At 34.9% G+C, this 144179-nt stretch overlaps 1 protein-coding gene across 1 annotated transcript; it reads left to right on the top strand.

Annotated features, from left to right (window-relative positions):
* The first annotated feature begins 69157 nt into the window (after positions 1–69157).
* Positions 69158–143965, top strand: SEC63 (SEC63 homolog, protein translocation regulator). The gene is made up of 21 exons (XM_074187290.1): positions 69158–69316; positions 91032–91131; positions 94555–94669; positions 96282–96394; positions 106161–106222; positions 106776–106834; positions 108320–108370; positions 108876–108984; positions 110560–110654; positions 110796–110928; positions 112301–112393; positions 114990–115144; positions 115705–115852; positions 117553–117635; positions 123340–123399; positions 123690–123860; positions 127839–127997; positions 131325–131426; positions 133613–133711; positions 138073–138177; positions 139819–143965. Exons 1-21 carry the CDS (start codon positions 69193–69195, stop codon positions 139960–139962), a joined length of 2280 nt encoding a protein of 759 aa, XP_074043391.1. The 5' UTR covers positions 69158–69192; the 3' UTR covers positions 139963–143965.
* Positions 143966–144179: the final 214 nt, after the last annotated feature.

Here is a 144179-nt window from a genome sequence, read left to right as displayed (position 1 = left end):
CACAGCCTTACTAGTCCATTTACCAATTAATAACAAGCCAATTCTTTCCTTCCCAAATTTGAGTCTGCTACTCATTTCACAGTGAAGTTGGTCCCTTGTTGTCATTTGCATTTTAAAAATATTACAAATTTAAAAAATACATTCTAGTTTTGTTTCAATAAAGGAACTAATGACTTTGTTTCTCCCAGTTATCCTTCTCCCACAATCTTTGGTTAAATTATAGCAACCTGTATTTTTAGTAACCTTACTCCTTCCCACTCCCTTGCCCTACTCAGTATTGTCTTCAGTAAATTCAGACCTTATTTTTCATTGATGCTACCAGAAAGGGGTTGAACACTGATAATTAAATCTTGCCCTTTTGGGGGGGTGGTTCTAGCTTCAGGATTTTGCTATAAGTCTGATTACTATGCAGGCCCCCAGAGAAGGTGGGGCTCACTAACAAGTAGGATGCTCTTGGTGAGAGGCTAAGTCTTCAGTTAGGGAAATAGTTATATAAGCCTGAATATAACCTTAGAGGTCCCTGGAAAGTTGAGATTTACTAGAGCTATCTGCTCAAGCCTATGGCCCACACATAGTCTGGAGAACTTCTCTGGTACAGAAGAAAGCAGAGACCCCCAAGAAGGGGAAGGAAAGTTGTCTCAGCCATTTAAGAGCTTGAGTGTGTGTGTGTGTTCTTTGCATTTTCTGTCAGTCGAAATAAAACCTATCTCATATTGAAGGTCTTAGACTGCTTGCATAGAAACTGAGGGTTCACTTTCTTTTTTCTGCAGAAACCTAGATAAGAAGTTGATCCTTAAGTTCCCAGAGAGTGTCCTTAGTGGGGATATGAGTCAAAGAAAATTATTTATGCAAAGCTTCCAAACTTTAATTCAGTCTGTTTAGCCCTACAGTATTGGTCCTAGACAAGGGGCCACATATTTCTTTTGGAGAGCTAATGTTGAGTTTATTCATTGTTTTTTTTATATGAGACCTAAATAAGCATTAACAAATCAGGGCAGGGAAGTAACATTTAGGTGAGAAGTAACATTTTACATTTTTCTAGCAGCTCACCCTGCATAGTATATTAGGTTTAAGAAATAACTGCAAGGGGCAGCTAGGTGGTGCAGTGGATAAAGCACCAGCCTTGGAGTTAGGAGTACAGAGTACCTGGGTTCAAATCTGGTCTCAGACACTTACTAATTACCTAGTTGTGTGGCCTTGGGAAAGCCACTTAACCCCATTTACCTTGCAAAAACCTAAAAAAAATATCTGCAGATGTTTTCTGAGACAGGTTAATATTTGTTTTGATAAAGCACGGGGTTTTGGTAATAATGTGAAACAATTCTGAGATGCACTATGATTTTCCACAATAGGTTAAAAGGTTCTGTGTCTAGTTCAAAAAAACTCAAAGATCTTAGAATATCTGGTTATTTAGAAAAACTATAAATGGTGGAAAAATTAGTCAATTTCTGGATCTGAGTCAATCTCCAATTTAAGTGCTTAAAAGTCCTATTAAATATCATGGATTTGGGGAGATACTGAGCAGTACAAACCAGTGATTTCATCTGTGCAGAGAATTTTTGGTGTGGAAACTTCTTTTACTCCTGCAGACCCAGGAATAGTATATATAATTTATAGTCTTAAAAGAGTTGCCTGGGGAAAACTGAAATCATAAGGGACTTTTCCAAGGACATCTTGACTCCAAGGACAGTCCTCTGTTTCAACCCACCCTGTCAGGTTGCCTTTGACGGAGAATTGCTGTGATTAAAATGAATACACTTTTAAGTTATTCATAGTGAATGTTCTGGGCATCAGTTCTACCCACTTAATTTCTGTTGCAGTATATATTAAAAGAGACTTTCAAAAAAGTTTCAGTTTGGTCAGACATTAAAAAGCAAAAAGCAAAAACAAAACTTCCAAATCATGGTGGCCCGAACTAGTTATTTCACACATTACCAATTATTAGCCATTATAAACACGCTTTTCAAGGGAATAAGATTAGCTACTTAAACTGTGCCCTTAAAGTTGGATAACTTTAATGCCACTTTTTTTTTTGCTTCCTTTTGAAGAAGACTCAGCTGCTAAATTTTTATGGTAGTGTCTTTCCTCTTCTTCATAAGAAAGGAATGTTAGGTCTTCCTGGGTGGGTTTCCCCCATGGCTTGGTGGAAGCAGGCAGTGTTTGAATGAGTAATACCTTTCAGAGATGAACTATAAACTTTGCCAATATAGCACTTACTATGCCTTGGGAAAAAGATTTTTTCTGCTTAGTGGTGAAATAAATCTCCCCTGCTCTATAGAAAGCCACTAGGAGAGAGCTGACCAAGAGCAGGGGGCTGTGTTTGGGAAACAGCTGTTGTTTATATTTGGTGCTTGTTTAGGGTCAGGATGAACGCAGGACTCTGAAAGGCAAATGCGCACAGGGTCTCTCTCTTCTGTTCTACCCAGCTTTCTAGACCTGTCTCTTCCATGAAGTCTTTCCATTTGATTTCCTTCCATTCCATTCAGCAAGTATTTATTTAGCACCTATAAAATTATGGAGATACAAAGACTAAAATATAAAAATAGTCCCTTACCTCAAGGAATTTACATTTTTCTGATTATAGTGAGGATAGCATCTTGCACACAGATAAATTATATATATATATACATACATATATATATATACACACATATGTATATATACATATATAATATGTATATCTAAAGCAACTATAAAATGTGATTAAAGCAGCATCTTGTTATTCATAATATGGGGGGGGTAAAAAGCCCTCCCCTAAATCTGGGGATTTCAGGAAAAGTTTCTTGTAGAAGGTAGTAACAAAATTTACTTGGAAAGCAAAAGTTCTAGAATATCAAGGAAAATGATGAAAAGAAGTAGGGATGAAAAAGGAATACACTTTCAGACCTCAAACTATTTAATAAAGCAACCGTCATCACAACCATATGGAATTGGTTAAAGAATATATTAATTAGTGGAACAGAGTAGATAAGAGATTCAGAAACAATAGAACTCAATAATTCAGTGTTTTATAAAGTGGAAATATATTACATTGGGAAACTTTATTATTGATAAATACTACTGCAAAACCCGAAAAGCAGTATGGTACAAATTAAACTCATATTAACAGCTTATATATGCCAAAAGGATATGTGACCCTAATATTGAAGTGTATGCTACAAAAAACTTTAGAAGAGAAATAGATCATATACCTCTCATGGCTATGGGTAGGAGATGTATTCTTTTTTTTTTCTTTTTTTGAGGCTTGGAAATATATTTCTGTACTTTATTTCTTTTTCCAGAGCTACAATTTCTCTTTTCTACCCACCCTCCTTAAGAAACAATTTTTTTTTCTTTTAGGATTTAAGCTTAACTTTATTTTTTTGTAATTTAATATTTATTATCATTTTGTACAATGTTTTTTATACATTAATAAAATATTCTTGTTTAAGAGTGAACAAAATGCCCCCTCCCCCAAAAAATACTTACTTGAGTGATGAAGGGTAGAGAAAAAAATTAAAATTAAAATTAAAAAAATAATAGTAATAATTGTAGGTATGGCCAGGTGGCACAGTGGACCGAGCACCAGTCCTGGAGCCAGGAGCACCCAAGCCCATATCCGGCCCTGTACACCCAACAATCACCCAGCTGTGTGACATGCAAGCCACCCTAACCCCACTGCCCTGCAAAAACCAAAAAAATTTTTTAAAAAAGACAAAAAATAAAATAAAATAGTAATAATAGTAGGGACGGTTGGGTGGCAGACAGAGCACTGGCCCTTGAGCCAGGAGCACCCAGGTCTGAATCCGGCCTCAGACACCCAACGATCACCCTGCTATGTGGCCCCAGGCAGGCCACCCAGGCCCATTTGCCCTGAACCCCCCCCCCAAATAATAATAATAAAAAATTTGCTTCAGTCTATGTTCCAACACCACCAACTCTGTCGCAGGTGGATCACATTCTTTATGATAAGTCTATCACAAAAGTTACTTCCATATTTTTCCACCATTGCCATTGCTGTTCGCAACTCCCTCCTTTTGTATTTCTCCACTACCATGTACTATATTTTCTCTCTTCCTTTCACTCTGATTCTGCTGTAGGGTAGCTGAGTGGCACAGCAGACAGATCCCTGGCCTTGGGGCCAAGAGGCCCCAAGCCCCCATACCATCCCTTAGGCCCAGCATCCACTGGGCCTGATGGTCCTGGACAGGCCTTCCAATCCCAGCCCCTTGCAAGAAGTAAAAAAGAAAATGCGTTATATCTGACCACTCTCCCCCCATGGTCCATCCTTTCCTCCTTCATTCACATCCCCACCCCTTCCCCCTGTCCCCTCCCCTCCTTCTTCTTACTCCAGATGCCTATATCCCATTGAGTATATATGCTGTTTCTTCTCCTAGCCACCTCTGATGAGAGTGAAGATTCCCTCATTCCCCCCTTTCCTTCCCCCCCTTCCATATCATTGCAATAGCTCATTGTAATAAAGAAAAATCTTATTATATGAAATATCTTGGCTTATTCCCCCTCTCCTTTTTCTTTCTCCCATTACATTTCCCTTTTTTCTATTGACTCCATTTTTACACCATATTTTATCTTCAAATTCAACTTTCTCCTGTGCTTCAACTATAAAAGCTCCTTCTACCTTCCCTATTAACTGAGAAGGTTCATATAAGTATTAGCAGTGTCATTTTTTCTATACAGGAATACATGCAGTCCATCATCATCATTAAGTCCCTCATATTTTCCCCTTCTCCTCCAGTCTCTATGCTTCACCTGAGTCCTGTATGTGAAGATCAAACCTCTTCAGCTCTGGCCATTCCAACAGGAACATTTGAAATTCCCCTGGTTCATTGAAAGTCCATCTTTTTCCCTGGAAGAGGACATTCAGCCTTGCTGGGTAGTTGATTCTCAGTTGCATTCTAAGCTCTTTTGCCTTCTGGTATAATATATTCCAAGCCCTCCGAGCTTTTAATGTAGTTGCTGCTAAGTCCTGTGTGATCCTGACTGCAGCTCCACGATATTTGAATTGTGTCCTTCTGGCTGCTTATAATATTTTCTCTTTGACTTGGGAGTTCTGGTAAACTTGGCTATAATATTCCTGGGGGTTGGTTTTTGGGGATCTCTTTCTTGGGGGGAATCTGTAGATTCTCTCCATTTCTATTTTGCCCTCTGCTTCTAGGATATCAGTGCAATTTTCCTGTAGTAATTCTTTGAAAGTGATGTCAAGGCTCATTTCCTGATCATGACTTTCAGGTATTCCAATAATTTTTAAATTATCTTTCCTAAATCTGTTTTCCATATCAGTTATTTTTTCAATGAGATGTTTCACATTTTCTTCTAATTTTTCATTCTTTTGGTTTTGAAGTATTGAGTCCTGATTTTTAGTAAATTCATCAATCTCCCTGAATTCTATTCTTTGTCTGAAGGATTTGTTTTCCTCAGAAAGCTTTCTTATCTCTTTTTCCATCTGGCCCATTCTACTTTTTAAAGCATTCTTCTCCTCAATAACTTTTTGAACTGTTTTATCCATTTGACCTAAGCTGGTTTTTAACATGCTATTTTCTTCAGCATTTTTTTGGATTTCCTTGACTAAGCTGCTGACTTCATTTTCATGTTTTTCCTGCATCTCTCATCTCTTTTCCCAGTTTTTCTTCTAACTCCCTTATTTGATTTTCAAAGTCTTTTTTGAGCTCTGTCATAGCCTGAGCCCAATATCTGTTTTTCTTGGAGTCTTTGGATGCAGGAGCTTGTGTTTCCTCATCTTGAGACTGAGTGTTTTGATCCTTCTTGGAAGGCTTATAGATAATGTATTTCTCGATGCTGTTCCTCTTTTTTCTCTGCTTGCTCATTTTTCCAGCCTAATCCTGTTTTTGGGGTGCTTCCTGAGCTTTTGGGACATTCCCACAAGGATCTCAGTGTGTGAGGCTCTATCCTCCCTCCTGGTCTGTAAATGACCATATGCGCCCCCCTCTGCCACGGGGCTGAGGTGAGGGGGGTCCTGCTGTTCTATTGGGGGGGGGCCTAGGCTGCAATCAGGATCTGAATGTGGTCAGAACCCCAGCATCCTGTTCCAGGGGTAGAGCTTGGAGATGTATTCTTAACCAAAGAAGAGAAAGAGGCAATTACCAAAGAAAATTGATAAACTTGATTACTTGAAACTGAAAAGCTTTTTCACATACCAATTTAATGACCTAGAATAGATAAGAAAGGAAGTGGTTGAATGGGAAAACAAAATCTTGTATAAAACCTCTGATAAAGGATTGATATCCAAGATATATGAATTGCATATGTATGAGTAAGCCATTCCCCAATTGAATAGTGGTCAAAGGATATGAACAAATAGTTCTCAAAAGAATAACTGCAAAGTATTCACAACCAGGGAAATCTGGGACACTATTACACTGTTGGTGGAGCTGTGAACTCATCCAACCTTTCTGGAGAGAAAGTTGGAACTACTCCCAAAGGGCAACAAAAAAATGAGCATACCCTTTAATCTAGCAATACCACTACTGGGTCTGTACCCTGAAGAGATAATGAAAAAGAGTAAAAATCTCACTTGTACAAAAATATTCATAGCAGCTCTGTTTGTGGTGGCAAAGAATTGGAAATCAAGTAAATGTCCTTCAATTGGGGAATGCATTAGCAAACTGTGGTATATATGTATGTCATGGAAAATTATTGTTCTATTAGAAACCAGGAGGGATGGGAATTCAGGGAAGCCTGGAAGGATTTGCATGAACTGATGCTGAATGAGATGAGCAGAACCAGAAAAACACTATACACCCTATCAGCAACATGGGGGTGATGATCAACCTTGATGGATTTGCTCATTCCATCAGTGTAACAACCAGGAACAATTTTGGGCTGTCTGCAATGGAGAATGCCATCTGTATCCAGAGAAAGAGCCATGGAGTTTGAACAAATTTCAAGGACTATTCCTTTTAATTTAGGAAAAAAAAATCAGATATCTTATTATCTGATCTTGTTATCCCTTATACTTTTTGTTTCTTCCTTAAGGATGTGATTTCTCTCTCATCACACTCAATTTGTATCAATGTACAACATGGAAGCAAAATAAAGACTGATAGATTGCTTTCTGTGGGGGGAGGTAGAGGAGGGAAGTAAGACTGGGAGAAAAATTGTAAAACTCAAAACTCAAATGAAATCTTTAAAAAAAAAAAGTATTCACAACCACATAAAAATATACTCCAAACCACTAACAAAAGAAATGCAAATAAAAACATCCTTGAGACTTTACCTCACACCTTGAAAACTGGAAAAAATGACAACACTGAATGTTGAAAAAAATTGCAGGATAGGCACACCAATACATTGTTAGTGGAGCTGTGAAATGGTACAATCATTTTGGAAAGCAACTTACAATTTATGTAAATAAGGTGACTAAAATGTCCATACTCTTTGAACCAGAAAATTCATTACTGGACTTCTACCCTAAGGAAGCCATTGCTATGGAAAAAAGTCTCATATATTCCAAAATATTTGTAGCTGTACTTTTTGTGGTAGCTAAATGAAGTGGATGTCTATCAATTGGAAATGACTAAACATATCATGGTATGTGAATGTAATAGATTATTACTGTGCTGTAGAAAATTGAATATGTGTTGAATTTAGAAAAGCATGAAAAGATCTATATGAACTGATGCAGAATGAAGTAGAGCCAAGAAAACAAGATATACAGTAACCATGACAATGTAAATAGAAAAATTACACATCAAAAAATAAAAAATATAACAAAATTATAAAGAACAAGTGATACTCTAATAAAGAGATATGAGAAGACATCTCAAACTATCCCTTTGTGTAGGTAAGAGGTCCACAGTTGTTATGCATTCATGTGTTTTTGGACTTTTTCAATTTTTCAACTAATCTGGCTGATTTTCCCCCCTCTCTTAAAATTGCTATTTGTCATAGCCTCTCAAGGAAGGAGAGGGAGAAAGATACTTGGGCTAACTAAGGTAATAGAAGAAATAGAAAAGACTTGGATAAGACTTAGTTTTTTAAAAAAAGAAAGTTGTTGGAATTCCAAGAGTCTTGAGGATAAAATCCTTTCTGGATATGAGGAATAATTTGTGTTCAATTAATAAGTCAACAAGCATTTATTATACTATACGTTCAGCTCTGGAGATGCAAAGACAAAATTGAAATAGTCATTGCCCATTTGGAATCATGCTCTAACAGCTGCCAAAAATGTGCACGTCATGCGACTTAGAAATATTTCTATGAGGCTTATATTCCAAAGAGATCAAAGAAAGAAGAAAAAGGACCTATATGTAGAGAAATATTTATAGCAACTCTTTTGGTAGTAACAGAAGACATTCCTAAAGGGCTACCTATCAATTGGACAATAACTGAACAAATTATAATATATGCATGCGATGGAATATTACTGTACTAAAAAATTAGGAAATGGATCATTTAAGAGCAAACTAGGAAGGAAACAAGCCGAACTAAGAGAACAATTTATATAGGCAAAAATATATAGAAAAATAACCTTGAAAGATGTTAGAACTATGATGTAATGACCAATCAGGATTCTAGAGGATCTAAGATAAAGCAAGCTTCCCATCTACTTCCAGAGAAGAAATGGAATTGAAATGACAGATGAGACATACATTTTTGGACATGGTCAACGTGAGAATTAGTTTTAACTATGCATATTTGTTATGAGAATTTTACTTCCTCTTTTTAATGTTTAGTTAGGAAAAGCAAGTAGAAAGTAGAGAAAATAAATGTTTTGTTAATGGGGGGAATAGAAGTAGAGAAGAAAAAATTAAAAAAAAAGATATAGTCCTTGCCTTGAAAAGATTTGTTTTTAGATAAATCAAAGTAAACAGAGTGTATTAATTACATACTATATTCAAGACACGATGTGTGGGGGATGCAAAGGAAAAGCAAAACATACATAAATTTATCATATAAGCATTCCAGGGTAGAAGGACTGTAATTTCAAAGGAAAAGGCAAAAGCAGTTGAGGAGATCTATAAAAAAGCATTGTACTTTAAATAGCTAAAAGAACATGTATCCATAAACATATAGTTTAAGATTACATACATATTTTAAGATGACTCCAAAGAAAAAAATTCTCCCACAAACTCTCAAGTTATCAGTTAATAGTTTTATTTTCAAAAGACCAATGGCTAATTGGGCACTGTCCCTTTGATTAATCTTGAATTTTAGCTGTAGATTCTTTGCAATCAAGCCACCATTCAAACGTTAATAAACATTTGGCTCATTAGCAATTCCTGATGGAAAAAAATAGACTCAGCTTTGAGAGCTGCCAGTGTCAGCAGTTACCTGATACCATTTTACTCTGTGATAACTTCCCTCCCCACTCCTCAGAGCAGATTCTTTGACATAACAGAGGCGATAGTCTTGAGCAACTACCAGCACCTTCCTTTAATTTGTAACTTCTCTCTGATTTTCTCCCTTTCTTACTATCTCCTCCTTAATGATGGTGTCAAACATTTCTTCTTGCTCTCAACTGTATTCCACAATATTTGTGGCAGATGAGTTGACCTCCTATTTGCCTTAGAAGATATGCTTCCTTTCTTTCTCCAGCTCTCAAAACTTTTCAACATCAGTACATGTTCTCTCCTCTATTCTTTTGGTCCCAGAAAATCTTTTCCTTCTTGCTAAGGTCAATCCCTCTCTTAGTGCTGATGATTTCATGGAGAGAGTGAGGCTGATGATTCTCTGTACAATTCTGCCTCACTTAAATCCAATTCACTTGAAAGTCAAGATATCACCCTCCTAATGTCATTGATCATCTTCCAAAAATGAAGAATAAACAATATTCTCCAAAACCTTGTTTTAGCAGTAATTTCTCTCTTTCATTCACCCTTGTTCTTCCCTTCTCTACTCACTTCTTCCTAAGTGCTTGCAAAATATGCCCTTAAAAAAAAAAGCTTGTCCAAGACTCTTCTGTTTCATCCAATTATTGTTGCATCTCTTTTCTCCCCTTTAGTGCTACATTTTTGGAAAAAAGATGTCTACACCTGAGACTCATCTTCCTCACTATTCATCCTTTTCTACACCCTTTTCATTCCTCCTTCTTACAGCACTCTATCAAAACTACTCCCTGTTAAAGTCACTTTTGTTATTGTTGTTTCAGCTGTGTCCAACTTTTCATGACTCTATTTGGGGTTTTCTTGGTAAAATACTGGAGTGGCTTGCCATTTTGTTATCCAATTCATTTTACAGATGAGGTACTGAGGCAAACAAGGTTCAGTGACTTGCCCAGGATCACTGAAAAAGTAAGTGTCTAAGGCCAGCTTTGAACTCAGAAAGATAAGTCTTTCTGGCTCCAGACCCACTCAGTAGAGTGGCCTAGTGCCCTCCTAATCTTCAAATATAATATCTTTCTTCACTCTGGGTCTTCTGACATTATTAACTATCACCTCCTACAATATACTTTTTCTTCCTTTGACCTCAGAGACACCATACTCTTTCCAGGTTCTTATCCTATTTCTCCAATTACTCATTTCCTTTGCTGTTTTCTTATATCCTTTCTGACCTCTTAATGTGGGTACTCCTGAATATGTCTTCAACAATCTTATTTATCCTATGGCTTCAATTAACCATATCTAGAAAGATAAATCCCAAGTGTAGGTCTCTAGGTCTGGCTTCTTTTCTGAACTCCATAGGTTCTCCAGGTGAGCTCCATTTGGATCTCCCACTGGCATTTCAAACTCAGCCTATCCCTAGACCTTTTCTTCCTTCTGACTACACCATTTCTCTTGCTTGTCTTCTATCTTCCCTATCTTTTACCTTGCTATTATCTTACCTCTCAACTATAGCTAATTCAATTAATTTTAAAGTCCTACTGAGTCCCTTTCTACAGTATCTTTCACATCTATTCCCTGAATTTTATTCTTGGTGCTACCAAGTATAAGTCCCCCATTTCAAATTACTTGGACTTTTGCAAGATCTTTTCCTTCTTTCAACTACTACTTGCTTATTCTATTTCTCCAATTCATCCTTTATACTGGATAACAATTTCATAGGCAAATCTGTTCATGTTACTCCTTTACTTTAGAAGACTTCAGTGGCTCTATTTTATCTTCAAAGCAAAGTTTAAAAAAAAAACCAACTACTTCACCTGGCTATCAAGACCATCAACAATTTGGCAAAGCCTTATCTTTTCATCCCTGTCTCATATTACTCATCTCTATATACTCTCTATTCTGTACCTCCCAATATGACCTATGATCTTGGATCTCTACACTTACTATTGATTCCTCTATCTAGAATATTTTCTTTTCCTCTCTTCACCTCTTTGAATTCCTACTCATTACTCTAATGCACAGTTCTCATTCCCCACTCACTCCAAGAAAGCTAACTCTTTTAGCTGGTAACTCTTGATCCTTATATAATACCTGATTTAGCATCACAGTGAACTCCTCTAATCCCTCTAACTTGCATTCAGATTTGTACATTTGGTCCCCAGAGGGAGGCTGCTACCTTGGATTCTCAGGATCCTCTACTACTCTACTTTCTATTAACAAGCCAAGATGGCATCCTTAGAATTGTAGTTACAAAATATCCCCCCCATAGAACTTATCCTTTAGCCTTATCATTTATGCATCACAAAATATGGCATCCATCGAAGAATGAACACAAATTTAGAATACAAGATATATATATATATATATGTATATATATATATATATATATACATATATATATATATATATATATATGTATATATATATTCGACCTGGAAATTCTTCCTTTCTTTTTAGTCACCACATAGCTCTGATTGGATGCAAAATCTCCACTGTGCATCTTGTTTAGCTGGGGTAAGCTCTTTTCTCTCCATAGCTCAACTCTTCACTGCCACGAGCCACAAAAGTCCTTAGCCAATTCTCTTCTCTAGAGCTAGGGGGTCCTGTTCCTTGAAGCTACTTTTTTTTTCAAGACACATAAGTATCTGAAGTGTTTATCTCTTCTTCCTTAACTGTGCCTTGAACATGAGGGAATGTATCTCCCTTCAGGGAAAGTTGGTATTAGAAGCCATGGTCGATGTGAAAGTTGAGGTGGAAGGGTGAGAAATTTCCTCCATGAGGGAATCTCCTCCACAAAGCCCTCCTGAGTCTTCATTCCCTCAAACTAAGAAATATTGTCTTCTAAAGGTAACTTGTGACATGGGTCTTTCTATCTTCCAACAGTTAATGGGATTATCTTTTCAGATTCATTAAGATAAGGGTGTTCATATTTTGTAAAAGAATGGGGTTTGGATAAATTGTTAGTTGCTAAATGTCTTATTAGCATCTTGTAGCTACCCTAAAATAGGACTATAACTCTAGAGCTCCAAGACACTTTAGAGATCTAGTTCAATCTCTTTATTTTACAGATGAAGAAACTGAAACCCATTAAGGAAAAGTGAAAGACTCAAGGTTTCTAGTAAGTAGTTTCTAATGTATACAATATGTTTTTGCATCATAGTTATTTATGTATTTATCATACCTCATTAAATTGTAAGTTCCAATGGATCTAGAGGAATGGTATCTTAAATTTTATAACTACTTCAGTTCTTGTTTTGTTCAGTTGTGTTTGAGTCTACATGACTTTGTGAATTTTTGTCCGTGAGATTTTCTTGGCAAAGATACTGGTTTGTCATTTCCTTCCTTCAGTGTGTTCCCATTTCACAAATAAGGAACTAAGGCAAATAGGGTTAAGTAACTTGTCAGTTACACAACTAATAAATGTTAGATTGGAACTCAGATTTTCCTAATTCCATACTCTATCCACTGAGTCACCTAGCCAAACCTCTACCCCCCCACACCCCCATACCTCTGATGCTTTTCATACAGTGGGTGCTAAACTTGATATGTTAGAAGCAACATCTACTAGAAGCTTTGCCAGGTAGGCTGAGTTACTTTTTCTCAAAAAGACAAGGAAATTGTCCACAAAACTAAAATTCAAACCATTGATGAAACTTCCTAGTCTCCCAAAGTATAAAATGTCAGCCCACCAAGAGTTAAGAGTTCCTGAGACTTGTTCTAATTTATGTGCACAATCTCTATAAGGATTTCACTGCTGGGAAGGTCAATATACCTTCCTCATCAGATACTTTTTGAAAAAAGTTTATTTTATTTAGGGCAATAGGGTTAAGTGACTTGCCCAAGGTCACACAGCTAGGCCATTATTAAGTGTCTGAGGCTGGGTTTGAACTCAAGTCCTCCTGACCCCAGGACTGGTGCTCTATCCACTATTCCACCTAGCTGCCCTCCCAGATACTTTTCTTAACGTAAACTGGGGAGGAAGGGAGCTCTGTATCTACTTGCTACTTGTCTTTGCTGAACAATCCATGCTATTGTTAATTAAACTTTTTTGCTAAAAGCTAGATGGATTCTTTCATTTCAATCTCAAGCCTGAACTATTTAGACATACCTAAGTTAAGTCTGACTTGTTAAATAGCAAATCTCTTTATGACAGTTTGCTCACAGAAGGGGGAAACAAATATATTGAGATAATGGAAAACCTGTGTCCTGAAAGAATCACTATAGCAACTGACATTTTCTCACTTGCATTTGTGACTTTTTTTAAAGGGTCAATCTTAATCCTGAAATTTTTAAATAAAAAAAATCATCTGGAACATTTTACTAGTTCATAGGATCATTGATTTTGAACTGGAAAAGACCTTGGAATCTCAAGTGGCTGTGCCAAGGGTTATCTGCACTGTCCATGGGAGAAAAGAGGAGTAGTGGGAAGGAATGATAGGATAGAAAGGAATATTACAATAATGAAAAAAAAAGACTGGAGCACTATTGTTCTATTAGAAACCAGGAGGGATGTGAATTCAGGGAAGCCTGGCAGGATTTGCATTAACTGATGCTGAGTGAGATGAGCAGAACCAGAAAAACACTGTACACCCTAACAGCAACATGGGGATGATGATCAACCTTGATGGACTTGCTCATTCCATCAGTGCAACAACCAGGGACAATTTTGGACTATCTGCGATGGAGAATACCATCTGTATCCAGAGAAAGAATTGTGGAGTTTGAACAAAGACTAAAGACTATTAACTTCAATTTAGGGAAAAAAACTGTTATCTTATTATGTAATTTTGCTATCTCTTATACTTTATTTTTCTTCCTTAAGGATATGATTTCTCTCTCATCACATTCAACTGAGATCAATGTAAAGACTAACAGAATGCCTTCTGTGGGGGGTGGGAGAGGGAAGCAAGAATGGGGGGAATATTGTAAAACTCAAAATAAATAAAATATTTCTAAAAAAAGACAAAAAAGACTACTTATTTCATCTTAAAAAAAGGAAAAATTCCAAACTTAGGACATGTGATTGAGTGACATTCCTTGACTCATTAATTAGGAAAGGTAAAATGTGCTATTAGAAAGAAAAAGAAAAGGTAAATTCTAATCATAAGAACCTCCTGTGAAAACATGGCTGATTAAATCACATACTTAACTCAGAACTCAAATCTTGTTTTTAATGAGAAAGTGTCTGAGGAAACCTCAGTAGACTTTGCAGTTCATCTCCAGGTCTTTATAAATAGATAGGCCTTAAGACTTATAGAAAATGAAGCTCAATCCAAGGGCAAGTGATAAAATAGTTCCCCCTGGAAGTCATTGTCAGAAACAAACTAGTGTGTTCTTTTGATATACAATCTGGTAACAGTTTTGTCTCTATCTTTAAAATCCCTATTAAGTTCTGTTTATATGTATTTTTAAAATTACATTCTAATAAGCTTAATAATAATGGCAATAATGACGATGATGATGATGATGATGATAATAACACTGAATGCTCATGATCTTGTTTCACTCAGAAATTATGTGAGTCAGCCTAGTTAGTACTTGAATAGTAGACCACCTGAGAATGTCAGATGTTATAAATTCAAAGATCTCAAAGTACAACCCTGTCACTGGAAGTCAGAAAAGTAAGTGGCAGTGACAAATTACTGAGGCCAACCCTGAAAAAATTCTCTCTTCACCTTGAGTGGACACTATTTCAATAGTCTTCTGGTTGGTCTTCTTGTTTCAAGTCTCTTCAGACTCTTATTTGTCTTCCATTCAGCCTTCAAAATGATCTTCTTAAAGTCCAAGTCTGATTATTTCATGTGCTCATCTCAATAAACTGGAGGGGCTCCTTATTACCTCCAGGATCAAATATAAAACCCTCTGTTTGGCACTTAAATCCTTTAACCATCTGGCCCCTTCCTACCTTTCTAGTCTTCTTAGACTTTTTGTTATTCTTTAGGCACATTCGATTCTTCATGACCCTATTTAGGGTTTTTCTTGGCAGAGATACTGAAGTGGTTTGTCATTTTCTTCTCCAGCTCATTTTATAGATGAGAAAACTGAGGTAAACAGGATCACAGTACTAGGAAGTGTCTGAGGCCAGATTTGAACTCAGGAAAATAAGTCTTCCTGACTCCAAGGACAGCAATCCATATGCCATCTAGTTTCCCTAGATATTTTTATGTGAAGCAGTTTGTTGCTGCTGTAGATAGAGTACTGGGCCTGGAGCTAGGAAGATTCATCTTCCTGAGTTCAAATCTGGCCATAGACACTCCCTAGCACTGTGACCCTGGGCAAATCACCTAGTCCAGTTTGCCTCAGTTTCCTCATCTGTAAAATGATCTGGAGAAGGAAATGACAAACCAGTCTAGTAAATATGCCAAGAAAACCCCAAAAGGGGTTCACAAAGAATTGAACATGACTGAACAACAAAATTATTATTATTACTAGGTATTGAGAATACAAAGAGAAAATGGAAAACTGTCCCTGCTTATATGAAATTTACATCCTTTTGGGGGGAATAAAATACATTTACATGGATAATTTAAGAAAGAAGAAAGCCCTGAAAACTAAAGGAATCAGTAAAGCGTTACTGATCTGAGCTGAGATTTGAAAACTAGAGCTAACCAAAGTGAGGTTGTGAGGAGAAAATACATTCCAGGAACAAAGGACACCTTGTAAAAAGGCCTGAGGGAAGGCAACATAGATTATGTGAAAGAGTGATGAACACTAAACCTAGAAAGGCTGGGGGCAGATTGTTAAATGTAATTAAATGTTGAACAGGTTGCATTTTATCACTGGGGCAAGGTCACTGAAGGTTCTTGAGGAGGGCTATGTGCCTTAGGAAAATGATTTGGGGGTGTGTGTGTAGGATAGATTAGAGACCTGAGAGCCTGGAAGTTGTTGCAATAGTCCGAGCAAATAGCAATGAAAATAATGGTGGTATGAAGGTCATAAGGGATTAAGAAATGTAGTGAAGATAAAATTGTCATCTTATGAATATGGAGAATAGGGGAACACAGTAGAGTAGGGAGAGTTGAGGGTGTCTGGGTAATTGGAAGGATGGTGGTATACTCTACAGAAAGAGGGAAGTTTACAGAAGAGGAGGGAAGAGTATGATTTTTGTAGATTGTAAATTCCTTGAAGGCAGGCACAGTTTTTGTCTTTCTTTCAATCTCTAGTGCCTACTGCAGTACTGTCTCACAGTAGGCACTTACATACTTGTTGACTTGACATGACTTGACTTGCTTTGAACATATTGAGTCTAAAAAGCCTATGGAGCAGTGAGTTGGAAATGTATGATAGGTGAAGTCAGACTGGTCCTCAAATCCAGGCTGGAGATAAAAAACTGGGAGTCATCCACATAGAAAAGATAATTGAACCTAGAAAAACTGATAAAAATCACCAAGAGAAACAAAAAGAGGGTACAAGATAGGAACTTACAAAACACTTAAGTTTAAGGGAGAGGACATAGATAATTTCAATAAAGCAAGACAAATCTAGCAAGACAAATCACTTTTAATGGCAAAGGTGAGCATGAGACCTACCATCTTCTGTGTCTTCCTGTTGAGTAGGATTAAAAAAAGTGGCTAACAGTACCACTTGGTGGCTAAAGTACTAAGAAATGGAATCCTTAAGGAGAATTAACCTGTTGGGTAATTCAGAACCAAAACTCCATTTCTGCTTTAAAGGATGCTAAGCCAAGATATTTTTACTTCATGTTTTCAGTCTTAAATTAAAATTATTTTTATCTGATCTTGATACTTGGAAATTGGGGCTTTTTTAAAAACAAGTTTTATATAGAGTGATTGAAGTGCCAAATCACCAACCAAGAATAGAGTTGGGGGAAATTGAGATGAGAGAAATGTCCTTTTCTTTAAACATTCATTGATTTACAGAAAGTAAGCCTGGTCCACCATGTTTAAAAATGGAAAAAAGCTTCTATTCTAGGAACAGAAGGTCAGGGAGAGAGCTGAGGGAAATGGGAAAACTCTTTAATGGTAATTATTATTCTACTGCCTGAATACAATTGTGTTTCAATAGGATAACTCCTTCACAGCATTGAGCAAAGTCAAATATCTTTCAAGTTGTCCTGTTGGAAATCTTTGTATTTCTACCTGTGACAATTGCCTCTGAAACAGACTCTTAGTGGAGAGCGTTCTTTGTCAGCTGTGCTGTTTACCTGCTCTCCTCTCTTTAAAAAAAAACAAAACCCCTTTTTAAAAAAGGAGATGGGGGGCTAGAGAGGAGAGAGAGAGAGAAAGAGAACGCAAGAACCGGAGAGAGGTCAGATAGAATATAAGTGCTCCACTGCAGCTCTCTCTTTCATTAGCACAATCTTTCCCAGGAGTTCTTTGCAATCTGAAAGCAGAGGCTGACTCTCAGCAGAGAGGTTCCAAAGTGAACAAAGACAGAAGTCAGAAGAAGGGGTTTTCACATGTGATTCACTGGGAGTGATGTCATCGACAACTGACCTATCATGAGGCATGATTGAAGAGGCCAATGGGAACCCTATTTGTGAGTTTCTAGTGGCTTTCTCCTCTGCTCCGTCTAGGCTCGGAAACAGATTGACTAACATAATGGAGTGATTTTGTAATCTGTCATAATGCTATAAACTACAGCCCCACAGACCTTGACCCCTCACAGGTATAATAAGCTCTTTTATTCAGCTGCACATGCTTTCTCCATGGGGAGGGAGAGAGGGGGCCTTTCCTCTAATTATATATCCAAAGCATATGTTTTGCCCAGAAACAAAGCCTTATATTCATTAGTAGCAATCTTATAAGCTAGCAGGTTTTTTTTTTCCCTAGCCGGTTAACTAATTGACAGTTAAGAGCCTGCATTAGTAACACGCTGGGCCCGTGTAGTCACTTAATCCGACAGTTTTATTAAAATTGTAGTCAAGCCTTTTGTCGCTGGGGTCTGTCAGCATTTATTCGGAAACATACTTACCCAGAGGTCTTAGCTCAACTGTAGAAAACCACTTTAGCAGAAAATTGTTCTCCTAAGTCCCAGCTCAGGAGTCAGGTATATTATTCCTAGAACTACAAAAATACTAGAGCAGAGGCTGTTCAAAATCTACTTTCTTGCTGATAAGGCTAGAGAGACCCCCAGCAAGGCTAAATGACTTGTCCAATGTTATAAAGGCAGTAACAAAAATAGAGCCTCTAACTTTAAATCCAGTCATCCTTCCATAGGACAGAAGGCAAAATTCAGATGCATTTATTTAATAATTTTCAACAACACTAGTTTTTATCCCTGTCATGATTTCTGCTTCCTTTAAATATAGATAGTGAAGTTAGTTCTATTAAAACTCTTAAGACTTCCCCTTTTATATGCAGCCATAGCTGTAGTTGTCCCCTGGCAAGCAAGGATACAACATAACATCTCACAGCTTCTGATTTTTATGAATTGTTTCAATTAGGAGCGAAGATCAATTGTTTTTATCCTCCTGGAGGTCTGCAAGTGTTGCTAGTACCCTAAATTTCTGCATTTGGGGAATAACCTCCCACAGTTAATGCTCCTAATAAAGTTCTCTTTGGGAATCTGTGTTCCATGGGAATCTATGTTCAAGTAAAATGCTATATCTGGGGGCAGCTAGGTGGCGCAGTGGATAAAGCACCGGCCCCTGGAGTCAGGAGTGCCTGGGTTCAAATCTGGTCTCAGACACTTAATGATTACCTAGCTGTGTGGCCTTGGGCAAGCCACTTAACCCCATTTGCCTTGCAAAAAACCTAAAAAAAAATGCTATATCTGGAAATCAGGAATGAAATTCTAAAGGATATATTAAATAGCATTTAAAATGCCAATGAATTTGAACCTCTGTAATATAATGTAATCTCTTTGATGGTAGGGATGTTTGACTTTGTACAATGTTAGAATAGTACCTTAAATGTAGTAAATGATTAATAATTATTTGTTGGATTGTTGGAATATATCCTGTCTGTTTCTGACTGGCTCAGAATTATCAGAATTAATTATGTGCTCCAGGAATTAACTCTATGAGAAGCAGCCTGCTGTAGTGAATAGTCAGTCATAATTTTTAAAAGTTTTTATTAAATATTTTATTTATTTTTCCACCAGTATACAATGTTAGTTTTCAACAATCATATTTTCAAGGGTTTGAGTTTACATTTTTCTCCCTCTCTCCCCTCCCCTCTCCCCCTGACAAAAAGCAATCCAATATAAGCTATACTTGAGTCAGTCTTATAGTTAAGGAAGACCTATTAAATCCCACCGGATATCTCTTGGCTTTGTGATCCTTGGAGGTGATTTAACTTTTCAGTGTCCAAGTAATTCTCTAATAAAAGTCATAGAACAATTGTCAATCTGCCATGATGGAGGGAGTTGCCTCTGAGAGCACCCCTATATCTATAAAAGATACACACACACACATATACACACACACACACACACACACAGACACACGCAAAACACAAGAAACTAAGGTTCAGAAAGTTTACATGACTAAACTAAGGTTCACAAAGTTAGTAAATATTAGAACTCAGATTTGAGCCCTGGTCTTCCTTTTCAAAGTATGGTGTGCTATCCACTATACTTTAGCAGTTTTCCTTTTTGTCTTTTGTTCAAGAGTCCTACTCTGCTTTCCTAAGGTTTCTCAAGGATAAAAAAAGGAATCTATCAGATACAACATTTTCCTTAGGAAGAAAAATATTTTTCTTCTCAATATAGGAAGAATATTTTTTCCTATTTCCTTTTTTTTTTCCCAAGGCAGTGGGGTTAGGTGATTTGCCCAAGGCCACACAGCTAGGTAATCATTAAGTGGCTGATTCTAAATTTGAACTCAGGTCCTCCTGACTCCAGGGCTGGTGCTCTATCCACTGCAGCACCTAGCTGCCCCTCCTATTTCCTTTTTTTAAAAAAAAAGAATATTTAAAGGATTAGATAAAGGATTAAGTAAGCCTATTCATCAAATAAGTCTATTTATGATTCTATTGATTTTAATATTAATACACTTGTATTTATACCACTTTCAATTAAATATTTTTTATAAATTTTTTTATAAAATAATGGTTTTTATAAAATTATAAAATCAAATCAAATCATGAAGCTATATAACAAGGCACAGCTCAAAGGTTCCAATGGGAGCAACTAAGGAAATATTCACTAGCTAAGTGATTTGACTGGTAAAGATAGTCTTAGATCCCTGGACAGATGTGGAGTATTAGCACCACCTATTGGTGGGGGCGAGTGACTTTCAAATCAGTGAGGCAGCCAGCTGCCTTGAAATCCTGTCAGAGGTCCTGTCAGATCTTGGACTGATTAAATGAGATAACAGCTGTAAAGTACCTGGAATGAAGTAGGTGTTCAATAAATATTCATTCCTTCCTTTCTTCCTTGAGAAAGCACCTTCTGGTATCATAGATATTTTGTGTAGAACTCGTATTTTAAAATTTCTCTGGGTACACCGCCCCCCCAACTAGATTATAACCTCTCTGAGGGAAGGGACTGTAACTTATACTTCTTTTTGTGTTTCTTCCTCCAGTGCCTAACAAAGTACTAAACATACAGAAGAGTCTAATTTAATGATGATGTTTGTCCCTTGTTCTTTTTTTTTATTTTTTTGCAAGGCAAATGGGGTTAAGTGATTTGCCCAAGGCCACACAGCTAGGTAATTATTAAGTGTTTGAGGTCAGATTTGAACTCAGTTACTCCTGACTCCAGGGCTGGTACTCTATCCACTGCATCACCTAGCCACCCCTGTCTTTTGTTCTTGAAGAAGACCGTGACATCAGAGCAAAGATGCAATGACATGCATCTAAATAAATAAATACTGAGTGAGTGAATGAATGAATGAATGAATAGTTCAAACGTTCTTAGGTCATAAATCAGAATTGAAATACATATTCACTTGAGTACATACCATTCTGTGTCCAAAAAGTGACAACTCCCAAAATTAGATCTTTTCAAAAGAGACAAAGATATCTGATTGATTCATGTGACAAAAGGGGCAGGATCCATCATGCAGGCCAAGTCCTCTCTAATCTGGAAACAGAAAGAAGAGTCTCAAGTTGGTCTGATTGCCAGAGTTCAATAAGGCCATGGATTTGCTGGACCAGATGCTTCAGAAGGCAGTGTCAGAGCCAGAAGTAGAAGAGGCAATGTGACAATGGGAATAAGAAGGAAAGAAAGAAGCATTTTATTGAGGACCAGACACTAGGCCAAGCACTTTACAGATGTTTTCTCAATCCTGAGAGGTAGCTGTTATTAGTTTCTCCATTTTAGAGAACTGAGGGATTGTGGGAACTGAAGCAGATAAATTAAATAATTTACCTAGGGTTAAACAATCAGTTAAGTATCTGAGACTAGATTTGAACTCAGATCTTCATGACTCCAGGCCCAGCACTCTATCCACCAGTGACTTAGCTAACCTGGACTTTACATACATTATCTCTTTTGAGTCTCACAATATCCCTGGGAAGTAGGCATGATTATCTCTACTTCATAGATGAGGAAGCAGAGTGAGTCAATCAATCAATAATTATTTATTAAACTCCTATGACATGTCAGAAGGTGGCACAGTGGATAAAAAAATTGGGCTTGGAATTAGGAATGGAGTCATCAAAAATCATATAGGACTGAAAAATGATTGAACAACAACAAAATGTTGAAGCCCTTTGCAAATGTCAGAGAATAAATACCAGAGAAAGAAATAGTTTCAGAATGAGAGATTCAAGAACTAGATCCAAGATTTCAGGAAATATCCACATTTTTCAGATTGTAAAAGTCTGAATGCAAAAGAATGACAAACCAAAATGCAATTTGTCATAGTCGAGTTCATGTAGCCTCCATGAGTTAAACATAGGTGTGCGTCACCTAGATCACTTCAACTAGTGATTTTCTTTCAAAGAAACTAGGGAGATCAGGCCTGCTTGTTCCCTTTTCAGTAGAATGCTGTCTAAACTAACTTCCTCTTTATCCACTTAGGATTTCACCTGTTTAGGAGGATGCAGACATCTAATCCCTGAAAACTGAACACATTGATTGCAGTCCCACTGATTACAGGCCACATTGATTTCTACAAGTCAAATTTCAGGATAGGGGAAGGAAAAGAGAGAGAAGTATGGTGACCCATATTCTGGCCAATATATTTTTTTTCCTGACAATTGTTTCAAAGCAAAAAAATGTGACTCTAACTAGTTATATTTCTGAGGTTCAAAGAGTTTAGTCATGTTCAACTTTTCACGACCCCATCTGGATTTTGCTTTGTTTTTTAGATTTTTTTTTTTTCGGTTAAGTGGCTTGCCCAAGGCCACACGGCTAGGTAATTATTAAGTGTCTGAGGTCATATTTGAACTCAGATACTCCTGACTCCAAGGCTGTTGCTCTATCCATTGTGCCATCTGGGATTTTCTTGGCAGAGATTCTGGAGTGGTTTATCATTTCCTTCTCCAGCTCATTTTACAGATGAGGAAACTGAGGCCAATAAGGTGACATGACTTGTCTAGTCACAGCTAGAAATGTCTGAGAATGGATTTGAACTTATGAAGATAAGTACTTCCTCACTCCCAGGTTGTGCCCTATGCAGCATACTACTAACCAGCTATCAAAGTACATAAGTAAGGGAGGCAATTTAGTTCTCCTACTCAATTAATGTAGTCAAAGGAGATAATCATGAAATAATGAGGTGTTGCTTTGTTAACAAGGTGTTCACACTGTAAGCAGTGGGAAGCCCTAATTGAATTAGAAGGGCAGTTTGCCACTGGCAGACTCCTAGCAGGAGTGGAACTGTGCATAAAAGATACCCCCAGACTTGGACCAGGACTCTATCACCTTGAATTCAGTGGTATCATTGTTAGTCTTCTAATAAGAATATACAGTAATAACAAGCATTATTTAGAATTCAGATACAGCTTGGGCCATCCCTTGTGTGTATGAGTGTGATACTGAATTGCAAGCATCTCTGCCAGCATTATATTCTATGATGCTCAACAGGCAGGGTTAAAAACATTGCATTTTTGAATTGCTGGCAGGACATACTCTTACCCTGAATACTTAGGGTCAATAGATTTAATTTATTGATTTAGACTGTTCTAGTTTTTTGGTTTAAGTTGTACTGAAAGCTACCACTTACCAAGACTTGTGGGGGAATAAGAATAAATCTAGATGGCATGAAATCATTGCAATTTATCCTGCTAGAGCATAAACTAGTTTACACTGATGTTAGCTGAAATTACTGGTACAGATGAGACCTTTCACAAGCACTTTCCTACTTCATTCTTTACCTCTCCCCTCTCACCAGCACCCCCTACTGTCTTCATTTTCCAACTTTTATCTGACAGAGAACTAGCTGGACAAAGTTGAATAAAGAGCCATCAAGGGGCACTACCATCAAGGGAGCTTTCAGAAGTTATATTGGTCTAACTCTCTAGTGGGACTTTTAAAAGGGCAGAATTGGTGTTTTGTGGCAGACTCTCAGATTTCTAGTCTAGTCAATGGTGCATCTGAAGGAAATGTAGAGAAGAAAGTTGGCTGCAAGTTATAGTTCCCTGGGGTCAATCTGCCTAGATTTATTGCCTGTAGATTTTACTGGGGCATCAGCTAGGAATTCAGTATAGCCCTTTATGGGAGGATGATGTGAGATGAATGTGGTAGATAATCCAAGATCTCTACCCTCTTTAAGCTATAAGAATATGGATGTCTAGAAATTGGAACATTGAGTTATTGTTTAACAAAGAGTTATTTTAGGTAAGTTTCTAATAAAGTTGTATGATTCAAAGAGTAATGTTGCAACTCGTCAAAATCTAACATGTTACTTTCTGGGGCAGAGCCAAGATGGGCTAGAATGCTCCTAGAGCTTTTCCCTCCACGATGCTTTTTTTTGTATTTTGCAAGGCAAATAGGGTTAAGTGACTTGCCCAAGGTCACACAGCTAGGTAATTATTAAGTGTCTGATGCTGGATTTGAACTCAGGTCCTCCTGACTCCAGGGTCAGTGCTCTATCCACTGCGCCACCTTTCCACCTAGCCGCCCCCCTCCACAATTCTAAATGAAGCTTCTACACAGACATTAAAGCTACAGATACCACCAAAAATAGACAAGATGAAAACAAGTTTTCAACTGTAAACATCATGGAAGATCTTCAGTGAAGATCTGTCTTTGGGAGGTAAAGGGGAAGTAAAGTCTAGTCAAGCCAGAGATTGGGAAAGCCAGTGGGAGATTTTTAGCAACAATGCAGTCCAGATCCTGACAATTTGACAAATAGGCCCTGGCAGCTATATATAGCAAGGCAATAGGGAGGATCTAAATGTCAAACAAAGGTTGAACCCTGGGAACAATGGGGCAAAAGACAGGATTGGATTGGGAACAAACCACTGCATAGATAGAACCTGGACATAAAGAAAGAAACAAACCTCTGCAAAGGTAGCACCTGGACTATATAGGCAACATCTTGACTAATGTACAAGCTAAGGATCAGACCCCAGCCCCAGAATAAAAAAAGCTTGGATCCATACTCCCTACCCCAGGATCAGAGTTCAACAATCAAGATGAGCAAAAAAGCTAAAAGAGTCTCACTATAGAAAGCTACTATGTAGATAAAGATGATAACAATGGTCACCTCAGAAGAATAAAGCAGTGAAAAATTATCCACAGTGGAAGTCATAAAAAAATTTATGAATTGAACTCAAATCCCCAAACTCAAAGAACAGCATAAAAAAGAATTTAAAAACCAAAGAAGAAAGGAAGAAGAAAAATGGTAAAAAGAAATGATAGTCATGCAGGAGAATTATGAAAAATTAACCAAAGAAATCAACTTCTTTAAAAGTAAAAATAACCAACTAGGAAAAGAATGTAACTCTTCAAAAAATAAAACTGACCAACTGGAAAAGGAATTCAACTTGGCAAAGAGAAAAATTAATCAACTGGAAAAGGAAACACAAAAGCTAACTGAAGGAAATAAAACCCTAAAAATTAGAATTGGACAAAAAGAATGAATGAATGAATCTACAAGACGACCAGATTCCATCAGAATGAATCAATGAATCCACAAGACTACAAGATTCCATCAAATGAAGTAAAAAGACTGAAAAAAATTGAAGAAAATGTAAAGTACCTTTTAGGGAAAACAAATGACCTGGAAAATAGACCCAGAAGAAATAATTCATAAATTATTGGTCTAAGAGAAAGTCTGGATAAAAAAAAAAACCACCTGGAAAATATATTACAGGAAATTATCAGGGAAAACTGCCCAAATCTGCTAGAGTAAGAAGACAAAATATCTATTGAAAGAATACACAGAACTCCTTCAGAAAGAAACTCCAAGAAAAAAAAAATCTAAAGCCAAATTCCAGAATTCTCAAATAAAGGAGAAAATATTGCTATCGGAAAAAAAAGAAGCAATTTAAATACAAAGGAAACACAATCAGACTTACTCAGGGCTTATCTGCTTCAACTTTGAGGGAGCAGAGGATCAGGAAGGCCATATTTTGGAGGGCAAAGGACCTTGGATCACAACCAAGTATTTACTACCCTGCAAAATTCAGCATATTCTATCAGGGGAAAAGATAGATGTTCAATGACATAGAGGACTTCTACAATTTCTTTATAAAAAGACAAGAACTGAAAGAGACTTCAGATTCCAAATACAAGACTGAAGAGATACACAAAAAAAGGTAAATGAAAAGAGGAAAAACAAAACAAAAGAAATGTTAGTCAAGAACATTAAATTGTATACAACCCTAGAAGAGATGATACGACACTTGTTACTCTAGAGAATTGTTTTTCTCTTAGGATAGTTAAAGGGTTGAATATAGTTGAGGACATTGGATTTAGAGGATAAGGGTGTGGTTGGTTCTTGCTTTTCCATTGAAGAGGACTGAGATAACATCAATATGTTTCAGACAAATAGCCCTGAAGAAAAGCTGGGGTGTTTACTCTAAACATATGTGTCTCAGTTTCCTTTGACCTACTTTAATTCTGTCTTACTTATAGAGTTTAATACTTTCTCTGATGAGGACATTCTATGCTGGGTTGTTCTGAGCCAGTGTCTCCCAGACTTTCACAATCAATTGTAAAGTTCTTCAGAGTGTCCTGGTACTTAAAGTACTTAGAGACTCTATAGTTAATTAAACCAGAAGTGACTTTAGGGGCAGAGGGTGGGAACCTTATTTAGAAGGGTTGGACATAAGGAGATTAAGAAGTGATTTGATCTTAATCCATACTTTGGTTAACAAGGGTTTAAGTACTATGGGTACTTAAAGGGGGGGGGGGTTTGGGAGAGAGTATGCATGAGGAAGTAGAAATGGTTCATAAAATGATTTAGCTGTGCATGTTGCTTTGGTTCATGAGAATTATGTGTCCATGGAAATTACTTGAAAAGGGGGTAAGGTATACAGTGATTATTATTTTTGATTCATGACTCTTTAGAAGTATATTTCTAATGAAACTGAAGGGAAAGGGTACTTAGTGACCTTGAGGCAATGCTTTGATTGACAGTACAGTATAGCTTATCAAGCAATCAATTAATAAACCTTTGATTGATGGTACTTCTATGGATAAATAATACCAGGTGAAAAAAGCCCAAAGACCTGTTATGGTAGAGGGAAAGAAGGGAGAGTGCAAGCACTGAATAAATCCTATTCAATAGATTTGAGTGGGAATAAGATGCATTTCCATTTGGGTTTAAAAATCTATCCTACTTTACAGGGGAAGTGGCAGGGGAAAGGGAAAGAAAAGGGAAGGTGAAGTTATAAGTGAAAATAAACTGAAAGTTAATATTTAAAAGAAAGGTTAAAGGGAAATGGGAGTAAAATTTTGGTGAGGAGGAATAAGAGGAAAAGAAAAAGAAAAATATAAATGGGAAAAGATAGCATGGAAGGAAATATAATATGAATGAGATGAACTGTCCCATAAAATGGAAGTGGATAGCAGAATGGACTTAAAAACAGAATCTTACAATCTGTTGTTTACAAGAAACACATTTGAGGCAGAGAGATGCACATAGGCTAAAGATAAAAAGCTAGAGTAAAATATGCTTCAGCTAAAGTAAAAAAAATCAGGGGTAGCAATCCTGATCTCAAATAAAGCAAAAGCAAAAATCAATCTCATTAAAAGGGATAAGAAAGGAAACTACATCTTTTTTTAGAAAGATTTTATTTATTTTGAGTTTTACAATTTTCTTCCCATTTTTGCTTCCCTCCCCCCCCCCACAGAAAGCATTCTGTTGAAACTACATCTTCTTAAAAGGCAATGAAGCTATGTCATTATTAAACATGTATGCACCTAGGGGTATGGTGTTCAAATTCCTGGAGGAAAAGTTGAGTGAATTATAAGGGGGCATAAACTATAATAATGGGGGACCTCAATCTCCCTCTCTCAGAACTAGATAAATCTAACTACAAAATAAACAAGAATGAAGTTAAGAAAGTGAATAAAATTTTAGAAAAGTTAGATATGATAGCCCTCTGGAGAAACAATGGAATTAGAAAATAATATACCTTTTTTTCTGAAGTACATGACACCTATACCAAAATTGACCATGGACCAGGGCAAAACAATCTTAGAATCAGATGCAGAAAGGCAGAAATAATAAATGTGTTCTTTTCAGATCATGATGCAATAAAAATTATATGTAATAAAGGACCATGGAAAGATAATCAAAAGTTAATTGGAAATTAAATAATGATTTTAAAAAATGAGTGGATCAAACAACAAATCATTGAAATAATCAATAATTTCATCCAAGAAAATGATAACAATAAGATATAATTCCAAAATTTGTGGGATGCAGCCAAAGCACTTTTTAGGGGAAATTTTATATCTCCAAATGCTTATATGAATAAAATAAAGTGGAGATCAATGAATTGGTATGCAACTAAAAAAGCTTGAAAAAAGAAACAAATTAAAGATCCTCAATTAAATGTCAAATTAGAAATTCTGAAAACCTAGGGAGAGATTAATAAAATTGAAAACAAGAAAACCATTGACCTAATCAATAAAACTAAGAGTTGGTTTTATGGGGGGAAAAACCCCAATAAAACAGAAAACCTTTGGTTAATCTGATTTTTAAAAAAAGAAAGAAGATAACCAAATTACCAGTATCAAATATGAAAAGGGTGAATTAACCAACAATGAAGAGGAAATTAAAGAAATAATTTGGAGCTATTTTGGTGAACTGTATACCAGTAAATTTGATAACCTGAGTGAAATGGATAAATATTTATAAAAATGCAAACTACCAAGATTAACAGAAGAGGAAATAAAATACTTAAATAATCTCACTTCAAAAAAAGAAATTGAAGAAACCATCAATAAACTTCCTAAGAAAAAGTCTCCAGGTCCAGATGGTTTTACAAGTGAATTCTACCAAACATTTAAGAAACAATTAGTTCCCATTCTACATAAACTTTTTTTTTTTTTTTAATTTTTTAGTTTTTTTTTTTTTTTTTTTGCAAGGCAGTGGGGTTAAGTGGCTTGCCCAAGTCCACATGTCTAGGTAATTATTAAGTGTCTGAGGCTGGATTTGAACTCAGGTCCTCCTGACTCCAGGGCCAGTGCTCTATCCACTGTGCCACCTAGCTGCCCCTACATAAACTATTTTTTAAAAATAGGAGGAGTTCTTCCAAATTCTTTTGACACACTATGCTGCTGAAACCTAAACCAGGAAGAACCAAAACAAAAAAGTTATTACTAGGCTGAAACTCCATGGTCAAGTAGCACTTATACCAGGCAGGCAGGGATGATTCAATATTAGGAAAACACTCAACATAATTGAACATATCAATAACAAAACCAAGAGAAATCAAATGATTACCTTAATAGATGCTGAAAAAGTTTTGTGAAATACAGCATCCATGCCTATTAAAAACACTAGAAAGCATAGGAATAAGTGGAGTTTTCTTTAAAAAATAAGTAGTATCTAATCTAAAATTATCAACAAATATTATATGTAATGGGGATAAACTAGAAGCATTTCCAACAAGATCAGGGATGAAACACTGTCACCATTACTATTCAATATAGTATTAGAAATGTTAGCTTTAACAATAAGAGAAGAAAAAAATTGAAAGAGTCAGAATTGACAATGAGGAAGCAAAGCTTTCACTTTTTGATATGATGACATATCTAAAAATCATGGTGATATGATATGATGGTATATCATTTATGATGGTGATATGATGGTAAATCATCTAAAAAACTACTTAAACAATAAATTCATCAAAGTAGCAGAATATAAAATAAACTCACATAAATCATCAGCATTCCTATAAAAGAATAACAAAACCCAAGAGCAAGAAATAGAAAGAGAAATTCCATTTAAAGTAACTGCAGACAACTTTAAATATTTGGGAATCTACCTACCAAGACAAACCCAGAAACTGTATGAACTCTATTACAAAGCACTTCTCACCCAAATAGAGTCAGATCTAAACAATTGGAAAATTATCAGTTGCTCATGGTTAGGTCAGGCTAATATAATAAAAGTGACAAGTCTACCCAAATTAAATCACTTAGCATATCAATCAAATTACCAAATTACTATTTTACTGAGATAGGAAAAAATAGTAACAAAATTTATCTGGAGCAACAAAGGTCAAGAATATCAAGGGAATTGATGAAAAAAATGTAAAGGAAGGTGGTCTAGTTCTACCAGATCTAAAACAATACTATAAAGTGACAATCATCAAAACTGCCTAGTACTAGTTAAGAAAAAGAGTTATGGATCAGTGGATTAGGATAGGTTTAAAAAAACTAATAAATGACTACAGGAATCTACTGTTTGACAAACCCTAAGAACTCACTATCTGACAAAAATTTTTGAGAAAACTGGAAAAGAGTATGGCCAAAATTAGGCATAGTTATCTCACATCCTATATCAAATGAAGTCAAAATGGGTACAGGATTTATTCATTAAGTGCTACTCCATAAACTAATTAACAGATCAAGAAATACTTCATCTAAGGGGCGGCTGGGTGGCACAGTGGATAGAGCACTGGCCTTGGAGTCAGGAGTACCTGAGTTCAAATCCAGCCTCAGACACTTGATAATCACCTATCTGTGTGGCCTTGGGCAAGCCACTTAACCCCATTGCCTTGAAAAATCTAAAAAAAAAATACTCCATCTATCTGATCTATGGAAAGGGGAAAATTTTATGACCAAGCAATAAATACAGGACATTACAAATTGCAAAATGGATGATTTTAACTATATTAAATTAAAAAGTTTGCACTAATATAACCAATGCTGCCAAAATTAGAAGGAAAAAGCTGGGAACCAATTTTCACAGCTCGGGGTTCTGATGAAGTTTCATTTCTAAAATACATAGAGAATTGCTCCAAATTTATAAGGTTACAAATCATTCTCCAATTGTAAATAGTCAAAGGACATATGAATAGGCAGTTTTCAAATGAAGAAATTAAAGCTATTTATAATCCTATGAAAAAATGCTCCAAATCATTACTGATTAGAGAAATGCAAATCAAAACAATTATGAAGTTTCACCTCACACCTATCAGATTGGCTAAGATGACAAAAAGGGACAATTCATATAACTGGAGAGGTTGTGGGAGGACTGGAACATTAATGCATTGTTGGTGGAGATGTGACCTGATGCAACCATTCTGGCGACTGATATAGAACTATGCCCAAAGAACAATAAAACTGATAATATCCTTTGGCTCAGCAATATCAATACTAAGTCTAAATCCAGAAGAAATCATAAAAAAAAATGGGAAAAGTTCCACATGTTCCAAAATATTCATAGTAGCTCTTTTTGTAGTGGCAAAGAATTGGCAATTGAGGGGATGCTTATCAATTGAGGAATGACTGAACAAGTTATGGTATATGAAAGTTATGGAATACTATTTTTCTACAGGAAATCATGAATGGCTGGACACTAGAGAAGCATGGGATAGGAAATGATGCTGAGGGAAGGGAGCAGAACCAAGAGAATGTTGTACACATTAGCAATAACATTGTGAGATGATCAGCCTTGATGGATGAAGCTCCTCTCAGCAGTTCAGAGAGCTGCTAACCATATTAAGCCAGCTATGGCCAATGCTATCTCCATTCTGAGGATGAAAAACAAAATAACAACAAAAAAATTCTACAGAATCTGAATAAATACTACATTCACTTTTTAAAAATTTCTCTTATGTATTTCTTTCCTAATCATGGTTTTCTTTCTTTCCCCTTAATCCTAATTCCTATATTGAAAATGACTAATCTGTAAACATGTTAAACTCAAATATGCATGTACAATATTCACTTGACTGTTTGCCACTGAGAGGAAGGGGATGGGAAGGGAGGGTGGAAGGAAATTATGTAATTTAAAAATATGCTTATGCATGTGGATGAATGTTGAAAAAACTTTCATAACATGTAATTGGAAAAAATAAAATATCAATCAAAAATATATAACATGATATTACAGGTGAGGTTTAAGAGAAAGGTCACATTACTCATTCATAAGCAAATTACTGATTTTATTGGTACTGATTCCCAGTGAGGACCTGCTTTTCTTTTCTTTTCTTTTTTTTTTTAGATTTTTCAAGGCAATGGGGTTAAGTGGCTTGCCCAAGGCCACACAGCTTTGTAATTATCAAGCGTCTGAGGTCACATTTGAACCCAGGTACTCCTGACTCCAAGGCCGGTGCTCTATTCACTATGCCACCTAGCCGCCTCTAGGACCTGCTTTTCACTAAGGCAGATTGGCACCAGTTTACATTCTCAGAGTTGCCTTGAGTCACAGTAGCATGGCAGGGTGGATAAAGCACTAGGCTTGGATTCAGGAAGACCTGAGTACAAATCCTTACTAGCTTTGTAACTCTGGGCAAGTCACTTAACTTTTCTTTTTTCTTATCTGTAAGCTAAGATGGTTGGACTTTTTGTTTTTCGAAAGTTTCTTTTGGTTTTAAATCATTAATTCTAATATTCAGAGGGAGGACTTCCAATCTAGAGCTTCTTGACTCCAATGCTATCTATCCACTCTGCCACACCGCTATTCACATCAGGCACTCTTTTACATCAAATGGTAACAATAACGTTTTTCTTGGGTTCATAAATTCAATTTAATTAAAAAGAACTTTATTGAACACCTTCTCTGTGTTACCTGCTGTATAATGTGCTGAAGGGGATAATGGGTTTTTTTAGGTTTTTTGCAAGGCAATGGAGGTTAAATGGCTTGCCCAAGGCCACACAGCTAGGTAATTATTAAGTGTCTGAGGCTGGATTTGAACTCAGGTACTCCTGACTGCAGGGCTAGTGTTCTATCCACTTTGACACCTAGCCACCCCATAATGCTTTTGATTGAAAAAAAATGGATTAATTGCTTCCTGACATTTTGCCAATTAAGAAATTGTAAGGAGACATCAAGTGAAGAAATAAAGAAAGATCCTTGCAATCTGAAAAACTACCTTTTGAAGCAGTGTTTCTATTATCCCCATTTCACAGTTAAGGATATGGAGGCAAAGGTTAAGTGCCTTGCCCAGTGTCTGAAGCCATATTTGAACTCAGTTCTTTCTAACCCCAGAATTCTATTATTGCTTCACTTCATTACTAATAAGCTTTGAAAAAAAAAAGACATAATATACAGGAGATAATGTCTGAAGAAGAAAACAATGGAGAATCAAATAATGTGAAAATAGCAATTGCAGAGCTATACCCTTGATTGTTACTACAATGAATGCTGATGAGTCTGGGTTGAAGGTGTATTCTTAAGAATCATGTGCCTGTGATCTCATGGTCCCAATATTTTAAAAGAATGCATCATTCTTTTTCTATCATTTTGGTATCACTTACATAAGTTTGCCCATCATTTTCAAAGAGTATAGACATAAAAGATGAAGAATTAGATGTTGAATAATGTCAGACCATGAGAAAGCCAACAAGTATAAATTCTTCCTAGTTTTCAATAGATGTAAGTTCTTTGAGGACAGAGACCATCCATCCTCCACTTTGTCTTTCTTCAGTCCAGCCACTTCCTTAAATAAAAATTCAGTTATATAGGAATTTATGCATTATAGAAGTTTGAGAAATATTAATTATATTGAATTCAAAGAGCTGAAGATTAGGCATGAGAAATAATTTTTACTAAGCACTATAAGCAGTGTGTGATTATACAAATGCATTAATATCAATAATAAATTGTAATAATTTCCCCATAGGACTCTATGAATTAAAACTGTAGTTTTGGGTGCTTAAAAAGGCATACAATTTCAAGAACAATTCTTAGATTTATTTGCTTGATAACTGAATTTAAAGTCCATCTCTGTCACTTATTAGTTATATGACCTGGACAAGTCACTTTATTTCCCTTGGCAACAGCTTTTTCATCTGTCAGATGACCCTGTGATCTATGACCTTCAGTAGTTCAATTCCATCAAAAGATGGTAGTAGCTTCAAAGCAGAAGATTCTGCCCTTCTAGCTACTAGGAGAGCCATCTCAAGGGGGATACATTCTGTCATGGACTCATGACCCCAATGTTTTTATACAAGTATAATTCTGGTATCATAGGTGCTCACATAATCAAAACCATTGTAGGATATTTTAGCATATTTTCTAACATCTTTAGCTAATTGCCTCAGAACTTCGTTTTGTGACACCACTCACTATTTAACATTACCCCATGTGTTATTATCAATTCCCTTTGCAAGCACACAGTTCAAAAAGCTCAAAGAAGATGGGGGGAAGTAGGAAAGGAAGTTTGCTTAATGGTTATAGGAAACACAAAGAATTCTTTTTGTAATGTTATTTTATTTTTTTCCAATTACATGCAAAGATTGTTTGCAAAATTCATCTTTTCATTTAATTTTACATTTTTCTACCTCTCTCCCTATGACAGTATGTAATCTGATATAGTTTATACATGTGCAATTATGTTTAACATATTTCCATATTAGTCAAACACAGAATTCTTACCTTAGATCATGGAAAATATTTACTATTGTACTTTTAGCTAAGATAACTATACAAGGGGGTGGCTAGGTGGCGCAGTGGATAAAGCACCAGCCCTGGAGTCAGGAGTACCTGGGTTCAAATCCGATCTCAGACACTTAATAATTACCCAGCTGTGTGGCCTTGGGCAAGCCACTAAACCCCATTGCCTTGCAAAAACAAAAACAAAAAAACAAACCAAAAAAATGACTATACAAAAGATTCTTAGAGGAGACCCATTGCTATGCAAAAAAAAAAAAGCAATGAAAAAGGAACAAAGAAAAAAAGTTATAAGGTTATTTCTCCATCCCAGCACTGTACAAGAATGTTTCCAGAAGCCTACAGTTCCTTTGAACAGAGACAAGTCAAGGGAGAGAGAAACCATGGTTCTTTAGTAGTTTTGGGGAGAACTATGGGTACTCACCAAAGATTTTTTCATGGAGGAAGAGGTGTTATATATATTTGAAGCCATAATTTTTGACAGAGATAATATGGTACCATATGGAGATACCATATAGAACTACAGTTAAAGGACCTGGGATCATATCTCACCTTGGTTCTTTGTTATTTGTATGACCTTAGGTAAGTCACTTAACCTCCCTGGCACTTAATTCCCTCAACTAGAAAATGAGAGAGTTTGGATTAGATATCCTCTAAGGTCCATTCTAGCCCTAAATTTGTGATCGTCCTTTCAACATTTCTTTCCTAAGTTTCCCAGGTGTTTAACCTTGAAGTTAGTTGTTTTTGTGGTCCACGACTAGCCTAACATGAAGTCTTGGTAATAAATATTTTGTTTATGTTTTTAGATCTATGCTTTCCATTCCATTCCTGCAACCCTAGTCTAGATCGTAACCATCATACATTACTTAAACATCCTCATATACAGCCAGCTTCCTGGACCTTACAGTGTGCCCTTCTCATCTTCCTTAAGCATCATTTTGATGATATCCATCTCACTCTTAGAAGTGAACTCCCAATTGCCTCTTGAATCAAATTAAAACTCTAATAATCAGCTTCAAGATTCTCCACCAATTAGTTGCCCTCTCCCTTTCCCTAACTAATGAGATTTTACTGATGGTTTTAATAGAAATCTTTCTTTCTTTCTTTATTCCTCCTAGCTCAGATTTAGGAATCATCCTGACAAAACAAAGTTATGAAGGATACAAAATTGATCTTCAGAGTCCCCTAATGGTGAGAATTTCAGGCTTAATGGCAGGTCTGTGGGGAGACTGTTAGGGATAAGGGGATTTCCTTCAAATCATACACCTGCCTGCACCTAGTCAGTCTATTTAGTCCTAAGAGAACTTTTTTAAAGATGTTACTTTCTACAAAAGAATCAAGGCATATACCCTTTAAAGTAATATCTCTGGTGCTTTAATAGCTAATGTTTTTTCCTTATACTTTTTCCAATTTGAAGAATTTATTTAGAATAAATATCATTTAAGGTGATAATTAAATGAATATTATTTTTATAAATATTTTGTAAATATTCCAAATAACAGTGTAAGGTTGAGTATAAGAATTTGGCCTATACTGTGTTAATTCATTCATAAAAATAGCTCACATATATATAGTGTTTGAAGGTTTGCCAAGAGCTTTGTGTATAAGATCTCATTTGATTATCATAAGTCCATGAAACAAGTGCAATTATGAGTCTCATTTTATAGATGAGGAAACAGACTAGAAAAGATGAATTAACTTGTCCAGGGTCACCAAGTCAATAAGTATCTGAGGCAGGGTTACAATTTATACCTTGGAAATGAGAAATGCTACACATCAAAATGGAGTTATCTCCTGGCTCTACTATATTCACTAATCATAGAAGATAGATATGTTTACTATATTTTTGTTCTGGATGCCTCTAAAACAATTGGTCTCAGGTATTGGATTTGATTCCACCATTTGGTAATTTCTAGATCAGCAGCAGTGGCTTATGCCAGCCACCACTATTATTGATACCTCATTATCATCTCAACTCTACTCTTTAAATAGGTCACCGGGGTGGCTAGGTGGTGTAGTGGATAGAGCACTGGCCTTGGAGTCAGGAGTACCTGAGCTCAAATCTGACCTCAGACACTTAATAATTACCTAGCTGTGTGGCCTTGGGCAAGCCACTTAACCCCATTGCCTTGCAAAAAATAAAAAAAAATGTTAAACCCATTGTCTTGAGAAACCATTCCCTTTGTAGCTGAGGAGAAAGGAAAAACTGAAGAGTTTGGGCTTGTTGCAAGGTTGGATGAGATTAAAAGTTGAAAACTCCTGGTGAAAAAGCTAAAGAAGACTGTTTAGAAGGTTGACTTGAAGGAATGGCTCACGGTTATTAATATGATTTTTTTCTGCAAGAATTTATTAAGTGCTACTTTGTACCAGCCACTATGATACATACCTTGGATATAAAGACAAAACAAACAACCCAGTCCCTGTCTTCAGGAAGCTTACATTCTAAGATATAAAGAAAGTTAGAGGTGAAGAAATACAAACTATCTCCTACTCATGTACTCCCCAAAATAAAACTAATAATTACAGTATAGAGCAGTGAAGTTAAAAGTACTTATATTCCTGAAATAGCTGGAGCTATACAAGGTCCTACATTTATAGGATTTCTCCATTAAAGAACAAATGATCAATATACCATAAATCTGTTATTGTACAGGCCTATCCCTAGAGCATTGTTGGGATACTTCATATATCATTCAGCTGTCAATTGGCTCCCTGCTTTGGTTCATCCTCAACTTCTCTGACTCCTTGACCTACCTTGATGATTCCCTAACTTGGCTTCTGTTCTGAGCTTCTTCTATTTCCATTTGCTAATCCAGTCTGCTTCTCAGGCTCCTGTGACTATTCCTGCTCTTTTCTTACCTTTTCACTTCTTGATCTTGGTTGCTGGTAGTGACCGGCCCACTACCCACTTCCTCTTCTTCTTTGATTCAGCTATTTGATCATTTTTACCTGTAATATAGAGTTGACCAGAAAAAAATAGGTATTCTTGACATACTCCTCAATCTATAACCAGGGAGGGTTTGGAAACTGAAGAATGATACTCTGTAGCAATAGTTTGAGTAAAAGAAAATGTTATCTTTCAGGGTCAAGAATCATCACTGAAGGAAGGAAAATATTGATTCTAGGAGAAAATGGAACAAGGTTCTCTAGCTATACCTAATCCTGCTAATCTTCTAAAAATAAAATTCTACATTTGAACAAAAGAACATTCAGGGCTATTTTATACTGGATTACTTTTGAACTGATTCTTGGATCTTTTTTTCCTATTGATTGTTCCAGGACAGACTTTCTGCTAAATGATCTTTGGTTAGTATATAAGATATCATTCTTCAACTCATCCTAGCTAGAGAATTTGCAGACTTCCCAAAGGATCTCTTTGGTAAATCTCTGAGAACGATATTGACTGGCCACCAAATTAGATAGCTCTCCACCTGGGAAAGTGTATATTATAACTCTAGTACAGTAAATTGCATGAGTTCTTTAGGCAAGAAACTGATGTGGGATGGACTGACATTTTTGGACCATTTGATAGAGAATAGCTGGTAAAACCCATTATGCAATCTTTGATAGAAAAGTCAACTACCATTTCTCCATTCCAATATTACTTAGACAATGAAAACTTGAATGAGTGGATGAATTAGTGGAAAAGTATTTATTAAGCAACTAGTAAGCTTAATCCTCATTTGATGACATCAGCATCTCTATTTCAATTCAAAAGAAAAGTCTATGAAAATCAAGAGGGAGAAGAATTGATTCAATGAATGGAAGAAGGACTGCTTATGTTGTGGTTAACTGGAGGGCCAAAAAGGGTTACTGACAGGTAGTGGTCAGGTTCCATGGTAGGGAGCCTGTCCAGGGATATGCTGGCAAATATTTAATGATCAGTTCACTAAAAAAAAAAGTCAGTATTATTTACTTTTAAGTTTAATCGGCATAATAACACTTTTTTTCTTTCACTTTCTTAAGTCTAGATATTCAATAAAACAATAAATCAAGTCCTGATTTGTGGGATCTGTCAATTACTCAGGTGTAAATGAAAATTCAATAGTGAGTTCTTGAGAGCCTGTATGAGCCAGCTTTACACATCACTGAAATGAACCTTTTTCAGGCTGACAACCTCCTATTGGGCCACTTGTTCCAGACAATGGAGCTTTCAGTCCCTGAACAAGAACTCTGAATGAAGGTCCTTATTGATGATAGATGTAAAGGAACTTCATAGGTCTAGCTTTGGCCTGAAGGGAGCAAATACAGGTACAACCTGAATTGATCTATGAAAAATGATTAAGCAGGATGATTTCTGAAAAAACCTGAAAAGTCTTACATGAACTGATGCAAAATGAAGTAAACAGAACATAATAACAGTAATATAATATTAGCCATGAATGATTTAGCTGTTTTCTGCAATACAATGATCTAAGACAATCTTAAAGGACTCATGATGAAGCTTGTTATCTGCCTCTAGAGAAAGAACTGTGAATATGAATCCAGACTGAAGCATGCAATTTTTCACTCTTCCATTTTTTATTTGAGTCTTCTTGCATAAAATGACTAAAGGAAATGTTTGACTTGATTGCACATGGACAAACCATATTAGATTTCTTATTATCTCAGTAAAGGGAGAGGGGAAGGAGGTATAGAATGTGGCACTGAAAACTTTTTAAAAATGTTTAAAAATTTCTTTAATATGTAATTGGGGAAAAATAAAATATTACAGATTTTTTAAAATTGTACCCCAAACTCCACCCATTTAGTCACCATAGATATCTGGGGTAACAGACATCCTCTTTCCCCTCAAAGGAACTCCAAGAGAGGGCCTTACAGACTTTCCTGAATGCTTAATAGATGATAAAAGGAAGAAAGAATAGAAAATGTCTCCTCTCTAAAATTTACTGAATGGGTAGCTCAGGAGTCATTCTTCTCCTGATACATCTCCTTACCTCTATTGCTGCCCAAAGGCATTTCTGCATTGAGCCAAATTACTAAAAGCACAAAACATGTAGCTGTGATATACCAGAAGGTACAGTGCAGAAAGCTCATCTCCATCAGTGGACCATGCTCTACCCAGAGCCCAGGGGGATTGTGATTACTTCCCATGAAATAGTTATACAAATAAGTGTTGTTTCTTCAAAAAGATTGTAAACTCCTTGAAGGCAAGGACTATTTCATTTTTGTCTTCAGATTACCAGTGCCTAACACGATGTCTGGCACATGGTAGACACTTACAAAATATTTGGTGTTAATGAATGCATTATACATACCTTATCTCTTCACTTAGATTGTAAGATCCTTGAGGACACATCATATGTTTTGCTTACTTCTGATACTTGGTACTTCTGATACCCAATTTGTGCATTAATGGAATAATATGTTAAACTGTCTGTTACCTGTAAAACATCCATCTCTCGAGGATTTCAAGTTGATAAGTAGGTGCTGACCAGTGTTATAGTGGAAGTTCCCTTATCAGGAGTTCCCCAACTCATTGAAATCACAGGTCTGCTTGTTCAGCCCATCTTCCTCAATATTTACTGAAGTTATGTGAAATAATGGATAGAATGGATATTAATCCATCTCAAGTGTCCTTCCCCCATCCCAGATTGATTCTTTTATGAAGGCAATCTAGATCAACTTTTGCCTTTATTTTTTCTGTTTGTTTTTAGTTTTTTTTCAAGGCAAATGGGGTTAAGTGGCTTGTCCAAGGCCCATCTTCCTCAATATTTACTGAAGTTATGTGAAATAATGGATAGAATGGATATTAATCCATCTCAAGTGTCCTTCCCCCATCCCAGATTGATTCTTTTATGAAGGTAATCTAGATCAACTTTTTCCTTTATTTTTTCTGTTTGTTTTTAGTTTTTTTTTTTCAAGGCAAATGGGGTTAAGTGGCTTGTCCAAGGCCACACAGTTAGTGTCTGAGGCCAGATTTGAACTCAGGTACTCCTGACTCCAGGGCCAGTGCTCTATCCACTGTGCCACCTGGCCATTCCCTTTTGCCTTTATTCTTAACTATCCTTTAATTATTGCAGGTTGCCTCAGACAAACTGACCCAAACTGGGAAAAATGTAACTTAAAAGGTCAAGGTCTTCCACTCATCCATGGCCATTGCCTGTCATCCTGACCTATGTCTTGCCCCTGGACTCAGATGACTCTGGAGAAGAGAGAGAGGCTAATGATTTGTAAAATCCACCTTGTCTACTCAACTACAGTTCACTTGAAAGCCAAGGCATCATTCTCCTGGTGTCTTTGGTCCTCTCTGAGAATGAAGAATGAGCAAGAACAAGAATGCTGAATCTTAAGTTGGGATAGCCTAAATCTAAATGCTATCTCCAACACTGACTAATTGATCACGGGAAACCTCATTAAGCCTCAGATTCCTTTGTGACATGGATTAATAATGTCTATATTATCTTCCACTCAAAATTGTTGTGAGACTGAAATGAGATAAAATACCTTGCAACTTTCAGGTGCTATTACAAATAATAAATAAATAATAAAATAAAATAAATAAAATAAATAAAATAAAATAAATAAAAAATAAAAAAAATAAAAAAAGTTGATCAATTGTTTTTTAACTTGATTCAAATTTTTATTTTGGTAAAACCTCAATCTTTGCAATCAATAGTCAATGATCAGCCAAAATTATTGAGCTATTTTCTGAACTATTTTGAGCAAGAAGAATTCTTTCCCTCTTCCAACAAAATTTTTTATTATACTAAAATTATACTACTTTCCAATAATAATCATAATAATAACCAATGATGATAACTAGTGCTATCAAGTTTGCAAAATGCTTAAAATATCAACTAATTTCAGGAATATGAAATGCAATTAATATATTTAAATAGGAATCTAAAATAAATAGAATTTGTAAATAAACCTGGAAAATGGACAGCTTATAGAGTATATTATTCATATTGTCAGTTTCCCTCTATTTCTAGAAATAATTGAGAATTGTGTCTTCAATATAATCAAGAAGGATCAAAGATTTAGAGCTACAAGGGATCTTAGAGTTTTTTGAATATAAAGAATTTTATAAAGAAACTGAGACTTGTCTAGGATCATATATATAGTAAGCATCTGAGACAAACTTGAACTCATGTCTTCTGACAACAGCTTTCTCCTTGCTGACTGCTGTCATAAATAGAACGAATGTGTTGAAAGAGAAATCAAATCCTTGAGGAGAAAATAAAATATTAGAGATACCAAAATCATATAGTATATAAGATACTTTTTTAAAAAATTGAAGGTAATAGACTTTGGTCTTTGTTTAAACTTCACAATACTTTCTTTGGATACAGATAGCATTCTCTAGCGAGGTACTGTAAAATTGTCCCTGATCATTGCATTGATGGAATGAGCAAGTCCAAGAGGTGTCTTTCTCTGAATGGAGTTCTAGAAGTTTTGGTTCAATGACAATAACAATGTCTATCTATCTATCTGTCTTTCTAGTTAGCTAGCTAGTTACACACACACATACAGTTATTTTTCATTTCAATTTATCATTCTTTATCTTGATATGGGAGGCATGAGCTCAAATTTTGTATTCTTTGATTGCCATCTGCTGGTTGTCCTCTATAATGAGAAATAGTATTCTAAGGAAGATTGGGATGATTTAGTTATTTTTTAAGCAGTTCTCTCAAAAATGGATATTTAAATTTAAAAAACTATACAAAAGGGGCGGCTAGGTGGCACAGTGGATAGAGCACCGGCCCTGGAGTCAGGAGTACCTGGGTTCAAATCCAGCCTTATACACAATTACCTAGCCATGTGGCCTTGGGCAAGCCACTTAACCCCATTGCCTTGAAAAATCTAAAAAAAAAAACTATACAAAAAGATACCTGAGAATATCAATAGAAATTAACTCAAGATCATAAAAGATAAATCAATTTCAATTACGTGAAATTGAAAAACTTTCATATGAACTTAATCAGAGTATTATTATTATTTTTTTTAGGTTTTTGCAAGGCAAATGGGGCTAAGTGGCTTGCCCAAGGCCACATGGCTAGGCAATTCTTAAGTGTCTGAGACCAGATTTGAACCCAGGTACTCCTGACTCCAGGGCCGGTGCTCTATCCACTGCGCCACCTAGCCACCCCAACTTAATCAGAGTATATAAGATAAGGGTTATTATTATTATTACTTGGGGGAAATACTTGCATCAAATATCTCTGATACTGTTCTGGTCTCCAAGATATATAGGGGATTGGTCAAATGCATATATAGAACCTAGAACCATCCTCCAATAGATAAGTGGTTAAAGGATGAGAATGTTTTTTATGAGAACTACAAATTCTTAACAAGTATATGAAAGATTGTACCAAATAAATCACTTTATAAAAATTAAAACCACCCTAAACTTCTCATCCAGAAAATCAACCAAAATGATAAAAGATGAAAATAATCAATATTGGAAGAACTACAGGAAGGTAAGCACAGTAATTACCAATTGATTTTCTTTTCCATTATTATAATAAAGGATGTTGCTGGATGGGTGAGAGAAAAATATATTTGTAAATGAATATTATATAAAGCAAGAAGCATCAATGAAATCTTTATAGAGGAAAGATAATGTACCTCTTAAAAATACCACATCTTCCTGGGGTGGCTAGGTGGCACAGTGGATAGAGCACCGGCCCTGGAGTCAGGAGAACCTGAGTTCAAATCCAGCCTTAGACACAATTACCTAGCCATGTGGCCTTGGGCAAGCCACTTAAAAAAAAGCCAACCTAAAAAAAAAATACCACATCTAAGATAGTTGATTATAGTTCTATATAAGTCAAGTTAATAAGCATTTATTATGTGCCAGGAAGGCATAGAGTGTCAGATCTGAATTCAAATCTGACCTCAGATACTTATTAGCTGTGTGACACTGGCTAAGTCACTTAACCCTGTTTGCCTCAATTTCCTCATCTGTAAAATGATCAGGAGAAGGAAATGGCAAACCATGTCAATACATTTGCCAAGAAAACCCTAAATTGGGTCATTAAGAGTCAGACATGATTGACATGACTGAATAACAAAAACATCTGATTACATGGGTCCTTGATGCACTTGAATGAAATACAAGGTTGACTGTAGTCATACCACACAAAGGTGTCACTTACCAATAATGGTTCGTAATTTCTTTGTTATTACATTATAGCCAAAAACCAACACAAGCCTACTGTAACATTGTTCAGTTAATCTATTATTTATTTATTTATCTTCACAACAGAGGTTTTTTCATTTTTTTTATTACTATTTTATTTGGTTTCCAGTTATATACAATAGTAGTTTCTACCTATCATTTCTTGTAAGGTTTTGAATTTTACAATTACCCCCCCCCCCCAGAAGGCAGTCTGATAATCTGTACATAGTTTCTATGCTACACAGTAATTGAAATTGAATGTGTTGAAAGAGAAATCAAATTCTTGAGGAGAAAATAAAATATTAGAGATAGCAAAATTATATAGTATATAAGATACTTTTTTAAAAAAATGAAGGTAATAGACTTTGGTCTTTGTTTAAACTTCACAGTACTTTTTTCTGGATACAGATGGCATTCTCTATTGAGGTACTATAAAACTGTCCTTGATCATTGCATTGATGGAATGAGCAAGTCCAAGTTTTTTCTTTTTCTACCTTTCTCTAACTGTATAGGGCAGCTAAATAGTGCAGTAGATAATGACTGGACCTTTAGTTGGCAAGACTAGAGTTCAAATGTGACCTCAGACACTTACTAGCTGTGTGCTCCTGAGCAAGTCACTTAACTCTGTTTGCCTTACTTTCCTCATCTGTCAAATGAGCTGAAAAAGGAAATGGCAAACTACTCCAGTAATCTTTGCCAAGAAAACCCTAAATGGAGTCACAGAGTCAGATACTACTGAAATAACTGAGCAACAACAGAAATGACATTTTTAAAACTATCACTTTATTAATTATGAATTTGACCAACATCAACTAGACTGAACATTTCTCTGAACAGAAAAAGAGGAATCCATATAAAACTATGAATATCCACTACATAGAGTTTGGGATTTTTTTTGATATTTCAAAATTAATATTATAGTTCCAACATTGTCATACTTGTCTGTGTACTCTCCTGAATTTCTATCTGCACTTTGCTGTTTTATTTATTTTGGAAACAATCTATTGATTTTTTTCTTTCTTTTCTTCCTTTAAATTTTAGAACATAATTACTCATTGTCTGCAGAATTAAATTGAAAGTCTTTAGGTCAACAATATTCAGGACCATTCACAACTTGCCTTTATATTGATAATTATCTTTCTGCTCCCTTACTATAATCCTCCAGTATCATCAGAGTTTTCTCCTCTTTCCTCTGAAAAGGTTTGTTGCATTCTAGCTTTGAACAACAATGACTCTGCCTTTAATGTTCTCCCTGCTTCACTCAGATTCTACTTTCCTGACAAGGTCCAAGTCTCCTGCCTTCTCCATGACAAGTTCTCTGACCATATCATCTGGATGTGATTTCCCAGTCCTGTCTTCTGAATTGTAGTCCAATACTCTAGAGAATTTAAGTACATAACTATTATCTATATGGTGCTTTTAAGTTATCTAAATAACTATTATCTATATGGTGCTTTAAGGTTATTGAAGTTCTAACATATGCTAACTCATCTGACCATCACAATCCTGTGTGAAAATTTCTATCCATTTTTACAGAAAATGTAACCAGGCAGAGTGAAATCAAATGACTTGCCTAAGGAACTTTTACATAGCTAGTAAATGTCTGAGACAAAATTCTAACTTAGGTGTTACTGACTTTAAGTCCTGTATTCTAATTATTAAAAATGTTTTATTACTTTAATTGGTGTCCTAAGTGATGTTGATTTGTTTTCTCTCTGTCTATAAAGAATTAGACTTGGTCTTCAGATTTATGGGAGATGATTAAGATATCTATGCCATCTATACTGCTATTTATGCAATACTTCAATCTGTTTAAAGATAAAGTGGTCAATGTTTCTTTCAGTCATTTATTAATGAATTGTGATAGCTTAACTTGCTTGACTAATTCATTTATCTATTATTAATGAAGCTGTTTCAGGTCAGAGCAAATGTCTACAAATATTTTTATTTTTTCTTCTTCAAAATAATATTTTCACATTTTCGTCTCTGTCCCAGTTTCTCATGTCTCTCCTCTTTACACTATTTAAAGGTGACGAAACTAGGACAAGTAACAATAGAATCTTGATTTGATTCCAAGTCCTCTGATAGCAAAATGAGCTGGAAAAGGAAAAACAGTATCTCTGCCAAGAAAAATCCAAATGGAGTGACTAAAAGTGAAGTATGATTGGAAATGATTGAATGTCTAATAGCAAAGCCAGTGCTCTTTCCATTTACTATTGTGTGACCTGGGTACTACTTAGCCTTCCGACTTCATTTTCCTAATTTAGAAAATGAGGGAATTAGACTAGCTAACAACTGTGGTTTCTTCCAGGCACAACTCTATGTTTAAGCAACATTGTATGATGATCAACTATGAAAGTCTTAACTCTTCTCAGCAATATAGTGATCAAAGGCAATTTCAAGACTTGTGAGATGCCAATCTCATCCAGAGACAGAACTAAGGAGTCTGGATGCAGATCAAAGCATACTATTTTCACATTTTTAAATTTGTTTTTTATTTTTTTCCTTCTATGATTTTTTTCTTTTTTGTTCTAATTCTTCTTTCACAATTTGACTAATATGGAAATATGTTTAATATGATTGTACACTTATGACTTTTATCAAACTGCTTACAGTCTTTGAGTGGGAAGGAAGGGAGAAAATTTAGAATTCAAAGTCTTCCAAAAATGAAATGAAACAATATCTTTATATATAATTGGAAAAAAATAAAATATTAAGTGGAAAAAATTAATCTATGTTTCTACCTATGAGAAATCCAATGTTAGGTTTATGATAAAATTAAAATTAGATAAGAAATATTTTATTAGTTACATCTGCCTGTAAGAACTAATATGAATTATTTTCTCTTCAGAGTGTATGAATTAATTTAAGAATAAGTTATTAGACAACGGTTTGTTATACTTGATAGGAAAAAATGTACAAATCACATATTTTCCCTTTAAAACAGCCATTTTAGTGATTTCAGATTCTTTCCCTAGCTCATTGTTCCTGATCTGAAGTGCTCTAATAATAATTGTGATCAGCCAAACTACTTAAATTCTGCTGAATATGTATCATCATCAAGTCTACCATCTCCAGAAATCATTACTACATTGAAAATACTGACTTCAAAGGTATTTTTACTTTCCTGTATCTTTCTAAATTCTGTTTGCAAACAAAATGGACATTTTTATAGGATATGTGATTTTTGGATACCAATCCTATTTTAAAATTTCTTTTAAAGTTTCATTTAAAAAAGTAAATTAAAAATTATTTGTAGAGAGACAAGATAAGTCTTACTGTATTCCGATATTCTACATGCAACATACTCTCTGTATTATCTATATCTACCTAATATGGAAATATGTCTAACATGATTGTACATTTATAACATATCAGATTGCTTGCTGTAAAAGAAGGGGTCAAGAAAATTTGACATTCAAAATCTTACAAAAAATGAATGATGGGGCGACTAGATGACTCAGTGAATAGAGCACCAGCCCTGGAGTTAGGAGTACCTGAGTTCAAATCCAGCCTCAGACATTGAATAATTACCTAGCTGTGTGGCCTTGGGCAAGCCACTTAACCCATTGCCTTGCAAAAACTAAAAAAAAAAAAAAAAAAAAAGAATGATGAAAGTTATCTTTACATATAATTGGAAAAATACTATTAATTAAAAACCCCTATGTTTCTACTTATAAGAAATCCAATGTCAGTTTTATGAGTTAAAACTAAAAGCAAAAAAAATAATTTTTAAAAAACTATTACTATTTCAGGGAAACCTGGAGGAATTTGCATGAACTGATGCTGAGTGAGATGAGCAGAACCAGAAAAACACTGTACACCCTAACAGCAACATGGGAGTGATGTTCAACCTTGAAGGACTTGCTCATTCCATCAGTGCAACAATTGGGAACAATTTTGGGTTGTCTGCAAAGGAGAGTACCATCTGTATCCAGATAAGGAGCTGTGGAGTTTGAACAAAGTACAAGGACTATTCCCTTTAATTTGGAAAAAAAAAAACAGATATCTTATTGTCTGATCTTGTTACCTCTGAGAATTCTGTTCTCTTTAAGGATATGATTTCTCTCTCATCACACCCAAATTGGATCAAGATAAAACATGGAAACAAAGTAAAGACTAATGGAGTGCTATCTGTGGGGTGGGGGTGGGGGGAGGGAAGCAAGATTGGGGGAAAATTGTAAAACTCAAATAATATCTTTAATAAAAAAATAAAAAAACTATTACTTTATTAATTATGAAGTTATGAGTTAAAACTAAAAGAAAATATTTTTTGAACTATTGCTTTATTAAATATGAATTTGACCATCAACTAAACTGAACATTTCTCTGATCACAAAAAGAGGAATCCATATAAAACTATGAATATCCACTACATAGAATTTGGGATTTTTTTTTGATGACCAATCTAATTCTTTATAGGCAGAGGGAAAATAAATCAATTAAAGTAATTAAACATTTTTTAATAATTAGAATACAAGACTTAAAGTCAGTAACATCTAAGTTAGAATTTTGTCTCAGACATTTACTAGTAATGTAAAATCCCTTAGGCAAGTCATTTGATTTCTAACTGCCTAGTTACATTTTCTGTAACTCATAACTATTTTATTAGTTACATCTATCGGTATCATGCTTTTCAATAACACTAATTTTCTTGATGTATATTCTGACATTGAGTATATTTGTCTTCATGCTTTTAAATATTGTCAGTACAGCAGAGAATAAAATGCATCTTTTGACTCCATACATTCAACAATCAAACTCAATTATTCAGGCTTCAACTAGCCCAATAACATACACTACTGGAGACAAACTTTCCATTTTATAAGAACTTCTGGGAAAACTGAAAAAGTTCTGGGGAGAAAAAATTGTTTTAGATCAACATCTTGTATCACTTGTCACAATAATGAATAAATATAAAAGCATTAAGACCCTACAATGTGCTAAGTAGAATTAGAAAAGCAAGATAGTCCTAATTCTCAAGGAGCTTGTATTTCATCACATCACAATTAGGAAGCTTCAGCTGCAAGTCAAATTGGAAACCCAATGGTTCTTTGGTATCATTAGCAAAGCAGAAGGTAATGCATATTCCTTAATGTCTTTTTCATTGACAAAGCCATATCCATTTCTGATGTATCATTTGACTATGCTGTAGACTTTGTTGATAAGAATATCTTGTCTGTGTCTTCAGGAGCCAGGACAGGGGCTAAGAAGACAGGGGCAATGGCACCTTCAGAGGCAGGATATATCTCTAAAACCATTGTTCCAGAGAAGTACCAGAAGAGGACACAATTTAAATGTAAAAATGAAAGAAAATGGATGGAAGTTATTTTCTCAACTGTGATTATTTATATTATATATATAATATTATATATGCTATAAGCTAAGAATGTTATAATATGATATGATATATAACAATTATATGATATCATGCTATATGATCATATATACACATTGCACAATTATATAATATTATATTAAATATATAAACCAAATAACAGAGCAACAAATGAGAAACAAGTTGAAGCCCATCAACTGGGGAATGGTTAAAGAAATTGTGGTCCATGAATAAAGTGGAAAATTACTGAACTATTAAGGTGTCAGCATTACAGAAGGTATCTATATCTCATGCTTTGTTATCTATAGCCTTATAATGTCTAGCACCATCCTCAGTGGGCCCTGAATTTCTTTTAGGTCCTGCCTTGTTTCATTGCTTCATACTGTTTGCTTCACTTCTTGATTAGAGGTTTACTATTATAGATACAAGAGTTGAGGAAATTCACTCCTCTCCTTTTAAAGGAGAGGTTGGGGATAATGGGTATCAAATGTTCATCATACTGTTTTGTTTAGAATTGAGTTTTTTTTCTTTTTCTGATATGAGAAGGGTTGATGAATACATATGATCGTATCATTTTGGGAAGAAGTTGTAAGAGCATGAAGAAAATTTCTTGAAGATATCAAATCACCCAGAAGTCATTGGTCTAAAGTTATCAGTTGACCAGTTCTAATTCCATAGTGATTTGTAAAGAACACAGGTTCTATAGTATCTCAGCTAGGAATGAGCACCAAACCTGGTATTCATCTTTTACTTCTATCCAAAAAAAATTGTCAAAAGAAAAACAATGTTTCTTTGGGGTCAGTGGCAACTATAATAAATTTGTGAAGAACATGTCATTTTTATTAAGATTTTTAAAAAAAATATTGCTTATGGAGCTAAATTGAGAAGAAATGAAAGCATAAAGGAAAAAAGTGTTTCTAAATCACTGGTACAAAAATATGATAAAATCTTTAAGGACTTCATCCACATACACCAACATCATGTTGGTTTTTGCAAATCCAAACAAACCTTTTGTATTACCATACTAAGACAAGCTTAGAGGGTTTAGATGCATATTTATACTGGGTGAGCAATGAGCACCACAAACCAGAGTCATAATTAGGGCAATGTGACTAGGACTTTGCATCGGGGTACCAACAATCCAGTTGGGGGGTGGGGGGAAGGCTATATCTCTTGCTATACATAGCCTTGTACTATGCAGCACCACTCCCTAGGAACTTTGCATTTTTTTTAGGCCCTGCCTTTTTTCATTGCTTCATTCTCTCTGTCACCTGTACTTTATCTCCTCCCTTGGATTAGAGGCTAAATGTTCAATGTCATTTCGTGGAATATGGATCCGAACTCTTTAGGGGATAGATCATCCTTTCCCAATATGACTACATCTGATTAAGGTAGATAAAAACTCTCTGTAACTCTCCCCTGGCTTCTCACCATTGCTCTACTGAATCTGACCTGGGGACCAGAATGACTAGTTATGATTCTGCCAGAAACTTAGAACATTTGCCAGTAGAAGATACACTGATTGCAAGACTCGTAATCTTATCTATGGATTGGGAGTTCTTGACTTTAAAGTGGGATGTTAAATAATGAATGGACTTTAAAATTGACTGTTACTAATACAATTCAAAATCATAGGCATGGAGTATGAGGATAATACATTACATATTCTGATCAACTCTAAGTTGGGTGCTATGGCATATTAGCCATGGTGATATTCAAAGAGGAAGTAAAATTGACTTATGAGAGAAAAGATACTGGGAGACTACTTCAAGAAAGTACAACTGAGAGTCTGGTACTTTCTCCAGGGAGCTTTATCATCTGTGAAAGTAAATGTTGTAACATTGGACAACCCATTTTGCCCCTGCTGTGCTTGTACAATTTGCAGCAAAAGCAGCTATGTGATAAAGCTCTATAAGAAGCAGTTTCTTTCATTTTAGGAAGTCAGACACTGTTAGTGAATTTTGAAAGGTCAAGGATTCTGATGTATGGGAGTCCATGGGTAAAATCCATGGGCAAGTTTTGCAGCCAGTCCAGCATCAAATGCTCTGAAAGGAGCAACTTCACAGATTCAATCTAGCAATAGCTTGACTGAGGGAAGACTCATCCAGGAGCAGTGCTATATTTAGACATGTGAACTTATTCAACTTGTGTTATCTTTCATAATCAAGTCTCTTCTACCTTTCCAGTCTTCTCACAAGTTTATTTCTATTGTCTTCCAGTATCTTAAACTTTCCTGTCCTCTTACTTACTCCATTCTACCACATACTCAGAAATCCAGTGACACTGGCCTCCTTACTGTTCCTCTAACATAAGAGTGGGAAATGTTGAGCCCCTGGGCTGTATAAGGCTCTCAAAATTACTTGGTACTTGGTCTGCTGCTGCCATGGCAACTATAGACAGGACTTGAAATTCAATAAATCTAGGAATTTTTTTAAGGACAAATTAATTAAATGTTTGATCAAATATACAGATTAATTTTTAAGTTGATAATTTTGCTTGACCTATGAATATTGTCATAAATATCCAAATGGCCCTTGGCAGAACAAAGTTTTGCCTACCCACTCTAACAAGACATTTCTCTGTGTATTTCCACTGACTACTCTCCATGCCTGAAATGTTTTTTCCCTTGTCTCTTGCTCCTGGTTCTAACTTCCTTCAGTTCCTGGTTAAAGACCTTCCTTCTGTGCAAAACTTTCCCCAATTTCCCATAATACTAATATCTTCTTTCAGTCAAGTGTCTCTACTTTACTGCCTATATATATCTTGCTCATATTTGGTTGTTTATAAGTTGTCTTCCCCATTAGACCATGAGCTCTTTGAAAGCAGGGACTATTTTGTTTTGCCTTTTTTTTAATATCTCCTTTATATCTCCTGTTAAACAACTGGATTTATGAAAATATAAGACACTTTCAATCACAATCTGCATTTTTCCATTTTCCCTGTCATTTTCTTAAGTCTAAATAATCAATAAATCAATAAATAATGCTCTGATTTGTAGCATTTGCTACAAATAATGCAGAGTGATAAAAGGTACTAGATGCTTGTTGACCTGAATTGATGGATCTAGGAGAATGGAATGTATGGAGAAAGGCAATAGTCTTTTCTCCTGGTATTGTGGAAATAAATGGCAATTTGTGTCTCCTTGGGAATGGGTAGATTTTCTCATGTTCTTTTGTCCTAATCAAAACTTTTGTTTTATAGATTTTTCTGATACCCTCAGTTGTTAATATTCTCTCATCTCAGATTATCTTACTTATGTACATGTTCTTTTAGAAGAATGTAAGATTTTTCAGGACAAAATACTATTTTTGTTCTTGCCTGTATTCTATCACCTAGAACATAGCATTGAATAGTGCATAGCCTTAATATTATAATTGTTGTTTTTGATACTTTTGTTTAATATAAAAAAATTAAAAGCCTTGTTATTTAATTTATGGCTTTTGGTCTCTTGGTGGAGAGTACTGGTTAGGAACTTAAGTAACATTTGCATAACTATGATTAACTAAAACAACCCATTCTGAGCTTGTAGGGGGGTTAAAAGTTTTGTGGGAACAATGCTACATATGTAGTAATATTAAGATAATAAAATAACTTGGCAATAAGTATTTATCAAAAGCACCAATTATGCTAGGTATCAGGATACAAGGACAAAAATGAACCAGTCCCTGTCCTCAAGGAGCTTACATTTTTTAGAATTGTAGGAGTAACTCTAATATCAGTACTCCCTTAGTTCAGTTTTGATGTTGGGATGGAAAGAACTGGCAAGTAATTGAACATAAACAAGGGGAGTTTACTTTGCCCTAACACAGCAAGCATACACACAAAAGATATAGTAGTTCTCAGTTTCTCTAACTGTACCCTCCTCCCAACCCTCATTTCCCTTCATCTCCATAAGTCATTAGGGCATGGCAGTCCATATGGTCATAGGTACTCATCAAGTCTGTACTTGAGAAGTACAGTCTACATATAACTGGGTCTTTTATGCCCCCTCAATTATCCAGAAAGCTACATCATGTAATGTGTGACTAGTCAGGGGTAAGGGTAAAGCCTCTCCATTTTGTGAGTGGGAGAAAAGAAAGTATGTCAGGGTAATTCTGGTCCTATTTCATGTCATCTGCTAGTGGCAAGGTTCTAAGACTTTTCATCCTGTCATAGGTAGTACAAAGGAAGGGAAAGGGGAAAAATGAAAACAAACAAAACAAATAAAAACCAAAGAAATGCTAGGCCTTTTCTCCCTCCTTCAGAGTCTTTTACTGGAAGTCCCCCTTTTGTGGACAGTACTAAGAGAAAAAGGGGGACCAAGGGGTGGCTAGGTGGTGCAGTGGATAAAGCACTGGCCCTGGAGTCAGGAGTACCTGGGTCCAAATCCAGTCTCAGACACTTAATAATTACCAAGCTGTGTGGCCTTGGGCAAGCCACTTAACCCCATCTGCCTTGCAAAAAAAAAAAAAAAACACCTAAAAAAAAAAAAAAGAAAAAGAAAAAGGAGGACCAAAAACCCCCTTACATTATGAAGAAGAAAAGTCAGAAATTCTAGATTCCTTTCCTCACCTCTTTGGAAAGATTAAGTGTCAAGTCTTTTACTGGTCCACATCATGGATGATGCCAAATTTTTGCAGTTGATAGTGAATCTCCTAATACAAATTAGTGATGATGAGAGAAAGTAGCATCAAGAATGCCAGAACCATAGCACAGATGATAATTAATTTCTCCAGTACAGTTGTGGATTCTTTTCCTGATATGAGAGAGGGACAATGAGTAGGGGCAGCTTCGTGAACATCAGGGACACTTCTGGTATAGTCAATAATTTTTTCCAACATGCATCAGGGTCTTCTGCAGTAGTGACTAAGACATTATGATCTTCGTGTATGCAACCTTTTCTAGGATATATAAGTTGACACAGATATTTCCTCTATTACCACATTCTCAGTATTCCCAGTCCACTTGCCAAAACTGCCTCCTTGAAAGCAACATCAAGGAAATAATACAAAATCTTTGTATCTTTTCCCCACAGTAGCTAAATTAGGACTTTCCCTTATCTTTATCCCATTTTTCAGAAGTATCACCAAGTCAACTAAGAGATCCTCTTTCTTTCAGGTACATACCCACCAAAGTTAAAGAGTAATAGCAACAGTTTTACTTCTTCCTTGAGTTAGAAAGGGGGTGCCTCCCAACAACATCACCCATTAGTTTCCAGGCCCTTTTTAGAAAGGGTTCCCTGAACTATCACAGAGGAAGAGTAATTTGTCACCTGGGCATTTAAGGGGGATTTAAACTACTTCTCCAGAGTATATGTAACTCTCTGAAGGGTCAAGGCAAGTCTGTGCTAGGGAAGGAATCAAAGAGTAGAGAAAATCACCTAGAATTATGTTCAAAATCTGTCAGACTTTGTCAGGTAAGTAGTCCTGGATACTGGATCCAAAATTCCACTAGATAAGACAGCACTCCCCTTTACAGGGTAGCATCAATTTGTCATGGGTATAACATCTGATAAGAGTAGTAAGACTCATAATGTTATTGAACAAGAGGGACAAATATCTTTCCCTAAAACAGGAAAGTCCAGATTGAAGGCTACTTTTGTTAGGAATCCCTGACTTGTTCTTAATTAGAGAGATCAATATGGTCCTATACCCAGCAATCCCCAAAGTCCATATTGACACTGATCTACTCTGCAATTGCTGCAACAACTTCAACTTGATTGTTTATTCTATTTCTTATGGGTGTTGGCATGCCCCACAAATAATTGTATGTGGTTGAAGACAGGAAAATTCCTTCATTCAGCCTGACCCCAAAAGAGAGAGCCTTTGATTGCCTGTCCTAGACTTTCCAATTCCCAGGCTACTTGACTATGGTTATTATTACTCAGAAACCAGTATAGATAAAGATCTTCTCTGTGTAGTCCCTTCTGGTTCCCTCACATGCCAGCCTTGTAGCCTGGATCTCAGCCAGCTGAAAGATTTGCCAATATCCTTACTCCCTAGGGTATCTCCTTTTACCATATTAATGATTGTTGAATTCCACCTCTCTTGTAGCAGATGGGACTATCGGTCAATCAGACAAAATGACATCAGTACCAAAACCAAGATCTCTGTCTCTAGCTGCTGAATGCACCAACATGATTTAATTTCAGACTTACTATTCTGGTAGACCGATTCATGTAAAATAGTCAGTAACTAGGGCAGCTAGGTGGCGTAGTGGATAAAGCACTGGCCTTGGAGTCAGGAGTACCTGGGTTCAAATCCAGTCTCAGACACTTAATAATTACCTAGCTGTGTGGCCTTGGGCAAGCCACTTAACCCCATTGCCTTGTGAAAACCTAAAACAAAAAAAAAATAGTCAGTAACATCTAGGAAATTCTGGCCTTGGTTTTTCTTTACTTTCTGGGGCAACCTTCTCTAGTCTTTAGGAGTGGGAGCCCACTGTGAGACAAAGTGTTCTAGGGTATGGGCCTTAGTCTCTGGCAAAGTCACCACCTGCTTGTGGAGGATCTAATGCCAGAGAAACCCATGCAAATATGATTTATAATTTACCCCTTTTATTTAGCAATAGAAACCTCCTGTGCACTATTCATTGTGTTAGTGGGATCATCTCATATCACTGAACCCATAAAAAGGTAACTCTGGACAAAGGGTGATTTTATGGTCCTAGATCAACTGTTCAGTAGCAACTAGGTCCCAGTAAGAGGTAAGCATCTGTTAAAGTGGCATAATAAATGATCACTTTAGGAAACTTGAAACTCTAGTGAATTACTTATTCTGACTACTTCTTGGTTTCTGCCACAGTTTCTATTCAGTCTCTAGAAACATGGGCCTCCTGGGTGAAAAGGACCCAGGGGATGAGACAGCTGGAAAATTGGCTTTATAGCTTCCAGGACTGTAGCCTGTCCTGGGCATCATTTGAAAGACACTGACATGTGGATAGCTCAATAAATTTGAGCCATCAGGACACACAGGTAAGGAATGTGGGTTCTTCAAAATTTGAAAAATAAATCTCTGGACTTCCTTCTTAAATTGTGAGGGAGCAGATGTCAATAACTTATTGCAAATTGTACCTAGAATACCCTGGGTTTTCCTCATCTTTTATAGCCCCCTGGACTTGACAGAGCAGGTTGGACCCTGGATTTTCTTAGGATTGATTTCCTACCTCTTGACTCTTGAGATCTTTAATCTCTACTACTGTGATTCAGTCAACATTATATCATCTGTGAAATGGTATACCCCAGTGGTCTCAGAAAATAATGCTCCTTTAGGTCTCTGCCCACCATAATGTGGTAGTGTGGACAGTTCAGGTAGCCCTGGGAAGGGTGGTGAAAGTACCAGACTCCTTTCCAAATGAAAGTAAACTATTTTTGTTATAGCCTCACCCAAAAGACTGATAATTTACCCTAGTTCTGGCTTACCTTACCTGGTCTATAATATTGACATGAAGAGAAGCACTATAGAGAGAGGCATGAAGATGTTGTTTAGTGGTCTGTAGTCCACTGTAAGCTACCAGGTACCATCTTTGCAAGTAATAAAGGTTGTTTTTTTTCTTTTTCTTCTTTTTTTTGGTAAGGCAATGAGGTTAAGTGACTTGCCCAAGGTCATACAGCTAGGCAATTATTAAATGTCTGAGGCAGGATTTGAACTCAGGTCCTTCTGACTCCAAGGCCAGTTCTCTATCCACTGCACCACCTAGCTGCCCCATTATAAAGGTTGTTTTAAGATGATTTGGTATAACAAAATACTCCAGCTTCTTTTATCTCCAGCATTAGAGAAGAAATGCCTTTCACTATTATGGGGACCAATTGTATGGTATTAACAGTATGGGATGATTCAGATAACTCTTAAGGTTTTCATTTGGTCCTACCCACAGCAGCCTGGTGGTTGCTGAAAGGGCCACACATGAACTGAGCCTATAAAATCTCCTTTTTTCTATAGCCTTCTGCAGACTCCTTTGGATGAACCAAATTGAGTAGGCGTTTTGGAGGATACCTCAAGTTTGGATGGGGTTGAAGAAATTCTAGTATCCAGGTACTTAATTTCTCAGTATACTATTATTAGTACCTACATTGTTGTCTTAAAAACAATATGTTTTAGGGGCAGGTAGGTGACTCAATGGATAGAGTCCTGGCCCTGGAATCAGTAGGACCTCAGACACTTAATATTCACTTAGCTGAGTGACCTTGAGCAAGTCACTTAACCTCATTGCCTTGCAAAAAAAAATAAAACTAAAAAAAGTGATATGGAAAAACAATATGTTTCAGGGTCCACATCCAAAGCTCCTTGCTGGGTATATTTCATCCCCCCCTTTACTTCTCTTCAGGGTTTTGATGGACTCTGTCATTCTTCTCCTCATTCCAAATACCGACAGTAATATTTGCCCGACTACAACTGTCCTGACTTTTACCTATCACAAATTGAATAGTCCACACTTGGATAGTTGTGTGGTGGGTACATTTTTAACTCTAATCTGAAATCATTTCAGTGGGAATCCTCCCAGAAGACAAAATGTAATTATCCTCTGTGACTAACTGGGCATGAGGTGTGATAGGCTTTGGGGGAAGGCATAAATTCCAATCTATCAAACTTATTTCCTATAGGAATTTCACCTTCTCTTTAGATCTGCATCAATGAAATAGCTGGAAGGGGAATTCATCTTTACAAATCTGCTGTTGTAATGTTTTTAGTCCTTTTCAGTTGTATCTGACTCTTCCCAGCTCCATTTAGGGTTTTATTGGCAAAGATATTGGAGTGGTTTGCCATCTACTTCTCCAGATCATTTCATAGAAGAGGAAACTAAGACCAACAGGCTCATAGCTGGTAATGTCTAAGGTCAGATTTGAACTCAGAAGATGATTCTTCCTGACTCTAGGCCTGGCATGCTATCCACTGTGCCACCTAGCTGCCCAGGTGAGATAATTCCCCATTTTAGTCACCTAAAAAGAGACAAAGCATTCCCCCTCTGGAGGTTCTAACAAATTTAGTTGTCCTTGTTTAAAAAAAAAAGTAGAACTTCAGAGAGTTTCCTCAGGTCATGGAAGCTCACAGTAGAGAACTTCTTAGCACAGGTCCTATTAGACCAATGCTTTAGACTCCTCTGATTTCTATTTGAATTTTTCCTGCAACTCCCTAGCTCCTTGATCCAGTGATCTAGCTTTCCTCTAGAGGGCAAGGAATTATTTACCCCCCTTCCCCTGGAAGCAGTAATAGGATAAGCCTGGAGCTTTCTTACTCTGAGAGTCCCCTAGGCTCTTTCTCCAATCTATTCTTTTTCCCTGGGCTTGAGGTTCCTTTCTTAGGAGGAATCATAACTTCTGTGTTAGTTCCTAGCTGGGGACTATCCCTATCAGAAGAGACCCCTTCCTTGTAGTCACCTGTTCCTTTAACTTCCCTTGGGTTCTCACTACACAATCCCTGAAAGCTGAGACTCATTCTCTAACAGCTAAATGTGCCAGCCCAATTTCCTTTAAATCTTATTTTGTTGGCAGTCCAATTTATTATTTACAACAACATCCAGCTTGTGTTGACCTTGGCCTTTCTTTCCTTTCTGGGACAGCCTCCTCCAGTACCAACTAAGTTAATCTCTCTGAAGGAGCTGGAGATTTCTCCCTGTCCTATTAAGAGAACTCCCCATAATTACTTAGGAAGGCTGTCAACAGGGATTCTAGGAATGTCACACCACCTAATTGTCCCACCCTTCTCCTCTGTCTTTGCAGGATCTTCCCCCAACACAGCCCCTATGGAAGCCACAAGACCATCTCATTTTGTTGTAAATCTATCATTGTTTTTCAGTCATGTTCAACTTTCTGACCCCATTTGAAGTTTTTTTTTGGGCAAAGTTACTGGAGTAGTTTGCCATATCTTTCTCCAGTTCATTTTACAGATGAGGAAACTGAGGCAACAGGGTTAAGTGACTTTCCCAAGGTTTCACAACTTGTGTCAGAAGTCAGATTTGAACTTTGGAAAGATGAGTCTTCCTGACTTCAGATCTGGTACTCTATTCACTGCACCACCTGAAGTTATTTGGGTGAGACTTCAACAACAGAATCGGCTTGTCTGAGGTTTAGTGTTGGGATGAAATGAAGCACAAATCACTGAACATTTAAAAACAGTTTTCTGGATGAAGTCCCTACCTTATCTCTACCAGTCATCAGGGAATTGAGGCTCGTGTAGTCCTAATTACCCAGCAGATATGAGAGTGGCAGACTGACTACATGTGGTTGGGAACTTTTTATGCTCCCTAGACCAGAAATTTATATCAGAAAAACAGATGTGGGAGTGGGGGTGAGGGGAGGAGGAGGAAAGTTCAGGGTGAGAGGAAAAAAAAGTTGTGGTGCAGAGAAATGCTGGCCTTATCACAATGGGTAAATGACACAAAAATACACACAAAACAAATATATACAAAATATACACAAAATAAATATAAGGAAACGGAAGGAAAGGCTCTAGTTGCTCATGAGGTCAGAAAAATCTCACGTAGGAGGTGGTGTTTGAATTGAGTTTTAAAAACAAAAACAAAACTAGTTATTTTAAGATGCAGGGGTGGGGAGGGAATGGATTCTTGCCACAGAATCCAGTCAATGCAAAGGCACAGGAACAGGGGATGCAATGTTGTATTCGAGGAAGTAGTCCACATCCAAAAAAACTGTTATAAGTATCATTTTAACATAATGTTATAAGTATCATTATAAGTAACAATGTGGCTGATAAAACACTGTATGGATCAGAGAAAAAGATAGAATAATCAGTTTATTTCAGGTTTAATTTGGAGAATATTTTGATGTTTCTTGTTTATTCTGGTTCAATAATTTTAAGCATACATGTATATGTACATGACTACACACGTGTATACATATATATGTATATACATATATATATAATCATTTCAAGATTTTAAAGTAGTATCACTGTTTAATTTTTGTTTGGTTCATGGTTCAGGAAATCTATCATCTATCTATCTATCTATCTATCTATCTATCTATCTATCTATCTATCTGTAAGCATGCCCAGAGTGCCACTGATATAATTCCTTAATTGAAAGAGGCTAGGGAGCCTGTTTCTGGGAAAGTCTTGCTGATATGTTAGAAATGCCTTAGAGAGACTTGGGATCATTTTTTTTTAGACATTTTTTAACTGGTTAGGACCTTCCTAGGTGGTGGTCAGCAGCCTCTTTAGCTGTAGTTGCAGAACCAGAATTTTCAAAAGGCCTTTCTTAGTCTTTTTGTCTGGATTTGACTCCTTCACTGGCATTGTCTGGTGAGAGACAAAGTTGTAAGAAGCTAAGGGGAGAAACCTTGTGCCCTCTCCCTCTGAGGCTGATGTGTAATCCTATGAATCTGTTTTTCTCCTCAATGGCATTTTCCTTTCATTTTTAAGGGGAGGAAATTGGAGGCTATGACCTCCTGAGCTTTTGAAGGTAAGAAGTTCTGAAGTCTGCAAGTCTAGGGGGTCAATCCATGCTGAGTTTTGCAGCCTGTCCAGTATTGATGTACTAATTAGGGGGAAGACTTCCTAGACCAAGCCCAGTGGCAGCTGAGACTTATGCTGGGTGTATGAACTTGGTGGGATCAACACTATTTTAAAACTTGCTTAAATGTTAGTCTATTCTCCCTAGAGACCAAAATGATATGGAGCAGAGTGTGTCCCCTAAGGTTTTCCGGGGTGGGCAGTGTTTAGTTTTTTGTTCTTGCTGTATGTTCAAAGTATATATCCCTTTGTAAAAATTAATTGTTTAATTGTTTAAGGTCAATTGTTTAAAGGGAACTGTAGTACTAGTCACTTGTGGCTACATGCTGTCATTCTAAGTTTATAATTAATATAATTTCAATATTTCATGTCATATATGAAATATACATATATATTATATATGCATATTTTAGAGTGTTATAGAATTTAAGAATTAGAAGGAAAGGGAACCTTGAAAATCCAACCCATACTTAAGAACTTCTGAAACATATAGGAAAAATGATTATTTTGCCTTTGCTTAAAGATACCATCAGTGAGAGGGAACTCTCCTTTCTAAGGCAAAACATTTCAACTTTGGATAATTCTCGTTTTTAGAAAGTTTTTCCTGACATCCTATTTAAATTAGACTCTCTGCAGCTTTCATTCATTGCTCCAAGTTTTTCCCCACTGATGCTAAGAAGAACAAATACGATCCATTTTCCATATGACAGTTATTTATATACTTGAAGATGGCTATTGGGTTTTGGGAGGCAACATGGTACAACAGATATTGAATTCTATTTCAGACACTTATTAGCTGGATGATATGGATAAAATACTTAACTTTGCAGAGTCTCATTTTTCTCATCCGTGAAACGGGAAAAAACATTTGATGCCACTTACATTATTGGGCTGTTGGGAGAGAAATGCTTGACAAACAGTACCATGTAAATGTAGTTTTCTCTCCCCCACCCTCCATGTTGCCAGTCATTTCTGCTTAAGGATGACAATTCCTAGCTCCTTTTCCAGATATTTGTACAGCATATTCTCTAATCCTCTAACCATCCTAGTCATCCTCTTCTAGTGCATTCTAGCTTATCTACCATATTTTCCTATGTATAAGATGTACTTTAATTTAGGGGCCTGAAATTTGGAAAAAATGTATTACATAAAGTTATTGAACTTGAGTTTTATTCTTCATAAAATTCATACAACTCCTCATCACTGTCAAAACTCCATTCATTAGCTTGTCCTCATCTGTGTTTGATGATGAATCACTGTCTTGGGAGAGGTTTTGCTGGCTCTCCTACCTGTGCTCTGGTTTGTGGTTGACCACAAGCACTCCCTGGACAAGTCTGGTGCATGGACACATGCTTAGGCAATTCCATTTCATGAACCTGAAGCACCAGTTGTGTCTTCCTTGTAAGTCAGTAACTTCTTTTTCCTCAGCAATTCTTCTGGCCTCCTGCTGAACCATTTCTGTGGATACAGGACTTCCAATGGCCCTTTGCTCTTCAATCCATCTCTTCAATTCATTTACTAACTCAGGCCATTTTGCTAACTTGCCTCTCATGGCATTTTTCTGTCATGGTATTGTTTTGGTTGAGTTTCTTCTTCCTGTAGTCAGTTGAATTTTTTCCTCAGTTGGAGGAAGACCTAACTGACATTCAGCAGCACATTTTCCATTCACTTTTGCAAACTGGATGCCTTTGAACTTGAATTGAGCACTGTACAAAAGTATTTTCTGAGCCATTTCTGGGCAGAATGTGGCAAAAAAAAGTAACCTAATATACAGGTAACAAATGCGAAGCAATGAGTACAAAGACAACAAGCATGAAAAAGCAGGAAATGAAAGTCAAAAAACTACAACCACTGAATAAGATGCTCTCAGTTTTTAGACCCCAAATTTTTCAACAAAGGGTGCATCTTATACATGGGGAAATACAGTTTGTCTTTCTTAGAAGCTATGTTTGGAAATGTACACAGTTCTTCAGACCAGGGCAGAATAACATGAAAACTTTATTTATTTTTCTCTGGAAACAATGCCTTTCTTTCTTTTTTCTTTTTTCTTTTTGCAAGGCAGTGGGGTAAAGTGACTTGCCCAAGGTCACACAGCTGTAATGATTAAGTATCTGAGACTGGATTTGAACTCAGGTCCTCCTGATACCAGGGTTGATTCAGTGTGCCACCTAGCTGCCCCAACAATGCCTTTCTTAGTGAAGCTTAAGGTAGAAATAGTTTTTTTGACTGTCATATCATACTTGTAATCTGATAAAATTCCCAGGGGTGTGTGCATGTGTGTGTGTGTGTTAAAATAAGACTTCATGTTGAATTATACTTTCCCTATCCTTACTTACAGTTTTTGAACCATATATAAATTTATATTTGTCTTATTAATTTTATTACTCTTATTAACATGGGCTAATGTTTTAGATGGTTGATATGCTTATAGATACATTCTCTAACATCCATCATATTGTATGTTCCCATAAGATTCTTGTCACCTACAAAATCACAAGTATTTTAGCTATTGCATCATTTAAGTCAGTGGTGGGATTCAGCTGGTTTACACAGGTTCAGCAGAACCAATTCCTAATTTTATGTTGAGTTCAGAAAACTGGTTGTTAAAATGGCACTTTAATCAGAGTTCTCTCTGTCCTGGTCAGCCACCCAGTGTGGAAATCACAAATTTACATTCTTTACTGTTTTTTAACATTCATCAGAGCAACAGCATTTTCTAAGTGCTCCATAGTGATGATCATTCCATCCAAAGGTCAAAAAATATTTACAGAACTATGCTTGTAATATTTATTTATTCATTTCTTAAAACTCATTATACCTTTGATGAAATACTATATTTTAATTCTCTTGTTTTGTTACTTCAGGGAACAGATATAAAATGTAAAGAGAAAAAGTGTCAAACAACCGGGGGTGACAAGATGTCATTTATTTCCACTTTGTGTTATGCTCAAAAGTCCCCAGAGATATTTTAAGTGTGCTGTTGTTCCCTGAATGGTGAAACCAATAGGAAGCTGGGATACAATGAACCAAAAGAAATATAAATTTCAAGACTTATCTTATAGCCCATTTTGAAAGTAGAAGAAAAAGAGAGTTAAAATAGAATGAGTTTTGGTTCTACATATGTTCCAAAATTAGTTGCAGTGGTCATGTGATTGCTTTGACTCCATAAGGATATATTTGCTTTGAGTAATATAACAATCTAGTTTTGTGTACCTCTTTTATTATTCTTATTTGAGTATTAAATGCATGAAATATTGAGCTACCTTTTGGTATATCTTTTTGTATACTTAAAACAGTCATTAGGGCAGAGAACCAGTTAATTTATTTGAATCCTACCACTGACTTGTCATTGATAAAAATGACAAACAAGGCTTAGTTCCCTGAGTCGTAACCTAGAGTTCACCTCAAGTTGACACTGAGTCTTTAATAACTAATCAGAGATTAGACAAAAAACCCAGTCCCAAATCTACCTAATAGTTCTATCATTGAGCTTATCTCTCTCTCTCTGTTTTTCACAATGATTACAGGTGTGATTTTTCAAATAAATTGCTGAAGAAGTATACTATTTTTGACAATATTCCCCTGATCTACCATTTTAGTTACCTCATTGAAATAATGACAATGAGGTTAATCTGGCACACCTATTTTTTTTTTTTTTTTTTTTTTTAGGTTTTCACAAAGCAATGGGGTTAAGTGGCGTGCCCAAGGCCACACAGCTAGGCAATTATTAAGTGTCTGAGGCTGGATTTGAACTCAGGTATTCCTGACTCCAGGGCTGGTGCTCTCTATCCACTGCGCCACCTAGCTGCCCCCTGCTTCTCTTTTTTAACTGCTTATAAACTATTCTGTTTAATAATGTATTCCAGAATTGTGCCAGAAGTCAAGCTGACTTGTATACTCTACATTTGTCTTGTTTGAAAATTGGGGTAGTATTTTCTCTTCTCCAGTTTTATAGGACCTCTGCCACAGATTTTGGCAATCACAATTAGCAGTTCTTTCAGTACTGTACATCATAGTGACTTGAACTCATTGATAGGGGTTGGATGCTCTTTCTGCTTCATGCTTTCTCATCCTATCTTCACTCATTTTGTGTTTCATTTATACTTCCCAAAGAATTGAGTAGTTTAATCTTCTTACCATTATTAGTCATTATCATCTCCTGTGCTCCAAAGCAGAAGTCTTAGTCCTTCTTTGATTCTCCTTATGTCTTCAATGGAGTGCAGTGGAAAAGGTGCTGTATTTGGAGTTAGAAAAGACTTGAGCCCAACTCTCCCATACACATTTACTAGCCAGATGCAAGTAGTTTTACCCTATTGACCTCAGCTTGCTTAACCGTAAAATGAGAATAAAGTAATTGCCTCATAGGGTTGTTTTGAGGATAAAATGAGATGTATAGGAAAAAATAAAATTCAAAATACTTTTAAAATGCCATCTATTATTATGATAGCTAGAAGAAATTTGTCATCATTCATCACTAGCCTTCTCTCATTTTGGACTTTACACAGGACCATGGTAGTTTACCATATTCTTAAATTCTCAATTAGTTGCTCTTGTTTCCATCTTCCATGAATTGATTGATGTAATAAAATAATAATAAAAAACCTTGACCTCTTCATGTAGTTTCTTTTTTCTTCCCTCCTCATCAGAATAATATCTGTTCTTATCTTCAGAATTTTTCAAAGCTTCCCACTCCTCTTAGGCTAATTTCTACTGCAAAATATTTTGGTTTGATTTAATTTAGACTTCAGAAAATGAATCAATTGTTCTAACTTTTGGTTCTTTTTGATTTCCAATCCCTGAATGCATCACTTTAAAACTTCAATAAAGAGATCACTGTGGTATAAAGGTTGAGGGGGAGTATATAATATTAACAATTTCTATTTCTCTCAGATTGTAAAACTGGAGTATTATTAAGGCAAATCTTATCATAACCTATATAAACTGATCACTAGAAATGAACAGTTTTAAACCATTAAAAGTTACTGATGTAGATTATAACTTAATGGAGACTTTACAAATGACTCAATAAATTAAACTGGAAACAGAAAGTGTTTCACAGCAACTGTTCACATTAGTTCAGCCAAGATGATTAACATAGGTATAGAGCAAGGCAGGGTGTTCATTATGATTGACGCTGAAAAAAAAATCACTATATTTTCTCATATAGATCCCTATTTCTCCTTGATTTATTTCTCTTTAAAATGGATGGTGAGGGAATTATGGAAGCTCAGAAACAACCCCCCCCCAAAAAAAAGAGTCAATGGGAAACTTATGCATAGGAAATATTTTTCTTTACTTTCCTCTCAGAGTAGGTGTATAAGGAAATACAAAAGAAGAAAGGTAATGGATAAAAGGAAATATGGTCTGCAAAAAAGAAAAATTTAGTTGATGAAAGAAGCAAAAAATGTATTAAAACTGGAAAAGTCATTTCCAAACAGTGGAAGCCTATGTAGTTGGCCACTTTGGATTATTCCAACTGATATAACATTGTCACTAAGCAGAAAATCCAGTAGCCTCCTCTTTCATTCATTCATGCATTCATTCATTCATCCACTTATTTTTTAATTTTATAATTTTCCCCCTAATCTCCCTTGCATCTCCCTACCTCCCACAGAAGACAGTCTGATAGTCTTTGCATCGTTTCCATGCTATACATTGATCTAAATTGAATGTGTTGAGAGAGAAATCATATCCTTAAGGAAAAAAAAATAAAATTAAGAGATAGCAAAATTACATAATAAGTTAAGTTTTTTTTTAAAATTAAAGGTCTTTGTTCAAATTCCACAAATCTTTCTCTGGATACAGATGATGTTCTCCATCACAGAGAACCTAAAATTGTCCCTGATTGTTGCACTGTTGGAATGAGCAAGTCCATTAAGGTTGATCATCATCCCCATGTTGCTGTTAGGGTGTACAATGTTCTTCTGGTTCTGCTCATCTCTCCCAACATCAGTTCATGGAAATCCTTCCAGGCTTCTCTGAATTCCCATCCCTCCTGGTTTCTAATAGAACAATACTGTTCCATCACATACATATACCACAGTTTGTTAAACTATTCCCCAATTGAAGGCCATTCACTTAATTTCCAATTCTTTGCCATCACAAACAAGGCTGCTATGAATATATTTGTACAAGTGATGTTTTTACCCTTTTTCATGATCTCTTCAGGGTATAGACCCAGTAGTGGTAATGTTGGATCAAAGGGTATGCACATTTTTACTGCCCTTTGGGCCTAATTCCAAATTGCTCTCCAGAAAGATTGGATGTTTTCACAGCTCCACCAACAAAGTATTAGTATCCCAGATTTCCCACATCCCTTCCAACATTGATCATTGTCCTTTCTGGTCATATTGACCAGTCTGAGGGGTGTGATGTGGTATCTTAGAGATGTTTTAATTTGCATTTCTCTAATAAGTGATGATTCAGAGCAATTTTTCATATGACTATGGATTACTTTTTTTTCCTCATCTGTAAATTGCCTCTACATATCCTTTGACCATTTGTCAATTGGGGATAACCTCCTCTTTCAATATCATCTAATAAAGAACTTGATACTAAACTATAAATATGAAGAGAAAAAGATTCATAAAATAATTCTTGTAGAACATATTGAGACCAAGTCCTAGCTATGAAAGATTGGAGTATAACATCATCATTAAAACGTAAGTATAATGTGTTCTAGTCATATCATGTACCTATATTTCAAAAGAATGCAAGATCTCACATAGCAGTTTATTTGTACCTTTAATATTATTTTCATATTATGTATTGAAGTTATATTTCCTACTTGGTTGTAAACAACTTGAAGATAGGAGACTATATCATATCTAAACTCTGTTTTACTTCAAGAATTAATCATGGTTCTCTGCATCAAATGGAAGTTTAATAAACAACTTATTTGTACCAGATGACTTATTTAACAAATTAACGTAAATCTGATGCTAAACAAACAAATGTCAGAGGACCTAGAACAGATGTGAATATAGAAATATAATAACATGGTAGAGCAGATAGAATGCTGGACCTGGCCTCAGGAAACTCAGGTTTGACTTTTCCTCAGCCACTTACAAACTATGCGATCATGGAACAATGATAACACCTCAGCGTCCTCATCTGTGAAATGGGTATAGTAATTATTGTACTAACTGCTTCTCAGAGTAACCCTGAGGAAAAACTTGTTGTAAACCTTAAACCTATAAAAACCAAAGCTGTTTATGTATTGCTTTCATAAGTTGGAATAGTTTCACAAAAACCAGTTGGACATCTTAAATGTCTGGCCTTCAATTATGTTTAGATCACAGCTGAGAGGGCGGAACAAGGAAACTTCCTTCACTCTCCTAACAAAGGAGCATATATAAGCTACATGGTCAATAGGCCTCTATATCTAAAATCTTTTTATATCTACCTGTTTATACCTAGTTTCAAATGTTAATTCATAACTTAGTTTTGTTATTTTTTCACTTTTTCAAAGCAATTTTCCTGTTTATTTCATTTGATCCTTCCAACCAGCTTGTTTGATGTTTTTTCTTTTTTCTTTTTGTCCTTTATTCTTGAAGAAGAACATGACATCAAGAAGGTGAAGTTATGCATTGGATTCGAGTGGGGGTGGGGTGCTGTGTTAAGCCATTAACCTCATTTTTTTCTTACAGAGTCATCTGAGTCCAGACATTGAATCAAGATGACTGGAGATGGTCCTGGATGTGAGGCAATCTGGGTTAAATGACTTGCCCAGGGTCAGACAGCTGCTAAGTGTCTGGATGGGAACTCCTGTCCTCCTGACACCAAGGCCAGTGCTATATATATCCACTGCTCCACCTAGCTGCCCATCAATGTGGCGCGATGTAGGATGAACAGGTATTATTTCCATTTCAATAATAACTCACATTTACAGTGGCCTTTAAAAACCACAGAGTACATTTCTGTGAGGTAGATAGTAAATGCATATAAGGATGAGGAAAGAGTAACTTGCCCTGAATCATCTAATTGGTAAGATCAAGGTCAGAATTATCTAATCAGAAAGATCAAGGTCATGTAATCCTCACGACAACACTGAAAAGTAATAATGATAATAATTTATTCAGTCTTATCCTACTTTGGCAGCCCCATTTAGGATTTTCTTGGCAAAGATACTGAAGGGATTTCTTATTTTCTTCTCCAGGAAGGAAATTGTGGCCGACAGGATTAAGTGATTTACCCAGGGCCACACAGAGGAAGTGTTTGAGGCTGGATCTGAACCCATTTCTATTTACTGTGCCACCTAGCTGCCAATAAAATAATAAAATAATAATAATAATACCCACCGTTTATATGGCACTTACTATAGCTGCCAGGCGCTATGCCAATCACTTTACAATTGTCGTTTCACCGGACCCTCCTATCAACCCTGAGTTAATAAAATGATAATAAAAATAGCTACCAATTTTTATAATGTTTTCTAGATGCCAGGCTTACAATGATCATCTAATTTAATCTTCCCAACTATGATTATTATCCTCATTTTGCAGGTGAGGAAACTGAGGCGGAGGTGACTGGGTTTGAAGCCGGGTCTTTCCGAGTCCACGCCGAAGTCGATCTCCTCACAGGGTAGTGGTGGAAAGTGCATTTTTAAGGTTTTAAATGCGTTTTGGGGGTTCCCGGGCCTGTGTCCCACCTCCCTCCCGCAGCCACGCCCGCACTACGGGAAGCCGGGGGCTCTTCTGCGGGGATCCACGAGGGGCCTCTGGCAGAGGCGGAGGAGGGCAGCAAAGGAGGAGGAGCCGCGGCGGAGGGGCGGAGCTCGGGCCCGGGGGCGCGCGGGGGGCGGGGCCCCAGCGAAGCCCCGCCCCCGATCCGAGCCCACGGCTGCGCACGCCACGTCTCCTTAGCTGGCGTGAGGCGGAGGAAGTGGGGGCGGGGCAGCGGCGGAGCGGGGAGGGAGCGGGGCGTCCTCTCGCGAGAGCCGGCGGCAGCGGCGGCGGCGTGTCCGTGAGTGTAGCGTGGGGGGCGGCGGCGGCGGCGGAGCGGCGGCCCTAGCTGCGCCACACGGAGCCTGGGGGGCTGGGACCGGGGCCGCGCCCGCGACCGCACCGCGGGGTCGTGGCGGCGAGGAGGGGGAGGAGAAGGAGGCGGAGGAGGAGGGGGTCGCCATGGCCGGGCAGCAGTTCCAGTACGATGACAGCGGGAACACCTTCTTCTACTTCCTCACCTCCTTCGTCGGGCTCATCGTCATCCCGGCCACTTACTACCTCTGGCCCCGGGACCAGAACGCCGGTGAGTCCCGCCCGGCCCGGCCCCGGCGTCCACCCTGGGGGGCACCCGCTCCCCGCCGCGCCTGGCCGGGCCGCAGGCCTCTGGCTCTGCCCGGCCGGCCTGCTCTGCCCTCGGCCTCCCCCAGCCCCCACCCCTTACTGGTGCCTTTGCAAAGGAATTTTCCCCTCCTTTGCTTATTGTTCCAGACACTCGTGGAACCTTCTCTTTGTTCTCCCTCCTCCCCCATTCTCTTGTCTTCCCCTCCCCACTATTACTGGGGGGTTTGGACTTGGAGGGGGAGTGGGATGTGAATTGGAAAGGGAAGAAGAGAGTTCTTGAAGAAGGAAACCAAATGCACAATGCCAGCTTCCCACCTCCGTGCCATCCCTCGACTCTTCCACCCCCCCAGTCACCCGGGGTATCTGGGGCAGCTGTTCCAGAGGTTTCGTGAACCAACTGTGCTGGCACCCCCTCCCCTCCCCCCCTGCAGAATTGATTTTTTTGGCCATTTCATGCCTGTACCCTCCGAGCCCGAGCAGCTGGAGTTGGAAATCATACCATTATTCTCTTTCCAAGACCCAGGCTTTCCTGTTTATCATGGACTAAGGGAAAGCATGAAAGAGTTAAGTCCTTTTTAAATACTGACCTTATTAGTGGTTGCGAGGGGAAGACAGTCTGTCGTTAAGCCTGTCTTTCAAGGTGGATAATATGATTTTAACCAGTCTCAGCTGGATGGTTTAGAAAAATTTGAGGATAATGGTTGAATTTCATTTGCGAATTATCCTTAGACACATGGCAAGTGAAGTAATCCTTGAGAGGCTGCTAAAGAGCAAACAATATTCTGGGCCCAATGGGGTTGTTTAGGGCATAGTTTCCTCCAGGAAATATTCGTGATGAGAGGATTTTGTGCATTAAAAATAATTGAGGGAAAAGTCTTTTTCGACCGATAACTATGTTAACTTGTTTAAGCTCCAGTTCTCTTGGGTCAGTGCGTGTGTTGGAAAAGTAAAAAGCTGTCTAGGTTGCACACAATTTACTTTGGAAAAGTTGATGGTGGAGCTGTAATTCAACTCAGAACTTGTTTGGGTTTAACAGTCTTTGAAACGGGTAGAATTTTGCATGACATAATGGAACCAAATGCTAATAAATGTATTCGTCTGTCTGTTAATTGATTGTAATTAGATTAGATACGGGTCCGTGAAATGCAAAAACCTGCCTGAAGTTCCTAATCTTAATGGTTGTTTGATGCAGCGGCTACTAGATTTGGGATTTTTAAACTCAAACCTGTATTCTTTGCACAGAGTTTTAATTGCATACTATCCATAAATTTAGGCCCATTGCAATGAAATCGTTCTCTTTGTGGATGCTACATTTATTTTTGAGTGTATTGGTTTTTAAAAAATTTGTGACTATCCTTATCTGTTCTGGTAGGATCATGGGACTGATTTCAGAGGTCAGTCATCAGTCAGCATTTAGGTTTTTGTGGTTTCTATAACGTTTGGAAATTTGATATTTGTCTGAAATATTTATGGAGTGGTTTTGGTCACAGAATTTGACCTCCATTTATCCATGTCAAGTGTACCCAAACTTGATCAACTTGCAATCTGTGGGTAAAATGAAATTGGAAAGAGCTGGAACTTTTGGCTGGTGGAGATTGGGCAATCTCTAACTTCACAATAAATAGTCTTTGCTCTTAGCTTTCCTTTAAGTAATTCACTCATTTCCTACTAGTGGGAGTACTGCAGTCAAAATAATACCTTTACCTGGCTTTGGCCCGTTTTCAGTGTAATGAAAGTGAAAAAAAAGACAATTCTAAATTTTATTGTAAGAGATGTTAAAATATAGAAATAGCACTTGTGCTTTCTTTAATAACTTCCATGTAGTTTAGACAGCCTCTATAATAACAAGCAAGTATGAAAAAGATGCTTCTCTAAACTTAGAAAGTAGACTTCGAATTAATACTACTGTGCGGTTGAAGCATTGGAATACCTCGAAGCATACGGTACTCAAATTCACATGAAATTGCCATATGTAAATTAAATGCAACCTTTGACTAAACTGATTTTGATTTTTAGAACTGAATAAATTAAGTCTAAAAAAAGAACAAAAATATTTTAGGAAATATTAACTGAAATGAATATTAGAAGGACTAAGCTAGAAATACCTTTCTACATGACCATCATCTGCATCAAAAAGCCAGGTCTATATCCTTAAAAGTGAATACTAATAATCTTCAAAAAGATTTCCTTTGCTGTAGTGGAACTCATAGATAATTCTTCCTTGCAAGACTGCCATTTTTTTAAATAGTCCTGTTATTTTGATATTTTGAAATCTTAGGTCTCTGGAGTATATAAACTCTATAAGTATCATTCTCAGTTGACAGTTTAGAGAAACTAATGGCTTGCCATAGGTATGGCATGATCACCAGGTTTCCAAGACTCTAAAAAGTTAATGATGGAATCAAAATGTGTTTTGACCTGGAGTTTGTCCACTTTGAAAAAAATGTTTCGATAACTATTTTGATATAATTTTCTTTTTAATCCTATGTATTTTATTTCAGTTATTTCTAAAACATTTTGAGAAAGGTTCCATAGGCTTCACTAGACTATCAAAGCTGATCTATGATACCCAAAAGATTAAACACCCTTATTTTGCAGCTGAAGAAATCTGGTGTGCTAAATACAACTGTAATGAATACAAGTTTGTGATGAAAAAAAGTCTTATTTATCTTCCTTTCTCAGAGTTATCAGCAAATTTATTCAATAAAATGATTGGAAGCTTCCTCAGAGAGTGAAGCCTAAAGAAATAGTCTGATTTATGTGTTAATATGGTAGAGTGAAAAGTTCACCAGACTGTTTCAGAAGGAAGGATAACCTTAATAATGTTTGTTAATTTTTCAGATTAAAGATATCTTTGGTAAAGTACAGGAATTCTAGTAAAATCTACTATTGGGATTTTCCTTGAGTAAAGCTGTTTGTGCGGGAGACTGTTGTGTGTGTGTCTTTTTAAAGGTTTTCATAAATTCTTTTTAGAATTGAATTTAATCTGGGTTTAATAAAAGTTTATCATGATCTTTTATTGACTTCATGCTGAATATGTAAAATTTTACATAGAGTTTGGTCTGTATGAGATTGCCTTTAAAATTCTTTATTGTCACCTTAACTCTGAATCATCTAATGTTTCTCCAACATTCATGCTTTGGCTTTTTATGGATGTTGGTAATTTAATTTAACATTGACTTCAGAAATGTGTTAAAATTTATCCTTTTGCCTTTAAAATGAGATATGTATTTTAATACTATGCCATGAGAATTTGATCACCATGCATATTTTCATTCATCTCTTAGAGTTAAGACAGAACATAGCTTTCTAAATATTGCTTACTTTTAGATTATTTGTCTAGAGTAAAATGTAAAATAAATGGGTATGGTTTTTGTTGAAAATTTCAAGGCCATATTTTTTTAGTCTTCCTCTAGAGTAAGGGTTGCAGATATTTGGAATACAAATAAAATAACACCTTATGTGTTTCAGAGTTGTTAGACTCTCAGCACTGTGGATGAACACTAGCTTGACCTTGGAATTTGAGTGAGATTCTTCTTAATTTAAAATCAGTTCTCTATTGTAGTTTGATGATCCATACTCTTTTTCGGTCTTTTAGAATGTGCTCACAGCTTTTGTGTCATTTATAAAAACACCCTGGTGGAGTAGAAGAAATTACAAATTCTGATTACATGTTCTAGTTCCTCCCCTAACTAGCTATGTGACCTTGGGCAAGTTTCTCTTGGTTTTCTCAGTTTTAGTATTTGCATTACCTACCTCACAGGGTTGTTGTGAGGAAAGCAACTTTAATCTGTATGATGCTATATAAATGTGGATTGTTATTATATTACCAGGGTATGGACCAGAGAGGGAAAAGAAGATGAAAATCACCACAACAGATTGTTGAAGGGAGAGCTGAAGCAAGCTATTGGCTATAATGAAGTCTTAGTCTTATCTGTGGGTTTTGCTATTTCTGATCAAGAATGGACTGTATTAATCCCTTATTGAGGCAGGTATATGTTTAATTTTTCTTTTATTAGCAAACTTGTTTATGGAGTTCTATATATCATAAAAAGTAGCTGATATAAGAATTTGCTTTAAAAAGCATGTTTTGTGTATATGATGTAATAGTTTTAAGGAATTTTAGCACTAGAAAGGACCTTAAGAAATCACCTAGTGCAACCCTCTAGTTTTACAGATGAGGAAACTGAAGCCTATCATGGATAGTTCCCCAGATGAGTCATTGGTTTAGACCTGGCAGGAACCCTAGAAGTTATTAGTTCAATATCTTCATTTTGTAAATGAGTAAACTGAGGCCTAGGAAGGTTAATGGTCTTGATTAAAGTCACTGAGGATAGTAAGCAATAGACCTGAGATTAGAACAGTGTATCATATTGGAAGAGGCAAAAAGCTAATGCAATGTTGGATTTTGTGAATAGATGGGAAACAATAGTGCCCTATACTGACCCTGGTAAGACCACATTTGGGAAATTACTTATTTTTGAGATAAGATTCTCAGAGAACATTGAGAGGAACTAAAGAGTTCCTTGAAGAGGATGATCCAGGATGTTGGGTCTTGAAATTGTCATACTAAGATTGAGTGATAAATTTGGAGAAGGGGAGACTCAGAGAAGATATGCTAGCTTTTTTCCTCTTTCAGAGGCCATTCATGTAGAAGGCCCTATGCTTGATTTGCTCTGCTCAAAAAGCTTTTAAGTAAGAAGAATGGATCAAAGTTGTTGAGAGGCATATTTCAGCATGTTTCAAGGGGGGGGGAAACCCAAATCCTCAGAACTAGAGTTGTTCAAAAGTTGAATAGGTTGCATTTCCTATAGATTTTGAGGAGGAGATTGATTATCAGTTGTTGTTTTTCTTAGTTATCTCTGGGTTGTCCTTAGGTTACTTCTGAAATTGCTTCGAATTCTGACCCTCCTGCTCCTGTGAAAGGTTAAGGGACTTGTGTAAGGTGTAGTAAATGGCCAGTCTTCTGATACCATGTCTGGTGATTTTTCTACATACATTTTAGGGAGCCTTTTCTCTGTGCTCTTTCTTTTGGTGACCTTATCAGCTTCTATGATGATCTCTGCCAATGATTCCTAGATCTCTATTTTCAGACCTAGTCTCTTCTGAATATTCCATCCCACGTAATCCATTTATTTCAAACTGGATGTCCTATAGAAATTTCCAATTCATCTTACTCAGAGCAGTACTTATATTTACTCCTAAACCTACTCCTCTTCTGAATTTTCCTGTCTTGCAAACCCTGTGTCAATCATCCTTGAGTCTTCATATCCAGTCACTTTCCAAATCTTATTTCTCTATAGAGAATACCTTTTGGATATTCTTCCCTTTCCTCACAGCCACTGTTTTAATTCGGGTTTTGATAGTTTCTCACCTGCACTATTATTGCAGCTTCCTAATTGTTAGTCTTTTTATCTCAAGTTTTCTTCCACACAGCTACCAAAGGGATTTTTCTAAAGTTCAAGTCTGACATGTTACTATTCTATTTAATAAATTTCAGAAGTTCTCTTTGACTTCTAGAATAAAATTTAAAACCCTTCATATGTCCCATACTTTTCAACTATATTGCCCCTTAAGTCCCCTCCACACATAGTATGATCTAGACAAATTGGTCTCCTTTTTAATTCTTTAATTTTATTTTTTTTCATGTTATTCTTTATACATGACATTCTCTGCCTTTTGCAGTGACTTCCTCCCATACCTGGAATGTACTGCCTCCTCACCTTTGACTAAGAAACCCTGGCTTCCTTCAAGACTCACTCAAATGGTGTCCTCTTTATGAATCCTATCCTCAGTGAATAGCTGTTAATGCCTTTCCTCTCAAATCACTTTGTTAAATCTATTTTGTATATATGCCTATAGAATATGAAAGCGGTTTGACTTTTATGTTCATATCTCCAAGACCTAACACTCTTTGGACACAGAAGGTACTTAATAAATATTTATGGGTTTATTTTAGAACTTTGGAAAGAACCTTAAAAATCAAAGATTGATTTTTAAATAGCTATATTTAACAAAGAATTAAATTTGATCCAGAGGTTTTATAAAGGAAGTAGTGCAGCTATTCCCATTTTACAAACAATGGAACTGAAGCATTGAACATTGAATTATTTGCCTAGTGTCACAAGTTGATAAGTGGAATAAATCTGGAACTCAGGTTTTATGATTCAGAATATATTCATATTCTTTATACTATATTGTGCTGGCTCTAAATGAAAGATTTCAGAGAGATACTGAGTCTTTCTCATGAAAGTATTTTATAATGTGTATTTAATGGAAGTGAGACCTTCATCAGTTTTTTGTTTTTGGTTTTTAGATTTTTCCAAGGCAATGGGGTTAAGTAGCTTGCCCAAGGCCACACAGCTAGGTAATTATTAAGTGTCTGAGTTCGGATTTGAACTCAGGTACTCCTGACTCCAGGGCCGGTGCTTTATCCACTGCGCCACGTAGCCGCCCCTTCATTAGTTCTTTCAGAGTTAAATGCTATTCCAGGTTTGCAGACTTACTTTTCATTGTTATTTTAAATAATGTTCTAATTTGTCTGGTAGACTAGGAAGATGTAGCAAAAATAACCAGTAATAACTTTTTAATTTTTTTTTTTGCAAGGCAAATGGGGTTCAGTGGCTTGCCCAAGGCCACACAGCTAGGTAATTATTAAGTGTCTGAGACCGGATTTGAACCCAGGTACTCCTGACTCCAAGGCTGGTGCTTTATCCACTTCGCCACCTAGCCGCCCCTAGTAATAACTTTTTTAAGTAAAAAGACAAACTTTGAAAAAGGTGGTGTGTGTGTGTGTGTGTGTGTGTGTGTGTGTGTGTGTGTATCTTTATATCTACATCTATGTGTACACTTTCTTGAATTCAGGATGTCCTTGAATGCAAAGATAAGTCTTACTTTACCTTAGGTATTTGTGGTTTCCAACTTAATCATAAATTTTTTTTTACCTATGATAAAGAAGTGGTTTTTCTTTTTTAAACCTTTTATATTTTATATTTGTTTCATATTGAGAATAACATTAATTTCTGTATACCAGACTTCAGGAATAATGTTAACATCATTTCACTAACTCTAGTCACATTTTTTATTGAAAAGTACTGCTGGTAGCAAAATGACCTATTTTACACTGTTAAAAATTTCCTTGCTGTATTGCTTTGGGTACGAGAATAGAAATTGGGTTTTCTGATTTTCAGACTATTTCTCCATTCTCTCACTATAGCATTACCTTTCTGGTAAGGATTTTAGAGTCCAGAGTCCTAGTTTCCTTTTCCTAAAATGCATTTCTCCTAGTCTATCTTTGACAATCTGAAATAAAGAGGTAGATTTATATACTTTTTTCTTATTGTAATGTAGATTACATCAACTAGAAAAAAATATATCCTAAATCTTTTGTGCTTAGACTTTTTTCCGGTCCCTATCCATTTTAAAATTTATTTTACTTTTTCAACTGATAAGCCTTAACTTTTTTCTCTGGTTTCTGTCTGTTCTTTCCCCCTTCCTGATGCCATGTTCTGTGGGAGCCCCCCCCCCTCCTTTCCCCTCCTTTTGACTTGTTGAAGAAAACCATTTCTCACTAGATCAGAGATTGATATTTGACAAAGAAGAGATATTGATAGTTTTGATATGATTCTGGGGAGCTTGATTTGATGAGATATCCAATTTCCTTATTCAATATTATCTTGGAATTTCCTCCCCTTACTTGCCTTTTTTCCTTCCCAAAAATAGTTCTAATAATTTCCTCTTTGTTTTCCTAATATCAGCCTGGATGTAACAACAGATGGCTCATAAACATTTCTGTGTCCCACAGTATGGGTGTTTGCAGTTCTTCTGAGCCGTATCTATAAGTATTATATAATGAACTTAGTGCCACCATTTTCTGTGATATAGTTTACCTAGAATCTTTAATATCTTTCTTTTGGGGGGGGGTAGGGTAAGGCATTGGGATTAAGTGACTTGCTCAGGATCACCCAGCTAGATAATTATTAAGTGTCTGAGATCGGATTTGAATTCAGGACCTTCTGACTTCAGGATCTGTGCTCTATTCACTGCACCATCTAGCTGCCCTAAAATCTTTTAATTTCACTTGACCTTTTATTAGGAGCAATTAATTATTTTTAGTTATCCCATCCTCATCAAATTGCTTGACTTTAATATAATTACTTTTCTTATTAATAATAAAAGGATGGTAGTTACCTCATAATATACTCTTTATTATTAGGTGACTCCCACAATATCTGTTCAGGCCCCATGTTTGTGCATGCATGCCCATTTTATGATTTTATGTGATTTTTATGATCAATGGATATATATACTGGAAAATCTAGTCCTAATAACTGTAACATATTTAAGAGATAGAAGCAAACTTAGAAGTTATTTAGTCCATCCATTAGGCATTTCTAGGTGGTACAGTGGAATAGAATGCCCAGGCCAAGAGTCAGCAAGGCTCATTTTCCTGTTCAAATATAGCCTCATAGCTTATTAGTTGTGTGACTCTGGGCTAGTTATTTAACCTGTTTGCCTTAGTTTCCTCATCTGTAAAATGAGTTGGAGAAGGGAGTGATAAACCTCTCCAGTGTCTTTGCCAAGAAAACCCTAAATGGGGTCACAAAGAGTTGGAAATGACAAACAACTGAACAGCAGTCCAACCATTGCATTTTACATATAAGAAAATTAAGGCATGGAGAAAGAGTATGGGATTTACTTATTAAGGTCACATCCTAGTAAATGTCAGTCAGAATTTGAACTTTTTTTTTCTATCATGCTAACATTGATTTGAGATGGGAAGAAGGTAAGATTACATTTTTTCTTGTTTAGAAGCTGTTTACGTTTTCAAAGGAAAAGCAGTGATTTTTCAAGCCTAAATATTACATTGGAATTAGGAAATAGTGCCACTGAAATTTCTTAACCTCTTGAACAAGGCATTTTACAACTGAAGTTTTTCTTATTTAATACTATGAATAATGCTTAATGTAAAAGTATTTATTATCTTAATTTGACACAGTATCCTTTGTAAATGGATTTCTTACCAGGACCTTTTGTTCTGAGAAGTGTAAAAGCTAGCTGAAAGGGAAAAGAGTAAGAATCAATTATAGTAGCTATTTTTAACTTAAACTAAATATGTGAATTTAGAGTATAATAATTCTGACTTCACTGAGAATCAGAATGGAATAGCAGATTGAAATCTAGTCTTGAAATTAGGAAGCTCTAGGTTCAAATCCTGCCTGTGACACATTCTGGTTTGTGATCATAGGCAGATGACATAGTTTCTCAGTGCCCTGGGTGACTCATGAGGATGAACCTGTCTATCTGAATGCAAAAGAGAAAATCCATTTCTCTGTGTGTGTGTGTGTGTGTGTGTACGTTTGCTTTATGAATGGCAGAGCTTTTGATGCAAAATCAATCTAAAATTTGTATTTGGATTCTATGCCATTGGTGAAGGACTGTGAATTTTGTGTCATGTAGTATTGTGGAGTGCTAGATAAAGACTGATTGAATTAATATTTTTCATACAGTTGATTTTTAGATTCTGGTTTGTAACAGAATGACACCTATGTGGGTGAACAAATAGTTCAAGCTTGGAAGTCAGGTGTAATTTGTTATGGTGATTTGACTAATTGAATAGGTGAATAGTTTTAACATCATTATTCTAAAAAGATCAAGGAATCTGCTGTGTTGTCACACTATTATTACAAAATAGTGTTAAATATCATTCATTGTTATGATAGTAATAAGTCATAGTTCTATAAAGAAGTAATTTGCATACTACTTCTAGTAGTATAATATAAACTGTTTTTTAGGTCTTTAATATAAACTTATTGAGTCAGATTGCTGTGTGGTTGAAAGTGAAATGTCATTTAATTCTAACAACAACCACTTTGGATTGTGTATTCCCCTCAAAGATTATGGCCTTTTTTTTTTTTTTTTTAAGGTTTTTGCAAGGCAAATGGGGTTAAATGGCTTGCCCAAGGCCCCACAGCTAGGTAATTACTAAGTGTCTGAGGCCAGATTTGAACCAAAGTACTCCTGACTCCAGGGCCCGTGCTTTATCCACTGTGCCACCTAGCCGCCCCTATTATGGCCATTTTACAAATGAGGAAACTGAGACAAAATAGAGATGTTACTTGCCCAAGATTAGGACTTGATTGAAAATCTTAAGGTTAAGTCTAATCTGTGTCTTTTCTAATACACCAAAATGGATATTATATTTCAGAAACTTGCTTTTGTAAAGTAAAAATTGAAAAATAACATTTTAAAAATGTTGGTTAAGGGTGGCTAGGTGCACAGTGGATAGAGCACCAACCCTGAAGTCAGGAGTACCTGAGTTCAAATCTGGCCTCAGACACTTAATAATTACCTAGCTGTTCGGCCTTGGGCAAGCCACTTAACTCCAATTTGCCTTGCAAAACCCAAAAAAACAAGTTGGTTAAAAGTGTTACAGTTCAAGGAAAAGTAAGGAGACCTGAACTGTAATCTAGATATTTTTTACAAACTGTATTCCAATGGAAAAAATTCACAGTCTGTGTAGTCTTTAGTTTAATGTTCTGTAAAATTAAGGCATTGGGGTCTATTTGATCCCTAAATTCCCTTTAAAAAGAAAATGACATGACAATTCAGGGATCTACTTACAGTTGTTATATCATCTTTATTTGGGAAAATTTTCAGGTGTTTTAAAGTATTGAGATATTTCAAAGTAGTCATACAGTGTTAGTGCTAGATTTTTAATCCAGAGATTTTAAATATTTTTTTGTATCATGGACCTCTTTGCAAGTCTGGTAAAGCTAATGGAAACCCTTCTAAATAAATAAAATAAGATGCATAAGCTTACAAAGGAAACTGGTTATATTGAATCACAGTGATCTACAGTCACACTCAAGAGACCCCAGGTTAAGAGCTCTTGATCCAGTTCAAATATTTCTCCTCCCCCAATAAAAAGCAATTTTATAGTTGAAGCTATTTTGACTTAGGAAGAATGTAACCTGTCCAAGATCAAGCTGGAAGGCATTTATTGCTTGTGATACAGCCAGAATTTGACACGCAGATGTCATAGTCCAATGTTCTTTTTAGTCCAGTGTTCTTTTTATTATATTATGCTGATGATCTTGTGTTTGCATAATAGTTTAATTTTATGAAAGTTATTTAAAATATTTTGAGAAATAATTATATTTAAGGAAAAGAGAACAGATCTACTTAGTCTTATTTTAAGTGTTGATATCACCTCAGATCTAATTTTTCATTTAAAGGAGCTTTAACAAGATGAAACTGGAAAGCTGATCTATAGATAGATTGACAGACCTTTAGGATAGATCTCTCAAGTTAGACCCTGTATTTTATATGTGTGTGTGTGTGTGTGTGTGTGTGTGTATACACATATATATATATAAAAATATAAAATACACACACACACACACACACACACACACCCCTGTAATTGCCTGCCTGTTGTAATTAGGCTATATCCTTAAATCCTCATGCCTTTTTTACAAAGTGCTTGAATTGATTGACTTAAGGATTTGTTGCTGACTTAAGATTTTACTATGTAAATAAGTGTTAAAGAGAGAATGGAAAAGAGCCATGCTGAAAGACATAATCACTTGGAAAACATTTTACCCTTATTTTAGATTACTTCCCTTCTTATACTCTTATGTTCCAGTCATACTGTACTACTTGTTCTCTGATTTTGCTCTGTATAGATTTGATAAAGGTTGTCTTTCATGCCTGGCAGGTATTCTCTGGATCTGTATAAAGAAAATCTTTTTCTTTAGAACTCATTTAAGATTTCTCTTTTGTTATGAAACTCTGTCCTCCTAGCTGAATGTATTTTCTATTTTTCTTAAATTATTCTGGATCATTAGTTATCTATATCATATTTTATGTACTTTGCATTTTATTTAGGTATATATATTTTATCCATCTTAACATTTATTCAAGAAGTAAGGTTTGGGTCATTTTTCATTTTTGTATACTAAGGACCTAGTAGTGCACATCTTTTTCAGTTTGTTTAAAGAACCCTGGAGACCTAGGACAGAACTAGTCTATATTGATGAGCCAACAGGTTAGATGAGGAGTAGTATTATAGGGATAGAAAGAATAGGAAAAATAGTAATTGACAGTGGAAATGAAGAGAGGGAGGGAGAGGGGGAAGGATGGGGAGAGAAGTGGAAAGGAATTTTTATTTGAGGTCTTAAGTGTGCTGTTGGAGAGATTTTAGTTTGCTTAAGGTAATTTATAGGTAGTTATTACAATAACTGAAGTCAATTGAACAGTAGAATACTCTATACTTCCATTCTAAAAACCTGAAAAAGGTGTTCTCTGTTCTTATTTTGGTAGGCCACCATAAATAATCAAGACAGTTGTCATAATATTAAAAGAAAATTAGGAGAGAAATAAATAATACTTTAGAGAATTAAGTGTTAAGTTGGAGTACTTATTTCATATCTTGGGAAAATTGTGATTGACTTGAAGTTCTCAACTGCATGCTCTCTTAAGTCAATAGGACAAGTTTGTTAAGGGAGTATGGATAATATTTTTCTTATTGAACTAGAAAAAGTAAAATGAATGCCCTAGAGAAAAATTAATTAATTAATTTCCAGTTAATGAAGTCATACAAATTTTGGTGTACCCTTGGGAAAGCATGAAATTTTTTTAACTATGCTCACAGGGTGTTAGTTCTGTTTATAACAACTTCTGAGAATCAAGATTACTGGCCCTGAAACAGTCATCCAAAGCAATAAACAAACTGGAGGCTGAGCATATATGGACATTGCTTTGCAAAATTATACCAAGAATAAAACTATTGGTTGAAAAGGAACAGAATCACGAGCTACGGTAATTTATTTGACTATGATAAACATTTAATAACTTTATGTTATTGAAAATGTTATACTGAATAGATTTCTTTATTATAGATTTTCATTTTTTTATTTCAAATATATAGCAAATTCCAAAATTTATTTCCTTTCACATTGAATTGGGGGTTTGGGAAGGTATACTGATAAAGGTTGAGAATTATAGAATATATTATATATTTTGTAGCATACATATTTATTATAGAATAAGGGTTTTATTCTTTTGTAGTAAAAAGAAAAAAGTCAATAGAGCTTGTATTCTTGGGATCCCTGTAGTGATCACCTCCCATGTCTGTACATTTCTAGAGAAACTCATGGAACATATGTCTATCCTTAAAATAACATGATTTTGGAGCAGTTTAGTTAATGAATCGGTCTAGTCCCTTCCTTAAAAGTTAATTTTTTCAGTGTACAAAACTGGTTTGTAGCCGATGGTTTTTGATGTCCAGTACTTTTTTACTATGTTGCTTTCTCTCTCTTCCCTTATCCCCCCCCTCAGTTCTCACAGCACTCTGACATGGGAGATTAATAATAACATCATATCTTTTCAATGAAAAATCTTCTCCAATTTGAAGTTTTTGAAGGGAAAAGGATAGGAGTAAAAATTTAAATATGCCACATGAAATTTGCTGTTATGGGAGGTATTTAGTTCCTGTCCTTCTTGTACTTGTCACGAATAACTAAGACTTATTTTCTCCCAAAATTGGCTTTTTCACAAGGAAAACATTCATCCCCATCCTTTCCCATTTGTTCTCTTAGACCTGGAACTAAGTAATTTATTTTGTATTAATAAATTCATGTGCTTGCAGTGGCTTTGTTAATTCCTTTAAGAGCTGATCTAAATACAAAGAGAAGGAGTTCTTAAAGTGAGAGAAATGCCAAGATCAGAAGAAAATACAGAATAGAAAAATAAATTGATTGGTTTCATCATAAACTGAATGTTAACATTAATTGCTGCTTCCAAATCATTTTTTTACTTCAAAGTCTATGCAATTGGTTTTTTTTATCATTTATTCCATCATCAAATTTTATATTCTTACTCTTGGACTACTATCCCTGGAGAAAGTTTCAAAATAGAACTGATTTTACCCATTGGAAATTTGTGGTAGATCAACTATGCTGGATCCTTTCTTCTTGTTGATGATATTTATATTCTAATTATATTGACTTTTTATTTTTGTCCAAAGGAACTTTTGATCACTTTTTCCTTTTTTCCTTAATTTCTCCTATCTTCTTCCCTTATCTTCTGTCTTCTCAGTGAGACTGGAGGTTAATTCTTCCAGAGCTTCCTCTACTCCCTTCTTTAAAAATTGTGTTAATTAAAAGTGTTAAAAGTTCTTGATGTAGATGGCTTTTTCTGCCAAGTACTTTTCATCTCTTAAGACCAATAATCAACTCTTTTCTGTCTTATGCCTGCCTCTTCAGTTTTTTTCCCTTTGACTCCTCTTCTGCCCACAAAAATGAGCATATCTCAGAAACACTAGGAAAGCCCTTAACTACAATCATGTCCAGTGTCCTTATTTTTTTTTTATGGAGTTATAATTCTTTTTGATTTGAAGCAGATTTCATTCAGTTTTTGATAGACTTGACCACCCTTGTCCTCTAAATATTCCTTCTATCTTTGTCTTTCTAGACCTATGTTATTCTTCCCAATTTCTCTGAGTTTCCTTTCCCATTCTTTTGCAGATGTTCCTTAAGAATCTTCCTTCTTGCCTTTGTTTTCATTCTTTTGCAAACCTGTGCAATCCAGAATCTGAAGTAGCTTCTCTAATCCTAAAACTTCTAAATCTACAGATCCAGTATTGATCTTTCTTGATCTTTGGGCCTATATTTTCACCTAGTATGTTAAATTAATTATATTCAAAACTATACATATGATATCTGACACATCTGATTTAGGAGATGGTGTGTCAAATTTGAGGAACCAAGAGTAGGCTGAATCATGGAGGGCTGTCAGGGTTTTAAATGTCAAATAGCATTTTATATCTGATCCTGCAGGAAATAGGTCATTACTGGAGCTCATGGTCAGGGAGGATTGTTGGTGACATGATCAGACTTATTTAGGAAAATCACTTTGGTAGCTGAGTAGAGGATTAATTGAATTGGGAAGACTTGAGTCAGGGAAATTGTTGTAATAATCCAGGTTCAGGTTCAAGGTAATAAGGTTTTGTACTAGGTCTTCATGTGGCCTTTATGAACAGAGAAATTTTACACATGTTGGGAAGGTAGAAATGACAAGATTTTATAGCAGATTGACTGTGGAATTAGCGCAAGTTAGGAGTCATGAATGTCAGAGAGATTTTGAATCTGGACTACTGGGAAGGGAGGGGTTCTCTTGACAAATAAATTCTGTTCTGAACATTTTGAGTTTGAGAGACCTGTTTTGGACACCCATTTTGTGCTGCTTAAAAGGCAGTTGTTAAGTGATGTAGAACTAGCTCAGGAGAGAAATTTAGGCCATATATACATCTGAGAATTCTCTGCATAGATATAATTGAATCTATGGGGCCTGATAAAGTAACTCATAATGATAGTGTACAGGGAGAAGAAGAGAGGGTCCAAAATTAGTGGGCATGACCTGGATGAAGATCCAGGAAAGGAACCTGAGGCAGTGTCACGGAAATCCAGAGAAGAGAGAGAGAGTATACGGAATGTGCAGGTGACAACAGTTTCAGAGGTAACAGAAAGATCAAGAAGAAGGATGAAAACCTTGGCAACTTTGGAGGGAGTCATTTTGTTTGTTTGGGAGTCAGGGAGCCAATTGTAGAGGGTTTAAAAGGAGGGAATGGAGTTAAGAGAACAAGTATTTTTTTTTTTTTTTTTTTTTTTTTTTAGCTTTTCTAATGACATTGCACTAAGTGCTGGTGAAACAAAGAAGGGAAGGGAAACAGGCCCTCCTTTCTGGAGACTCACAGTTTAATGGAGGAGATAACCTGAAAATAAAATGATAGTGGGGGGACAATTTGCTGGAGTAGTTGAATGGAAATGGGATCTAGGGTATATACAGAGTAGTGGTTTTGGCCAGAATTGGAGAGAAAGGGAAAGATAAGGAGGGGAAAAGAAGGAGATATCATTGAATCAAGGAGATGCCATGAACTTCCTTGAAGTGGGAGGGATGAGGGGGTTGGTGAAATTGAATAAAAATTGAATAAAAAGGTTAAAATGTTTACTTTACTGCAGTGGGGTATCTGTTGAAATAATGTTTATAATGATTTTTCTCTGGCTCTCTTCTTTAGCTCGAAAATAAGAAAAATGAGTGAATGGTGGAAATAATCTAAGGTTAGGATTTAGCAATATTATCAGTAGTATGAAGGACAAGAGGTTGGAGTGTGGAGTATAGTATATTTAATTGCCAGGTGTTAATCTAGTGAAGGGATAAGAATGTAGTTAGTAACAGGGATGTTGGTCTGGAAAAGAACTAAAATTTGAAAGGATTCAATGTGGTTAGGATCAAGAACCAGATTAGGGATTGTAAGGCAGAGGGGGAAGATAGAATGATAACAAAATTATGATCAGATTAAAGAATTTTGGTGTTTATAAATAAGGAATTATAACCTTTATGAGTGATAAGATTTAGGGTATGATCCTCTCTTTGTAGCTGAAGTGGAGTTGAGTAAGAAGGTTATAGGAGTTGAATGGATTGAACAGTAGACTGGATAATTAGCATTTTTTAAGGGAACATCACTATGCACATGGAAATTCCCTGGATGAGAGCTTGAGTTGAGACAGTGAGACTTTTACTGAGACTGAACTAATTGAAGAAGGAAGGAGAATATTCTGGGGAGCAATTTATAATAGTAACCAAGACCTAAATTAGGTCATAATTTGTATAGCATGAACCTCAAGGGAGAGGAGTTTGCTGAGAGAAGGTGGTAGGTGATGAGTTTGGAAGTGATTGGAAATAAGGGTTTATTTCAGACTTCCCCACCAAAACCTCACAGTCAATTCTGGTTATGAGTGAAAGTTTAGCCAGTATTGGAGAGGTTTAAAATGAAAGGCAATACTTAAGATAGTGCTCCACAAATAGGAAGTGCTTAATAATTTTTTAAATAATTTTTCCCAGTAATGATGGTTTTTTTAATAAATGAATTGCCACTTGATTAAAAGTGATTTGGTAAGAAAATAAGGAATGGCCCATTAATATTGATCCATATACCAATTACTATTTAATACAGTATTGATATAGTATTGATGACCCACTGAGTAAGGCAGCACTTGCACTTCTTATATATAAACTCTTAGATTTGGACATAGTCACAACCTCACTTTCGTCATAGGTTTTTTAACTTCTCATAATTGTTGATGTCAAGGATCATAAATCTTTTCTTTGTTCTGTTGAATGTCAGTTTTTTTCCCTTATAGGAATGTTTTAGTTTTCTTTGGGGGTAGGGCCTGAATTTCACTCAACATTTCTCATTTCATGCTTCAAGTATGAACTAGTGGCATTGCATGTATTTCGCAGTATAATAGAGGGAATCTTTGCTATTTTCTATATATTACTTGTGTAGATGGTTATTTTAAAAATGTCATGGAATTCCTGTTTGAAAATTGTTTGGAGTTTTAATTTGATTCTATTAGCAAAATGAAACTATTCAGTAGAATTATAATATGGGGCAGGATTCCACTTGGCTCTTTAGAATTTCCCAGGAATAGAATGTATTTAAGCAGAGAGGTTTTTTGCAAGGCAAATGGAGTTAAGTGGCTTGCCCAAGGCCACACAGCTAGGTAATTATTAAGTGTCTGAGATTGGATTTGAAATCAGGTCCACTGCACCACCTAGCCACCCCTATTTAAACAGAGAGGAAAATGTCTCGGGGAATCAAAAGGAGGATTGCTTACTATTTACTTAAGGCAACAACAACAACAACAACAACAACAACAATAATAATAATAATAATGGCACTTAAGTTTATTAATCAACAGTCATTTATTAAGAATAATTATGTATCACAGACTGTTAGTTTATGGGGATGCAAAGACAAAAATGAAATGATTTCTGGTTTCAAGGATCTTATATTCTGTGATATACATATACACACATACATACATACAGAATACAAACCAGGTAGTTTTGGTTGGTAGGACACTAGAATCTGGGGTCAGGAAAGGCTTCATGTAGAGAGGTATATACATTCAAACTGATTTTTTAAGGAAAGGGGATTCTAAAAACTTGAAAGTGTTGAGAGAGAACTTTCCAGACACAATGGACAGCCAATAGTTAGAGATGGAGAGGTATCATATTGAATGTGAGGAGCAGTAAGTGGGTCAGTGTAGTTGGACATCAGAGCGTAGTAACTTGTAACAGGTATGGAAAGCTGAGAACGAATTTGGAAAGCTGAGAAGAGGCTGAACTGTGAAGAACTAAAATGCCAGAAACAAGAATTTTTATTTCTTTGAACCTAGAGGTAACAGAGACACGAGGGTTTATTCACTGTAAGTGTGTGTGTGTGGGGAGGGGGCAGGGGAAGTAGGGAGAAGGGTATGTCCATGTGATATGATTAGGTCTGTGCTTTAGAAAAATAAATAAGGAAGAGCTAGAATTCAAACCCAAGGCCACTGTTGAGTATTTTTTTCCTATTCCAATCTGACATATTCATATATACATATATCTGTGTATTTACACACACACACACACACACACACAAATAGACAACTCTTCCTGTCTCCCCTCCCTCCCTTTTTTCTTCCTCTCTCTTTGGAAGCAAAATATCATCAAATTTGTAGGTAAATTAAAGTTAGTTAATATGATTGACTTAACTAGAAATTTACTAGGGCTATAAATTTATAAATAGTAGTTTGTTATCATAACAAAATAGTCTATTTGCAGGTTCTAGCATATAGCCTTATATTGCTCAACCTGAAATTTGGAGCTATGTTTAGTTCAGTGACTCCCTATTATCTCTAAGATGAAATACAAACTCCTTTGGCATTTAAAACTCTTCACAACTTACCTTTCCAGGGTTTTTTTTTACATTACTCCCTTTCATTAATCTATGATCCAGTCAAATTAAACTTCTTAATTTCCACTTGCACAGCATCCAATCTTCAGTCTTTGTGCAGTTGCATTGACTGTACCCCGTGTCTTGAATGCATTTGCTACTCAGCTCTTATCTCTTAAAGGTCCCTAGTTGCATTAAAGCTCAACTCAAGCCTACTTTTTTTTCAGATCTCTCCAGTTGCAGGTGTGTGCTCACTGTTCCTGTTTACATTGTGTGTTTTGTGTAGAGATTACATACATTTATTTCTCATGATAGACTGTAAGTTCTTGAGATCAGGAACTGTCCATTTTTTTTTTCTCTTTATTCCTAGGTCCACAATACCTGATACATAGAGGACATGTAATAAATGTTTGTCAATTGCTTGATCTATGGGGTCTAGCCTCTATCTACTTTGTCTTACTTTCCACTCTACTATTTCCTTTCTATTTGTTGTAGCCAAAATCTTCTACCCACTGTTGCTTTTATAGGGATCTTCCTTCAAGGCCCAGGTGCAACTTTAACAACGAAGTGAAATCTTTGATCATCTCAGTTCTTAGTAAATATTATGCTGAATTCATTTGATACTTAAAACAAGGTAGTTTATGTCTTGTAGTTTAGGTTTTATAGTTGTCTTCTGAATATGTACATTGCCCAATTCATAGTAGATCCTTAGTGTTTATTGACTGTGTTGAAGTATGTATAGATAATATTTCTGAGCCACATAGAATAACCAAAATTAGTAGGTTGAACTATATGACCTCTGAAGTTTCTTCTCTGGTCCTAAATCTATTGTGAACTACCAATGGAACCAATTTTTCATCCAGTTTTCTTTCCATGTATTATTCCACTCTAAAGTATTTTCAATTGTAATGGGGTTAGAGCTCACTTAAGACTGTAAATCTTTAAATTTGAAGTATGGACACTTTTAATAATGATTAATTGCTGTTCTACTAACTCAAGGCATATTTCTCAGTTCATAAAAATTTGGATGGAAGAGATTTTATTTTGTAATAAATTTTCAATTAAGAGGGATGTTTGTATTTCCTTAATGGAATGACTTTTTGGATGACTTGAACATTAGACTATAATGCTTTGGAATGTTCTGTTCCTTTGGAGTCATTGAAAATTTCTCAAGAATTCTGGATTCAAAGTAAGACAATCTGAGGTTTTGAATTGTAGCTCTCCCACTTACTATCTGTGGGACTGTGGGCAAGTCATAGTCTTTATGGATGCTAGTTTCCTCATTTATAAAACAAGAGGGTCAGATTAAACCATCCTGGGATTGGTAAACTTGCTTTTTTAAAAAAAATTGATAACTGTATTTCAGTATAATTGGTTTGCTTTGAAATACTGTGTACTTTATTTTACCAGAGTGCCAAAGTGTGAATCTATGATGTTTAAAAAATCCCTGGAAAGATTTCTCTTGCTTTAAAATCCCATTATTTAATGAAAATTTAATTTAGAATCATAATGTAAGTGACAGAATTTGAACTCTGAAGCCTCATGAATCCAAGTTCAGCATATTATTGTTGATTTCTTTAAAAAAGTATATTGCTTAACAAGTTCACGTTTGTTTAATGTTAAGCTATTATTTGCAAAGCGTTTTCCTTATAAAACCTTCTGATATATTAAAAGGTGTTGAGGGGCTGGAGCGAACATAAAGCCTAAAGTGTATCTGAGGAAGAATTGAAAGTACAATCCTCTTTTCACTATATGTTATCTCTTGCTATTTAATAAAATTTAATGAGTTTAATTAAATGGTATATGACATTTCTGCCTTAGTCAAATTCTGAGTGAGAAATAAAATTGTATCTTTTTTCAAATTTTCCAGTTATCACTATTAAAGTTTTTATTTTAAAGACTTGTTTATGATTTGATGGGTGGTAGATGTTCTAGGTTTATATGTGTGTTTATATACATATACTCAAAACATATGAAAGCAAAATATGTAGATATATCTAGCATATATAAAGAATACAGATTTGTGAATCTTAATTAGATTCCATCTTTAAAAATACTTTCTTTAAAGTTTTAAAATAACACTTGAAATACATATATAAATTGGAGGAAATTAATCACATGGTTTGATAATGTTTTAGTGTAGGGAATTCCTAGTAAGCCCTTTTTCTTCCATTTTTCACTTATGAAGATTGTCAGTGCATCAGATTTCTTGGTAGTAATATTAACAATACCTAACATTTATTCAGTACTTCAGGGTTGTACATTGCTTTACAACTATCAACTTATTTTATCTTCACTACAATTCTGGGAGGTAGGTGCTATTATTCTCCCATTTTATAGATGAGGAAACCAGGATTACACATCTAGTCAATATCTAAGACTGAATTTGAGCTCTGGTCTTCTTGACTCCAGGTCCAAAGGCATTGCTTCCACCTAAAGGTCTCTAGCAAATCTCTTGTTAAATCTCAATTCTACCTTGATGTGTTTCCCCCCCCTTTTTGTTCTTTCTTGTTTCATAATTGAAGAGGAAATAAATTATTCTTTTGGAAATAATTGACTTTATAATTAAAAACCTTTTGGGCATGGAGGCCAGTGTTAGATAAAATTTGTTTCTCCAGTATCCCAGCTAGAATAATTATTTCTGTTTCAAGATTCACAGGAAAAATAATTTTTAAAGTTTGGTTGATTTTTTTTTTTTCCCCATGCTATTCAAATTTTTTATACATCAAACAGATATACAGATCCCTTTATTCTGATTGAAAGTAATTGAGATTTTAAACTATGCTCTGATCTTTAAAAAAAATGAATAACAGTTTTTGTGTTATGTCATCATGGTATAGAGGTTAGCATAGTGACTACTTTTAAGTTAACTGTTCTTTTTTTTTCCTTTTGACAGAGCAAACTCGATTAAAAAATATCAGAAAGGTATATGGAAGATGTTTGTGGTATCGTTTACGGTTATTAAAACCCCAGCCAAATGTAATTCCCACAATAAAGTAAGTATTGATTTTTCAATCACAAAGTATTTGATTGCCTACTAAGTGCAAGGCATTTTGCTGAGAAAATACTGAGTTCCTGCTATTAGAAGATTAAACATGTTCATAAGTAAAGTTTATAAAAGGCAGGATATGATAAGAAGTGTTCAAACAAAACTGAAAGTTTAGAGAAGCATTAGCTTGTTTCTGCCTTGAGGGATTCAAGGAAGGGTGTAGGAGCTGAATTATGTAGAGATTGGGAGGAAGATATTCTAGGCAGAGGAAATAGTATGAGCAAGGGGGAGAGGAGATTGTAAGTATGGAATATGTTGGGGGAAAGTCAAAATAACCATTTTTGCTTAAGATTTGAGAGTTGAGATTGGAAAATAGATTAGGACTAGACTTTAAAGAATTTTGAATACTAGGCTAAGAGTTTAGCCTTTTTTTCAGAAATATTAAATAAATCAATCAACAAGTGCCTACAATATTTTAGGCACTATATGGGTTGTTGGGGATATAAAGATGAGGTAGTTAAGAAGCTTACCTTCTATTGGATAAGACAGCATATAAGGAGGGGGCAGCTAGGCGGTACAGTGGATAGAGCACCGGCCCTAGAGTTAGGAAGCCTTGGACATTAAATAATTACCTAGCTGTGTGACCTTGGGCCAGTCACTTAACCTCATTGCCTTGCAAAAACCCAAAACAAAAAAGACAGCATGTAAGGAGATAAAAAATAATTACAAGATAATTTTATTTACAGTTAAGGGAATCGGGGAAAGCCTCATATTGAAAGTGGAATTTGAACTGAGCTTTGAAAGAAACTAGAAATTTTAAGAGAAAGGGATGAGGAAAGAGTGAATTCTTGTCGTTGAAGGGGCAAAGGCACGAAAATGGGAGGTACAGTGTCGGGCATGAGGAATGGTAATTTGACTGAACTATGAAGGGGAATTATGCTAGAAAGTAAGTTGGGAACAGACTGTGAAGGGTTCTGAATTTCCAGCAGATTTTACATTGATCTTTCAAGCAAAAGGGTGTAGCCAGGAGTGTGAAATGAGCAGATCTATAGGAATATTACTTTGGGGGGAGGGTAGTTTAGAGAGGAGAAAATTGTAAGATACTGTGCTTTAGGAACACTATTGGGACAGTGATACATGGGGTTGACTGGAACTCAGACTTGAAGCAGGGAAAATCAATTGAAAACATCAGCTCCAGAAAGAAGTAAAGAGTGCTTAAATTACTGTGATAATTTAGACCAAAAACTTGGTGACTAGCATGGAGATTTAAAGGAGAGAGAAGAGTCAAAGGAAAATGAAGTCTTGACCCCAGGTGCCTGGGCATCTGGTGATGCTATTAATAGTACTGAAGTAGGAACTTTAGGAGGAGAAGCCCTCTTGTGTACATATCTTTTGCTTATGATGTTTCCTTTGCCTAGAAAACCTTTTTCTTTTCTTAGTTATTTTCTTACTCATCCTTTAAAAACTATTCATCCACCTCTTCCTCCTCCTTTTTTAAATATTCTTGATCCTTTTATATCACACAGCTTTTTATTTTGCAATTCTAATGTGTTTGTCATGTAATGACATATATTGTAGATATCTCTTTGTTTTGTTACCACCTTCCCCCCCCCCCCCATTCCCCATTAAAATAAGAATTCTTTGAGGGTAAGGACTATTTGCTATGTATATGTAAGTTTTGTATCCCCATTGCCTAGCACAGCACTTTTTACAACAGTAGGTGCTTAATAATACCTGATGTAATGCTTTAAATTTTGCAAAATACTTTACATACTTTATCTCATTTGAGCATCAAAACCCCATAAGGAAGTTACAATGGATATGATTCCATTGTACAAATTAGAAAGTAAATTGAGATAACTTTGGGGAGTAGTAGCTTGGAAGGAAAGAATTTCACAATGTTGAATTTATTTTATAAATTGAGATGACGTGACAAAGATATTGAGATAGAGATGTCTAGGAAGCAATTAGAAATAAAAGATTGAAGATTAGATTAGAACTATGCATAGAAGTTTAAGCTGGAGAATATGCAGCAAGTTAAAAAGAAAAGAGCATTGAGAAGAGAACTTTGGAAATTCCCCACATTTATGAGTGAAAGAGGAAGATGAGTCAGTGAAGGGGAGACAAAAAGGTCTCTTTTGACAAAAAGTCATCTTTGTTGTTATTGATACCTTTAAAAAAACCATTTAAAACAAATTTTCAGTCTTGTTACTCTAGCAACAGTAGTTTTCAAGGAAGTAATAAATTAGATCTTGGGAGCAGCATTACAGTTTGATACCTAAGACTTAAAAAAAACTAAATAGATATTTAAATGAAACGTTCAGATTTTAATTTGAATAGATTTGGATTAATTTTGATTTTCTTCTATATAAGTGAAAAGATAGGAAATGTCTTTTTTCTCAGTGGTAAAGTGCCTTTCCCTGTTAGCAAAATAATCTTGTATTTATAGTAACAACTACAATAAAAATCAAATCTCACAAAATACTAAAAATGTTTTTCTTACTATTTGTAAAGGATTAATTTTGTTTATTTTAGCCCTCAGATATAGTTTAATTTATTGAAACTATATACAAAATAAAATGTAGAATTAATCTTTTTATGAATAGTTTAAAATTGTTCTTTATAGCATTTTACTGATTGCATTTTAAATTTATGCTTTCAAATATATTGTTTCATGAAGACTGGTAAGACATTTAGATAACTCAGTTTTTGTTTTCCTGTTCTGCTGCCTGATATTTAAATTAGTACTTGATATTTTGAACTTCTTGAATGCTACTTTATATAACTTATTTATTTTATTGTATATTTGTATATATTTGTATTTTATATTTTCTATAACTTATTTTACTGGTAACACTAAACAGTTTCTATTCACTTTAAATGACAGTCTAAACAGTTTCTACTCACTTTAAATGAAGGTAATGCTTAAAAATATTTTGCTTCAGAGAAAAAGGTAGATGCTGATTCTAGTGTAGATAGTTAAAAAGTTATCATGAAGTCGTTTTTTGTTGTCCCTAATTTGTCTTTTTCCTCATTCTTAATGTAGGGGTGAAATGTGGGAAATCTCAAAGAAATAATTTGTGACTATGTTTTAGGAAAGACCCTGAATACTGCTTAAATTGAATACTAACAGTTCTTTGTCTTAACACCCAATGTGGAACTATTATGTTAAGTTTTCCAAGTTTCAAGTACAAATCACCAAACCCAAGGGTCCACCTTGTTTTTATTTCCATTAAAAGGTTTAGGAATTAGTAAATGGATTAAGCTGTTAGAAAATAATTGTAGCTATTGATTTTAAATGTTATTGCATACTTTTGATGAATCAGATTTTATGTTTGTTGTTTTGATCATCTTGGTTTTTTTCTTGCAGTTTTCAAAAAAATCAGTTTATAAATCTGTTTACATCATACTCATTTTTCCCCCCCAACAGGAAAATAATTCTGCTTGCAGGGTGGGCATTGTTTTTATTCCTTGCATATAAAGTTTCCAAAACAGACAGAGAGTATCAAGAATACAACCCTTATGAAGTCTTAAATTTGGATCCTGTAAGTAGTATTTTTTGTGTGACACACATTAATTTAATGAACCCATGAAAATTAATGTAGACCCAGGTCCTAACAAAAATCAGAGATCAGGCAAATACAAGTTTAGAAATGCAATTCATAGTTCTGATATTAAATTTTTTTTTAGAATATTTTCATCAGGATTAATTTTTACTATTACTTTAATCATTCTGTGGCTGAGAATTTGGTAAACTGGTAAAAAAAGTAGGCAGAAGTTTTTTGCTGTGAAGCTGATTAAATTATCAGAATCAAAGAATCTGAGTAGGCAGAAGTTTTTTGCTGTGAAGCTGATTAAATTATCAGAATCAAAGAATCTGAGGTATTGGCCTGTTGAAGATTCTAGATTAATAGATTTAGAGCTAGAAGAGGCTTAAAACTAAAGAGAACAATTAAAGTTAGACAACAAGCATTTATTAAGCACCTATTAAGATCTAAGTGTTGGGGATACAAAAATAAAACATTTCTGCTATTTTACTGGGAAGAACATATCTGTATATTTAAGTATATTTAAAATACATAAAAATAAATCCAAGTTAACTTTTGGGGAAGGAAGACAACATTAACAGCTGGAGGAATCAGGAAAGGTGTGATGCTGTAGCTGAGGTGTTGGAAACTAGGGATTCTGAGAAGTGGAAATGAGGAGGGAGGACATTCTATATGTATGGCATGATCAAAATTGTATGAATAGGACCGTGATTCAGTGGAGTTATTTGCAATAACTAGTTGGACAAATCCTAAGTTATATGATGCCTAAGATTGCTTAGAACTGATGGTGGAAAATATAGGGAAAAACTTAAAAATTCACCTAAGATATTCTTCCCCACTTTTCCTTTGAAGCGAGGTACTGTTTTCAAATTGATAAATAACTAGGAAATATCTTTTGGAGTGTACTTATCATTTTGGAATGAAAAGGAACCTGAAAGGTGATCTATTTTGACTGCCTTATCTAACATATGAAATAAGGTCCCCTTCAAAGTGAGGCTTGTCCAAGATCTATTGATGGCAAAGACAGGGCTTAATTTCTTAACTCTTTTCTCCCAGTTCCTCCCACTTCATCTGTTCCCTCAACACAGAAAAACTGCTGTGTGGAATGAGTTGAGCCTATGAAATATATTTATAAAATAGTATTTAGTATGAAGTGTAAGCTATTCTATGAAGTGTACCCTATGCTGTTACACAGAATAAATTTTTACATTTTATTAACTGATTTATAAACACTTTAGTAGAAATAAGTGAAAAATTATCAGTATGATAACTTTAGCAGTTTAATATCCTAGAATAAAAGCATAAAGAAAAATTTCCATAGTATTCTTTGTTGACATTGTTGATAAATTTTGGTTAACAAATGGAACTGAGTAAGCCTTTTAATCTTTATGTTGAAAATTAAACTATTTCATTTGATGACTTGTTTAACTAAAAGTTTTAATTTGCTGCAACTACTTCCATGAGTGTAGTACTTTATTTTATGTTAGTTTCAACTGATAAAAATGTTGCTTCTTCATTGCTGTATGCATTTCAGTTTGTGTAATATGTTAGATTGTATATTAGTGTATTGTAGTCTAATTGATTTAGTACTAAGTTTTTATTTTTTTAGGGGGCAACAGTAGCAGAAATAAAGAAACAGTATCGTTTACTGTCACTTAAATATCATCCAGATAAAGGAGGAGATGAAGTTATGTTCATGAGGATAGCAAAGGCCTATGCTGCGTAAGTGTCTTGTTAACATTCTTTAATATGTATTAAATAATTTTTTACTTAAGAGAAATAAAAGTGCTTCTTTGTTTATTACCTATTTTATTAAAATGTTGGGTTCTCAAGTTGTTGAGACTGTCATCTGTGGCACTGGTTGGCAAGCCTTTCCAAAGGGCTTAATTAAGTCTTGATTTCAAGTAATTTTAGTTTACGTAAGTATTTTTGCCATATGAATTATTGAATATTGATGTAAGTAAATTGACATTTTGTTAAGCAGATTTATTTTACGAAGTGTTAGGTTTAGGGCAGTAGGTGGTGTAGTTGAGTGGATAGAGTACCGACCCTGGAGTCAGGAGCATCTTGAGTTCAAATCCGACCTCAGACACTTAAAATTTCCTAGCTGTGTGTCCTTGGGTTAGGTTGTTAGGTTGTTCTCTCTCCATTCCCTCCTTTCTTTCCCTTCCCTCCCTTCTACCCTATAGTTTGATGTCTTCTTTCTGACATGTCATTCTAGCTTATCTTTTTATCTATGTATATGTATTTTGTGTGTGTAGATGAATGTATACATTCTCTTTGTTTTTCTCATACTTTGTTAGTGTCATACTTGGTTGTTCTTACTTTGACAGCTTACTACTTTTCTACCTGCCGTTTTATGTGAATATTAAGAGTTCATCAGTTATTCCTTAAAGGAGACTTTCGGAACTTTTTAATTTGTTTTTTCCTGCATTACTTAAAAGTGAATGGTTCAATATAAGTGCTGTATATATCTTAATGTTTTCCATTGTTTTACTAAGTTGTATTTGTTGCCAAATGGTTCTTGCAAACATTTGTTAATACATCAGAATAATTTCATATGTGAGACCTTTTCAGTTGCACAAATTCTTAGCTTTTTTTGGATATGAATCCCTTTAACAGTCGCTTCTGTATTCCTTTTTTAGAATGCTTTTAAATACATAAAATAAATAACTTTGAATTACATGAGGAAACCAGTTATTCTGAAAAACAATTTTCAGAATGCTTTTTAAAAGTTCTTAAGCCAGGTCAAGAAACCTTGCACTGTTGTGATCTCTCTCACCTGCTCCCCTTTGAAAAAGACCCCATTCAGTAATCTTAGCAGTTAAGAAATGGTGATGAGGATTAGTATATAGTCTGTATACCGTGATCTCCATTTTTCCCTTTCACCCCAATTTTTTCCTGAAGACAAAGTGTCTATTTCTCTTTATTATTAAAATGGGTTCAGTGGTTGAGAAACATGATAGAATTGCTAGAAGCTTATCTTCTTTATTCTTTTTTTTTCCCATATTTACTTATCTGTTAAATAGGTATGGCCTGAAGAAAAGGATAGTTGCATTTTGAGGAGAATTTGATTCATATATGTTATTTGCTGGCAACTCCTGTCCCAGAAAGTAGGACCAGAGTTGCTATGATAGAAATTTAATATATATGAGTCTTTGCAGATTTCTTGCTGCACTGTGAATGATATACCTCAGAAAATGAGATAATTTGCCCAGTGTTATTATTCAAAGCCACTTTATCTTGAACTTTTAAGTAATTTTTAATACATGCCTGTGTTTTCCTTTCCTTCCTCCACAGTTCTTTCCCTACTCCTAAAAATTTAAAAAAAAATGTGTTTTCTTTCTCTCCCTTTCTCCCCACCCCCACCTCCCCATTATATGCTTGAAGCATATATAACTATTCCTGGGGAAAGGTCCATGGGGAAGTAATTTACTTAAAAATTGAAGTTAGATGCTGAAGTAACTGACAGGTCTCAATTGACACACTTAATCTAATTATTAGTCTAATTATGACTTTTGTATAAAAACAAGATGATAGTATATTAATTCTTTCTTATTACCACAGTAATAAGAAATAATGTTCAGTGATGGTATAGAAAATATAACAACTATGTTCTCATTCTCTTCTAGCTTTTTTTATAGTGAGCCCCAGGAGAAGTATGGGACTGTCAAAATAAAGTCCTATGATAATTTTTTAATGTGTTGTATATATGATTCTTGTATATGACTAAAAAACTACTATATACATAGAATCTGCTGTTAAGCCAGTTTTTCTCTTTATTGCTATAACTGAGAGGCATATAATAAAATGTAAACAAAAGGTTAGAGTATAAGGTAGAGTTATCAAACTTTTTTACATAAATGACTAGGTTAAGTTAAATTCTTATATTTCAAAAACTCCGTAACTTATGATTTAAATGGTTTTATAATTTGATGTTTTTTATTGTCATTAGCAAGACATTTTTGCAGATTGATTTCCAAAGAAATCGTATTATCAAGACCTTCTTAATTTTATAATTTTTAATCAGTGAATATTAAGGAATCATTTGTTTCACTCAAATTCTTCAATGTATACTTTTTTTATTTCCTGCTCTAATAACTCACAATTATATAGTTTTTTTTAAAGATATATACAACCCTTTTTTTAGTTTAGTTTTTTTTTTTTGCAAGGCAGATGGGGTTAAGTGGCTTGCCCAAGGCCACACAGCTAGGTAATTATTAAGTGTCTGAGACCGGATTTAAACCCAGGTACTCCTGACTCCAAGGCCGGTGCTTTATCCACTACACCACCTAGCCGCCCCCTACAACCCTTTTTTAAAAAATAAATTTTAATGATGTTTTTGGGAGAGATTGAGGCTTGTGGATCATTGAATTTAGGAGTTTTCCTCCATAGTAAGCTACAGCTGAAAGGGTGTCTTCAAAAAGCCTGGCACTAATATGGTAACGTCCCCTGGAAGGATGGACAAACTGACTCAGGTTGGAAATGGAACAGGTCAGAGCTCCCGGCTGATCAGTAGTGGGGCCAGGTCTCTGAGTGGCAGCTCTACTTCAATCTGAGCAAGAGGAGATGATCTAGTCTTCTGTCCTTCTACCCCCATAGATGTCTCCTATCCATAGTTATGAAAGGTATGTGATCTGTGTTTAGCACAGTACTGACACATATATGCACTTAATAAATGTTTTTGGACTGCCTGCCTTTTTTTCTGTTTTTTTTTCTTGTGGTCTGATCTTTAATCTTCGGATCACATATTCATTTTGAATTTAATGTGAAATAGCAAGTAAAATGTAATTTAAATTTAAATAATTTAAGATATAATAGGTAAGCCTTATTTCTACCAGACTGATTTTCAGTTTTCCCTCAGCCTTTTTTATATTTAAAAAAATTTTTAAATAATGTCTGAGCTAGTTAGAATTAAAGGCAATTTTTAACATTCATTAAAAAAAACCACTCAAGGCAACCAGGATTAGAAGAAAAGCAGAAAGTTAGGAAATAATTTTTATAGTGTTTCTGGTAAAGGCCTCATTTTCCAAATATAGAGAAATGAGTCAAGTTTATAAGCATGCAAGTCAATCCCCAGTTAATAAATGATTAAAAGATATGAACAGGTAATTTTCAGCTGAAGGGATTGTCTGTCTGTAGTAATTTGAAAAAATGGTCAAAATCACTGATTAGAGAAATGTAAATTAAAACAACTCTTGGGGGGGGCACCACCTTATACCTATTAGATTGACTGTTATGACAGAAAAAGAGAAACGACAAAATTTTGTAGGGGATGTGGGAAAACTAGGTCACTAATGCACTGTTGGAGTTGTGAACTGATCCAACCATTCTGAAGAGCAATTTTGAATTATGCTCAATAAAATTGTGCATACCTGTTGATTCAGCAATACTGCTATTAGGGCTGTAGCCCAAAGAAATGGAAAAAAAGGGGGGAGGAAGGAAAGAACCTATTTGTATAAAAATATTTATAGCAGTTCTTTTAATGGTGGCTAAGATTGTAAATGAGAGGATGCTCATCAATTGTGATGGAATATTATTGTGCTATAAGAAATGTCAAGATGCTCTCAGAAAAACCTGGACAAACTTGAACTCTGATGTGAAGTGAAAAAGGTAGAACCAAGAGAATAATCAGTAATAAATAGTAAGATGATCAGTATGAATTATTTAACTATTTTCAGCAACACAATGATCCAACATAACTCTGAAGGGCTTATGATGAACATTACTATTCATCTCAGAAAAAGAACTGATAAGAGTCTCAATATAGCTAGAAACATATTTAAAATAAAATGTGGTCAGGAAAGGCAGTGGGGTTAAGTAACATGCCCAAGGTCACAAAGCTAAGTATTTTCTTAGACTTTTATATTCTTTTGATTTTCTTTGATTCTTTTTTTTTAGGTGTTTTTGCTAGGCAGTGAGTGGGGTTAAGTGGCTTGCCCAAGGCCACACACCTAGGTAATTATTAAGTGTCTGAGGTTGGCTTTGAACTCAGGGTGGGTGCTGTATCCACTACACCACCTGGCTGCCCCTCTTTGATTCTTGATGATCCATGGAGTCATTAGCCTCCTACTTTGTCCAATTCTCGTTTTTAAGGAGTGATTTTTTTCAGTGAGCTTTTGTATTTCCTTTTCCATTTGACCAATTCTATTTTTAAGCATTTGTTTCTTCATTGAATTTTTGTACTTCTTTTTCCATTTTTCGTGCTTTTACCAGTCAACCTCTTGACTTTTTTGCCCCTGATCCTCTTGTATAATTTCTTTCCCAGTTTTTTTTCTACTCTCTTATTTGATTTTTAAAATCTTTTTTTTGTGCTTTTCCAGTTCTTTTTTGGGATCAAGACCAATTCATTTTTTCTCTTTTGCTTGTTTTTGCTCATTTTCCAGCTTATTTTATATCTATCCTGAGCTTGTTGTGCTAGGAACCAAGGACCTGGCCAGTGGTTTGCTGTGTTGGGGTCTCCAGGCCTAGCTGTTTGCCTGCAGCACTGCCCTTTAACCCAAGTAAAAGAGACCTTTCTGGCATTTTTTTCTTTTTAGATTTTTGCAAGACAAATAGGGTTAAGTGGCTTGCCCAAGGCCACACAGCTAGATAATTATTAAGTGTCTGAGGCTGAATTTGAACTCAGGTACTCCTGACTCCAGAGCTGGTGCTCTATCCATTGTACCACCTAGCCACTCCACCTGGCATTTTTTAAAATATGTTTTACTTTGTACACACTTGTAGTATGAGGAATACAGTCTTAGCAAAATTTTTAAAAAGCTGATTATTTCATGTGAGGAACTCACCTCAAAAACATAAGACCTTGAAAATCTCTAAGGGTGCGACAAAAATGACTGCTCTTATTGAAGGGAAACTCTTCGTGCCTGAGTTTCCCACCTCTCTCTAATGTATACTTGCAAAGAATACTTTGTCTTGGGAGAATCATGTGTTGTTTTCTTGCAGTTCTTCTAAGTTGTCTTGTGTTGAAAGATTGTTTTACACCCCCCCCCCCTTTTATTTTGCAAAGGCAATGTGACTTGCTCAAAGTCACAACTAGTTAAGTGTCTGAGGCTAGATTTGAACTCAGGTTCTTCTGACTCCAGGTCCAGTGTTCTATCCACTGTGCCATCTAGCTGTCCAACCCTGTCCTTTTGTAGGTCCTCTTGCTCCAGAATTCATTTTGAGGTGTTTAAAGTTTTTTTTAAAGGGGAATGTGAAAGAGCTCAGGTAAATTCTTACTTTTTCTCTGCCATCTTGACTCGGTCTCCCAGTATCCCCCCCCCACATTTCTTATCAAAAAGGGAATTCTTTCATATATAATTTAAGTTTTTTGATTATTGAGTTTTGTTATTTCTGATTTTCTCTATGCATTGCTCTGCATTTCAGTAGTGTTATGAGGAAGGTAGTACAAGTATTCCAAAAGTATGACAAAGTTGAATTTAAAACAAGTGAATTATTTTTAAATTCAGAGAACAAAAAATTTATATTAATAAGGTACTTCTGCCATTGTGGCACAAATATTCCCTTTTTAATTATATATTGATCATTAGCATGAGACTTCTAATGCTAATTTTAACATTGACAAATAGCTCTTAAGTTGGTTTTCTTGTGAATTAGAACTCTTCCTGAAGCAAGTTATATGATATTTTTTGGTGAAATTGAAAGGAGTTCCTATTTACAGGAAATTTTCTGTTAAAAAAGCCAAAATATACTAAATTCCTCTATTATTTCTTCATTTATTATTTATTATTGATAATTATCATCTTTAAAAAATCACCTGAAATTTCACCATGTTCACCTATAATTTATTGTATCCTAGATTGAAGTGTTCTGGATGAATATATTTTTCCATTCAATGAAATTTATTCCCTTAAGTCCTGAAATCTTATTTTAATTATTTTTTTCAAGAATTTCAAAGTATAAAGACTATATTGATGTATTCAACTGATAACTTTTTCTATATGACTGAGTGTTAACATAAATAATACTAATGTAGTGGAAGGAACATGTCATCTGGAGTCAGAGAATATGGGTCAAACCCTGGTTTTGCTGTTCAGGTTACACTTAAGACGGTGGGCAACTTTCAACTTCTCTGGTCCTCAGTTTACCTAATTGTAAAATAAGTTGGATTAAATAGTCTTCAAGATCCTTTTTAACTCTAAATAAATTGTTGATGTTTGTCCTTTGTTCTCTAAGAAGGAGGTGATGCATTGACATGCAAGTGAATTGAATTTGAGTGAGGGGCTGCTGTGCAAAATCACCAGCCTCACTTACCTCTTCCATAGCCATCTGAGTTCAGTGACCAGCTATGGATCAGGATGACTGGAAAAGATTTTATTGTAAGATCCTTTGAATTACTGTCTTGTACTCTTATATATTGTACTCCCCTTAGGGATTATTGAGTTGGATGTAACTCTGTAATTCAAAATTTCAATGCTTTTCTGGTTGGTGAATGCTTTTTCTTTTCTTTTCTTTTCTTTTCTTTTCTTTTCTTTTTTCTTTTTTTTTTAGTTTTTTTTTGCAAGGCAAACGGGGTTAAGTGGCTTGCCCAAGGCCACACAGCTAGGTAATTAAGTGTCTGAGACCGGATTTGAACCCAGGTACTCCTGACTCCAAGGTCGGTGCTTTATCCACTACGCCACCTAGCCTCCCCTTCTTCTTTTTTTTAAAGTTTTTTGCAAGGCATTGGGATTAAGTGACTTGCCCAAGGTCATACAGCTAGGTAATTATTAAGTGTCTGAAGCTGGATTTGAACTAAGGTCTTCCTGACTCCGGGGCTGGTGCTCCATCCATTGCGCCACCTAGCTGCCCCTGCTTTTTCTTTTCTTGATGTTACATTCTCCAATATGTTTTTTTTATTTGACTATTTCCTATTTAAATTACAAACATGTAATGAGTGTTAGAATACAATATTTCTTTTTAATGTAAACCCTGTATTCTTTATCAAGATTTGAAGAACTAGAAGTCCAGAAGTTGACTGTAATGTGCAGTACTGAGAACCTGACCTAAGCAAAGGGGGTGGGGAACTTGTAGAGAGAAACTAGAGGCAAAAGGAAAAAGAAAGGTGAAAAAAGACCCTGCTGCCATATTAGAAAGGGTAGAGGGAGACAAACATAAATATATGCTGCAAAGAGGTATGGCTAGAACGCTGGCAAAATGGGAAGATACAGGATACTTGCCGATCTTCAGCAAGTTCTTCAAGAACCATTATATAATGCTATGCCAGTTTTTTTTTCATCATGGGTGATCTTAGTTATACTAACAAGGTTGGTTTTCCTTGTGCAAAGGTTTAGTGCTAATTCGTTTTTTTTTTTAATATTGGTGTTACATTGTTTAAGCCAAAGAACAGAAGTGTATTTGATTATCAAGGATGTCAGAGGTGCCTGTATTTATTAATGTTTTAAGTTCATAAGAAATGTAATCATTTCAAATTATTAGTAGGAAATTTCCTTCTTTGCTGTTATGGTGAAACTAATTTTTCTGTGATCTTAGGTTTTAACTTACTATAAGTATAGAAAACCAGTAGAATACGTTTTAAAAGCTTCTTTCCTCCCCTCCCCCTAAGGTTTTGGGGGTGTTGCTAGGGGAGAGGGGGAGAAATAGATAAAAAATTTTAAATTTAAAATTAAATTTAAATTTAAAAAATTTAAATTTAAAAAAAATTTTAAAAATAGATTAAAAAATTAAAAAAAGAAAACCTAATCTCTGAAATCTAAAATTTTTGGAAGTGGAGATGATTAAAATTAGATCTGAAGATTAGATTTGACTAATCTATACTTCATAGTTCACACATTACCTAAGTAAGGTATATTTCACCTACAAAATGAAGGGATTAGATTAAATAATCTGCCATTTCAGCTCTTAAATCTTTATCTGTTATTTGTCACTGTTCTGCCTCCTAGAATGTAAGCCCCTTGATTTAGGGACTGTTTTTTACTTTCTATGACATGCAATGCCTTACACACAATATGTGTTGAATATTTGCTGATTAACTAGAAGTGAATTAAAGAAAAGCTATCAAAGTAGGGAAAGCAGTGAGTATGTAGAAATACTATATGAATTTGTATAAAAGACTTTTTTGTACAATTATTTAATAGGAGGTTGTGGTTTTATCTTTTAAAAGTCATTCACATATTGCTTGGACTAGAAGTCCAGAAGTTGACTATTAACATACAATACTGAGAGTCTGATCTAAGCAAATTCACTTGCCTAGCTCTTTTTATGGTTTGCATGTCATAGATATGAAGGCAAATGTATTTACTTAGCTGATTCAGTTACTTTATTTTTTTTAGATTTTTGCAAGGCAAATGGGGTTAAATGGCTTGCCCAAAGGCCACACAGCTAGGTAATTAGTAAGTGTCTGAGACTGGATTTGAACCCAGGTACTCGTGACTCCAGGGCTGGTGCTTTATCCACTGTGCCCACCTAGCCGCCCCTACTTTTTTTTTTTTTAAGAATATTTGTGGTGCTTTTTAAAATTTTATGTTTTATATAGGTTGTAATAAATTTCGTTGTAATAAATTAAAGGTTTTAATAAAAAATAAAATAAATAAATATAATGATATAAATGAATGAATGAATAAATAAATGTTGTAATAAAGATCTGTGATTCAGTTTGGAAAGCTGAATTGGGACTCAACAAGGAGGATAGAATTCCTGATCCTATTTCCTGATATCAGGAAGCCTTTGGTTTCTTGAACCTAATTTGTTCTCAGTTTATTTATCTTTCCTACTGGTACAGAGACCATACTTTATTCTAAACTGAATGATTTTTGCTTGTGTCTTCCTAGAAATCTTCCATTGAGGATTACTTAATATACTAGAGACTTAACATTTTGATATCTTAATATTTTGTTGTCATTACTATTTCCACTTGTCTCCCTCCTTTTACTTCATGATCAACTCCATCTCCTTTTTTAGTCATATGTATCTTTGGCGTATTTTGTGTGTAAGTAGTCACTGGCAGTGGGTTTTAGTTTTATGCCCATGAAGTATGTTTCTACTTCTCTTTTAAGTGATTTACAGTTTTGTTTCTTGGGTATGTTTCCCCATGATTTATTTGCAGGCTTTAGCAAAGAATAGTAGAATTTAAACAATGAACACGGGGAAGGGAACAGCTTCAGCTTCTTTAAAAAATGAATTATTTGGGTAATTCAATTTTTTTTGGAAAGACCTCATAGTATATTAGAACATTTAAAGTAGGAATCAGAAAGTCTGGATTCTGATCTTGGCTCTTCTCTTTACTCTGTGAGTAAAGGTTACACAACTTTTGGAATTTGGAAAGGTTATATAACTTTTATGAGTTATAATTTTCTCATCTTCAGCTTAAGTAACGTGACACCTGCCCTGTATAATTCTCAAGGTTGTTGTAAATATCATGCTAGGCAAAGTATGTGAAACCACTTGAAAATTGTACATCTTAGAAATGCATGATGGTATTATTTGTGAGTATATGTTAATGTTACCATTTCTTTTTGATTTTTTTAAAATTATTTTTTAATGCTAGATTAACTGATGAAGAATCTCGGAAAAATTGGATAGAATACGGAAATCCAGATGGGCCACAAGGTAATAGATCTTAAAGTTTCCAGTGTTTTAGGGATGGTTGTTGCAGAATTTATAACTAGAATAGAAAGGCATATCTTTGCTTTTTTAAAAGATAAGAGTGAGTATGAATATTCCAAAAGCTTGAGCGAAACATATATCCTCCATTAAGTAAATGTTTTTTATATATATTTTTTCTCCTTATCCAAGAAATTAATTTGAAGAGTTAGACCTAGAAAATTTCTAGGAAGAATACAATCATGAGATAAATTTAATTAATTTAATTGTTAAATCACTTCAAGCTAACATAAAAAGGTCATTGAAAATTTTTTTTCTTATTTAAATTATTTCAATTCAGGTCCAAAAATAGGGGAAAAGCATTCCTTTTGAAGTTGTTCAGCAACAAATTATTTGAGCCCTGAATTTTCCATTAAAATCATTGAATTGTTGCTTTGTAAATTTGAGAATTGCAAATTTGGTACATTCTCTAGTATTTTTATTTTTTTGTTTCATAAATAAAACCTTGTATGATATCATGAAATTTCTTTTAGAAATTTGGATGTTTTTATCCTTTTAGCCACAAGTTTTGGAATTGCTCTGCCAGCCTGGATTGTGGATCAGAAAAACTCAATTTTGGTAAATTTTCTCCATTATCAGAAATAATGATGGTTGTATATGACATCAGCCTGCCAGACACAAGTTTAGTGCATTGCTCTGGTCTTGTTGGGACAGCTAGATGGTATGGTGGTTTAGAGTCCTGGGCTGTTAGTCAGGAAGACTCATCTCCCTGAGTTCAAATCTGATCTCATTCTTCCTAGCTGTGTGACTCTGGGCAAATCACTTATCCCTGTGTACCTCAGTTTCCTCATCTGTAGAAACTGGAGAGAGGGATATGATAAACCAGTATCTTTGCCATGAAGCCCCAAATGGGGCCCCAAAGAGTTGGACATAACTGAAAAATGACTGAACAGTGACCACTTGTTCTTTGTTATTATATTGTTTAACTCAAGATAATGAGTGAGGGAATTGATCCATTTTTATTGCTGCTGGGGAGGGAAAGTCTGCTATAGCAATAAAAATTTAAAAAGTATCCATAAAATCTAAGGTGGGTGATAATCCCTTCTTTTGAAAAGTTGGAGAATAACTTCTGACTCATTGATTGGCAGACTTTCTTTTTTATTCCTACCTTGTGGGATTTAAATTATTTGAATTTAAAATAGCTTCCATTGACACTTGTAGGAAGAAATTAGGTGTTAGAATAAGTAGTAGTGTTGTTGAAATTTCACAAAAACCTTGAGAATCATTCTATTTCTTGATCAGATACAGGAGATGAAAAGCTAGCAGTGGATTTGGAATAAGAGGAATTGGTTTCGAATTCAGTCATTAATTAACTACCACTGTGTCATCTCTACAAATCCTTTAACCTTTTCTTCTTCAGTTTCCTTATAAAAATAATAGTCTTGGATTAGATGCTGTAAGGTCCTAAATTTTAATCCTATATATGTATGATCTACTTTAATATTATAGCCTGCTTTGATTCATATAAAATAGTTTTAAAATATTTTCAGTTGAAATTGTCTATTTATTAAATATTACCTTGTTTTATTATGGAGTGATAGATCTGTAAAAATAATTACCTGGCTATTGGAGTCTTTGCTATAGGCATATTTTTCATGTTTTGACATTGGTTGTGACACGTAGAATCTATAGTTGAGAAATAAAGGGAAGCATTGGGTTAGGATCTAGAATGAAACAAGTGAGGATTTAAAGGTTGCATAGTTTTAAGTCAGAGTTGTGAATAGTAAGTTAGAAGTCTAGCCAGAAAGACAGGGAATTTGAAAGGTCAGGGCCAAGAATCCAAGAATGGGGTTCAAATGCCAATTATTAGGATAACATGAACCTTATCTGATAGTGAAATGAATATTTCAGTAACTTAAATAGGGTTCTTTTCTATACTGCTTAACAAGTTAACAGCTGGTAGCAGTTGATGGTAGATCCTGACAATGTCTCTTACTATATGACTCTTTTTTCCCTAACCTTGTCTATAGAATGTGTCATCTATGACAATTCATGTATTATTCATGATGTAGGTAACTCTTTTTCTCCTTTTTCCCATGCCAGGTTTTGCTTGTATATGGGTTGGCATTCATGGTTATCCTTCCAGTTGTAGTGGTAAGAATTCTAAATGAAATTTATTATGATTTTAGTAATAAACATAGAGTAGAATGGTTGTGAATTTCAGTTATAAAGCATGCATTTAAATATTTGAGCCTAAAAGTTAGAACCATTATTTTGTATAATAGTTAATCTAAAGTTACTTTTCACTTGAATAATATTAAAGTTAAGAACGTGTTCATATTATTGTTCTGCTTAAATTCTTAGTTCAGAATTATATTTAGGATACTTTTATCTTATGCTCTTAACAAATTCTAGGTGAAATTTAGAGGCTGCACTTTAGCCTAATGTAAGCATCAATTATTGTTGATCTGGAATAAACTGATAATTACATTAAATTTCAGTTAATTTCTCTTGCGTCAGAGACCTTTGGGGAAAGGGGAGATGTTGACCCTTAGAAAATCATAAAATTAATTTTTTTTAAAATACAGTTTTCATTTTGTATTTTTTTTTTGAGAAAAGAATTGTTTGCTGTAGTTTGATCTTATTATTTATGTTTTAGGGCTCTTGGTGGTATAGATCAATACGTTATAGTGGAGATCAGATCTTAATCCGCACAACTCAAATCTATACATATTTTGTGTATAAAACTCGAAACATGGATATGAAACGTGAGTAAAGCAAATAATGACATTCTGTCATTTGTTTCATATTTTAGATTACATCCTTTTCTGCACTTAAAAAATCTACAAATCCTGTAGCATTTTATATTTAGTTAATTCAATTTTTTGTTTGTTAACTATGTTAGAGAAGTGCTTTGTCCTGGAGAAATCTTAATATCCAACATCAAGATTATTCTAAATAGCTTATCTTAAATTAGTAAAGTTTTCAAGACTATGCTAATATGCTTCACATCTCTTAATTTCAATATTTGAAATATTTGGTTATTTTTCATCTGCTAGGCTGTATTTGGGCTGTAAGAAGGTAACTATTCTATTTCCTTCTGCTCATGGATATTTTATGAAATTTCTGTAAATCAAAACTATTTTTCTTTATAAATGTTATTAATAGCTTGTAGCATTCCAGAAGGGCCTCAAATTTTTTAGTCTAATCCTTACCTGAAGCATGACTTCCACATAAAAACTTTTATCAATTAGACTTATATGCTTGAAGACCTTCAGTCTTCAAGCACTCACTATATTCTGAGTCACTATCTCCTATGATACTTATGGACAACTCTACTAAGTTCATATCTGTTTTTTCTCTATTTTCTGCTCACTTTCCTCTTTTTTGCAGAATAAGGAACTTATTCTTTAGCAGCATCACAAAAATATTCCATATTCACAACATTTCACATGCGTGTTGTATTTCATTAATATGTATCTCATAAAAATAAAAAATATCAAACAGCTTTTAGACTTTTCTTGGACTTATCAGTAGTTTTGTTTTTGATTCTTGCATCATTTTCCTTGGAAATTGGTTAGGCTATAATATCTGAGATAGATATCAGGTACATGTGACTGAGGTGTAAGCAGATTTCAGATTTTAAGGACTGAGTGATTAGATTTCTCTTTTCCTATATAATATAGTATCTTAGCTTGTGTTAAGCATAAGTTTTTATTTTTTTAAGATATTGCATGCTTATAATAAGGTTTAAATGGTTTTCTGACAATAGTGTAATTGCATTTCTGGTTCGTTCCAGGAGCCTGACATTTTTAGGTCATTGACATGTTTTTATTGTATTAGATATTTCAGTAGTGTGTTTTTTGTAACTTCAAAATCAGTAGTACTTATAAACTGCTAAAAGGGACTTCTCTTTAATTAGACATTGCCCATTGAACCCATAGAGCCATATTACTGAGGTTGAAAAATGGGTTAAAATTTTGAATATATTTGACTTTTGTCTCTAGGAATCATTTATTTTGCTATAAGTAAAGAGATATTTGCATTCTATTTTTAAAATTTAGGACACTTGGGCATAATATTTTTGAATAGGATTTTTTTTAATAGATCTTATTCCTTTTGGAATCTGAAGTTTATGATGTATGTTTCTGCTGAATTGTAGTAATACGTTAATTTTAAGAGTGAGGCATATTTCTTCCTCAAAATGATACCCTAGGAATACAGAGTAAAGAGTGAAATTTTTGGTTCTTCTATTGTTGAAATTTCAGTAAACATCATGATATGTGGTACAAAGTAGTATTTATTTAATTGATTTCTTTTTCTAATTTTTATTGTTTTGTCAGGTCTCATAATGGTTTTAGCTGGAGCCTCTGAATTTGATCCTCAGTATAATAAAGATGCTACAAGCAGACCAGCTGATAATATTCAAATACCACAGGTTAGGTCATTTCCAAAAGTACTTTGCTTGATATTGAGACAACAAATTCAGTGCTACTGAATGTATGTGTGTGGAATGCATTTATTTGTATGTATGTATGTGTGTGTGTTTATATGTTAAGTATTTATCTCATTTACCTAGCTAATCAGAGAAATTGGCAGTATTAATTTAAAGAAGAATGAGCCTCCACTTACCTGCCCATACAGCTTGAAGGCCAGAGTTCTTTTACTATCTCATCTTGCTAGAATGAAAATTCCTGAAACACTTGAAGAAGGTAATTATGATTCTAACATCTAAAAAGCATCAGATTTAATTAGACCTCATGCTATAGTGTTTACATAACTATTCTTTTCTGCTCAATCAAATAATTGCTCAAGGACCCTTTAAAAAAAGAATATATATATATATATATATATATATATATATATATATATATATATATATATATATATATGCTGTGTAATTACCTTACAAATAGCCTAATATGTCATATATTTTGATGTGTTAAAATTTAGTGTTTTGTTTCAAGGTGACAATTCTAATTTTGGGAAGGTTATTTTCAAGTTATGTGTAGCCATCCTTAAAAAGGACAACCAAAAAAAACTCTCCTTCCCTTTCAGAGCCTCAAGATAATGGCCCTTTATTCTACAAAAACCAGTCTTTTAGATTGAGGATTGGGAGGGTAGTGGTTGGGGTAAGATAGGGAATAATATGGATGCTTCCAAAGATATTAATATAATCTACTCATAAAACTTAGAAAATTTACCTTGAAATCTTTGATGATTTTTGTAGTTTTTATAGATTTAGATCAGTACTGAAGCTTCTTTGTTTAGTTTCTATTAAAACCTTCATAGGTCTAAATTTTAAAATAAAAGCATGGATTGGAGAGTCTTTTGAGGCATGAATGATTTTTGGGAAAGTTAATTCTTTTCAGGAGCTTTCTAAAATAAAATTTTTCTAATAGATTTACAAAACTTAAAAAAGAAATCTAAATTTTTTTGAAAACTAGATAGCTAAATACTGATTAATTGATGAATTATGGCAATTCTTACTACTGACTCAAGACAGTAATTTTTATTTTGCATTGACTGCTGAGATCTTTATAAACATTTGTGTCTTCATCAATTTTTAGTGTTGTGTTTATCTTAAAATTATTTTTGTGTAGGTTAAAAATAAGATGGATGCAGGAATCATATATTCTGTGTTTGGAAAAGCAAGGATGGATGACAGAATTAAATATTACTATGAGTAGTACTTCATTCTTTGGGACCATGTGGTGTTTATTCTTAGTTTTTTGCCTGTCAGTAATTGTAATTACCTTGGAAATTTCACCAAATGGTGGTTAATTATTCAGATTTCTGAAATAAAACAAGATTAAATCTCTTAGAGAAGTAAATTCTTAGCCATAAAATTTATGTTAAAAATTCCTAGTTTTGGATTTGAGGGATCATAAAATGACTTTGCTTCATTAACATGAGGTTTAGGACAACTTTCTAAGTTAATTTATAAAATTGTAATCAAAGCAAAATATCTTAAGTTTTTGCATGTGGAAGTGAGTTTGCATAGTTCTTGTTGCTATGGTTGATAAAGTTGATCTAGTTATAATAACTAGAAAGATTTCCCTGAGATCTTTGATTATTTTGTAGATCAGCAATTTATCCTGAAAAAGTGCCCTGCCTTACTGCAAGAAATGGTTAATGTAATCTGCCAGCTAATAATAATGGCTCGGAGCCGTGAAGGTGAGGAGGAAACATAATTATCTTGTCCTCTTTCTTGCAAGCATATTTAGATTGCAGTTTTACAGTATTATAGATTTACTATTACTTAAGTGAAATCAAATCATCAGTGCTTGGAGTCTTATTCATCTTTTTCCCTCTTTACTTTTTTATTTTTGTTTTATATATAGACTTCTAAAAAGGTTAAGAATTAGTTAATTCATTTTAAAATATTAAAAAATCCACATATACTAATAGTTTAACAAAAATAGGGCATAGAAGTATAAAGGTGTGTTGTATCATTTTTTAAATGGAATCTTCTTTTTTTCAGGTTTTTCCACTGTTTTGTCCATTTTTTTGTCTCAGCTGATAAATTCCAATATTTGTTATTTTAAAACTTTTATTGAAGACTAAAGTCTAAAAACAAGACATTTCCCCATGATACTTCCTCCTCTTTTAACAAAGCAAACCCAATACGAAAAGAGAACTTTTGTTTGACAGCATACACTACATTTCATATCCATAGTTCTTCACCTTTATGGATGAGAGGAGGGATATATTCTATAATAATTCTCTGTTTTCAAATTAGTCATTATAATTAATCAGCTTTTTAACTGCCTTTCAGTGTATTTTTGTTTGTTATAGTAATCTCTTGTCTATATTTTCTATTGTTCTACTCATGCATCAGTTTTATGCAATTCCTTTCACAGTTCTTAGAAATCCTTTTATTTGTTTCTTCTTGGCCAAAAATAAATTCATTACAGTCATATACACTATTTAGTAGCCTTTGCAGGATTAGTAGACTGATTGTCAGCCAACAAGTATTTTATTAAAAACTTATTATATGCCAGACATGTGTTTGATGATGGTACAAAAGAACATTTTTGTCCCTAAGAAATTCATTTTTTAATGAGGGAGACATCATGTAAATATGTACACCCAAAATGTAAATAATGGTTTTTATGCTATTAAATTCCTAAAGAAAGTAGAATTTGAGTTGAGTCTTGAAGAAAACCTGATAGAGGGGTAAAATAAAGAAAGACAGTATTTCAAAAATGGGGGATAGCTAGTGGGAAGGCTTTGTATAAGAAATATCAAATTGTGTCCTATGTAAGGAACATCAAATAATCCAGTGTAGCTGAATCATAGTAGAGGAATAAAGTATAAGAAGACTTGAAAAGTAGGAAAGCATGATGTTTTGAAGAATTTTAAATGCCAGGTAGATGACTTTATATTTGTCCTTGAGGTAATAAAATAAGGAACTACTAGAATTATTGAGTAAGAGGGCAACATTGTAAAAGCTGTGCTTTGGGAAAATCACTTTGCAGCTAAGGGGAGGGAAGGATACAGTGAGTAGAGATTTGAGGCAGAGAGATGAGTTATAGCACTGTGGGGCAAACACATGGGTGATGGCTGTGTGAGTGGAAAGAAATGAATGTCTATATGAAATGTGGGAGGTACAAGGGTCCAGATTTGACAACATAATAGTTGGGGAGCATGAGAATGAGGAGTCTAAAATGACACTGATGTTGGAAATGTGAGTCACTGGAAGGATGATGCTCTCAAAAGTAATAGGAAAACTGAAGTGGGGGTAACATGGGAAGGATTGAAGAGAAGACAAAAATCAGTTATATTTGAGATGGTTATAGGATGGCCAGTTCTAGATGTCCTAAAGACAGTTGAGGATGCAGGTGGGACTAGAATTCTAGAGACAGATAGGTCCTGGGTATCAAATAATAGAAGTGGTAAAATAAAAAAACCAAAAACCTTTTTTTCCTAAATGCAGCATTTCATTTCCTAGGGTTTTATTTCAGGGTTACTGCTTACTAAATTTGATTTGCAAAGGTTTTAGTTCTTTTGTCCTCTTTTTTTTTTCCTTTGCCTTTGAATCTTTTGGTGATAGGTAATTAATTCTCCATTGTAAAAGTGAATTTAAAGTCATCCTTTTCTTACTTTTTTAACTTTGGGACTTACCATGTGTGGAGTGTACTGATAATAATAAAATCTTCACTAGAAAAAGAAATTGTGAGATCATAATTAGTTTTTAAAAACATAATTCATTTTCTTAGTGAAGTTGAGAATATGCTCTTAAACTATATATGATAGAGTAGTTTTCTTTAAAACAGATTAGTTTTATTTATTTTATTCAACTTTATAAGATTTGAACATGATGATAAGAGAGAAATTCGAAGAGACACAACTGAGTTTAAGATAAAATTTACCTTTATCATTTCATTTGATGGATTTATATTCTTCTGTTAACATTTTAGAATTGTTTGTAATACATAGGAAAGGAAAAACAAATATACCTAAATTATAGTCATACTGTTCTTGCTGACAAGAAGCTTATGACTGTCTTTAAAAATGGTTATCAAACTAGTGGTTATGGTAGAATGTTCTTTAAACCTTTGAAAAGAGAATTTATTTTTTGTAGTACCCTTCCTTTCATGTTTAAGGTAGACTTTTTTCATGTTTGAAGTTTGTTGGACTTAAAATAATGTTATTTCTTTCAGTGTATAAATGTTAAAACTAATTCTCTCACTTTACTTTGTATTAGCTATAATAGTATATTGTAAAGCATGTAAAAAGTGCAGCCTTGTTTTTTTTAATTCTCTCTAAGAAAGGGAGTTTCGTGCTCCAACTTTGGGATCCCTGGAGAATTGCATGAAGCTTTCCCAGATGTCTGTGCAAGGTCTTCAGCAATTTAAATCTCCTCTTCTTCAGCTCCCTCATATTGAAGAGGACAATCTTAGACGGGTCTCTAATCATAAAAAGGTATATAGTTGATAAGATTTTATTTCTTTGAAATATTTCTTGTGGGTTTGTGTTCAACACAAACAATGCATGAACAATAATTGAAGAGAATAGTTCTTATTTCTAGTATGAAGTAGATAGAGACCACTTTTTTTTAGTGGTGACAGACAGTACTAATAAAATTGCATTGTGGTCCTTTATTTTTCTTTTTTTAATGAAATGATTTCTAGAAAATGCTTTTTGTTGCTAGGTTACTGTATGCCAGTTTGTAATAATCAAACTGGTTGTTGCATTTTAATATTCAGTTAATTTTTCTCCCCAGAGTATCAGTGTGTGCTTTCCAAAAATTTAGGTCTGACAAAAAGGTCACATAAAATATAGAATTTGATGTTTTAGAATTCTAAATAAACCATACTTTGAAAAATATAAATGTAAAACACTCAGCTCAATTTTTTAAGTCATTGAAGATATAATTAAAATGCAATGCTTATTTCTTCTTTTAATACTTAATAGGATTATTTAGCTTATTTTTTCTTTTTATTATTTTATTTTCACATTATTACAATAATATTTTTTTTAAGTTCAAAATCAAAACTATCCAGGATTTGGTGAGTTTAAAAGAATCTGATCGCCGCAACTTACTACACTTCCTAGAAGATGAGAAATATGAAGAGGTTATGGCTGTCCTTGGTAGTTTTCCATTTGTGACAATGGACATAAAATCACAAGGTAAATGGTGGCATTTTGTTACTGAACACTGCTGCTTCTTTTGAAATATTTGTGGAACAAAAAAACTCAAAATCAAAAGTTTTTCTTACCCCAAAAAACAGGAATGCTCTTTTATACAAAAGTTATACTCATGTGCAGAGAAAATAACCAGTCCAGAATGTCTGGAAGATCCAACACATAACTGAGTAAATTGATTTGAAGCAGATAAACAGGCAATATCATGTGTCAAGGAAGATTCCAATGATGGTGGGAAAATTGTAAAGTCTTTAGAGGAAACATTTTTCTGAAGGCTTCAGTCAGGTGCCAACAAAACCCTAGCATTCTATACCTGTGGCTTCTATTGCCAATCCATTAGTTTACTTGTTTCTAGCTCCAGCCCTTTTCATTCTCTTCACCTCCATTTGAATTCCTACTAAATCTTCAAACGCAAACTCAAGTTCTCCTGTCCTCATGAAGGTTTTCCTGATCTTTTAATCTGTACACATACAATTCTGGCCCATGGAGACAAAGAACTAAATAATTTGATTTGTTATGTGTTCTGGTTTAGATTGTGAAATAGATATTAAATGCCACAGGGGTATTGATAATACAATTAGATGAATTTATAGTTAGTTAAATGTTCTAAACCTAAGAGTATTAATTAATGGAAAGAATACAGCTTAAAAAGTTCATATAGTTGAATGTGGAAGAGAATATTGGAGAAGGTTATAGGGGTCAGATATGGGAAATCTTAAATATCTGTGTTTTATCTTGTAAGTAGTGGAGATCCTCTGAAAGTTTTCTGAAAGAGGGGGCTAAAGTATACGAATAGTGTTGTAGGGAAGTTAATCTAGCATTGGAGTGTAGGATATAGTTAAAAGGAAAAGGTTAGAGAGGCAAAGGCAGTGGATAAATCACAGTATGATTTAATAATTTATTGGAGTTCTGGGAAAGTATGATTTAATAATTTATTGGAGTTCTGGGAAAGGAAGAGAAGAAATCAAGAATGATTTCCAACTTCCAAGTGAAGATTATTGAAATAACAGAAATAATGAAACTAAGTGGTACTTGAATTTAAGATTAGGCAAAATATCCAGGTAGACCTGTTTTTGTATGTACTATGAGTTAAGGATGGTTTTTACATTTTTTAAATACAATAAAATTTTATTTAAAAAAACATAAAAATTATCAGTAGTTCTTTAGTTAGTTTGCTTAACCCCAGGGGTAGATAATTAATTAGTAATGACTGAAGCTTAGAAGAGAAATCAAGGTTAGCACTGTAGCATTATAGGTGATAATTTAAGTAATGAATACAGATGCACTTTTTGAGAGAGTGAATGTAGAGAAGGAACATAGCTAGGGACTTGAGCCATTGCTTATGCCCACATTTTTGGAGGAGAAGAAATAGGAGAGATTAGAACCAGGGCATTACAGTTTCACTGAAGGCAAAGTAGATTAGTCATCATGTTTCTACTTTATCAATTTAATTCCTAAGAGAATACAGTAATGCCAGATTAAAAAAATTTATACTTTTCAGACTTTTATGAAGTTGTAATTTCATATTAAAATTTAGTTTATTTGGTTGAGCACCAGGATGTTAAATTCATATGGCTTTTGCTCTAAGTTGGTTTTAATGACATTTTACTTTTTAGGTTAACTTAAAACCAAAAATCTTAAGATTTTCTTTTTATAATAAATATTTTCTTCTTTTTGTCTTACAGTATTAGATGATGAAGATAGCAATAATATTACAGTAGGATCCCTGGTCACAGTATTGGTCAAATTGACAAGGCAGACAATGGCAGTAAGTAATTTTTTGTTGCTTTAATGAGTCTAAAAATGTGAAATGTATTCTCTTTTGGTTAAATTTATTTTAGTGTTGCTTTTACCTCAAAATCTCTGTGATTTCATTGGTGAAAAAATCATTGATGCAGATTGTAGCATTTCCCCTTCTCTTCTCTTTCCTCCCCTGCCCCCAAGCTTTAGTAGAGAATTTCGGAGTTGCTATGGCCATCTATTACCTAGTGATAAACCTAATGGCAGACTTCAGGCTGTTTTGAGGCCATTGCTCAAATCTTTTCCAGCTTGATAGGATATGCCATCATTTGTGCTTTACAATTGTGTGTCCAAATTTTGTTCTTGTTTTTTTGGCAAGTCAATGGGGTCAAGGGGCTTGCCCAAGGATACGCAGCTAGATAGTTATTAAGTGTCTGCAGTTGAATTTGAACTCAGGTCCTCTTTGACTCCAGGGCCGGTGCTCTATCCACTACACCACCTAGCTGCTCTGTGTGTATCTAAGTTTTACCCAGACAATGAGCATTAGATTTTGTCTTAATGACAGTAGTTGACTGTAATTGGATAGACTTGTGAATGAGGAATCCCGAATGTTAAGACTGTTAATTTTCCTGTGGAATGATATTGCGGTTTTGTTAAATATTTGCTAAATAACTCCCTTGAGAGGAATGAAGTGTAGGCCTAATTGAAAATTTGGATTAGACCTGTGAGTAGTTTTCGCATTTCTAACCTAGGTGAGATGGGGAGAACTGCTCTCAAAAAATGATGACAAAAATAACTTACTTGATCAAGTCAAATCAACAAACATTAAGTGATTACCATGTGCCAGGCACTGTGCTAAGTGCTGGATAAACATGATCTTGAGTTCAGTACACCCGTAAATATTTATAAAATGTAGTTAAATGTTGATCAACAGTTTCCACCATTAACATAAGTTAGAATAATAGTATTAAATATATTTTTTGTCTACTTAAGAAAGTTGCTGTATACATAAAGGCATTTAGGCAATTTTAGTTGTCTGTTTTTATAATCAAATCTAAAAGATAAAATCAGGAAATACATTATTAGATAAGAATTTTTAGATAAGAATTAGTTGAGCAGTCTAGAGTTTTGTCATACTTTGCCTTAATACTTCTAATAGGGGTGGCTAGGTGGTGCAGTGGATAGAGCACCGGTCCTGGAGTCAGAAGGACTCAAATCTGGCCTCAGATGCTTAGTAATTACCTAGCCATGTGGCCTTGGGCAAGCCACTTAACCTCATTACCTTGCAAAAAAAAACACCTAAAAAAATACTTCTAATACAACAGTGTGAAAAAAAGTGTTCTATCCTGCAGAATTCCTCTGGTAGTCATAGTTATTTGTAGAATTACCAGCACATAATGAGTGAGTATTTTCTTGGTGAACAGTATCTAAATTTGTGCCTTTGCTGTTTATTTCTGTTCTGCATTTCCATAGGCACACTGACTCTTATAGCCTCATTCTCTCCTGTGGTGGGGGTATCCCCTCATCTCCCATCTGTCAGCATGCCCCATAACATGGAAGGAAAAAGATGGCCTTAAAGCTTGCTGTTTCTACTTACTGACAACTGTTTTTTTTTTTTAAACTTAGGTACCCTTTGCATCTAGCTTAACCTGTAAGTGAGGATATAGACCTTTCCTTGCCCCTATTTCCTGGAATGTCACTATTTTCTATATTCTTTCTTCCTTGAATCAGTTCAGATGAGAGGGTCAAGTGTTCCATACTCCTACCTTGATTGTATAAATTCTTCCTTGTGTATTCTGTTCATGAGATAGTCCACCCCCCATTCTTTCTCTTCCCTGCCTTGCCAAGTACATCCCTCTTTCTTATTCTTCTCTCTACATTTGAGATGATCATATCTGAGACATAGACTCCTACCAAAACCCCTAGTAATGAAGGGTTACATATTTCCATATAGAAATATAAATAACCTTTTTTTTAGTCCCTTATAATTTCTGACTCTTGTTTTCCTTTTTATGCTTCTCTTGAGTTTTGTTTGAATGTCAGATTTTATCATGATCATGGATTTCTTAAAAGTTTTCTCTCATTAAAATTCATTTTTCCCCCTGCAGAATTATACTTATTTTTTCTGAGGTTATTTTTTTTTTTTTAGACTTTTTGCGAGGCAAATGGGGTTAAGTGGCTTGCCCAAGGCCACACAGCTTAGGTAATTATTGTCTGAGACCTGATTTGAACCCAGGTACTCCTGACTCCAAGGCTGGTGCTTTATCCACTATGCCACCTAGCCGCCCCCGAGATTATTTTTGATTGTGATCTTAACTCCTTTTGCCTTCTGTAATATATCTAAACTCTCTGATCTTTTAGTGAAAAAGTTGCTAAGTTCTTTGTGATCCTGACTGTAGCTCCATGGTTCTTTCTTATTGTTTGAAATATTTTTTCTTTGACCTGGGAGCCCTGGAATTTGGCTATAACATTTTAGAGGTTTTCATTTTGAGATTTCTTTTAGGAAGTGATTGGTGGATTCTTTCAATTTCTTCTCTGCCTTCTGGTTCTAATATATATATGAGCAATTTTCCATTATAATTTCATGAAATAATGATGTCTAGGTTCTATTTTTGATCATGGCTGTCAGGTAGCATGATAATTAAGTGATCCTTGATCTAGTTTTCCATCTTTTTTTGATGAGATAGTTCACATTTTCTCCTTAGTTTTCAACTTTTTCACTTTGTTTTATTGCTTTTTGATGTCTCATGGAGTAATTAGCTTCTTTATGTACTTTTTTTTAGGTTTTTGCAAGGCAATGGGGTTAAGTGGCTTGGCCAAGGCCACACAGCTAGTGGTTATGAAGTGTCTGAGGCCAGATTTGAATTCCTCAGGTACTCCTGATTCTAGGGCTGATGCTCTATCCACTGCGCCACCTAGCTGACTTGAGTAATTAGCTTCTACATGCTCCATTCTAATTTTTAAGGAGTTATTTTCTGCAGTGAAGTTTTGTCCTTTTACCAGCTGGCCGATTCTGATTTTAATGATTTATTTAAGTTTTTTTTTTGGTCCTCTTTTTCAAGTTGTTAATTGATTTAAAAAATTTTTTCCCAATTTGTAAAATTTTTTAACATTTGGGTTTTTTTTTAAAGTTTTGAATTCTAAATATTTTTCCTCTGCTATTCTCTCCCTGAGATGGTGAGCAGTATATGCTATACATGTGTAGTCATATGAACCATTTCTAAATTAGTCATTTTATGTTAGAAGACTTGACATTATCAGTTCTTTTTCATAACATTTTCCATCATGAGTCCTTTGGAATTGTCTTGGATCATTGTATTGCTGAAAATAACTAAGTCATTTACAGTTCATCCTTGTTCACTGTTAGTGTTACTGTGTACAATGTTCTGGTTCTGAAATCATCCTGCTTGTCATTTTTTTATAGCACAGTAATATTCCAATACAATCCTATACTACAGCTTATTCAGTCATTCCCCAATTGATGAACATCCATTCAATTTCCTAATTGATTTTTAAAATAAATTTTTTTTGCCCCTTTTAAATTGGTTTTGTTTTTCAGAAATTCTTTTTGGACTTTTGTCTGGACTATATTTTGCTTTGAGGCTTAGTAGATGTTTTCAAGTTATTGTGCTCTGTGTTTGGATCTTAAGCATCCTTGTCTTTATAGTAGATTTTTATGATCTAGTTCTTTTTTATTGTTTACTCATTTTTCCATCCTGCTTTGGACTTAATATTGTATTGGGCTGTGTTCACACTTCCAAGGATTTGTGTGGTATGTCGTTGGAGCCTTCTGAGTTTCTGTAGAGTCCAGTCATAGTTGTCTAGCCAAAAGATTCTTCATGTTCAAAATGACTGAATCCTCTTTGGTTTGATCTGACCTAACCCTGAATTCTTGTGGGTGGTATTAAAGGTTAGAACTGAGTCTCCCCTTTGTGCTTAGACTCAGAGCCATACTGCTTTAGTTCTGGAACTCGTTCCTTACTCTATAAGCAGGTTAGGTCTCCTGCTCCCTAATGACCATAAACACTTTTCTGTTTTGTGAAATTGTGACTTGGAACTGGGTAATGGTGTCAGATGGCATTTGTTTCTATACCTAGTGGTAGTATGGGGGTCCCCTGAAATGTCTTTCTGCGAAGTATTCAGTCGTCATTAACCTGCTGCCACACTTCCATCTCTTGTGGCATTGTTTCATCATGCTTAGGACCAGTCCCACCCAGTGTCTCTTTATGTCTTAAGCTGCTGTGGGCTGGAAAAATTACTCATTGACTTTTTCTTTTTTTTTTAATTTAATTTTATTTAAGGATTAAGTGACTTGCCCGAGGCCACACAGCTAGGCAATCATTAAGTGTCTGAGGCCGGATTTGAACTCGGATCCTCCTGACTCCAGGGCTGGTACACTGCGCCATCTAGTTGTGATTTTTTTCCTTGACTTTTCCTGATCAGAAATTATTTTGAAATGCTTAACAGATTGTTGGATATGGAATAGTAGAGGATGTATTGGTAGTCAAGTTATAATGGCGAAATATGGGGGAATAGGGAAGGTATTACAGTAGCCAGTAAGGGGAATAGTTAAAGAGATTTCTTACTGTTTCTTGAATCTATTTCCTCAAAACTTAGTTCTGGATATGAAAATGGCCCATATGCTCCCTAATAACTTGACATTTCCTGTCTAAGCAAAGTTGTGATGCTTTATGAACTTACTTTCTCTTCATCTAGGTACAACTTTAGAAAATTGATGTCTATATTATTTAGACTATAATCTATCAAAGTAAACTGATTAGATAAAGAAAGGTAGCTTTATATCCATTTTTTTTAATGAGAAAAATGTTCTCATTTCCTTTGTTTCCATTTGCAAAGAGATGCTTGAAGTTTTTTGGAATATTATAAGCATCTAATACATTGATATTGATGATTGATTTGATCCAAGAGTATGTTGTACTTAATTTACTGCTAGACACATGACCCATCCTTTCTGTCTTTGACCATATCTGGCCTTCATGTATTTATCTTGTGCATTTTTCTTTATTCTGACCAGGCCCCAGTGTAGCTGGCTCCCCATGTTTTTTCCTCTTGCTCTTTCCTTGGCCCCTACATATCCTTTGAATCATGTGCCAGCCTCCTTCCATGCATGCAGGCCCGTTCTGTCTTCCCCTTTCCCTTCAACCTCATCACTTGGCAAATTTGTATGTAAAAATCATTTTACAAAGAAGTCTGCAGAAGGATCCACTTATGTAAAGCAAGAATTGTCTGTATATGATCATTTTAAAGTCAGTCTTCTTAAATTAACTTGTTTTCTGATTAGCAGTATTTTCTAAGGGGAATCTGAGTAGAATGAAACTTAGATTTAAAAAATAAATTCAGGAGCAGATAGGTAGCACAGTGGTACACCAGCCTTGGAGTCAGGAGTACCTGAGTTCAAATTTGGCCTCAGACACTTAATAATTGCCTAGCAGTGTGACCTCGGGCAAGTCACTTAACCCCATTGTCTTGCAAAAAACCAAAAAGAAATTACAGTGAAATGTGAATTAGCTATTCTTTGTTGCATTTACTTTTTATTTAAGAAATCTATATTGGTACTAGGCAATGTAGGTGTATTTTTGCAACTAAAGTGTTGGAGTTCTCTTACCCACCTTAAAAACCTTTCAGTGATATTGTAAGAATGCTTTGTTATTTGGTAGTAAATTTGCCATTAGACCTAATATTTTTCTTTTCCCCTTTTTTTTTCCCTTTAGGAAGTTTTTGAAAAGGAACAGTCTATCTGTGCTGCAGAAGAGCAACTGGCAGAAGATGGGGCAAGTTAATTAAGAACTTGAGATCTCATGATAACACACTAACAGATTGAAATAATCTTTTATTTGGAGATTGATTAACTCATCCTTGTTGATTTTAGGAAGATTAAAAACCATTTGTTATAGCCATTTTAATCTAAAAATTTACTTATTTGACTTTTGAAACACATTCATTGCCACAGTTCTCAATTGTGTATGTACTTAAATATAAATTTAATTGTAGGTGTAGTTGTTTTGTTTGTTTTTTAATGTGCTGTTCTTTGCACTTAGCTTTTTCTTGTTTATTATTATAGCAAGGTGATGCCAACAAAAATAAGACCAAAGGATGGCAACAGAAGAGTAAAGGACCTAAGAAAACTGCTAAATCAAAAAAAAAGAAACCTTTGAAAAAAAAGGCAGCTTCTTTACCTTTACCCCAGTCAAAGCAGCAGAAGCAGAAGCAGGCAAATGGGGTTGTTGGGAGTGTAAGTATTCTCTGTGCAATCAGATTGTCCTGTTTATTTTTCTATTTAAGCAGATTGGGAAAAGACTCCAAAGTAAGTAGCCAGGGAGCAAGTGTACCTTTTCTTCCCCTTCTTCCTATCTTTTTACTAAAATTGATTGCTTCTGTAAGAAAGATGCCTTAGGCTTTTGTCAGATATTGCTAAAACATACATATAGCTACTTAAATTGTTTTGGAGGGTTGGGATGGGTGGACCCAAGATTGCAGAGAAAAAAGAAGCATTCTATAGAACTCTGAACATTTTCCTTGAAACAACTTTAAAATAATTTATCAAATTGAATTCTAAAGTGGCATAACTAACAAATGTTTGGGATGAGTTAGTAGCTGGACAGGAACTTAGTGTGCTTTAACTGTGGGCCTTGGAGGATGTAGTGATAACAGCAGTAGCATTAGAACCAGAACCTTTTAAAACTCAGTAAGGGTATTGAGTAAATATTCAGAGATGCTTGAGGAATTCTTTGCTAGTACTGGTGTAAGTCCAAGCAGTATTTGGCAATTCTATTGCCTATTGGCTGGTTGAGGGTTGCAATTCTTGGGCTGAAAGGAGTGCTTGTAGTAAGAGAGCAGGGATATTATGTAGGTAAGGACTAGAGTGAAGACCAGGTAAGCATGACTACTCTTCCTGGTTCATATCACCTTGAAAGTATGAAAACATCCAGGTTCCCACAGAATTGTAAAGACAGCAGCATGGAAAAGCCAGAAGCTTCACCTTTTACACTGCCCCCCCACCCCATGTTTGAATCCAATAACATGAAGTTCTTAAACAAAAAATAGGCTGGGAAAAAATGAGCCCTCTTCATTTCACCCCTCTTAAAAGAATCTGTCCATAAAAATCTATTAGGGTGACATGAAAGTTCGAGATACAAATTCAGAAGACAATGGTCTGAAAATGTTTACCAAGCAAAGCTTCAAAGAAAACAGATTGGATATAATCCTACAAGGATACCTTCAAGAACTAAATAAAGAGATTAAAAATGAACAAAAAGATTTTAAATATCAAATAAACTCATTTAAGGATAAACTAGGAAAAGAACTAAGGGACCTGCAAAAGAAAATTATATGAAAAGAGAATTAAAATACTTTGGTAAAAAAAAGGCATAAAAAATAATAGAGAAAAGTAAAATTAGAAATTAAAGTCAGAATTGGCCAGTTGGTAAAAGAAGTATAAAGCCTTATTGAAGAAAATAATTCCTTGAATATAAGAATTGGGCAGGTGAAAACTAATGACTCCATGAGACGTCAATAGTCAAATCAAAAGAATAAAATAGAAAAATTGTGAAATAGTTCATTGGAAAAATAGCTGAAGTGGAAAATAGATTGAAAAGAGATCATTTAAGAATTATTATACTGAGGGGTGGCTAGGTGGCATAGTGGATAAAGCACTGACCTTGGAGTCAGGAGTACCTGGGTTCAAATATGGTCTCAGACACTTAATAATTACTTAGCTGTGTGGCCTTGGGCAAGCCACTTAACCCCATTTGCCTTGCAAAAACCTAAAAAAAAGGAATTATTGTACTGACCAGAGACAATTTTGGGCTGTCTGCGATAGAGAATACCATCTCTATCCAGAGAAAGAATTGTGGAGTTTGAACAAATACCAAAGACCTTTAATTTATTTTACTATGTAATTTTGCTATATGTATATGTATTGATATATGTATAAACTTTATTTTTCTCCTTAAGGATGTGATTTCTCTATCATCACATTCAATTTAGATCAGTGTATACCATGGAAACAATATAAAGACTAACAGACTGCCTTCTATAGGGGAGTGGGGGGAGGGAAGCAAAATTAGGGGGGAAATTGTAAAATTCAAAGTAACATTTTTCTTTTATAAAAAAAGTGGTAATAGAAATCTTGATACTAGTAATAATGTAAATATTAAACTTGTATTAATAATGAGGTCATTATTAAACTTGTACAAGTAATCAATATTGTAATTATTAAACTTGTACTAACAATGTCATTTAAAAAAAAATATTGTACTGTCTGAAAGCCATGATCAAAACAAGAACTTTCATCTCATGTTTCAAGAAATTATAAAGAAAAACTGACCAGATAACTTAGAATTAGAAGGCAAAGTAGAAATGAAAGAATCTACTAGGTACCGGAAATAAATCCCCAAATGAAAACTTCCGGGAATATAGCCAAATTCCAAGACTTCCAGGTGAAGGAAGAAATACTGTGGAGAGCCAGAAAGAATCCAGATACCCTGGAATCACAGTCAGTATTGCACAGGATTTAGCAGCTATCACTAAAAAAGGAATGGAAGACTAATGATTATATGATATTCCAGAAGACAAAAAGAGCTAGGATTACAACCCAGAATAATCTACCTAGCAAAACTGAGTATAAACTTATGGAGGGGGGATGAGTATTTAATGAAATTGAGAACTTCCAGACATATCTGATGAAAAGACAAAGCAGAATAGAAATTTTGACATTTAAATTTGACTCATGAGAGATATAAAAAGCTTAACTTGAGGGAGAATTCATGAGGAACTTAAGTGAATGTTTAGAATCACTACATGGGATGTGATACATATAAACCCCAACAGCTTTATCATCACTATGGAAGTTAGAGGGTCTCTAATTAGAAGGTGTGAATTTGATTATTATGTTAGGATATCTCAAGAAAAATTAAAAACTGAGAAAGAGGGATGTATTGGAATAAGGGGAAAATCTTCACATGAAAGAGGCATGCTAATAAGATTTTTTTACAGTAGAAGAGAAAATGGTTAAGGGTAATGCTTGAACCTTACTCTTGTCTGTAGTAGTTCATAGAGGGAAGAAGATACACACACACACACACACACACACACACACACAGTTGGGTATAAAAATCTCAACAAAACAAAATTAGGCCTAGTCATGAATATATATTTTGTATAAACTCACATGTATAATAGTTATCATAGTTTTCCTTTTCAATGCATAGGGGACAGACAGGTGGTAGAGAATTTAAAAGTTTCTGTTGATGCATTTTCTTTCTTACCACATCTGTCATTTGCAATAGATATACTTTCCCCCCCCTCCCCTTACGACAACCATAATATATTTAAAAAAAAATTATTTTTAAGGCAACAGGGTTAAGTGACTTACCCAAGGTCACACCCAAGGCAATTATTAAGTGTCTGAGGTCACATTTGAACTTAGGTGCTCCTGACTCCAGGTGCTCTCCATCCACTGTACCACCTAGCTGCCCCCACTCCCCCCGCCATATACTTTTAAAGTGTAAAAATAAAAAATAGTTTTTTAAGGATGAAAAATATATTGCTCAATGAATCATTCTCTTCAGAGCATGGAGCATCCCTGCTTTTTAAGTCTCTTTTAGCAGACTGCAAACTCTTGCAGAGTTCTATCAAATGGAAATGGATTTTGAATTTGAGTTTAGTGATGAGTTCTGTACATCTGTTATCAGGAACTATCCTCACTAAGAGATTAAGTGCAGGATGATAAGTATTATTTCTGTGGGAGAGATAAATACTCATACTAATAAAGTAGTGCAACCTCAAATTAATGAGTATGAAATATGCATATAATATAAAATAACAATGCAGAAATATTTAATATTTAGTATTTTCATGCATCTGTTAGATCTTAAAACTTTTAAATAAAAATATTGTTAGCATTTTTATTTTAAAGTAGACTTCAGAAAACTTTTTCCTTAAACTACTTAGATGTTACTATCTCAGCTAAATAATTTGTTCCATCAACTAATATTTTCACAGTTCAGTTTAATAAAACTTTATATAAAGTATCTGTTCATTTTTTTCTTGGTTTTGGATAATCTAAGATAAGAATAAACTTAAGCCATATCTTCAAGGAATTTACATTTTACAGGGCAGTGTTAGCCTTCTGAGGTATCACATTTTTTCCCCCAGTCCTTTCTGGTCCCAGGTAATTAAATGTTATTCTGTGGCTGCATTTTCTTCCTAGGAAGCTGCTATAAAAGAAGATGATGATGATGTATCTGATAAAGGCAGTGACTCGGAGGAGGAAGAAACAAATAGGGACTCCCAAAGTGAAAAAGATGATGGAAGTGACAGAGACTCTGACAGAGAACAAGATGAAAAACAAAACAAAGATGATGAAGCAGTAAGCTTTGTGTTACGAGTTTATTAGATTTCTGAATTGTACCTCTGTTTACTTATCCTCAGTATTAAAAAAAAATTCTATATCCTTTTAATGGTATCAGTATATTACTTTATAATGAGGGATTTTTGTCAAAGTCACAAAACTAGTTGGGTCACAGTCTGCTGATAGATCTTATTCTTCTCTCCTTAATCCCTTCTCTAACCATTAAACCATGCAAAAAAAAATCCTAGTCTGAGGTGGGCCACTGTGCCTTCTATGTTAGCAGCAATCTGTGGAATGCAGGGAAAAACTAATTAAGTTTCCCAGAGGAGCAGAAGTGAGCTGTGAACTAGAAAGTCCTAAGCTTGGAATTTTCTAAGTTTATATCCTGTGATTGAGTCATAAGGGAAAAACTGATCCTATTTTTGAGAAGAGTAGAGGGCATTGACTGGATGGACAGCCCACCACAACTAATCCGCAGTAAATATTCTGTACTGAGCAAACACTGTTATTTCAGTATTAACAGTTCAGTTCAGATAGACATTATTAAGAGTGTATTGTGTGCTGAATACAGTGCAAGGAAATGGGAGAGTTGGAGAACCTAAATACATGGGATTAAACATCTAGTTAGGGCATATGACATAACTATAATATGGAAATATAAGGATTAATTTTAAGTATAGTGTTGTGTAAGGTTTAAGAAAGTAGAATTTGAATTGAACTTTAAAGAAATTTGTCAAACAGGTAGAGCTGGACAAGGACATGTTAGGTCTGACAAATAACGTTCAGCAAATGCTTGTGCTTGAGCAAAGTATGTCATAGAGAGGGGGATAGCAAACTTAATTTTTAGAATTAAGGGTAGGAAGGGCAGAGTAATATTAGAAAGTAAGGAAAGTATATGTATCATGTATCAGAAATTTATTTGGTGGACAATTAAAGGATCCAGTTTAGGGTTTTAAACCAGAAGTGTACCATTACTATATTTAGTCATAACATTTTTAATGGATAGATCACATGAGAGATAGAGGACAGGCAGAAATACCTGATAGGAAGGTATTGCAATAGTTGAGGAAGGTGGTCAGGTAGTAGGGTAGTAGAAGAATGCTAGACTTGTAATCTGAAAGAGATGAGGGCTAATCCTGTCTCTTACTCTTTTCTGGGATCATGGGTGGCCAACCTCTTAGTCTCAGTTGCCTCATTTGTAAGATGGAAATAATAATCATATTTGTAAGATGGAAATAATAATCATAGCTCCTTGTGAGGAGCAAATGAGATAATACAGTGTGAGCTCATAAAATTTTAAACTACAGTGAGGTTTTTTGGGGCACCTTTTATATGTAAAGCATTTTTCAAACTTTAGAGTGCTATCTAAATGTTAGCTATTATTAAGAATTCTGTTTAGGGTAGTGGTAATGAGGATAGGGAGGGAGAGAGGGTGTAGATTCAGGACTTAATGTAGATATACTTGAGAGGACATGATAATTCATTGGGGGAGTTAAAGATAAGGGGCAAGTCAAAGATAACACTCAAGAATTTCTGCATTGAGGAGATTAGATAAATGATGTACTATTGACAAATAATAATGAACTAAGAAGGTGAAACTCATTTTTCATGAAAAAAATTAATGGATTTTTGGATAGGTTGAATTTTCAGTGTTTTTCAGAATTTACAGTTTATCTAATGGGAAATTGACATGAATCCTGAAGCCTAGAAGAGAGCTCTGAGGGCAATTAGAAGAACTAGAAATAAAGATTTGGGAGTCATCCCTTTAGAAGTCACTGTTGGAATTGTATGAGTATGTGAGGTTACCCAGGAGAAGAGTGTAGTGACAAATGGAATGAGGATAGAATCTTGGTGAGTATCTCCTTAGGGCAATAGGAAGAAAAGTCATCAGTAAAGGAAACAGTGAAAGATTTATTAGAAAAGCCAAAATAATCCTCCCCCCCGCTTTAAACCAAGTGAGGAGAGAATGTTTAGGAGGACATGATTTATGGTTTCAGATTGAGGAAGCTATTAAATTTGGTTATTATGAAGTCACTGGTCTTTGAGATTAATTTGGGTAGAGTGCTATGGACAGAAACCAGGTCGATTGAAAGGGATTCAGAAGGTAGGTGGTCTCAGAGTAGAAGTTTTCAAGATATTTCACTATGAATGGTGGTTGGAGAGTGGGGAGCAGGGGAGAATGGTAGGAAGAGAGTAAAACTGGAGGATAATTAACTATGTGAGAGAAAAAGTTCAAGGCAAGGACTTTTTTAGGATTGGGTAGTCTCAAGCTTGTTTGTGGCATATAGGAAAGAGCCAGTCCAGAGAGAAAGATTGCAGATACATGAGTGAAAGGGGATGAGAAAAGCATTAAGATCCTGGAAGCAAAAGGAGATGGAATCCAAGAATATAAGTAGAGGGATTATCCTTGGCATTGAATTGTCAGGATATGTCTTTTGAGGCTTAAGAGAAGAAAGGATGAGACTGGGGGTCTCTGGAATGCCTTCAGTCTTCTCAGTAGAGAAGGGACTAGGTCATCTGTTGTGGGGGGTGAGAGGTGATCAAGGACTTAAGAGAAATGCTTTAGCATAGGAAATATAGAAATTTTTCTATTCTTCTACTTTTAAATTCCTAAGTAATAATGAAAGTTCAGCTATGAGATTCTACCTATAAATTTATATTGGATAAAATCAACTTGATTTTGGGAACTTTGTCCAGGAAGAAGCAGAGTAATTGATTGATAGCGGGTCCTAGGGTAGGGCATTAGCAGATAGGGTATGTGGGAAAGTAGGGATGGGATTGAGTGCTTCTTGACAGGTGTGACTACAGAGGCAGTGTGAGGAATCAGAAACTATTAAAATGTCAAGGCCAGGTGTAGTCTATTGAAAGTGGAAAAGAGCAAGTTAAGTGTGATGGAGGAATGTAGTAGGTGGGAAATAGGGTTATGTAGCTAGTGAGTGGAATCTGAATACAAGAAATTTGGAGCTAGTACAATTCCAGGGACTATTGAAATAAATCTAAGGTATATTGTGACCATGCTTTGACTGAAGAATGTTGTGGTCAGGATTTAGAAAGGTTGTCTTTATGAATGTTGAAGTTAGTAAGTAAAAGTAGAAAGTGGGAGAAAGAAAGAACATGAATACATGATAAAGTCATTAAAATTGAAATATGAACACATATAAGAACAAATGCATTTTTTCCCTAGGATTTGCAAATATGGGGTGGGATTGTCACTTTAATTCATAGGAATGGGTATGTGGGCCTCAGAGTTGAATGACTTATTTAAGAGTATATATCATGCTAGCCTCATTATGGTCTGATGTAAAAGTAAAAGATTTGACATTTATTTGTATCATTCTACAATAGGAATGGCAAGAATTGCAGCAAAGTATACAGCGGAAGGAGAGAGCTCTGCTGGAAACCAAATCAAAGATAACACACCCTGTTTACAGTCTTTACTTTCCTGAGGTGAGTTGTTTACAGACTAGTATTCTTTTTCAATATTATTTATCTTTTTTTATTTTCCTTTTCTTTAGTATTTCACAGTTTTTATATTTTCTTTATCCTTATACTGATGAATGTATTTCCTTCTGAGTTTTGGTGTAGGAACCATAGTGATTGACTTCACAAAAGGATCACTTGGGATGTCCCAAGTGACTTCTTTTATTGTTCATGTAACAATTTTTCTTTGGGTGCTTGATTATAAAAGGATGGAGGTTCATCTCTTTGAAATTATTATCTGTGAATGCCTTTTCCTGATTTTTGTTTAATAGTATGTTCCTAAATTCAAAGGAAAAATTTTATAAGATATTAAGAAGCTATTTTGTTGTTAAATTCGTGAGGCTTTAATGCCTCAGATCTAATAAAACAAAGCTGACAGGGAAGTGAGAAATTTGTGGAATTTCTCAGATAACTTATACTTTTGACTCACAAAATTCTGATTCTATAATATGCCTTTAGTGCCTTGATCAAAATATGAGAGTAGTCATTTCTCAGGTGAAAGTCATCTGAGAGATATGAAAAATCTAGGGGCTAAATAATTTAGTCTTAGTTTTGCTATATGAATCTTATTTTGAAACTGACATGTAGCTGAGCTTTGAAGGTTGGGGAGTATTTAAACAGATACAGATGGTGAAAGTGGTAGAACATTCCAGAGACTGGAAAGCTCAAGATTTGCACCATTAAACAAGATTTAAAAAAGACTAAAACACTTTGAATCATTTTACAGCAGAGCTATCCCAAATGGGGCCTGCAGTGTGATTCTGTGCGACCCCCTGTAGGTTTACAAATTAAATGCTTTAGTAAATGAAACTGAGCTACTGCAAAGATCTCACTAAAATGGTAATTCAAAATGTATTGTCTATTGTTTCAATAAAAACCTTTTAAAAGTAAGGTTGGATGACCCTGATTATAGAAGGAAAATCTGGTATCTTGTTCCTTACTTTCTTAAACAGGATGCTGAACTTTAAACTTTACTGGATGATTGAAGTTTAATATGAACACCAGTTATTGAACTCTTCTTAAAACAAACTGATTCCCTTCGAACAAGTTGAGCTTTTAACTGTTTACCACTACTCTAAAGGTCACTTGAAGGCACTTTTCCAGCTCTTGTATCTTCTTACCCCATCCTGCTTATCTGCTTGGGTTTCTTAGTACTGTCTCTGCACCTGCCTGGGTCAACTTCCTTTTCCCCTGCTTTGGGTTAAAAAAAAACCAGGCAGTTAAAAACATGGTTGATTGAAAAGTAGGTATGGTGGTGATGGTGAGCAGACCTTCCCATGAAAGGTCACTTTTCTAGCTTGAAGTTGAGTGTTATCACTCCTGATCTTGCTTCTCTAATCTTCTGGGTGGTTTTGCTTGTCTTGATTCTTTTTCTAATAGATTTGTCATTTTCCCAATCCATATTTGGAAATAATGTAGTACCACTTCCTCCTTGAGGCTTTCATTGACCCCTTATCTCAAATGTGATAACTCCCTCATGACCCTGAGATCCCTTCCAACTGATTCTCAAAGCACTTTTTTTGATCCCTCTGATCTCCCTTGTTTTAGAATTCTTTGTGTACCACTTCCTCACCCTTTCAACACTACTGTTTTTCACCCTGCTTTCCTTTTCCAGTAACTAGTGGTGCCTTTCCCTTAGAGATGACCTCCCGATTTCTTTTTACATACTCATCTCTTGTATGTTCAGTAATTTACATGTTGCTTTTCTACTATAAATGAGCTTCTTGCAAGCACGTATTGTATTTACCTTTCTTTGTAAATACAATGCTTATTTAGCATAGTGTCTTGACATGTTTAGTAAGTGCTTAAAAAAATTTTTTTTTAATTGATTATATATTTTGACTGCCCAGAGTATTTTTTGTTTACTTTTTGTTCTTGGTTCTCTGATAGGTGAGCTTTCCAAAAAAGGGAATTGTATCTTTTTAAGTACTTATTCAATCATGATACAAATAGTTTTAATATTAGATAATCTTCCTTCTAAATTCACCCAGTTAAGTTGATTTAAAAATTTTTATTGATACTTTTTTCTCTTTAAAAGAGTCCCTTTCTCATATACCTTTTTTCCCCACTTTGCCCTCCATATGACCTTTCCTTTTAATGCTAAGTTATTGGATTTTTTCTTAATGATTTATAGGACTTTTTCTCCTCCACAGGAAAAACAAGAGTGGTGGTGGCTTTATATTGCAGATAGGAAGGAACAAACATTGATATCCATGCCATACCATGTGTGCACATTAAAAGATTTGGAAGAGGTAATTAATGATCTAATACCATTTCAGTATCTATGCTATATGTATGTTTGTAGTAGCACTGTTCTTTTTCTTTCTGATCTTAAAATTTTATGTTTATTTCCCTTGCCCAGTCCACTGAATCATCTTTTTTCCCTAAAATATCTTTTGGTTTTTACCATGGAAACAAAAATCTTTTGCTTTCAATTAAGATTTCTATATGATAGATTTATCAGAATTAAATAGTCAGACTGCCTTTTTAACATTAACATTTGCTTTTCAACATTTTTGCAATTTGGATATTTTAAACCAATGAAGCTTTATATTTTCAGGAATTGTGTTATCTGCAAATTGTATAGGATCTTCCCCCCCGTCTGTTAATTGAATATGTAAGCATTCTACTTAAAAATTTTTTTTCTCCCCTTTGAATTAAGAATGGAATCTGAGTGAATAAACAAGAAATATTTTTGTAATGACATTGTTACTTTTCACATGATATTAATGGACAGCTGTGATAAAAAAAAAATTATGTCTTTGGTTACTTTGGGATATAATTGCTTTTTGCTGTCCCTACAATCTTCCTTTATACTCCCTTGAGAAGTTGTTCTTAGTTTGCCTTTATATGGAGGTCTAGGAAAGAGAAGTAAAATCTGGAAATACTTTTATTTCTTCTGTAATGTTAATTCTTCATTGAAAAACAACTTTCTCACATTTTTAACTGAATGACAAGATATTTAAGATGTTTTATTGCTATTTTTTAATGCTCAAAATAGCACATCTGCTCACGTTGCTATCACAAATATCAATTTAAACTTTAATTTTGAGAAAGGGAGGGTCATTTATTGATTTTCTTATGGGGAACATAAAATTTCTTATTTTTTTACCTGATATTCATAATAATAATAATAGCTAACATGTATATAGAGTTCACTATGTTCTAGGCTAAGTAAATACTTTATAATTAGAATCTCATTTGATGCTCACAACAACACTGGGAGGCGGGTGCTGTTATTATCCTCATTTTATAGATGAGGAAACTTGAGTCAAACAGGTTTGGTGACTTAAACAGTGTCACAAAGCTTAGTTAGGTTTCTGAGGCTGGTTTTGAACTCAGGTTTTCCAGACTCCATTCCCAGCACTCTCTAAATTGTCATCTATATTCCCCATTAGTAGACCTGGGTTAGACATAAAAGTTTTGATGCATTAAATTCTCATTGCCAGGTCAGGGCTAGAAGTGACCTTACAGATCATTTAGTGCATATTCTTTCCTTCATCTTTTTTTTTTTTTAACAGATAAAGAAAGTAAACTTTTTACCTGGCAGATTTTGTACACCAAGGTTTTTTATTTTTCACTTGAGTATTTTTGCTCCAAATTCTAATTGTCTTCTTTCCTACTTCCCAAGCAAACCTATCCCAATTACGTTTAAACAGTTTCTATTTGAAAATTTTAATGTGTGTCTTGGTTGTCCAGAATCTGTTTTACATTAATGATGGGAAAGGTTATTTTTATCTTTATTTCGGTATAGTACCCTGAATATCATAATTTGAAAGCAATTCTAAGGGTTCCTCCTATAGCTTTAATTTGAATGAAATGTACATAGTGTTGTTGTGATATTTGATATCTAAAGCTAACTGATAGAGAAAGATGCCATCCTCTTGGCTCATCACTCATCTGGGAAACTTCAAATGATTAGAAATAATGAATGGCAAATCTTTTGCATCTTATCCTTGCAAACATTGCTATTATTTTATTATTAAGAACCTTACAGGGACAGTTAGGTGGTGGTGCAGTGGAGAGAGCACCTGCCCTGGAGTCAGGAGGACCTGAGTTCAAATCTGGATTTAGACATTTAATATTTTCTAGCTGTGTGACCTTGGGCAAATAACTTAGCCCCATTGCCTTAAATAAACAAAAAAGAAATTAAAAAAAATTAAAAGTATCTAAAAAAAAGAACCTTACAAATAACATGACTGAAAAAAGTACTCCTGCTTGAATTTGTCATTAGTCTTCCCCTTCTTGAAATTTATTCTAGTTCTTATATCAGTGAATATCTACCACCAGAGGGATGTCTTTTTGAAGTTCTGTCCATTATTAATTCCAGTATGCCTATCTATGAGAACTTTCAAAGTGTCCCTGCTTTCTATTTGGGCATACAAAGACTGTCTTCTTTGCTTTCCTGAGATTGCTTGCTTATTATGCAGAAGCTCTTGGACCATTTGAAGAAAAGTATAAAGGTCCAAATCAATAGTGCCTAGGTATATCATCACAAAGAATGGGACTTTTAAAACAACCACAGTTTTTCTTAAATTGTCATGGATGACCAGCCAGGTAGGTCTTTATTGGATTCAACTGCTGTTGGAAACAGAAGCTTACTTGCTGTTATTACCAGACGACTTAGGTCATTTCAGTGATGACAGATTTTCAAAGCCCTGGGATTATGTTGATTAATTTCTAGTTCAGTCACAGCTTTATTCATTTCTTAGTCCTCCTTTCTTTAAAATGATAGCGTATAACTTTACATGACCTTTTCCCCTTATTTTCTAAACTATCAGTGGTTTCCTTTCTTTCTTGGGTTTGCCAGCCTTGCCTTTCTTTGTTATATTAGATCTGTCCTAAAAATATATATTTTAAACAGCTCATCTTCAAATTCCATATTGTAAATCATTTCAATAGTCACAGAAAAAATACTTAACTAATTAAAAAAATTAATCTTATGAATAAGAATAAATTAAGGAATCGTGGGAAATTAGTCTAATATTTCATGTATTCTTCATGATTTCTGAGTCTTTAAGAAAGTGATTAGAAAGTCTGATTCCGTTGGTGACTTACTTCCTAGGATGATGTTCTATAGTCACATATAATCTGATTTCCTTTTAAATTTATTTCCAGCCAGCAGTGGCAGAGCCCTATGCTATTTTAAAATCTAAACATAGTGGTAAATCTTACATATGCCAACTATTTCACTTTTCCAATAAGCACATTGCATAGATTTAACATTTACCTGTATTATTCACATGGAATAAAACTTCATGCCCAACTAACAGTTTTAAATTTCATAATAATTATACTTTAAACCATCATAAAATGTGGTGTTACATTTTTTTTAAAAGGTAGTATTTCCTTCTTTACTAATAATGATCAAATATGTTGTTGATGTTGTCGAACAAATGAATTCTAGAACCATGAATTTTTTTAGTTAGAATTAGCAAAACTGACTTCAAGGTAGCCTTTTTAAAAAATCCCAAATGCCTAAATTAATTTCTTAAATATATGATATACCTTGAGGAACTCAGATTGATTAGAAAGAAAAAACAAAATTCAGCAACGTAGTTTATAAATTATAGTGCCATTTGTCAAATTTTCTTTTTTTCCTTTTTTTCTGTTTTTTTGGGGGGGGGTGGTAAGGCATTGGAGTTAAGTGATTTCTCACAGCTAGGTAATTATTAAGTGTCTGAGGCTGAATTTGAACTCAATTCCTCCTGACTCCGGAGCTGGTGTTCTGTCTACTACGCCACCCAACATTTTCTCTTTGACATATTAGGCCAGATAGTTGTGCGATGATCACATGCCTGTTTTTCGTTAAAGATAATACACAAATAATTTATAATATAGATCAAATATTTTAAACTTTAGCTTTTACTAATTATTAAAGTTGGACATAATAATAGTTACTCTGGCTAGAAGTAAAAGTGGCATGGAAATCTGCATTGCTGCAACCAAATCAATAATAATAAATGATGAATGTCCAGTTTAAAAATAGCCTTGTTTTCCCCCCACATGAGCTTTGCTTTGCTCACTGGTTTCTTAAAGTACTCTATGCTATTGTTTTCATGTTCATCAAAGCCATGATTTTTGTTTTAAGTTTTCAAATGAATAACACCATTTTAATTCATGTTTACTAGTGTATTAAGTAAATTTCAGACCAAATTCACCTGTTTTATTCATTTGAAAATTTAAAACAAAAATTTCTTTATTGGCATTAAAAATTGTGGGAGTACAAATGAATAGTCTCTGCTTCTCTGAGTCGATTTCTTTTTAGTTTATGTATAATTTTATATTGAAAGACAATGAAGGGAGCATTGGACTTATTAGGAAAGACCTCTTCACATGCTGTTTCCATTATTTACTTGATTGTGTGTCAGTAATAAGCAAGTCATTTAACCTTCTCTGTATGTCTATTTTCTCAACTTAAAATTGGGTCTAATAATAACCTAGAGTACCTTATAGTACCTTGTTATGAAACTTAGATGTGTTCAAGCATTTTAAGTATTTTATTTTGTAAACCTTAGAACCTAGAGAAACATCAAGTTTTATACTTAATTTAAGAGTTGTAAGAGCCAAGGATCATTATGCTTAAGTAAACACATATACCTTTATCTTTCAGGTAGAACTGAAGTTCCCTGCACCAGGAAAACCTGGAAATTATCAATATACAGTGTATCTAAGATCAGATTCCTATATGGGTTTGGACCAGATTAAGCCATTGAAGGTAAGAATTAAAGACCATTCAGTAGCTGTATTTCCTATTTCTAGATTTGAATAAGCTATCTTTAGTTCATAGAAGTAAATAATGGAATAGGAAAAAGTTCATTTGATGTGTTTAAAAAAGTATTTTAAGTTGTATTTTACTTTTTTTCCCCCTTTTATGCTGTTTTGCAAGGCAGTGGGGTTAAGTGGCTTGCCCAAGGCCACACAGCTAGGTAATTATTAAGTGTCTGAGGTCAGATTTGAACTCAGGTCCTCCTGACTCCAAGGCCAGTGTTTGATCCACTGTGCCACCTAGCCGCCCCTAAGTTGTATTTTAAAAGAGTAAAATACGTCTCTTGAAGTTAGCTGTTAAGATTTGTAACAGAATAGAAGCTTGAATTAAGAAATCAACTCTGAGACAGCAGTAGGTAAAGACTTCCAGAAAAATTAATGAAGACTTATTTGTTTTAACAGAAGTAGATTTGTTGTATTGTACTTTCCACTGATCTGGCCAAACCTGGTTCTGTTCTGTTCTGAGTGATACATTTGCAAAGCAGTAGTGACAAACTGGAAGATGTCCAGAGGAAAGCAACCAGAATAAAATGAAAGTTCTCAAAACCATGTCATAGGAGTACCTCAAGTTCAGTCTAGAGAAGAGAATACTAGGGAAGGGAGTTGGAAATGGAGTTAGGTTTGGTATTAACAGATGTCTTGAAGTATTTGGAAGGCTATCATGTGGAAAGAGCCTTATTTTGCTCCATAGTGCAGCACTAGGACCAATGAGTTAAAATAACAAATTTGTTTCAATCTAAAAAAATTTTTCTAAGTTGTCCCAAAATGGAATGGAATATAAAATTGTTCTCTGACACTGGAATTGTTCAGGTAGAGGAACATTTCCTGGAACGGAAGGCAGGACCTGAGAACCTCTTGAGTTATTCAGATTAATTATACCTTGAGAAAAGTACTTTCTTTGCTCCTGGTCACTTCCTTGGCTTATTACAACATTTCTGGTTTTTACAGTAGGAATAATTAAGAAATTTTTTTCCAATCTCCAATATAAACAACTTTTGATAACCATGCGGAATGTAGTCACACATTCATCTGAAGAAGAACTTGATCACAGGTGTTAGTAGAATTGCCCATTAACTGCAGAAGTCATTCCAACTTTCAGTATAAGCTATGACTTCTAAACTATTTGTAAGCTTAGAACTGGTTGGTATTCAAGGGCAACTAGGTGTGGAAGGTAGAAATCTTCTAACTGCCTCCCATTTGTGTGCCACAGTAGACAAGATGGTATTTATAAAAATATATTCAAAAGGTACTTGACAAATACAGCATTGTATATGACATTGGGAAAGGACCTAGGAAGTCTTCTTTAATCTTCTGATCAACGTTCAGAGTGAGATGGTAGCTGAGATTTGAAAGGAAGTCACATTCACAGTTGAGCACTATTTGGAGAAAAGATCAGTTTATGGTCATATATCTAGCATGCTTTAGGACCAAGAGTATAACCAAGGTGTCCTAACTATCTCTTTGTTCTAAGGAACAAATGGAATAATATATAGCTAGTGCTTTGTAACCTATAAAATGCCATCTATAAGCAGAAGTTATCAGTGTTTTTAACAAAAATGATCATTTAAACACTCAAAACTTTGTTTTGTAGCTGGAAGTTCATGAAGCTAAGCCAGTGCCAGAAAACCACCCACAGTGGGATACAGCGATTGAAGGAGATGAAGATCAGGAAGATAGTGAGGGCTTTGAAGATAGTTTTGAAGAAGAAGAAGAGGAAGAAGATGATGACGACTAAACAATGCGCTGAACTGACTACACTATTTGCACATTTGCAAACTTTTTTGCTGTTATGATGGAACTGTACAGTAAACCAGAAACACAGTGCAGAAGTGTTGTTGAGGAAAGTTGTTTAGTTTCTTTGCCCAGTATGAGTGCATTATGTAACTTGCCAGTGGAGGTCTAGCAATATTTTGCCATGGGTACAACCTGGAAGATGCTTGTGGCTTATTTAAGCCTCTTAACTGTGGGATGGTGCATTTATTTCAACAATGATAATAAATCTTTTTTTATTATAACTGTCCAAAAGTGTGGGCTGTGTATTGTCTGATCAGTCTATGGTCTCAATAAAAGAAAAAATACCATAAAAAAAATCTCAATGAGCCACTTTATGCAGGCAACTTTATTTTTTAGAAAAGTAACATCTTTTAGGTACCATCTGCACAAGTTTAATAAATTGTTAACTCATTTTTCTCATTATTTTTCACTGATATGAACTCCATTCATAGCTCAAAATCTCATTTTGTTCTGGTCATCAGTTTGTGTCTTGTCATTAGGAAGCACATTCCACATAGTATAGAGGGCTACATTTTGGGATTTGCCTTTTTTAATTGCCCAAGATACTCATACAAATTATAAAAAGTTATTGACTATGTCATAAAATCCTCTTAATGGCTTAAAACATTTTTAAGCCTCTATTTCAGCAGATCAATGCAAGATCTAATTCTTTTGATAAGCTGTATGTCTAAGAATGACTGTGGGACCATATGTTACTTGATGTTGGTTACATATTATTGTACCTATTATCAAAGGTACAGCAAAAAAAACCTGAAAGACATTCTTAACTTTTAATCTACCTGACTCTGTCAGAAATCTTTTAAAGAGAAAACACATCATGCAAAGGAGGCATCTTTTGTAATCATTTTGAACTCCTGTCAATAAACCAGAGATTTGACTCAGTTTGCATTTGTAATGGTGTTTATCTTTTGTTATTCTTAGAAACAGTTTATAGATATGGGGAATACATGCTTTTATTTTTCCATTTAAATATTTGTTTACAACATGATGCAAAATTGCTGAAGTTGCTGGTATTTCTGTTCAGTTTGAAAAAAAAAAGTTACCATGGGGTTGGTATTATTCTTCATCCATCTTGGGTCTCCTGGCTCAATACAACCTGTAAAGATAATAATTTTTAGTAGTTATAAAATGTAGAGATTAATACAACTTAGCCACAGTGGTAAGATAACTATTTTTAGTACCAGATATTGAGGAACCATAAATCTGCAGTACTAAATAAGAGTTGATTTTTGACATTTTGTCATACAGGGAAATTCTAATCCTGTCTTGAACAAAATATTTATAGGACAGAATGCAGTATTTCTGACCTGTTTACTACAGAAAGTTGCCATTTTACATGCAAAAATTACATTGGTATTTTCTTTGTTTATCACAGTAGTTGGAAATAAAATTTGAAAGTGACCTAAATATGAATTGGGGTGTTTTTTGGTTTTAAATGCAAACTTTCACAATTCATACCAAATTAGTAAAAGAAAGAAAATCTTTTTATTGTTTCTTTTTTATTTTCTTTTTAACACTATTTGCAAACAATTTCTTGGCAGTTGACAAGTTGTGTTGCCTTGAATTTGCTTTGTACTGTATTTAATACTCTAAATTAGAAGATGTACACAATTTTACAAATAATTTTCTCTATGGTCAGTATGCAATAGGCAACTGCTATTCAAGTTCATTTTTGGAGAAAGTTGACATACAGTGACATACAGTCAGAATAATGTATATGGTTTCATTTTGAAGTAGACCAAATTAAATAGGTTGTTTGGAAAATCTGAGATATAAGCAGAGGCTTTTTAGAAGGAATTTTCTCAAGCCAGTTCTCCAAAAAATAATGGCCAAGTATAATAAATTTCTAGAGTGAGAATGCTCAAGAAAGATGCAATGTATTTCAAATTTCTGCCTCTTTTTTCCCCCTCTTGTCATTTAAAGGATTTTAAAAATTCATCCTAAACAATTCTACTCAATTATAGGAGTTTGCTTTTTTTTAGCTAGAAAGTATTTTTAAAGTTTCATAAATCTTGATTTATTTAATTCTTGAATAACTTTCAATGATGACTTAAATTTAGACACAGACTTGTGTCTACTTAAGTTCATTCTTCTCCCAGCTAGGTCACATCTAAATTATCCCAAAGAATTTTTTATATTTTAAAATATTTGCACAGAATAAATTAAAATAAACCCTTTTGAATGTTATTCACAATCTTTGGATGTGGATATTCCCACCAATGTAGACTGTTAGACCATACATTATCTGGTTTTTGACTTTTATTCCTCCATAAAATCTCCTTAGAATATTTGTCCAACATGCTAGAGGCATTCCTCTAAGTCTTCTAACATTTCATGGGTACCAGTGCAAAATTCAAATGGTCCATCTCTTATCCCATACCTTCTTTTCTATTCCTAGATAGCCTCACCATATACTATACCATTTATTTTTATAGTAGCAATGTGTGGTAGTTTATGTATATCATGCTTCTTTCTACAGCTCTTTGGATTACTTTCAGTTTTGGTTCTTTGAAAATTGTAGTATTTTATGATTTATTGAGAGAATATTGATCTTTTTTTGAAAAGGGACTTTTGATAATTGAAAATACTGGACGATTTTCCAAATGCTTCCAAAACCAGTACTTTCATCCTCTTTAACTTGGTGTCCCTCCTTTGTACATTTGTAATATCTAAGTTGGCAATTATAATTTTAATGAATTCTATCTATATTGATAGAAAAATTTGATTTTGTACCATTTCAAATGTAAATCGCAATCTGGGCGATATGCCTTCATCCATTTGTTTTTTCCTGTGAATTTCTTGATTGATTTTTTAAAAAATATATAACAATTTTCCTGTGGTATAAACCACTTTTAAAAAGAATGCTTTCTTCAACTATAAATGTATAATAACAAATAAGGAGCAATTCATATACTTTCTTCCCATTGTAGTTTGTTATGAGGAACAAAGAAATTTGCAGTCCTGAGATTTCTAGGTCCCTGAATTATGTTCTAGTAAGTCATTGAACTAACATACTTCCTCTCCCATTAGCCTGATCCAGAAATGGGGTTCATGTTTTCCCCTACACTTTCTATGGATCCATACAAAGTGTGACTATCGTGTCATAATATTACATTGATTGTGAAAGAATTAATTCAATTTTCTATTCATATTCTGTTGAAATTCTAAAGTGCCTACTGTATAAATGATCTAAAATGAAATTACAGAAAGTTGCCTTTCTGAAGTTGTAGCAAGCACAGTGAATTTAAGATGTTTTCTATATGCATATAATTTTGAAATGATTGATTTAAAATTTTAATTTTGTTCCTGACCACTTTAAGATTATATTATACAGAAAAATTACGTGTTTTCAAGGACAGTATTCCTAAATAACTGAATAGCTCCTAAATAAAAATATTAACTTTTTTGGTTTGGCATTTAAAATCCTTAGAGCTGTTGGGCAAGCCACTTAATCCCATTGCCTTGCAAAAACCTAAAATAAATAAATAAAAGTCCTTAGTCTGCCTCCACCTGTCTTTCCAGGCTGATTTCACATTACTTGTATTCATAGAATCAACATTCCAGCAAAACTAGCCTACTCTGCTTGGAAATGACATTCCTTCCTTTTGAGCCTGTGCCTTTTCAAGGAAGATCATGCTTGCAAAATGCTCTTCTTTTTTACTTCCACATTTCGAATTCCTATGTCCCTTCGAGCCTCAAGTCAAGTGCCATCTTCAACAAGTGGTCTCTTTTGATTCCCTTACTTATTGTTGTTGCCATCACAGATTACTTTGTATATATTTTTGTATCATTTGGAATTTGCTTATCTGTGTACATGTGTCCCCCATTAGAATGTGAGCTCCTTGAGGGTATAGATTATTTCATTTCTGTCTGTAGTTCAGGCTCTACAAAGTGCCTAACACGTAGTAGTTGCTTAATAAATACATATTGAATTAAAGTTGAAATACTAGCATTGTATATTATTCTGTCAGCACAGTGAACTAAAAGATGTTTTTATGTGCATATCCATTTCAAAATTTTGATTTTTCTGACCTTTTTAAGATTGTTTTACAGAAAAATTACAGGTTTTCAAGATTAAATGCTCTTAAATTTCCCATGTCCTATATATTCCTCTAAGATATATAGAAAAATCTCATTTCCTTATGAAGATGATGGAGA

Source organism: Macrotis lagotis, chromosome 5 (genome assembly GCF_037893015.1).
Source record: "Macrotis lagotis isolate mMagLag1 chromosome 5, bilby.v1.9.chrom.fasta, whole genome shotgun sequence".
Taxonomy (NCBI): domain Eukaryota; kingdom Metazoa; phylum Chordata; class Mammalia; order Peramelemorphia; family Peramelidae; genus Macrotis; species Macrotis lagotis.
Note: the sequence above shows the minus strand (reverse complement) of the source record. Positions and strands in the feature narration are given on the sequence as shown.

Excerpts from the sequence above, each read along its gene's own strand:
- SEC63 (XM_074187290.1), top strand. The coding sequence starts at position 69,193 with ATGGCCGGGCAGCAGTTCCAGTACGATGACAGCGGGAACACCTTCTTC. Across the intron at positions 96,395-106,160 it reads ATAGCAAAGGCCTATGCTGC|ATTAACTGATGAAGAATCTC; the intron begins GTAAGTGTCTTG and ends TTTTAATGCTAG. Across the intron at positions 106,223-106,775 it reads AAATCCAGATGGGCCACAAG|CCACAAGTTTTGGAATTGCT; the intron begins GTAATAGATCTT and ends TTATCCTTTTAG.